Genomic DNA, 125,775 nt, shown 5'->3' with positions numbered 1-125,775 from the left:
TAGAAAAAGTGGCCAAGGCTTCTAAGAAGCCAAACAAGGTCACTAGGAAGGTATCTAGAGAAGTTATCCCTAGTGAATACCTAGAGCATCCAAGGAGCACCAATAGGTTTTGGGTTCCTAAGAGCATCTTCTCTACCCCATAGATGGGTTAGAGAGTGTTAACTCTAAGAAGAAGGGTAGTAAACCCAACTTTGAAGAAATTGACACTCAAGGAGCATTTTCAAGGTTATTATCAACTTTTGAAAATGAAATGGATTTATGATTTACTCCTTGAAAGAGTAAAATGTGTCAAATTTGAGGAGTTTTGGTTTTATTTTAAAATGACATATATTGGAAAATCATAAGACCTACTAAGTTGGGATTTTGGTATGTTCTTAGGAAATTAAAGGCAATTTGAGCCTTAACTTAAAGTGCTACCCTTGTGGAAAAATGAAATATGCCAACATTTGAGGAATAAGCTTAATTTCAATTGGCATAAATTAATCAAGAGAATTAGAAATGCCCATTTAGGTTTTGGCACTCTCTTGAAGCACTTTGGGCAATCTAGGGTTTAAGTTTTAGGATTAGCTAAGATTAAGGATACTTAGATAGGTAATCTAGGTATTTTATTTATGCTAGACTTTGCCATGATTGTTTGCCCATTATATGCCATGACATCATGTTTTATTTTTGCACTCATGCCTTATCATGAAAATATAAAAATATCATGTCATGCCATACATACATCATGTAGTTATAAGAAAATTATTCTTTTGAAAATTATTTCTTTTTGATGTATGTCATAAAATTATCATACATTATGCTTATTTCCTTAAAATTAAGGACAAATGACATTTATCAACAAGTCAACAAGTGACATCTTAGGTGGATGTTCAATATCCACAAAATACCTAGATAGATATGCATGATCCCTAGATTAGGGCAAAACCAAATTTTACATCTCACAAAGACCTATAAGATGACTTGTATGTATTTTGTGCACAATAGATACAAGTGAGATGTTAGGATGATGAACAAAATTCAACATGTTGATTTAGTGCATTTCTTTGAGTTTTAAGTTCATCAAAACACATAGTTATGTGTTTTCCCATCATTGGGAAAGCTAATGTACAAGTCATGTGCATTAAGCCCAAGGAACATGGTGGGATATTGGTTTTGAAAATCATTTTAAAATGCTTTTGGCAAACCTTGATGAAGATTATCTTTTGATAGTAATCATCATTGAATAGTTGAGCACAAACTAGAAGAAAACACTAAAGTTTTTGCAAGTTCTCTAGTTTGTGTCAATCTTGGAAAATATGAAGTATTTTCTTATAAAATTATTTTTCCATGATAATATATGAACTAAATAATGTCTATTTTTGGATTTTTGTAGATTTTTCTAGGGGTTTCTGAAGTTGACTGAAATGGAATTTCAGCAACTATCAGAACTCCAATCGATCACCCGATCTATTGGAGTGCCTCAATCGATCGGGCGATCGATTGGGAAGGTAAATCCCGCGAGCAGAAGCTCGCTGGATCGATCCACCGATCGATCCAGCCCTTCTGAATCGATCAGTAGATCGATTCAAGCTGGTTCAATCGATTGGAACCCAACTCCAATCGATCGAAGATGCTGATTTTGGTTGGGAAAGCTTATTTTCAGCATTTTGAACCTATTTTAGTCTAGGTAATCATTCCTAACCTCTTAAAATACATTTGTATACATAAAAAGGGTGTTTTCATGTTGAAAACAAGGAAGGATTGGCTAAGGAAGACTAAATTGAAGTTTAGGTTGAGGTTTGATTCAAATTTTGAGCTTTTGAACCTCAAAACTTCTAAATTTGGGGTTTCCTAAAGGTTTAGGGATTCCAAGTCATTGTTGGTGCAATGACAGAAGGTACGACCATGTCTTTAGGGGGAGGTACTCTTTAAAGACATGAAAATTTTTTTTCATTAACCTTGGAAGGTGGTTAACCTTCTTTTAAGTAAAATGCTCAAGGTTGAGCATTGGATTAAAATGGAGAGTGGATATCTTCATTGTTTAAGTTATAAATGCTCAAGGTTGGGCATTTGTCTACATTGGGGGAAAATGTAGGGTTGATAATGAAGGGTATGGGACCTTCATTATCGTGTTGATCACAACGAGTGAAGTTGTGAACAACGATGAGCAACTCTTCAGGGGGAGAGTCTCAAAGGGGAGAATTTTCAACAAGTGAATTTGTTGATGTATGCCAATAGGGGGAGAATGTAGGGTTTAAGTTAGGTCTGCATTATCTAGGAGGGAGTTTGCCTTCTTAGTAGGAAAATGTAGGGCTTAACTTACGCCTTCATTACCTAATGGCATGAAGGAAGTTGAGGCTATGAGATTAGCCTAACTTAAATGAGGTATTGTCAAACATCAAAAAGGGGGAGATTGTTGGTGCAATATCCCTCAGGTCAAAGTTGACCTGGTTGACCAAGCTTGAGTCTTGGTTTGGGTTTCAATGTTTGACAATACAAGACTTCGATGATATGGATAAATGCAGGTGCAGTTGTTCATTTGGGGAGATTGTTTGGTGCAATTTCCCTTTGATCAAGGTCTGATCAGGTTGATTGAAGAAGAGTCAAGTAGGTCAAGGTTGATCAGATACTTGACTGAGAAGTCCTAACTGGGATGTTAGGCAGAAGGAAAATCCTGGTGAGTGAAGTCAGGTGAAAGACCTAGTGAGTGAAGCTAGGCAGATAGAAAATCCTAGTGAGTGAAGCTAGGTGAAAGACCTGGTGAGTGAAGTCAGGTAGAAGTGAAAATCCTAGTGAGTGAAGCTAGGTGAAAGACCTGGTGAGTGAAGTCAGGCAGAAGAGAAGTCCTAGTGAGTGAAGCTAGGTAGAAGGGAAGTCCTGGTGAGTGAAGCCAGGCACGGGGAAATCCAGATGGGTCAAAGTTGACCAGACATCTGGTGATAGTCCAAGTAGGTCAAAGGGATTGACCGAATACTTGGCACGATGAGGAAAAGTCCAAGTAGGTCAAGGGAGTGACCAGATACTTGGCACGATGGAGAAAAGTCCAAGTGGGTCAAAGGGATTGACCAGACACTTGGTGAGAGAGTCCTAACTGGTCAAGGGTGACCAGATGCTAGGTTTTATGTACCAACAAGTCATGGTTGACTGGATGTTGGTTTAGGGGGCTTTGGACTTGCTTTTGGGCAAAAACCAAGATCTGGATTGATCAGCGAATTGATCCAGCTGATCTGGATTGATCAGCGGATTGATCCAGCAGATCTGGATCGATCCAGCAGATTTAGATCGATCAGCCGATCGATTGGATCATACCCAATCGATCAGCTGATCGATAGGGTGAGTCCCCACGAACAGAACCCCTTTGGATCGATCCATGGATCAATCCAGAGGTCCCAATCGATCAGTGGATCGATTGGGAGCTGCTATTTGTGCGCGATAAGCCCTGGATTGATCAGCCGATCTATCCAGTCTATTCCAGAAAGCACAGAGACACTCTGAATCGATCGGTTGATCGATCCAAAGCCTCCCCGATCGATTGGGAGCAATCCAATCGATCGGGATCCGACCGTTGGCGTCGTATTTAGCTGCAGGCGAGCGTTTCCTTCAGAAGAACTTCACCGATTCATCTCCGATCCTTACAGCATCTCCACAGCAACTCTTTAAGGTTCAGATCATCAGTTCTTGAAGGATCTTGGAGAGACATCCAAGTCAAGAGGCGAGAACACAACAAGAAGAAAAGCTAGGGTTAGGGTTTTCATTGCTTATCTTGTAAGATATTTCTTGTATCTGTTTTCCCTTTGCTTTCTTCTTGTATAGAGAGATTGTAGGGATTCTCCGCCTTTGGTAGTTACCATAAAGGAGGGTTATTCATAGTGGAGGGTGTGTGCGTGTGTGGATCCTTGGACTAGTCACCTCTTGTGAGGTGGATACTAAGTAAAATCCATTTGTTAGCGTTGTATGCTTTTGTTTCTTGTATTTCCGCTGCATATCTCTGAAGAAACGAGCAACGCCGACAACGAGCACGCGAAAAGCTATTCACCCCCCCTCTAGCTACTTTTCGGTCCCAACACCTTCAAGCGCTACTCTGAAGCGCCTCCAGTTAGCTCCGAGCCGCCTTAAACCTCTTAATCTGAGGTTAACTTGTGCATTTTAGCTCTTACAAAACTTATTAATCTAAATACCAAATATATCATGCAAAATAGAGTTAGTACATAAATAAAATAAATTTTTGACTTAGATCCTATCTTACCGAAACCAAGATTTAATTATGGTCTCAGCTTAGACTTCTAAAATAGATCTAAGTTGGACCAGTGTTTACAACCTCATTGGGCTCAACCTCATTAGATCTCTCTCCTCCAGTGCTTATCTCCACTTACCTACCAAACATCTAGTTTTTCAAACATGGTTGAACTTTCCCTAGTCCTTTATAGTGTCTAACTAAACTGATCTACTAAGAATTATTTGGAACACTGAGTTAGCACAATAGATACAAAATAGTAAAATAAAATAGTCTTAGCAGTATTAAGAATTTGTTGTCTGGTCGACCATACGCGGTCGACCAAAACCAGTCGATCGCACATGCTTAGAGTTTACCCCTACAGGACTTCTTATTACCTAGGATTACCATCTCCAAGGGTTGTCTAGTTTCACTTACTAGACTTCCATTTCCTGATTTCACTCATCAAGATTTCCATTATCACGCCCTAAGGGTATACATGTCCACCAAATCAGACGGTACCCCCTAGTAATAATATAGGAAATACGATATTGAATCAATTCAAACAAGTATAAAATACCAATGAAATATAATTTCACCAAGTTACAAATAGCAATAATGATAATACGTGTATGTATGCATGCACATGTGGACATATTAAATTAACCAAAGCATAACCAACGACATAAACATTTGATATAAAGAGGAAACCCAAACTATAAGCAGCAGAAAGTAAAGTAACAAGTCATATAGAAACACTACAACAAAACTGTTAAAAGACAACAGATTTTATTCGTTGTTATAAACCCTTTAAAATCGTTGTAATTGGCAGTGTTGCTAAATATGTGGTAAAAGATAACGGTTTAAAACCATTAGCTTTTGACACAATAGACAACAAACATGTAACGGTTTTAAACTGTTGTCTTTGAATATAAAAAACAATAGTTTTGCAACGGTTAAAACCCATTTGATCCGGCGATAAGAACAGGGACCCACCTCTGAGGGAAGTCAACGCCACGTGGAAGTCAAAGGGCCGAACGGCCGACCGGAGGAGAGGAGACCGGTCGGCCAAACGGGGTCCCATCGGAGTCCAAGGCACCCGGCGAGGAGTCAGGGTTCCGACGCTCGTTGAACAGGATTGTACGGCCGAGCGGGTGGCCCACTCGGCCGAAGGCATAAAGTAGAAATACTGCGATCAGTCTCCACAGAGCACACTACCGGGAATATCTCAAGTGGACCAGCATGTATGACCGACCGGACGAAAAGGGACTGCCGACCGGCCGGACACTCGCCATATAGTAAGGAGAACAGGACAAGGAAACATCCTCTAACAGCGGGTATGTCCGAGGAGCAGGCCATACGCAGGATCTTATGACAGGGGTCCGCTGTCCTGTCAAAGACGTGCTCTGACTGTAGCAGTAAGGGGTCAGGTAAGCTTTTCTGACAAGCCCATATGAAGGTATGGGCTAAGGACACGTATTTGCCTCGATATGTGTGCGTGAATCCCTTTCCAGCCCTATATAAAGGGCCTCACCCTTCACCGGAGGTATGCATTCTACTATATTTGGAGCCACTTCTTTGTTGTCGAGCTTTGCCTGACTTGAGCGTCGGAGGGTCGTCGCCGGGAACCTCTTCCCGACCCGACTTCCTTGCAGGTTCGTCGGAGGTTCGTACGACCGGTCGGAGATCCACGTCAACGACTCGGAGAGCGTCACGTGCCCAGCGTCCGTTGATTCAGCTTTCGGACAGGATCAATTTGGCGCCGTTTGTGGGAACGCTCCTGCATCCGATCGGAAGCAATGGACGAAGCTGGACGACCGCATACAGTGACGCTCTCCACGGAGGAACTCGATGCTCTGATCGAGTCGAGGGCCGCTAAGCTTGTGGAACAAAAACAGAAGGCACAAGCCGAGCGGCTTTAGCAGCAAGCGACATCAGTATCAGGGGGCCGAGCGAAAGCACCTCAGGCCACAGTTCCATTCCATCGGGCCCTATTCCGGACTCCTGAAGCCGCAGCAGTTAATCGTGATCGAGGATCTTTTTCAGATGAAGTGCCAAGACGAGACAACAGAAAAGGCAAAGCCCCCCGAGCGGACGCCTCTCCCGAACGGATCAACCGTCAATTCTCAGAGGCTATTCTACGAGACCCTTTGCCAAAGCACTATGTGCCTCCAGCGATCGGTGAATACAACGGAACCACCGATCCAGATGATCATTTGGGTAAGTTCGACAACACAGCTACTCTTCATCAATACACAGATGGAGTGAAGTATCGAGTTTTTCTTACCACCCTCTCGGGATCGGCTCAACGGTGGTTTCGGAGGTTGCCGGACGGATCCATCACAAGTTTTAAAGACTTCCGAACGACTTTCCTCCACCACTTCGCAAGCAGTCGGCGCTATCAGAAGACTAGTGTCAGTCTGTTTGCCATCAAACAAGAAGCCTGCGAATCACTCCGAGCCTATATCCAGCGGTTCAACAGGGTGACCATGGATATTCCTACAGCCACCTCGGAGACCATGATGAATGCCTTCACACAAGGCCTCGTGGATGGGGATTTCTTCCGATCACTCATTCGGAAGCCGCCCCGAGACTACGACCATATGTTACACCGGGCCAATGAATACATCAACGTGGAGGAAGCCCAAGCGGCTCGAAGAAAGGAAACCCCAACCGAGCGGGCTCTCCCTGCCGAGCGGAAGCCTCACATTGCTCATCAGCCGCCCAGAGGACCGAGGGTCGAAGCAATCCGCTCCCCCCATGTGAGGTCCAACGTGCAAGAGGTAGCTGCCGCGCGGCCCAAGCTAAAGACGAAATGGACCCCAATGTTCTGCTCCTTCCACCGGACGGACACACATAACACCAGGGATTGTCGGAGTCTTCCTCTAATCGCCCACCCCGTTCCCTGGAGTGGCGGTCATCGATCGCCATCAGCCGACAGGCGACAGAGGCCTCATGAAGCCGATCGGACGATAACCGACAGGCGACAACAACCGACTCCCGAGCGACATCACACTCGGAGGCGTGAGAATCCCCGGATGTCTAGGGAGCGACCCCGACCGTCCGCCCGGGAAGAAGAAAATAGAAGTAATACTTCCCGAGGCGAAATCAACATTATAGCTGGCGGGCCGACCGGAGGTGACTCTAACCGAGCAAGGAAGGCAAGCGTCCGGCAACTCCAGATCCATGCGGTCGGCTGCAGCCAGGAACGGGCGAGCGGACCCGAAATCAGTTTCGAGCCCAAGGACTTGGAAGGAGTCGAAGTGCCACACGACGACGCTCTTCTCATCAAAGCGGTAATAGCGAATTACACTATTCATCGCATTTTTATTGACACAGGAAGCTCGGTCAATATCATATTCAAAAAGGCCTTCGGTCAACTATAAATTGATCGAGCCGAGCTGCTGCCCATGACAACCCCCCTCTATGGGTTCACGGGCAATGAAGTTCAGCCGGTCGGACAGATTCGGCTGGCCATATCGCTGGGGGAGGAGCCGCTCAGAAGGACGCGGACTGCAAACTTCGTTGTGGTGGACTCTCCGTCGGCGTATAATGTTATATTGGGACGACCGACTCTAAGTGAATTCCGAGCGGCAGTTTCCACCTTCCACCAGAAAATCAAGTTCCCGGTTGAAGACAAAGTGGGAGAAGTACGAGGAGATCAACTAGCGGCTCGGTGATGCTACGTCGAGATGGTCCGAGCAGAAGCCAATTCCGCTCGGAAGACGTCACGAATCGAGGTGAACGCTATAACTGAAAAACCTCCCTCTTTGGTTTATGAAGAAAAAGAGGAAGTGCAGATTCACCCGACCCGATCGGAGGCCACAACGTTCGTTGCGGCCGATCTGGAGGTCAACCAGAAAGAGGAAGTGATCAAATGCCTCCAGAGGAACCGTGATGTCTTCGTCTGGTCGACGCATGAGCTGCCCAGAATTTCACCGAGTATATCGCAGCACGAGCTCCACGTCCGACCGGACGCTCGGCCGGTGAAGCAGAGAAAGAGGGACTTCAGCGCCGAACAGAATGCAATTATCCGATCGGAGGTCGAGAAACTCTTGGAGGCCGGCCATATACGCGAGGTCCAATTCCCTAGCTGGTTGGCGAACGTGGTACTAGTCTCTAAGCCGGGCAACAAATGGAGAGTGTGCATCGATTTCCGGGACCTTAACAAGGCATGCCCAAAAGATTTTTATCCTCTGCCCCGGATCGATCAACTGGTGGATTCTACGGCCGGCTGCGAGTTGATATGCATGCTCGACGCATATCAAGGCTACCATCAAGTGCCGCTCGCCCGTGAAGATCAAGAAAAAGTCAGCTTCGTTACAGCCGACGGCACCTATTGTTATAATGTGATGCCGTTTGGACTAAAGAATGCGGGAGCCACTTATCAGCGCTTGATGAACAAAGTGTTCAAAGAGCAGATCGGGCGAAATCTGGAAGTATATATGGACGACATTCTCATCAAGTCCGTCCGAGCGACCGATCTCTTTGGAGACATGGAAGAGACTTTCAGAACGCTACGGAAATATGGAGTTAAGCTAAACCCTCAGAAGTGCATGTTCGGAGCAAAAGGCGGGCATTTCTTGGGATACATAGTAACCGAGCGGGGCATCGAGGCAAATCCCAGCAAAGTGAAAGCCTTACAAGATATGCCGCCTCCAAGAAATCTGAGGGAAGCGCAGCGCTTGACCGGTCGGATAATAGCTCTGTCCAGATTCATCTCCAAGACCGCCGACCGGAGCTTGCCTTTTTTCAAAATCTTGCGCAAGGTCACTAAGTTTCACTGGGACGAAGAATGCGATCGGGCGTTCGAAGATCTGAAGAAATACTTGAGCTCTCTGCCGGTGCTAGCCAAACCAGCTGTTGGTGAGCCACTTTGCATCTACTTATCTTCAACCGAACAAACAGTCGGCTCAGCACTAGTAAGGGCGAGCGGAGAAGAACCTGTATATTTTTTAAGTCATATTTTAAAAGATGCTGAATCTCGCTACACTGGACTCGAGAAGCTGGCTTTCGCTTTGGTCCTCGCTGCTCGGCGCCTCCGTCCCTATTTCTTGGCTCATACTATCATCGTCCGGACGAACAACCCATTGGGAAGAGTGCTGTTGAACCCAGAAGCGTCCGGACGGCTCATCAAATGGACAACGGAGTTGAGTGAATTTGACATTCAATACCATCCCCGTTTGGCGATAAAGGCGCAGTCCTTGGCGGATTTTGTCACCGAAGTACAAAGGCCAGAACTCGAAGCCATGTGGAAAATATTCGTGGACGGATCTTCTACTCGGCTCGGAAGTGGGATTGGCGTACTATTACTCTCTCCTCAAGAAGAAAAAAATGCACTTATCCGTCCGGCTGAATTACAGAGCTACAAATAGCGAAGCAGAGTATGAAGCCCTTATAGCCGGTTTACAGGCCGCCCGGCATGTGGGAGCCGGACGGGTGACGCTGCATTCAGATTCTCAGTTGGCCGCTCAGCAACTCTCAGGTACTTTTGAAATTAACAACGCTCGGCTCAAACTCTACGCGGAAGCCTTCAAAAAGCTTAAGGTCAATTTCAGAGAGGTCATTATCCAGAAGATACCCCGAGCAGAAAACCAGGTGGCAGATGAGTTGGCCAAACTAGCAAGTTCAATAACGCCGGTTGCCATCCAACAGCCAATCGAACAAGTATCTCTGGTGGCACATGTCGACCGGATGGAGGGCATCGCGTTTCCGAGCGACTGGAGGACAGCCATCATAGAGTTTTTGCGCACGGGTGCGACACCGTCCGATCGGGAAGCTGCCCAGCTATTAAGAAGGAGAGTCGGTCGGTTCACGCTCATTGGAGACCAACTCTACAAGAAGGCTTTTTCCCGGCCACTATTGAAATGTGTAAGCTCGGAGGACGCGGCGTACATTCTTCAAGAAGTACACCAAGGATCGTGTGGAGGGCATCCGGGCGGACGATCGTTGGCTAAGAAGATCCTGCTGGCCGGATACTTTTGGCCAACCTTGTAAGCAGACGCCGCTCGGACTGTCGCAACGTGCCTTTCCTGCCAGAAGTATCACAACTTCTATCACCGATCGGCGGAGGAAATGAAGGCAGCTACCGTATCATGTCCGTTCGACCAGTGGGGAATGGATATTGTGGGTCCGTTTCCTATGGCGACCGGTCAGCGGAAGTTTTTGCTGGTGGCTGTCGACTATTTTTCCAAATGGGTGGAGGCCGAGCCATTGGCCAGGATCACCGAGCAGATGGTTAAAAAGTTTATATGGCAACACATTATCTGTGGATTCGGCATCCCTCGTCGACTTGTTTCTGATAACGGGTGGCAGTTCGCGGGAAAGTTGCTCGAAGATTGGTGCAAAAGCTACGACATCGAGCAACACTTCATGTCTGTGGCGTATCCCCAAAGCAATGATCAAGCCGAAGTAGCCAACCGGAAAATTCTTCGCATTCTGCGCGCTCGGCTCGACCATTCGGGAGGAAGCTGGGTGGATGAAGTGTCTGGCGTCTTATGAGTCATCCGCACGACCCCAAAGGAAGGAACGAGCATCATGCCTTTCCATCTGGTGTACGGCGGCGAAGCGGTTATTCCTGTCGAAGTCGGCGTCGAGTCCGTCCAGATCCAGAACTATGATGATGGTAACGCCGAGCGGAGGAACATGGAGCTGGATTTGGTCGACGAGGAGCGAGCCAAGGCATCCGTTCGGCTGATGACGTACCGGCAACGGATGAAGCAAAACTACAATCGGCGCGTAATCCCCAGAGCATTCCAGGTTGGCGACCTTGTCTGGAAGAAAGTAAAGCCGGTCGGCGACGTGGGCAAACTGGAGGCTCCTTGGGCGGGCCCCTTCAAAGTCATTGAAAAGCTCCGCTCGGGTGCTTATTATTTGGAGGATGAAGACGGGCGGCAGCTGGATCGACCATGGAGCGCGAATCATCTCCAGCCGTACCGAGCTGGGTAAGAGGTGCGCTGATGTAATTTTGTATATGCTTTGGTCGCCTATGTACTTGTAATGCAGGCCGCAAAAATGATAAAAAGGATGACAAATAACTTCGCCGAACGGCAGTGTTAAAGTTAGTCTTAAAGGCCGTCGAGCTCCGACGTTAAAAATCGAGAGACGAGCCGGCGTATATAAACCCTCCGAGCGGAAGACCGTCGAGCTCCGACGTTAAAAATCGAGAGACGAGCCGGCGTCTATAAATCCTCCGAGCGGAAGGCCGTCGAGCTCTGACGTTAAAAATCGAGAGACGAGCCGGCGTCTATAAATCTTCCGAGCGGAAGACCGTCGAGCTTCGACGTTAAAAATCGAGAGGCGAGCCGACATCTATAAACCATCCGAGCGGAAGACCATCGAGCTCTGACGTTAAAAATCGAGAGGCGAGCCGGCGTCTATAAACCCTCCGAGCGGAAAATCGTCGAGCTCCGACGTTAAAAATCGAGAGACGAGCCGGCATCTATAAACCCTCCGAGCGGAAGACCATCGAGCTCTGACGTTAAAAATCAAGAGACGAGCCGACGTCTATAAACCCTCCGAGCGGAAGACCGTCGAGCTCCGACATTAAAAATCGAGAGACGAGCCGGAGTTTATAAACCCTCCGAGCGGAAGACCGTCGAGCTCCGACGTTAAAAATCGAGAGACGAGCCATCGTCTATAAACCCTCCGAGTGAAAGACCGTCGAGCTCCGACGTTAAAAATCGAGAGACGAGCCGGCGTCTATAAACCCTCCGAGCGGAAGACCGTCGAGCTCCGACGTTAAAAATCGAGAGACGAGCCGGCGTCTATAAACCCTCCGAGCGGAAGAAGGCAATCAAAAGGACTTGTAATCGCTATTAATATCGTTTGACCAACTATGCGTTCTGCTCGGCCCAGTACCCAAAGGTACTTCATCAATATCCAGTGAATAATCTCGTCGAATCAGAATATATTCGTCCGAGTGGAAATAGTACGCAAAATACTTTGTAAAAATACCTTTCGAGCACGAGAGGTGTGATAAGAGGCGAGCGGACAACACACATATTAACTAGCAAAAGGACAACAAGCGAAAGGATAGCATATTAAAAAGACTGGCCGAGTGGCCAAATTACAAAAAAAGGAGTGCCTTGGGCCGAGCGGCCAAATTACATGTAAAACTTCTACTCTAGGTAATCATAGAGGTCCTTGGGGATGTTGTCGAGAAGAGCCACTTGATCTGCGGCCGGGATGGTGGCGGACTCGGGAAGGTGCCCCTGGACTTCAGATAGGTCACCATGGCGGTCATGGCAAGGTCAAATGCAGTATACATCTGCTCGCAAACCTTCTCCGAAAATTCAGGCGAGCGGATGTAATTCTGTCTCAGGGAGGCGACCCGACTCAGCTCGGCCTCCTGATATTCTGTGAAGACTGCTTGGGAGGAAGCGAGGGATTCTTGCAGAGTTTTCAGCTCGTCCTTATGCTTGATTGCGTCGGCCGAGCGGCCCGCTTTCTCTTTATCGAGCTACTCCATCAACTCCTTGACTTTCAGCTCCAATACCCGAGCCTCGACATTCGTTTTCTCCAGATCGGAGATGGCCGTGTTTTTTTCGAGTGGTGGCCAGGGTTATTTTTGTGTCGAGCGACTTAACTTGCCGCTCGGACTCGGCCAAGGCGTGGGCCTGATCGGCCATCTTCTTCTGCTCGGCCACTAGCAAATCCTGAGTCTTTTTGAGCTCCTTTTGAAGCTCGGCATACGAAGGGCCTTGCGGAGGAGCGCCACCCGAGCTCCGTAGCCTTTTAAGCTCCTCGTCCACCATCGCAAGCCGATTGGAAACGACAATCTCCTCCACCCATCTCTGACAAAAGAAAATTTATTATAAGCCGATCGGAAAGAATGTGCGAGGAAGTTGGAGAAAATACACCTACCCCGGTGGCCTGTTGCATGTGGCTATCGGCCAAGTTGCGGAGCGGAATCAGTGCCACACGCGCCCGAGCGTCAGCCCACATTTCAGCTAAGGGCCCCTTCATCGTGATCATGTGCTCAGACGCTGTGGGTCGGTCGGCAGGCAACAGTTCTTCGGTCGGGAGGTGGAGTGAGACTCGGATGGTGCGGCGCCGACCGGGGGTCGTCTGGGCGGAAGCCGGAGAAGGAGCGGAAGCCGGCGCAGAAAATTGGGACAAAATTGTAGAACGATGGACCTAGTGGGGAGCGGGCGGAAGGACGCTGACTGGAACCACCTCGAGATGGTCTGCGGACGCGTCAAGTTGAGAGGGAGTCCGATCGGACGAAATTTCCTCGATCTCTGGAGCTTTACCTCGAGAAGCGATGGTAACCCGCTCGGATGGATGTATAGCTGAAGTTGCCGAGCGGAGTGGCGTTTCCTCCCGGTGTCTTTTTTGTCGAAGGGGGCGTTCTTCCTCTTGCGCTGAGCCCTCATCCCAAGCGGAAGGCTCTCGACTGGCAGTTGCGTCAGTCGCTTGCCCTGGAAGAGAAGCCTGAGGGCCCGCTCCCCATCATGGGTCCCGCTCTCCCCCTCATTAGATCCGACCGGTTGGATGCCGAGCGTCTCCATTTCTTTGGCCGCTGCGGCTTCGAGCACCGCCGCCTTTTTCTTCAGAATGCCGGCCATCACTGACTCCATGACGGTGTTCGCTGCAAAGGAAAACAGAGAAAATCAGTTAGCAATTAAAATGAATTTACCAAGTTAAATTCTTATCGAAGCCGTTCGGTAGTGGGGCTCTGATCGGACTCAAGCCGAAGATGTACATAGCCCCTTCTGGAAGGAACTTGTTGATGTCAAGCCGCAGACCGGATAGCATGTTGGCGGCGTGGAGATAATCCGGTCGGGTCTTGAATTTTTTGAGTTCTGGGGAGAGTGGATTTCCAACATGCCATTGGGTTTGGAATGTAGGTCGTTCGGGAAAGCGAATATAGAAGTAGAATTCCTTCCAATGCTTATTGGAGGAAGGCAGTTTATTGAAGAAGACCAAGCCGGGCCGAGCTTGGAACATATAGGTGTCCGACTCGGATTGCTTGGGGTAATAGAAGTAATAGAAGACCTCCGGCCGGAGGGGAATGTTATGGATTTTGAAGAGGACGACTACACCGCATAAAAGGCGGAAAGTATTGGGGACTAGGCTTCCGAGCGGAATGCCGAAAAAGTTGCAAACTTCTACAAAGAAGGGATGAATGGGAAGTTGCAGACCGGCCGTGAACTGGTCACGGGAAACACAAAACGCTCCGCGCGGCGATTTGTTTGGCCGAGCGGAATCTGTGGGAAGGATGATTTCAAGGTTGGAAGGGATCTCAAAAGTATTAATTAGAAGGTCGGCGTCACGCCGATCGAATCGCGACTCCATGGTAGTGTACCATGGGCCGAGGGCTTGATCTTCGGGTTGAGAAGATTGGGCCATGATCCGGACGGACGAAATCAAAAGAGAGGGAAGAAGATGGCAAAGAAACAGTAGCCAGGAACGAAAACTTGGGAAAGAAAAGCAACGGAAATGCCAGAAACAAAGAGAAAAAGAAGCAGAAAGAAGCAGAACCTTACAACGGAGAGGAGGATCGAGGGAAGAGCATCGGAGATCGCCGGAAATAGAAGCGCAAGATCGTCGGAAGTCTGGAGCGCAGGAGGAATTGGGAGGCACGCGACAGCAGACGTGAGGTGAAGGCAAGAAAACGAAGCCTTTATAGGGTGGAGCCCGAGCGGCCTCCACCGTTGGATCCAGGTCGCGAGAATCGGAGCATGCATCGCACCGTTCATTTTGAACCGCCTCGATCCCATCAAAACCCACGCCGTCACCGTATGATGACGGCAGCACCGCCACGTGGCATTCAGCCACTGGAATGCATTTAATGAGCGCGTGCTCGACCTTAATGATGGAGATTGGTGGAAAATTCGAAGAGACGCTGAGGAAAGTTGGCGTTGACCGACGTTTTGGCTGCCTCTGGTTTCCGAGCGGATGGCAGTTGCAGCAGGACGCTCGGCCCAACTGATGGTCCAGTCAGTCGGACTAATCGTCTCCTTCGACTAGACTTGAAGGGGAGGCAAGTGATCCGGCGATAAGAACAGGGACCCACCTCTGAGGGAAGTCAACGCCACGTGGAAGTCAAAGGGCCGAACGGCCGACCGGAGGAGAGGAGACCGGTCGGCCAAACGGGGTCCCATCGGAGTCCAAGGCACCCGACGAGGAGTCAGGGTTCCGACGCTCGTTGAACAGGATTGTACGGCCGAGCGGGTGGCCCACTCGGCCATAGGCATAAAGTAGCAATACTGCGATCAGTCTCCACAGAGCACACTACCGGGAATATCTCAAGTGGACCAGCATGTATGACCGGCCGGACGAAAAGGGACTGCCGACCGGCCGGACACTCGCCATATAGTAAGGAGAACAGGACAAGGAAACATCCTCTGACAGCGGGTATGTCCGAGGAGCAGGTCATACGCAGGATCTTATGACAGGGGTCCGCTGTCCTGTCAAAGACGTGCTCGGACTGTAGTAGTAAGGGGTCAGGTAAGCTTTTCTGACAAGCCCATATGGAGGTATGGGCTAAGGACACGTATTCGCCTCGATATGTGTGCGTGAGTCCCTTTCCAGCCCTATATAAAGGGTCTCACCCTTCACCGGAGGTATGCATTCTACGATATTTGGAGCCACTTCTTTGTTGTCGAGCTTTGCCTGACTTGAGCGTCGGAGGGTCGTCGCCAGGAACCTCTTCCCGGCCCGACTTCCTTGCAGGTTCGCCGGAGGTTCGTACGACCGGTCGGAGATCCACGTCAACGACTCGGAGAGCGTCACGTGCCCAGCGTCCGTTGATTCAGCTTTCGGACAGGATCACCATTGTAATTGACAGTTTTGCATTAATTTTGATCACACACAATAAATATTTTTGATAACATATAAACACCGTTGTCTTTGTTCAAAATTTAGTTTAAAACTGTTGTCTTTAAATACTTTTCACAACGGTTAAAAACCATTGTTTATCTTATTTAGAAAATGCATTGCGAATTGATAAAAATCGTTGTCAAATAATAGTTTTTTTTATACAATATTTTAAAATTGTTGTCTTTGATAAGAAACATCTATGATTATAAACAATTATGTTTTTAAAAAAAACTATTATATATTTACAATATATATATATATATATATATATATATATAACCAAAAGTTGTTATCTAAGTACACAACTTATATACATTCACTTTAGTTAAATTTAGAAACTAATACAATTACTACAAATATCCCCAACATGATCACAAGTATCCAATCATGATAACCATAAAAGATGAGACCATAAAATTAAGTTTATACAGAAGCAGACTACAACCTTTTTCGATCCCTTTTCTGCATACTGATAATGTAGAATGTCAGAGACTTGCAAATCATGCTTTCTCCCTTTTCTGCAAAAGAAAATTATAGTAGTCAAAAGAAAGACAAATTTGTGTTACTGGAGGAAAAAAAAGACAAATGAAGCAAAGATGAAGTTTTAGGCTAAAACTACTCATCAGAAAAGGTGCATGATATAACAACTAGAAAAAAATTTCTTAAAATGGGAAAAGAGAACACAATGAATTGGTAAGATGAAGTTTCAAAATAATATATAAATCTTCAATGTCTACCTCTGGGTAGTCTCCAGCTAAGGAACAATTTGTGTGTCTCTGATCAACTTACATCCACACATGCATGATAAAAAATGACAATGGGAAAATTAATAATACTTTAATCCAATGATAGAGCCTTGCTGAACTAGTTTTTAACTTTTGTTCTGAACACCAAGAAAAGCTAAAGACTATAAATGCAAGAAGAATGAAGTTTTAAAATGAAAGATTTCATTTTGGTATTTTGTTTCTCTTCTTCCAAAACCATAGGCTAGCATGAGTTGCTCCAACAGAAAAATCAAGCGGAAAACATTATTGCACGTAAGAGAAATCAAAAATAAAATCAAGAAATAAAATTCAGACTTAAAATTGGAAGGCATTATTTCCTTTATTTATTTATGTTCTGGAGAAAAGGAAGTCACATAATATATATTCCTTGTCTGGTTCTTGATCAGTCAACCATTCCCCTATAAAAAAAATGCTCATTCCACATCTAATGGAAAATTATATCTATCGCATTTGGTTGCAGATTATTACCTTTAAATTATAATAATCGAGCTTGATTTGATTCATCAAAGGGGAGCATTACAAGCTTTCCAACACAAGTTGGTAATTTTAAGATTATCATTTTGTTTTAACCTTTAATAATGGTACATTTGCACTACAACAATATAGAATTATCTTATATTAATTAAGCATTTCCCTTTTCAATTGTGCTTCTTGTGCAAGTAGGTTACCAATATTACTTCGCCCACAACTACAGAGCATCCAATTCTTTAAGAAGAAGGCAGTTGAACAAAATCTTAGAAGCAGTTGCGAAAGTCATGACCAATTCAAAAGTTATCGAATGGAAAGGGAAAACAAAATTTAATCCTTTTTCTAGTCAATCTTGATAAAGTAAAGGACTTGAACGAAACATGATGGTAAAAGGAAGTCAGCACAACAAAGGCAACTAGTTAATTAATGTGCTTCTCAGGATAGTTGGATGGGCATGTTCAGTCTTCTGTTATACAATATAAGTATCCTTGAGTTGACTTCCACTGGAAGAAAAGAAAACTGGCAAAAATGCACACAATACTTTGGGATCAAGCAACGTTGTACAGTGATGAGTTTAATTTCCGCATGGGATTTTAGTGTTTTCCCTTGCGGATGTGCAGTTTGCATGAAACCACAAAGCAGTATACAAAACCAATTTCAAGATTACTTTATTTCTATAAAAAGCAAGAACAAATTAATTCATTAAACCATCTAAACTGTTAATCACTTCATGCAATCCATAATAAGATTTTTCTAAACTGATAATCACTACCATCTAAACTTATAATCAGTACAAACTTAACTGATAACCTTTACAAAAATGTTAGTCTTACAGTAATGTGTTGACTAGCAAATGATATATATAGTTGAACATCTTGAAATGTTAAGATGTTGGAAATCACTTCGTGCATTCCAGAATAATAATAATAATAATAATAATAATAATAATAATAATAATAAGATGTTTTACCTGAATGTCCTACTCACCGATGAATTAATAATCATGATATTTCCCAAGGGAATATCTATTAGGACCAAATTATGTAACATGCATTATATGTAAACACTTGATGAATAGATCAAGTTATTGTACCACTTCACATACCTAGTCATAAATATAATTTTGTATGCGTTCTGCCTACTCGGAACGCACCTCGTCAATTTCTTCTCTAGAGTACTGAACAAAGATATAGATTAGGTTAATAAAAAAAATAATCAAAAGATGATAAGTGCAAAATGTTAAACACAATTATCTGAGAAAATTGAGAATGTCAAATATTACTATTGATCGTAGTGAATCTCTCTTGATAGTTTCCACTTCTTCAATAATATCTCACATATATCTCATCACATAAAATTCACATTGTTTTCAATCTGGTTGGCGAGGACTAAGATACAAATATGTTTAATTATTATTATTTAATCATGAGTAGACATGCATACCTTTATTACTTCCCATGTAACATGTTTTTTAAATCCAAACTTGAAAATCTGAACTCGAGTGGGATTGACAGCCAGGACCTCTGAGCGACACACATCCTCTATCTGCTAACCTGGAGGATCACAGAAAAACAACGGGTAGTGAGTATAAAAAAAATACTCAGTGGATAGAAGAAAATAGTACATAGATAATATACTGACAAAGGATCAAAAGATGTAGTCTCAGGTAAAATACTTACTCACCAACGTAGGTGTCCCAACACAATCACAGTTAACCAAAAGTATAATCAATAACATAGCACTTCACTAACTTGCTCAACCAAGAATAACTAACAAATCAGGAGTACATATAGTACATCCAAACCTGCACGAACAAATACATGACCGACATATAGCAAGTATACAACAAACGTTGACTACAGGAGAACGCTCTACCATGGGTGGTCCAGTGGATAGTCAGGGTAAACAAATAGTCACTGTCTGCAAGTGAATTCGCTACCATAATTGGTCTTGTGGGCAGATAAGATAAGTAAATAGTCACTATCTGCAGGCAAACTCGCTACCACAAATGGTCTCGTGGGCAGATAGGGTATATACGTAGTTGTCTAGCTACGGAATGCACGCGAACTTTCTACCGCAAATGGTCTTGTGAGTAGTCATATATATATCATTATCGCTGATGACTCTTTCTACCATGAATGGGGGGCAATGGTCGATAGGGTATACTAACGGTTGCTGACGACTCTTTCGACCACGAATGGGAGACAATGGTCAACATGATAAACTAATAGTCACTGATGACTCTCTCAACCACGAATGGGAGACAATAGTCGACAGGATATAGCAACCAAGGGTCTAGTAGGATGCTTAAAATAATACACTATGGTGTAATTTTACCAATGTATATACATGGGTCTATATAACAAGTAAGAGTCTGCAAGGATACTCGGTACCCTATATTATGATATAACCCTACATATATATAGGAAGAAAATAAATAATCATATCACCAAGTTACTAGTCACCTAGTATTAATATCTCAACTAATTCCATGGAATCATTGCCGATATAATAATCAACGAGATCAATATCAAGTAGTCCTAGGGGCTGATTTAAAGGAGAAAACCTAGTGGAATACACTACCCTTTTTGCTAGGGGGTGATTTCCATCAAGTCTAGGTCGGTATTATCTCACTAATATATATGTCCTCGCACTAGTATACAACTATACAACATATAACATCAGTGACCTATAAGCACAAGCTTAAGTATATAACCATATTATAAAAGAAATTCACGAACATAAGCTATAGGCCTAAATAACAACAAGGGCATATTTGGATACTCAATATCATACACCATAGTATGAAATAACAACCACAGGTTTAGCAAAATATTCAATATTCTATACTATGGTATGGTCGCCCTATACTAGAGTCTGGTAATATCATGCATATATATATGAACTCAATCATAAATAACAAATATAACTGCATAGCTATCGATAATAGGTCAACATATAAGGACAACCAATAAGGTATCAATTTAGGAGCAATATAGGACAAATTTAATGTAGGCGAGTAACTATAACCTCATCAAACATGACAGTAAACAAGCATGAACTATGATCAAATCTACCCACCTCAACCATATAACGTGTTGACTGTCTTCTAGTCAAAGAGTTTGCCTCGAGCTCGAATCCTAAAGTGTCAAAAATGAACCCAATCTAAGCAAAATGGTAATCCTGGTTATCACCCTATTATTTAATTTATATGTTAATCTATTAATTAATCAATATTAATTCTTCGATTAATTAATCAATCACCAATCCGTTTATCAATCTCATTACATACTTATCCAAATTAATTAATATTTGATTAATTAAACTAAACACAAGGCTAATCAATTATAATAAAATCATTACCATAAGTTTCATCTTCTCTGGTAGCACCTGTAGGCGACAAAGGGTCATTCGTGGTGGCACGTTATGGAGACAACAACGATGGTGACATTGGTCCACACAAGGTGAGGGTTTGCGCGACGTCGTGACCTTCTCAGACAGAGCGACGACTGGCTACTTGCGATGTCATCTTCTTCTTCACCGGCAGCATGACGACATCACAGTGAGGACATTTTAGGTGAGGATAGCTATCGACATTAAGGGAGGAGAGGAAAATGTTGGAAAAAGAAATTATGGAGAAGAAAATAAAAGACTTATGGGAGAAGAATTCACTTTACGTGGAAGAGGAGGAGAATAAAACAAACAAACTCAACTTACTTTATTCATTGAAAAGAGGTACATATTTATAGGCTTATTGGATAAATACTAATAATATTTTTTTTAAAAAAAAATTATCTCTACGAAACTCTTATCCTCCTTATCACGACAACTCAATAATTTTATCCTATCACGAAGTCTAGTCAAACTTACCACCTCATCCTTTTATCTTCACAAATTTTATCAACATCTAAAATAAAGTTTAATTTCCAACACCCTAGATTAAACTTAATTTTGTGACTCCAAGCAAATATCACATCTTGATGAAGTCTTCAAATTTGAGTGGCTTGGTAAAAATATCAGCAACTTGATCTTGAGACTTTATGTATTCCACTTGCACCTTTTTTCTTGTAATACATTATCTGATACAGTGAAAGCGTGTATCAATGTTCTTGCTTCTATCATGAAAGACTGGATTTTTTGCTAGTGCTATTGTAGACTTGTTATCAACTCGAATCTTGGTTGCCTCTTCTTGTGGTAACCTTAACTCATTCAACAAATTTCTGAGCCAAACAGCATGACAAACACATGAAGTCGCAACTACATACTCCACTTCACAAGTAGAAAGTGTGATAATAGGTTGTTTTTTCAACATCCAAGTGAAAGCTGTATCTCCCATAAAGAACACAAATCCTGTAGTGCTCTTTCTATCATCTATATCTCCACCCCAATCACTGTCGCTATATCCTTCAAGTTTGAAATGGTTAGATGTTGAATAAAGTAATCCAAAATCTATTATACCTTTGATATAGCGCAAAATTCTCTTAGCGATCTTAAGGTGGGTAGTAGTTGGATCTTCCATGTAGCGACTAACAAGTCCAACAACATAAAGAATATCAGGCCTTGTGCACGTCAAGTATTGTAAAATGGCAACCAAACTCTTAAAAAATATTGGATTAACTTTTTCTTCTTCATCATGCTTTGATAGCTTGACTCCACATTCTACTGGGGTATTTATAGACTTACTATTATCCATCTTGAACTTCTTTAATATCTCTCTTGCATAACCTGCTTGTGAGATGGAGCTTCCACCTTCCCTTTGGTTCACCTCAATGCCCAGATAGTATGTCATGAGCTTAATATCAGTCATCTCAAACTCTTTAGTCATCGTTTCTTTAAATTCTCCAAACATACTTGGATTGCTTCCTGTGAAGAATAAGTCATCGACATATATGCATACAATCAAAACATCTTTATCCTTACTCTGAATGTATAATGCATGCTCATAAGGACATTTGATGAAGCCTTTCTCTTGCAGGTGCTTGTCTATTCGGCTATTCCATGCCCTTGGTGCTTGCTTTAGCCCGTAGAGAGTCTTCTTTAATTTTAGAACTCTGTCTATTTATCCTTTAACTTCATAACCTGATGGTTGTTGAATATAGATTTCTTCTTTAAGAACTCCATTTAAAAAAAGTAGATTTTACATCCATTTAATGTATTTTCCACTTATTTTGAGCTGCTAAAGCAATGATTAGTCTGATAGTTTCTAATCAAGCAACGGGAGTGACTACCTCATCATAATCAATGTCAGATCTTTGACTGTAGCCTTTTGCCACCAATCTTGCTTTATATCTTTCAACTTCTCCTTTGGCATTCTTCTTTATTTTGTACACCACTTCACACTAATCGCCTTATGTTCTTTAGGAAGTGCAATTAACTCCCATGTGTCATTCTTCTTTATCGCCTTGATTTCTTCATCTATCGCATCTGTCTACCTTTTGCTCTTTATAGCTTCTTGGAAATCTATAGGCTTGCAATCCGCAAAGAGATAAAATAGAGTAACATTATCTTGATTTTCAGTTACCTCATAAATGTCCCATAAGCTTCTAAAGCGTGGTACTCTCTCACTTAAATTTTCACTTGAAGTTGATGCAGATGAATTTCCTTGAGTACTTGATGTTGGTGTTACTAGTGGAGTAGTAGGTTCCTCTCTTGTTTGCTCCACCCTTAGTTGTTCCACCCTTAGTTGCTCCACATCTTCTTCTTCAAAGTACGGAAAGAAGTTGTAATCTTCATTTCGAGATTCTCAATTCCATTCTTCTTCATTAAATATGACATCTCGACTGATGATTGTCTTCCCAATATCTGGATTGTATAGCTTATACCCTTTTTAGTATCATAGCCAATAAAATAAACTTCTTACTTTTATCATCCAATTTGTTTCTTGCTTTATCAGACACATGAACGTGGGCTATACTTCCAAAAACTTTTAGATGAGAAATCCCAGACTTCCTTCCGCTCCATGCTTCTTATGGTGTCTTGCCCCCATACACTCCTTGTTGGTGATCAGTTGGATACGTATACTGCACATGTAACCGCTTCTGCCCAAAGTTCCTTTGGTAGCCTCATGCTTTTGAGAATGCTCCTTGCCATGTCAAGGATGATTTGATTCTTTCTTTCTGCCACTCCATTTTGTTGAGGGGATCTTAGAACTGTCAAGGGTCGTCGTATTCCGTTGGCTTCACAAAATTCTTGAAACTCCTTTAAGGTAAATTCTCCTCCTCGATTAGAACACATAGCTTTGACCTCGAGACCGCTCTCCTTTTCTATGTTAGCTTTAAATTTCTTGAATATGCCGAAGACCTCCGATTTTTGCTTTAAGAAGTATACCCAAGTTTTCCGAGAAAAATCATCTATGAAAAGAATGAAATAATTACTCTTACCAAGTGAACTTGGCTTTATCGGACCGCAAACATCTGTATGTATAAGTTAAGAGGCTTTTGAGCTCTTGAACTTGACTCCTTTGGAAAACCTCTTCTAAATTGTTTCTCACGTAGACATGCATCACATACTTGATCAGGATGTTTGATGCAAGGTAGTCCTCTCACCATCTCCTTTTTTGAAAGAAATTCTAGTCCTCCGAAATTAAGATGTCGAAATCGAAGATGTCATAGCCAAGTAATGTCTTTGTAACAAGCTTTGAGACAGTTGACAACATCATTTTGAATATTAAGTAAGAACATTCTATTTTTTGACATAGACACCTTAACAATTAAGCAACCAATATGATATTTCAAGATGAGCATACCATCTTTTAGATGAATATCATATTCTTTTGCCAAAAGTTATCCTAAGCTTAGGATGTTGCTCTTCATATTTGGCAAAAAAAAACATTTGAGATAAATTCATGTTTTCCATTCTTCAAACGAATGAGAATGTTACCTTTGCCTTTTACCTCAATCTTTGATGCATCCCCGAAGGATACCTTACCACCAACTGATTCATCAAGCTCTACGAACATGTTTCTTTTCCCACACATATGATTGCTTGCACTAGTGTTGAGATACCAAATTGTATCTTCTTATCTTTCATCATCTTTATATGCTAGCAGTAGGGTGTCATCTTCTTCTTTTCTTTCTTCCATATAATTTGCTCTTTCATATACTTTATTCTTGGGCAATCTACATTCTTTTGCATAATGCCCAAATTTGTCACAATTGTAGCACCTAACTTGAGATTTATCATACCTCAAGTTTGTGTACCCTCTTCCATGTCCTCTTGTTGAATGTTCTCCTCTTTCATTATTGTTGTTGGAAACCCATCCTTGCTCGTTAGGACGACCTCGTCCATATCCACGACCTCTTCCACGTTGACTTCTATTGTTACTGAAGCTTTCATCTTTCTTTGTCGGTTGAAGAGTTGTCTTTAGGAGTTGTTGAGTAATTTCTTCGTCCATCTTCTTCTTTTCTTCATGGGCTTGTAATGAACCCAGGAGTTGCTCAATCGTCATGACTTGTAGATCCTTGGTCTCTTCGATGATGGTTGTAATGCTATCAAATTTTGAATCCAATGATCGAAAATTTTTCTCAATAATAGTTACTTCTTCTAGTTTCTCACCATTTCTCTTTAGTTGATTGGAAATGATAGAGACTCTAGAAAAGTAATCAGATACTAACTCACCTTCTTTCATACGAAGAGCATCAAATTGACTTCTTAATGTCTGAAGTCGTACCTTTTTTACTTTTTCTTCTCTTTGATATGAGATTTGGAACTTTTCCCATACTTGTTTGGCCGAAGTCGCACTTGATATTTTCTCAAAACCATTCTCATCTAAAGCTTGATAAATGAGGAAAAGAGTCTTCTTGTCTCTCTTTCTTAAATCTCTCATATTGTCTTTTTCAGTTAGAGTTAGTGTCGAGTCGTCACGTGGCTCAACGTAGTCGTTTTCTACAACCTCCCAAACATCATGAGCTCCAATAAGCGCCTTCATCTTTATACTCCAATTGTCATAATTACTCGCTTTGAGTACTGGAACTTGGAAGGGAACCATACCTCCATTATCCAAAGCTCTGATACCAGTTTGTTGGAAAAAGAAATTATAGAGAAGAAAATAAAAGACTTATGGGAGAAGAATTCACTTTACGTGGAAGAGGAGGAGAATAAAACAAACAAACTCAACTTGCTTCATTCATTGAAAAGAGGTACATATTTATAGGCTTATTGGATAAACACTAATAATATTTTTTTAAAAAAAAAATTCTATCTCTACGAAACTCTTATCCTTATCATGACAACTCAACAATTTTATCCTTTCACGAAATCTAATCAAACTTGCCACCTCATCCTTTTATCTTCACAAATTTTATCAACATCTAAAATAAAGTTTAATTTCCAACAGAAAAACCAAAACAAGTGCGACAACAGAGGTCACAGCAGTCAACGACCTCACATGCGGATGCACGGGTGGAAGGCAACTGTATCCGACTGCTTGGACTTAATGACAACCGACGAAGGCCGACTGAGGCATCGGGGAATGATGCGGCGCTAGCTGCTAGCGTTGCGACAACACTGGTTAATCGTGCAGTGAGGAAACGCATGCGTGCACGGGGGTTGGAGCGGTGGAAGGGGAGGAGGACAAGAGGTGGAGCACCGGCCTTGGCTGCTTGCGAGGACAGCGGGCAGCAACGGTGGTCGATCGCTGGCTGTTGATCGCGCGCAACGAACAAAGCATGTGTGTGAGAGAGAAAAAAATGGCAGAGAGGAGAATTAAAGAACATAGGTTTTGATTAAAATAAAGCCTAAGTTTATTTGAATCAATTTCTAAATTAAATAGGGTATCTAAACAGACTTTTATATTACTTCTTTATCCTCATAAAATATAAAAATAACTTATTTAAATTTTGAAAAATTTCCATAAAATTCTATAAATTCACATTAACTAATTCTGATATATTATCTACTAAAATATATTTATTTCCCCTTAAAATAATTTAATTATGTCACCTTTGAATTATATTTAAATCTTTATTATATTTTTAGTATATTTCATCCATCACCTAGTTTCATTTATTATGGTCTAGCTTCACTCATTAAGATTTTCGTTGCTTGTCTTCACTCACCAGAACTTTCATCACCTAGCTTCACTCATTAGGGGCTGACTTCACTCACCAAGACTTCCACCATCTAGCTTCACTCATCAAGACTTCAACCACCTAGCTTTATTTACTAAGGACTGACTTAACTTACCAAGATTTCAACCACCTAACTTCACTCACTAAGATCTAACTTTACTCACCATGACTTCAACCACCTATCTTCACTCATTAGAGTCTGTATTCATTTATTAGGATTTTCCTTTACCTAACCTTCAGTTATGACTAGTCACTTAGTAGACTTCTCACTTGCCTAACATTCAGTTAAGACTTACCTTTACTAGTCATCTAGTGCTAACTAGACTTCTCTCTTCCAAATATTAAGTTTGGTTTAAATTAACCCTTAATTAACCTGACCATATTTAGGTACGTTGTTAAATATCGAAATCCTAGAAATCGATTGCACTAATAACAACAATTATCAAGTAACATTCATACATCATAGTAGCTACAGAATAACTTCTATACATTATGACTAAATCCTGATTTAAAAATCCTGAATCTTTAAATCTTGAACAATAAATTCTAAACTTTAAATATTATTATATAAAAATATTTTTTTTACTAACGGGTCAAAATTATTTAAATTTTACTAAAATCAATCAAAATTACTTCAAAATAATTATAACATTTACTTAGCAATTTCTTACCATTGCAGCAGCAAAAGTAACATTAGATACGAGATATTTTGGAAATAAAGCATCTAATGAGAGTCTTAAATAGTGCCCTTTTATTATTTATATAACTTAAGATGAATTTTAGAGATGATCGATTTGATTCTATAAAAAGTTTTTATCGACCATCAAATACTTGGATGATCTTTGAACTCAATATTCTTATATATATCAACAGGCTATTAACAAAAATTATCTACTAATTTATCAAACTAAGATTTAATCCTTAAAAATTTAAAAATTAGAAATACATCCCATCGCTACACCATTTCTCTAGGGGTACAGGACATCCTTAAAACTAAGATTTATCCGTTTTTACCAATGACAAAAGAAAGTGAATTAACGGCCGTATCCCATTCTAGTAAACAGACGGAAGTTTGATGCCGTGTTATTGGGTCGGATATGGTTATTGGATCCACCTGAGCTTCTGCCAACTAACTTCGAAGCGGATCCGAGGGGCTCCCGCCCGTCTCGGAATCCGTAAACACGTGGGCGTCTTGCTAGCGACCAGCACAACACACTGCTCTTCTCCTTTCACTTTCGTTGTTTCATCTCATCGCTCTATCGAATCGATCCAATCCGCCGCCGAAATCGTCCAGGTCAAGTGTTTTTTCTTTGTGCTTCATCGAGTAGTGTTTTATTCGTCAATTGCATTTTTTCCGATTGATTCTGTGTTATTATTTCTCGGTAGTTTGTCGTTGGAAGCAGAAATTTTGATTTTTGGAGATGGCGTCGCCCGTTATGGCTTCCAACCCTGCGATTTTTAGAGCAAAGGTAAATTTTTTTCTCCACTGGTTCAAGTTGCATTCTGGTGGGAGCTTCCTACTATATGATATACTACTTTTTTCTTCGATATGCAGAAGGAGTTTGGCTTTGCGCCGTGCTCTTCGCCTCCGATTATGGGGCGTCGTCTCCCAAGGCGCGCGTTGAACAAAGTCCTTGCAGTTGTGGCGCCGGCCCGATCTCCCGGAGCTCCCTCGGCCAGCGGTTCAGTTGGGAATTTGCTTCTTACACTTTGGACGACTGAGTTCTTCTGGTCCTCTTTTGCTTTTATCGCGGTGAAGATTTCTTATTTCGGCACATTCGTCTATTCAGGTTAAGCATGCAATGACGATGACGGAGAAGATCCTTGCACGAGCATCAGAGAAGTCGCATTTGGAACCTGGAGAGAATGTTTGGGTGAATGTTGATGTCTTGATGACTCATGATGTCGGTGGCCCCGGGACAATTGGGATCTTTAAGAAAGAATTTGGTCAGAATGCACGGGTAAGATGACTTATATTTTTTTATATGCTTTATTCTTCTATTTGGTAAAGGAATAAGTGATGATATAAGATCTCCTCCCATGATGATTTGTGTTAACCACGCAAGTACCAGGGTATCCGTTCTGCTAAAATTATAGTTTGCCGTTGCGTTTAGTCAAGTAAATTTGCTTCATTAGATATGGACATCCAAAGAAGGATGGTAACTAGTTTCCATATTGCATATCATTCTTTCAAAGGCACATTTGTGAACCAATATTTGTAAGCTATTGTAATTTATAAAAGCCTCTTGATATTGTTATCATAAGCATGAAGCATTGAATATTAGGAAGTTTATCTCCTTATGAAATATACGTCAATGAAACAAAGTGGTGCTTTTATGAGAATAATTACTGCTTATAAAACCATTCAACATTTTTGTTGTCTTTGACCTTGAATCTTGATAGAAGCCATAGTGTGTTGTATAGGGACTAAGGTGGATAATTGTTATTGGAATAGTCTGATTGTGAACACCAACCTGAATGCTAGCCACAGTCTATCTTATTTATACGGGACCAAACAAAGTGATTTCCTTCATCTTCCTAGGTTTCCCAGGTCATCTTATTTCCAAGAGATCTTTGATATTATCATAGGTATTTTATTTTTCTTTCCATAGGAGAGCCATAAAAGAATTTTTTTCCCCTGTATCTGATTTAGAGCCCCTGCCCTGAAGTGCCTTCCTACTCTTTAAATAAAGCAAATAATTTATTAACTGTGCCTGTTTTACTTGAACCGAAACATTAAACAACAAACTTTAAGGGCACAAAGCTTCTTGACCTGACATCCCTTGCCTGCAACCTGAGCAAACATTCAGCGGGCAGTACACATGATTTCTTGGTAACGTGGATTCTGTCAATTTATTATCAACTTCATTGGTATGTCATCCTTCTTTCCTGTAAATTTTTTTCTTATAATCTTGTGCATGATATGAAGACATTGACATAATAGTTGATGACATCAGACTACTAGAAATTGCATAATTGCATGTTACAGCTTTTTCTTTTCTTTTTTTGTATGCTTCAATTCTTTCAGTAGCAGTCAATATTGCTTGAAAAATTCCAGACTTTTTTTCTCATTATATGGTTCAGAAAATATATCATGAGAATTTTGAAAGTTTTATTGTTTTTCTGCTAGGCATATGACACAATGATAGTGTTCATTGCTCAATTCTTTTTTCTTATTTGTGATGATACATATCCTCTCATTTTAACGCTGGTTGAAATGTCATTCTTAGGTTTGGGATCATGAAAAGATTGTTATAATACCAGATCACTACATATTTACTAGTGACGAGCGTGCAAACAGAAATGTGGATATCTTGAGGGACTTTTGTTTGGAGCAGAATATTAAATATTTTTATGATATCAAAGATCTCAGTAACTTTAAGGTAGAGCTATCTTCACATATTTGTTGAATCTCAACTCTTTGCCTCTAAGCTTGCTCCTATATTTATGCTTCTATTCAAACATGAAGGCTAATCCAGATTATAAGGGTGTGTGTCATATTGCACTTGCACAAGAGGGTCATTGCAGGCCCGGAGAGGTGTGCATTACTTTTTAAATATCCATTGGATAAGCAGTTGATAAATTTGTGTCTTTCTACTCTAAAATCATTAGATTCACAGGTTTTACTCGGCACAGACTCCCACACATGTAATGCTGGTGCTTTTGGGCAATTCGCTACTGGAATTGGTAATACTGATGCAGGTTTTGTGATGGGAACTGGAAAACTTCTATTGAAGGTATCAAAACTCTTTTACTGGATTACATATTAGTTTTCAGAAATTATATTTAATGTTGTCCAGTGTATTTATTTTCTGTTATGATATGGATATTTGAGCCTTTTGTTTTCTGAATAAAAATGCAGCTTAAGGGAACATTGATAATGGCCTGGAAATTTTTTTTTTTTTTTTCTGCTGAGCTAAAATTGTATATTGTCCAAGTATTTTACATATCGTTCTTGTTGGTATGTTTGGTTCAATCAATTCTTTATTCTGCATTTTAACCATATAAATTGGGATGCAAAATTTTGAAAAAAAAATCTGATTTTCCTTTTTCCTTTTTCGCACCATTATTCACAACTATTGATATTACAGGCAGCTATTGTTCTTGGGTACCAACAGAAATCATTATTCTTTATTCTCCTGATGTGAATTATGAAGTTCATATTATGTGTTCATTAGGATTTTTTTTTTATATTGCCAAGAGAAATGAAGCCTAAGCTTAGAGAAATGACGTCTGTATCAGAAATCCTTGATCCTTTCTGTTACTTGAGTTCAGCCACATAACAACATTTGCTTTCTCTAATGTGCAGCTGATCATAAGCACCCATTAGGAACTTAATGTTTTTGTAGTTTAACTGCACAAACCCTGTACCAAGTTCTAATTAGTCATTCTGATATTATCTGATGATATTCCTGCGATGTTGAGATTGAATCTGATTCACGTGAACTGGAGTATAGGTTGATTAGGCAATAATACAAGGGCTCCATATCAGGGCTATAAAAATGACTTAATTTGCAAAAGCAAATTTCCATCTTAGTTTGTTCTGATATTAATAAAAGCTTTATTTAATTAATACTTGCTTATGATTATGATAACCAGAGAGAAAAAAGGAATTACCTACTATTGAATGAATCACCTAGACATATAAGGAAGATTTGATACACGATATGTTTATTTTATTCATAGAGACCCATCAACTTAGTATTTGATAATGCTTTATCTACAAAGTGTGAGTGCTGCCTATTTTTTAAGTGAAACTAATGAGAAACTTTGCACCCTCCTTTCTTCATGCAAACAAACCACAGCACTTTTCAATTCTCTCTGAGATGTAGTGAGGCAGTTCTATCCTTCTTTACAGCCCTTCCCATTTCAAAGCAGTCGAGTGTTCTGATGATGGATTCAAACCTTCAATCGGCAAAGAACCTGCAGACTTGTTTGGAATTGTAGGAAACCCAGATCACCTAACTAAGACTATATGTTTCTGATACATGTATTATGGCTTCTTTAACCTTGGTAAACCACCACTGTCAGCTTATTATGAATAAGTAAGGTCGTGAGCATCATTCCTGCTTGATGCCACAAGTTCATGAACTTCATGAAGAAACCGCCACTGTCAGTTTATTATGAATAAGTAGGTCATGAGCATCATTCCTACATAGCTTGGTAAACCACCACTGACAGTTTATTAGAGCATCCACAATGGTTGGAAATATTTCTTCCAAATATTTATGGTCCTCACTTTCACGTCACTCTTCAAATATCCTATTATTCAAATATCCCAAATCTCATAATAAAATATCTCACCAATCAAATATTTATGGGTCTCACCCATCAAATATCTCACTCTCAAATATCCCCAACTTCACAATCAAATAACGTTCGAAAAAATGAACGTTGATTAACGTTCGGTTGATTTTTTTTTTCCAACGTTCATTTTTGATTTTTTTTCCCCAACGTTCCTGTTTTTTAATTTGTTTTTCCAACGTTTGTTTTTGTAACGTTCCATTTTTGGAACGTTCATGTTTTTTTAATTTTTCAGTTTAATTAAATTAAAAAAAATAAATAAAACAAGAAAAATGGTAACCCATCATTTTGGTGGGCCCCACAAGAAGGAAATCACCGGGCACAAACTTGTGCCCGGTGATTTCTAATCACTTAACAAATATCCCCTCCAATGGAGGATATTTGAAAGGAGGGGATATTTAGAGAAATATCCCCCATTGGAGATGCTCTCATGAATAAGCAGGGGTCAGGAGCATCATTCCTTCATGATGCCACAAGTTGATGCCTAGAACTGAGTCCTCTTATAAATGCTTTGTTTGATTAAATTCTTGTGTAATGTTCTTCATCTAGGCAATGTTGCCTTTGCCCATTATGATTTTCCATATTAATACAATTGGAAGAATTGCTTAATGATTCCTCGACATTATCTTGTTATTGATTGGTTAGTTTTAGGTTCCTCCTACTTTGAGGTTTGTACTGGATGGAGAAATGCCAAACTACTTACTTGCCAAGGATTTGATTCTACAAGTAAGTTAAATTACTTTTCATCTTGATTGGTGCATGTCTGTTCTTTTGAACCTTCTTATTGATGTCCAGATAATTGGTGAAATAACTGTTGCTGGTGCAACATATAAATCAATGGAATTTGTTGGTTCTACTGTCCAAGGACTAAATGTAAGTGCTAATTCACATAGTAACAGATTCTGAGTGGAAGTGATGAATCTATTTTTTCCCCATCAAGATGGAAGAGAGAATGACATTGTGCAATATGGTTGTTGAAGCTGGTGGTAAGAACGGGGTTGTCCCTGCTGATGAAGTTACATTCAAGTATCTCGAGGTTTTGAAGTTTACTCTTTTTATGCTTGGTGTTTCAAGTCAATTACTTAATTGCTCTTAGTGAGTTGATTGTGATGAAGATTTTTTTTTTTTGCCTTTTGTTCTTTGGGATGTTTATATATGCATACCACCACCATGTTATTCAAGTTGTGCATGTTCAAACTTCAAAAATCATTTGGTTGAAGTATAGTTTTCCTCACTTGTTATTAACTTCATAGGATAAAACTTCCGAGAACTATGAACCAGTGTACAGTGATGACAATGCCAGGTAATTATTTATTCCAGTCTTTATTTTGTCCTTTAAAACATGATGCTCCATGTACCCACACACACTGATATTCCAATTCTTAGAAACTGCTGAAATAAATACTATCATGACCTTAAATACCCCAGTGACTTAATTTTCATCTGTTATTTTGGTACTTTGGGTTAATTTGAAACATGCAGTTATATATATATATATATATTTATATATATATATAGATACTGATATTCCTTAGAAGCTGCTGTAATAAACACTATCATGACCTTAAATACCCCAGTGACTTAATTTTGTATCTGTTATTTTGGTACTTTGGGTTAATTTGAAACATGCAGTTATTGTTGCATTAATTTTATGTTGTAAGATATACTTCCAAATGTCTTTACAGATTTATTGGAGAATATAGAATTGATGTCTCCAAGGTGGAACCGTTGGTTGCAAAGGTGTGTAGTTAACATACTATTGTCCATTTTCTTTGTTTCTCATGGTTAATTTTGACATAGATTTCAAATCTCTCCATAACAAGAATCTTGATACTTCTGTAGTGTTAATTTACCATTTTCAGCCAACTAATTATTCTTAATCTTATGCTGCTAATATCCAGCCACATTCTCCTGACAATCGTGCTTTAGCAAGAGAATGCAAGGATGTGAAAATTGATAGAGTCTACATAGGCTCTTGCACAGGGGGAAAGACAGAGGACTTCTTAGCTGCAGCTAAAGTGTTCCTAGCTTCAGTAAGGGGAATTTTGTTTAGCTTCTCTATTTAATTTTAATTGGTTGTGAAAAATGTCATTTAGAAGGGGGGCCTTGGCGCAACGGTAAAGTTGTTGTCGTGTGACTTGTAGTCACAGATTTGAGTTGCGGAAACAACATCTTGTAGTGCAAGGTAAGGTTGCATACAATGTACCCTTCTCCGGGACCCGTATTGGCAAGAGCTTCATGCACTGAGCAACTTTTTCTTGGAAAAATGTCATTTAACAAAATGATAAAGTTGTCTTTCTCTGCTTTAGATCACATGTTCTTATGATGGTTCTTTTCCAATTTGGACACTCAGAAATCAGAAATGAATTATGTCTGACTTCAATCAACTTCTTAGAAATCCAGTTAGATAACTCTGAACCAAGTAAACTGTCCCATGCGTGAAACAGGACTGACACATTGTACAAGCAAGTTTTACCTTTTGATTTGCATGCGAAATTATACTTTTTATCTTAAAAGAACTGGTTTTATTCAGTATTTTAGACTAATTCTGCTTCTACATATCTGGCTATTTATTTTTCTTCAGTTAGAAAACTTGTTATCTTTCATCTACAAAACGGTCAGTATCACTTCACTTTTGGATGTTCGTTAGTCATTAACTCTTTAATAATCATTAATAGCCAATGAATTACTTTAAATATGAATATGTAAATTGGAGAAAGCAAACATATTATGGGATTAGGCTTTCGTTGTCTTTGCAAACTGTAACTTTGTTCTAAGACGAGCTGCTTGGGATTGTTATTATGGCTTATTGGCAACAGTGTTGTACTGTTTATTTTATTTTTTTTTTTCCATTTAGAAACTAGTTAGAGCCTTAGAGGTAAACTAAGACAAAACTATTTGGAAAGAAAAGCTTGAATTGGGATAACCATTTTTTAGAAGTTTGTTTTCAAGTGCCAAGCATGATGGCTAAAGAGAATTATGAATTTTTGCTTGATATTTACATCTGCTATCAATAATCATTTCTGATCTTATTTTATGGAACTGGGGTTAGCCATGAAACAATAAGTTTTGAGTTGTATCTGCAGCCATATTTCAAGAGAGAACGACTTCTGCTTGCAAGAAATATTTACAAAGACATTATATTGATTGAACATTTCATCATCTTCAAATTTGTAGTCTTTCCAGTTGATAACATTTAACCCCCATTGTTACTGACTCTTCAAATACCTGAAACAGAGCTGTTATTGTTCATATACAACAAAATTGTTCGTTTTCAGTTGGATGGCTTTAGAGTTATAGTGACAATTTAAATGAATACTTCTATTTGGATTCAGGACTTCTGACCTTGATTTAATATTGAGCTAAAAAGAATGATAGCTCATGTTGTGAAGAGAGATTTTGCTTGAACCTTTAATATCAATTTAAAACTTCAAATATGTCTGCCTTTGTGCTAAAATCATGGTCCATGATGTTGAAGTTGATGCACCAACTTTGATTGTGTCATGATATAACTTGTTAAGTTTCCTAAAAAGAAGACATCCTGCCAAGTCAAATGCTTAAAAAGTTGTGGTTTAGAGGCAGAAAATACTCCATAAATATTAAGCATAAAATTCTCCTTATACTGCTTCGAATATCTCTAGTATTGTACTAGAATTTGGGTATCTCACTGCCGTGTTAGATTGTCTATTCTTTTTTGAAAACCTAAGCTGTGATGTCTGGTTGTTGTACACTGATTCTTGTAATATTTATTTGCAGGGGAAAAAGGTTAAAGTTCCAACGTTCCTTGTTCCTGCCACACAAAAGGTAGCATTATTGCATCAATCAAGATTAGGGGGCTTACATTAGTTGCTCATCGTATAAACTTCTACAGGTATGGATGGACATTTATAGCCTCCCTGTACCTGGATCTGGGGGGAAGACTTGTTCTCAGATATTTGAGGAGGCTGGTTGTGATACTCCAACTAGTCCCAGTTGTGGAGCTTGCTTGGGCGGTCCTCGAGATACATATGCACGGATGAATGAGCCACAGGCAAGTTAGACATGACCTCAAGTTTCATGTTGATCTTCACTAGTAATTATCAGCTTCATGCTTGGTATTGTGCTGCTGATGATTTTCAACTTTTTTTTTTTGGTTTGGTTTATGCAGATTTGCGTATCCACCACAAACAGAAATTTCCCCGGCAGGATGGGCCATAAGGAAGGGCAGATATACCTAGCTTCGCCGTATACTGCTGCAGCTTCAGCTTTGACTGGATACGTTGCTGATCCTAGAGATTTTCTCATGTAGAAGGGGAAAAATATCAGTGTCTGTCAAATGTCTTCACAGAGAATGTTTCAGATTATATTTTGCTTTGACTGCTATTTAACTTCTTGTTTAGCATTAGAGTTTCTGAGGTCTACTAGAAGAATAAGCTTTTATTATTCTTAATTGACTTTAGTTTTTGGTCTTGGCTTGTGAAAAGTCTTATGTTTCATGAGGATTTCAAAGAAATTTGTAGGTTTATGTTGCTAAAGTGATCAGGTATTGGTTGTGTTTGTTTACAGGAAACATTTCTAGTGTTCCATCTTTCAGTTCATTTTCCATAAAATTGGTAAGTGAAATAGCACACATAAAATTTTATCATTTTTTTTTATTTTACAGGAAATTATTCTTCAAGAAAATGAGGGTTTATCCTAGGACAAGTTTCTGTATTGTACTGATATACTATGCCAAATGATGAAACCAACTTGATTTACAAAAAAAAAAAATAATCAAGTTTTGTTTCAAGCAAATGCATAGAATAGTTATCATCGCAACCTAAGATTGTTCTTTGTAAGTTATCTTCAGTTAGACAAATAGAATTAGCTTTTAGCTTGCCTATGATGAATATATCTCCTGAATTCTACTCAACAACTGTGAATTGTTGCAATTTGGACTACTACATTCATCTTCTTAACTACTTACTACCTACATGCATAGTTTTGGATTCATGCTCGCAACATGTTACATAGTTTTACAGTGTCTAAACTCAATCAATGGAGGAGGCTGAGGGTTTCCAAGGACTTGGAAGTCTGATCCAGGTTGTGGTAAGTAGGTGCATCTTGTGGTGGCAGCATGTGCAGGTACTTGCAATTTGGACACAATGGTGACGACTTGCACAGCATGACAAGAAGATGGCAATTCACACAAACTAATGCCACCATGTTACCGCTTGAACTGCACTGCTTCATCTCCGGAGCTGCGCAATTGGCCTTCCCTTCCGAGCCCGGAAATGCCAAAACATTGAGATCCAACTCCATGCTTCGCTCCTTGGGCCTCTCCCAGGTCTTCTTCATCGTCTTCCTGTTCAGGTAATACATCTTCCCTGACTGCCACAGATTGATTGGCTTACATACACAAAGTTAGATATACTTGCTATATCCTATTTCATGTACTCAAGAAGTTTTGAACTCAAACTAACTCACTTGCAAGTCCAAGCACTGCTCCCAATCCAGTGGCAGAGGATCATTGAGCTGGAGATCAATGTTGCTACTTTGGCTCACTGGATCACTACTCCATGTCAGTTGTTGCTTTCTCAGATCCAATTCCTTTCGCGACATCGATCGAGGTGGGCCAAGTGAAAGCTCTGTGTGCTCCATGGCCAGTTTGATCCAAGTAATACCTCTTCCTCCTCCTTCACTCTTAAGCTTTCATGTGTTCATATACTTAGTGTGGACGATATATATATAGAGATTGAGTGGGTGAGATGGTAAACTTGGAGGAACAGATAGTGTGCAAAGATTGATTGATGGGATCATGCAAGGTCGTGTGTGGAGAGTAAATAGGGTTCTTAAAGTGGATTCATCCAACGCCATTAAGAGGAGAGCAGCCCTGTGCATTTAAAGTAGACTGTAGACTGGAAGGTCACCTTAAATTGCTTCAAACCTCTCCATTTAAGACCTCCCTGTACGAACGCCCACTAGATACGGGATCATCTTCAATAATTGTACTTGAGCTGTTGTGTAGATTGAGATCGGCTTTAGGGCCGTAAATGAACCAAACGTTCATGAGTAAGTTTTATATTCTATTTAGTAAGAACTTATTTATGTTCGTTCAATACACATTAAGTTAATTAATTGAACAAGTTCGAATAGTTCATTAAACTAAATGAATAAGCTTAAACACATATGTGTTTAGCTCATTAATATTCATGAATAAGGACAGTGAACTATTCGTAAACAAAGTTTGTGAACAATGTTCATCAATAAAACTCTCATCAATTTGGTAAATAAAAAAAACTTTTAAAATGAACAAATAAACTTGTATTATCAAGCTTAATAATCAATCAAACAGGTAAAACAAGCTTGAACTGAGAGTTTGCTTGTAAAAAAGAAACTAAGTCAAGTTTGAATAACCATTTCAACGATTTGATTCATTTTAGACTCAGCTTAGTTTAGCTCGGTTACCTTATCAAATAAATTTGAGCACCACGAAGCTTGGCTCGGTTTGGCTCGTTTACCACCTAATCAACTTTGGGACATGAATTTTTTACAGATAGAATCAGAGTTGGAGAGGATCCCATGCTGCATGCTCAGTTCATCCCATGTATGAACCACCAAAATCTTACTCTTCCATGCTCACCAAAATTCGAGATCTATGTAAGATTCAAGCTAATGATCTGCATCTCATAGTGATTTAATTTCTCCAGGTCAGCTGCATACTTGTGAAACTACAGTGTATTAACTCTCATGGAGTAATGAATTGCTTCCAGTGGGTGGGCATTCATGAGCAGGCTCTCATGGAATTTAATTCTGCTTATGAAATGAGAAGGAAAAAAAAATGCGAAGTAGATAAAATGGTGGAGGGAAGGGACGCTCGCAAAGCAAACCTCCTCAACCATCTCCACGCAATGCCAGGGCAAATTAATGTGGTGGGCTGTGGCTTCTACGAGCTCACCAGTGCCAACAACTGCAATTAATCATGGAGCTTGCCTCACTCTCTGGCCATGAAGGCTCCAAGGCATTCAATGTTCGATGACGCCATTAACGCCAGTGGATTTAATGCTGCAACAGCCGACAACTTCTATGCTGGAAGATACTTGCAAAACGATTGGAACAGGGCATATTAAAAGATTAGAAACTTACAAGTGAGTGTTTTAGGGAAAGAAGAAGACCCTCAGTGTGCTCTAGAATTCACCAAACAATCGAGTTGGACTTAGAGACATGATAAGAGGAATAAGACAGTGTCTGTTTTGTTCAAAAAGGATCCAAGGAAAATCATTGTTAAAAGAAAATTCATTATGCTTGATGGTTCCTCCTATTGATATGGTATGCTTCCTTCTGGAATTGTATCTAGTTCATTTATATGTATCTTTTTTTTATCATTGATGCTCAATTTTGGTAGAAAGTTGGTGGTGAGGAAAGGTCATTAGCTTAGACCTTCTCCTCCCTTTCAAAACCATTTTAACAATCTCTCTTTGTGCTAGGTAAGGTGTTTTTCTATATCGCGCCGTGTCTGCCTCATCGACATCTTTCTGAACCGGAGCATGCTCGCCTTTCTTGAAGGAGCTATCGTCCGAAGGCCTTCGCCCGAAGAAATGCCATGGAGAAGTAAAGAGGTGGTCATACAAAACCAAGCAAAGAACAAAGGCTAGTTGGATCTTCTACCATCCTAATACACGCCATTTTCACATAGCACATAAAACAAGTTTGTCAAAAGGCCTAAACTTGCTAGTTTCTCGAAAGGAATACACCAGGAACAAACAAGAATGTTGGCTGGTATCTTAGGCCTAGTGTGAGGTTGGAAGGATCCAATTCCAAGCGATGTAGGGCCGCTAAAACAACTCATGGATATTCTTCCTTTTTTATCACTCGGCCGACAATAAAATAGGGATGTCAATTTAGATGGTTCAGATAGAGTTGAAGCAAGGATGCACTCAAACACTATCTGAAAATCCTAAAGCCGGTCAATTTGATTAAAAAGATTCTTTTTTTAATTTTTAAAAATAATTTTTTATTTTTATCTTAATATATTATTATTATTATTATTATTATTATACTAATCTTGATGTTAATGTAAATAAAAGTATCTTAATTTTTATAATAAATTTTAATTTAACTTAAAAAATCTATTAAATCTTAAATTTGGATCAATCTCGGTCAATCCTAACCATCTTAACATAATCTAAAAATCTTTCAATTCAAAATAAAAAATCTCTTATTTGAACCTAGTACTCTTATGATCGAGGGATTCAAGGGGTCAAATTTATTTTTGACACTCTTAATCTAGAGTAATTCTAAAGTAGGTTTAGATCCAAATTAATGAGAAATCCACCCTTATTAATTTTTTATTCGAACTTAAAAATCTTTAATTTGAATATGATATTCTTAGGATCAGTGGTAGATCTAGGGGGGAGTGGAGTGTGCTTGAGCACCCCCTTGCTCCTGAAAAATTTCACCAGTATATTGTAGTTCGAGGGACAGTGAGAATGAAGACAAGCTCCGGTCGCTCCCTTCTTTGAACACCCTCTTCTTTTTTTTGTCTGAATCCATCATTGCTTAGGGTCGACTTGGATTGGATTGATGGGTCGGATTTATTTTTGATACTCCTAATATAAAGTATTTCAAAATGGGTTTAGATCCAAATTTAACCTTAAAAAAAAGTTAAACCTAATATAAAGTATCTCAAAGTGGGTTTAAAAGTATCTTAATTTTTATAATAAAATTTAATTTAACCTAAAAAAAAATCTACTAAATCTTAAATTTGGATCAATCTTAATCAATCCTAATCCAACTTGATCCTAACATAATCTAAAAATCTTTCAATTCAAACTCAATTCAAACTAAAAAATCTCCTATATAAACCTATTATTTTTAGGATCTACTCGAGGGATTGAAAGAGTCATATTTATTTTTGACACTCTTAATCTAAATGATTCCAAAGTAGATTTAGATCCAAATTAATGGAAAATCCACCCCTATTAATTTTTGATTCGAACTTGAAAATCTATTTGAATAAGATATTCTTAAGGTCGACTCAGATTGAATCGATGGGTCGGATTTATTTTTGATACTCCTAATATAAAGTATTCCAAAGTAGCTTTAGATCCAAATTAATGAGAAATCCACCCCTATTAATTATCAACTATATATCTTGTCCAATTGATTACAATCCTCCATTACCAATTATCAGATTTACACATAAATATTTTGAATGGTTTTTTATTTTAAATAGTGAAAAATAAATCAAGTAATATAAAAAGAGTATAATAAATACATTTGAGACCACGTGCTCTTATGAGTTATGATAATCTAAATGAAGGACCTATTTGATAAATTTTATAAATAATGGGCTAAAGGATTGATTATTCACAAAAATTAATTGTCTGTGGCGGTGCAACTGTTAATCTCACTCTCTCTACTTCTGACCATTCAAATCGAACGGTCACGTTAGTACCTCACTTTCAATGGACGGTGATGGTAAGAAGCTATGGGGCAATCTTGGACGACGTTGGATCGATAAATTCGCCTCATCGTCGCCGTCGAGACTGGATCGGCCGTCGGAGATGGCGAGCGGCGGGAAAGTGGTTCTCGAGGACGTTACTTCGCTGGATCTGATGACGGAGCTGCTCCGCCGCATGAAGTGCGCCTCCAAGCCCGAGAAGCGACTCATCCTTATAGGTACCGTCTTCTTTCTGAAAAAGAAAAAAAATGTCATTTTGAACTGGATTCGACCGCCAGACATCGGCCATTTTACTCTTGGGAGTTGGAATCAGCAAGCTAAATCGCCTTCCAGTTTTTCAAGGGGATCTGACTTCGAAGCATGTGTTTTCTGTGAACTCCACCACCAGCAACCCCCGTGCGGCTTGGGTAGCATTGCGGTTGACCAAATAAGAGAAGGCTCGAGCGCGAAGCTCATCGGACGGGCTGAGGCATAGCTCGGGAGGTGTGGCTTAGCCAGCGGGCCGAGGCCTGCTCAGCTTCAATTCATCTTTTCTGATGGAAAGTACGATGGCAGTTCGCTCACACTGGTGTGTCGGGCAATGCTCGAGGGAGCCACTAAGTGAAGCATCATCAGCGCGGCACTGGGAAGTTTCGGTTAGCGAGGGGCTACACCATCAATACATTGCTAAGTGGCACTCCCGCAGCATGCTTTATCTCTTTCTTTTTTTAGTTGCCATCAAGTATTCAGTTTACACCAACTAATCTTAAAAGACTGATCCGGCTCCACGTAAGTTTCTTACTGACTGTTAGGATAAATTGAGAAGCGCTTACAACAAACGGGCGGCCTATCACTTTGAGAAGCGCTTATAGCAAACGGGCGGCCTATCAACAAAGTGTTCTTAGGTCAACCGTCCATTAAAGAAAATTCATCCGTTAATTCGCTAAGACTGAGACTCGATCCTTAAATGCCTGAGAAATTGAGAAGACACTCTACCGCTACACCATTGCCTCGGAGGCAGGATGCTTTATCGTTGAGTACTTGTATCGTGCAATAATTATGTCTCTCCTTTTTTCACAATAAAGCGAAGTGTGTTGCTTTATTGCGAGCTCAATTTCTTATGAGCGTGTTTACATTATTGAATTATTAATAATAAGATGGATTGATTGGCTATAAATACAATTATTAATTATTTTGTGGTGTTTTGTTATTATAAGATTTTATATTTTTTTACTTTATTAAATCTATGATATTGTTGCCCTCCGAATCAAAGTCCTAACTCCGCCCCTGATTGTATAGTTTCTCCTTAGCCAATGGGCCTCGACCCAACTTCAATTCATCTTTGCGGATGGAAAGTACAATGGTAGTTTGCGGGCAATGCTCGAGGGAGCCGCTAAGTGAAGCATCATCAGCACGACACTGGGAGGTTTCAATTGGCGAGGGGCTACACCATCAATACATTGCTAAGTGGCACTTCAGCAAGACGCTTTATCTTTTTGTTTTTTAGTTAGCATCATGTATCCAGTTTACACCAACTAATCTTAGAGATGACCGATTTGGCTCCACAGAAGTTTCCCACGGGCTACTACAGTAAATCGAGAAGCGTAACCAACCCATCAGCACAGCATTCTTATGTCAACTGTCCATTAAGGAAAATTCATCCGTTAATTCGCTGAGGCTAAGACTCGATCTTTATATGCCTGAGAATTTGAGAAGGCACTCTGCTGCTACACATTGCCTCGGGGGCAGGATGCTTTATCGTTGAGTACGTTGCTTGTATTGTGTAATAATTATGTCTCTCTTTTTTTTCACAATAAAGCGAAGTGTGTTGCTGTATTGCGATCTAAATTTCTTATGAGCATGTTTAAATTATTGAATTATTAATAATAAGACAGATTGATTGGCTATAAATATAATTATAATTATTTTGTGGTGTTTTATTATTATAAGATTTTATATATTTTTACTTTATTAAATATATGATTGATGGTCTCTTTTTCTGTTCGCTCATGCTATCTCCAAAACGTGAGATCGGTCTCCTACCTAGCGAGATCCAAGCATCCTGAGATGTAACACGAATTAGAGCTAGGGTCGGCTTGCCGGCATGACCCCTCCGACACTCAAGTTAGTCATCGATCAACGAAAGAAAGAAGAAAAAGAAGACTAAAGAAGAAGATGAAGAAGAAGAAAGCTAATGGAAAAGGGTCGCCTCCACTTGCGAGAAGAAGAGAACCAACTTGTCTATACCTTACCTCTCCTAGTGCTTATATAGCTATCAGAAAGACATCTCCATGTTGGATCCTTCGCGTCCTTCCCACTTTGTCCCATATGAGTGAAGACACAACCTCTAACAATCCGTTACTCACTTATCCATTTTTCGATCGCCGCGTGTCGAGAGGAACGAAACAAGGTAACCAGATCTAACATACACTACTTACCTATCCACTTAATGATTGCCATGTATTCACAACTAGAAGCTTCGGAGACTTCGCTGCTTAGCAAAACTCAACTAATTACTTAGTGAGATATATTTGTATTACTCTGGAGAACTTGGGTATATTGTTCGGAGACATTTGGTGATATTGTTCGGCAGAATAGACTGATCGAGAACATTATATCTTCGTATGTACACTTTCTGTAGTATTCGAAATTGGGATTGCTCGAGGAGATGAGACTGATTTTCTGGTGTACTATAGCATAATAATATTGTAGTGGTTGCCGTGGCAGCACTGTTTTTGTAGCAGAGATACTGTAATAGTGTTGATGTAGCAGTCAAGCAATGGATTGCTCGGGAGAAAATACGACATGTGGAGTAAGACACTATCGCAATGTTATTGCAGCAGAGTTATTGTAGCAACCTAGCAATGGATTGCTCAGGAGAACAATATGGCTTGTGGAGTAAGACATGCAACAATGTTATTGTAGCAGAATTACTGTAGCAGCCGAGCAATATTTCTGAAGCATTCGAGCAATGGATTGCTCGGGAGAACAATATGGCATGTAGAGTAAGATGTTATATTATGGGTATTGTAGCATAGTTACTATAGTATCCGAAAATTGATTGCTTGGGAGAAGATTTTAACGACTTGGGATGCTCGTGGATAAATCTGGATACCATCAATAATATTTTTGCACTCTGAACCAAAATCCTAACTCCGCCTTTGATTGTCGGATGCATAGCTTCTCCTTAGCCAGTGGGCCTCGGCCCAGCTTCAATTCGTCTCTTTGGATGGAAAGTACAATGGCAGTTCACTCATAGTAGTGGGTCGGGCAATGCTCACGGGAGCCAGTAAGTGAAGCATCATTGGCGGCACTGGGAGATTTCGGTTGGCGAGGGGCTACACCACCAATACATTGCTAAGTGGCACTCCGGCAAGACGCTTTATCTTCTTTTCTTTTTTTAGTTGGCATCAGATACCTACTTTACACCGACTATTCTTGGAGGTGACCAATCCAGCTCCACGGAAGTTTCCCACTAGCCACTACGGTAAATTGAGAAGCGCTTGCAACTAACAGGCGGCCCATCAGCACAACGTTCTTAGGTCAACCGCTCATTAAGGGAAATTTATTCGTTAATTCGCTGAGGTTGGGACTCGATCCTTAGATGCCTAGAAATTGAGAAGGTACTCTGCTGCTACACCATTGCCTTAGGGGCAGGACGCTTTATCGTTGAATATGATGCTTGTATCATGCAATAATTATGTCTCTCTTTTTTTTCACAATAAAGCGAAGTGTGTTGCTGTATTGCGATCTCAATTTCTTTTGAGCATGTTTACATTATTGAATTATTAACAATAAGATGAATTGATTGGCTATAAATACAATTATTAATTATTTTGTGGTGTTTTATTATTATAAGATTTTATATTTTTTTTACTTTATTAAATATATGATATTGTTTCCCTTTGAATCAAAATCCTAATTCTGCCCCTGATTGTCGGATGCATAGTTTCTTCTATGTGGCTCTAAAATAAAACTCCAAGGTTTCTTAATAATGAAGGTTGGTATCCCATAAATGGCCATACATTTAAGAATGTTGTAGCAGCCTTATCATATGCATAATTCTTGGACCTGAAATTCTTTCTTTAGATCTGTTTAGGTTGATTAATTTAATCTCCATGAGATATTTTAAATAAAGGCTGATTTTACTTGTTAGAATTTGTTTGAGATATTGATGAAAATATTATTAATCAGATAAAGAAGAATGGATGACTAAAATGGGTAGGAGGTATTAGAGATTTGTGTGATCATTGTGCTCCTTAGATTCGAAGAAAAAATTATAAATTTGTATTACAGTGCACCATTTATGGATTAGAGTGTTGAACAATTAAGAAACTATGTACTAAAAAAATTAAACACAGACAGAAATGCTAAGATGTATGAGTAAGGCTACTAGGTAAGTTGGAAAAAAAAAATACTAGTACCATAACTTTTGAATGTATTTCATACTTTCTTTTGAATAGATTTCTCTAAATCTAGAAATATTTCACATTATTGGGTTGAATTCTAAAATTTGCATGTTGATCTAAAAGAGGAATTAACTGCACAGGAGCTTCAATGAACATTAGGAGATGTTCTTATCGTTTGGTTTAAATTTCTAGTCTTTTTGCCATTTTTCAATGTTAGAATGACATCTACATTCTTTGCTTCTGTTGGAACCAAAATGTAGCTAGAGGGGGGGGGGTGAATAGCTCGTCGCGTGCTCGTGTGCTTCGTTGCTTGTTTCTTCAAGGATGTGCAGCGGAAATACAAAGAAACAAAAGCATACACCGCTAACAAATGAATTTTACTTGGTATCCACCTCACAAGAGGTGACTAGTCCAAGGATCCACGCACACACACACCCTCCACTATGAATAACACTCTTTTATGGTAACTACCAAAGGCGGAGAAGCCCTACAACACTCTCAATACAAGAAGAAGGAAAGGGAAACAAAATACAAGCAAAACTTACACGTTATGCAGTGAACACCCTAACCCTAACTTCTTGTTGTTGCCCGCCTCTTGATCTTGGATCACTAGCAAATCTTGCTCCAAGAACTCTTCAAGAACTGGCGGTAGAGTGGAGAAGAAGTGTGGAGAGCTGCTGGAGAGGATCGGAGATGAATCGTAAAGTCTCTACCGAAGGAATCGAACGCCTGCGGCTTTTATCGACGCTAACGGTCGGATCCCGATCGATTGGATTGCTCCCAATCGATCGGGGAGGCTTTGGATCGATCGCCTGATCGATCTAGGGCTTATCGTGCGAAATCGCAGCTCCCAATCGATCCACTGATCGATTGGGGTATTTGGATCGATCGACCGATCGATCCAGAGCTGTTCTGTGTGATCGCGCAATTGTCCCAATCAATCCACTGATCGATTGGGAGGAGGTTGTCGCGAAGACTCGCCCAATCGATCGGCCGATCGATTTGGCATGAGCCAATCGATCGGCTGATCAATCCAGCTCATGATTTCTCCCTAAAATCAAGTCTAACGCCTCCTTAACCAACATCTGGTCAACCATGACTTGTTGGTTCATCGTGCCTAGCATCCGGTCACCCTTAACCTGCTAAAACTCGCTCACCAGTGTCCGGTCAATCCCTTTGACCCACTTGGACTTTTCTCCTCGTGCCAAGTATCCGATCAATCCCTTGACTTGCTTGGACTTTCACCAAATGTCTAGTCAACCTTGACCCATCTGGATTTTCCCTGTGCCTGGCTTCACTCACCGGGATTTTCTCTCTGCCTAGCTTCACTCACTAAGTCTTTCACCTGACTTCACTCACCAAGATTTTCTCTCTGCCTAACTTCACTCACTAGGTCTTTCACCTGGCTTCACTCACCAGGATTTCCTTCTGCCTAGCTTCACTCACTAGGACTTTCCTTCTGCCTAGCTTCCCAGTTAGGACTTTCACCTGGCTTCACTCACCAGGGTTTTCTCATCAAGTATCCAATCCACCTTGACCTACTTGACTCTTCTTCACAATCTCGCCACATGAACAATCGCCCCTACAATCTCCATGTATTATCTATATATATTGTCAAACATCGAAACCATGACCAAGACTCAAGCTTGGTCAACCAGGTCAACCTTGACCTAAGGGATGTTGCTCCAACAGCTTCTTCCTTATATTGTTCAGTATCCTTCTGAAAGCAACTAGCTATACTATTGTTTCTCTTTGCATTTGTGATCATGGAGAATAATTATTGGATCTGCTCAATTAAGGCTGAAATTAAGCTTTCCATTTTCTTCTTGGAAAAAAGTTTGATTGAGTTTTTGATCCTGTTCATGGCATATTAACATGCAGGTCCCCTGGGTTCTGGAAAGAGCACCCAATCTCTTATTATTAAGGATGAATATTGCTTGTGTCATTTGGCAACTGGTGGCATGTTGAGAGCTGCTGTGGCTGCTAAAACCCCTTTAGGTATTAAAGCTAAAGAAGCTATGGATAAGGTATACCTCTTTTAATATTACATACTGCCATTGTTAAAGTTTAGTTATTTTAGTTACTTATTGATTCTTTGTCTCTTCATATACCAGGGGGATCTTGTTCCTGAGGATTTGGTTGTTGCGATTATTGATGAGGCCATAAAAAGGCCATCATGCCAGAAGGGTTTCATTCTTGAATGATTCCCTAGGACAGTAGTTCAAGCAGAAAAAGTAATTATTCCTTGTGTTCTTCTGCAATGCTGGATTTACTGTCTGAAGAGAATTTTAATGTTTTTCACTATCTCCTGTTTTAGCCATCCCCCTTCAATCTCCTCTTTTTTTCCCAGATCGATGGCATGCTGGCAAAACAAGGTGCCAAGATTGACAAGGTGCTGAACTTTGCAATTGATGATGCCATTTTGGAGGAAAGAATTACTGGGAGATGGATCCATCCATCTAGTGGCAGGACTTATCATACAAAGTTTGCTCCTCCAAAGGTTCCTGGTGTCGATGATGTAAGCAGATAGATAGATCATTACCTTATAGTTCCATCGAGCACAATCTTCTTCTTCTTTTTTTTTTACTTCTGCCACAAGCTTTCTTCTGTTGTCAGTTCTGTGGAGTTTGGACCAAATTTGATACTATCTTGTCATTCTTTTTTATTATATAGTTGTTTTAGATTACTTTCAACTTATTTTACATTGTTTGGATATTTGTATATTCTATCTAATTCTTAAGCTCACAGCAATCAGATCTATTGGATCCGATCATCTTATTTGAAACCTCTAGTCTAATCTATGTTTTTTATCCTTATATAGCCTTCTTATTTACATGATCAGCCGATACGGATGTTTGAGATTAGTTGGAAAATCTAATGTGTCCTCTTCAGGGTCTTCATCAACCATTAATTTGCTGGAATGAGTAGGGGCATTCTGGATGTTCAAATGTTCATCATTGCTGCCAAAACTTGCTCCTAAACTGCTTGACCTTCCTATTTGATGACTCAATTTTCTCAATCAACAGAGTTGATCATTACTTTTCTGTCTTAGAAAACATGTTTTTATTGATTTATGGGGGCAATTTCTATGTTGTTTGTCGTATCCAAGTTGTATATTCAGAAATCTCTGGGTCCCTTTTTATCTGAGAATTATCAACTTGAAGAACTTTATGCTGCACATTTGCACATCATCCCTTTCTGAGAAGTTTTTGCCCTAAAAAAATTAGTTTTATCTTTGAAACATTTCAGATCATGGAATCTTGCAGACTTGGGTGCAAGATTCTTAAACCTGCCTTTTGCATTTCAGTTGTTTACAGTCTCTTTGTTCATTTACTGCACTCCGTAGTCGTATGTATCTATTATGTTTTCTACCTTTTGCTTGGGTTGTAAACAAGCCGAGCCGAGCTGAGCCGAGCCGAGTTTTGTGGTGTTCAAACTTATTTGATAAGGTAACCAAACCGAGCCAAACCTAAAATAAACCAAACTATTGAAATGATTGTTCAAACTTGACTTGGTTTATTTTTTATGAGCTTAAACTTGGTTCAAGCTTGACATCTTGGTTTGTTTAGATGTTATCGAGTTCTCAATTCAAACTTATTTGATTGTTTGAAACATTTACATTTTGAACTTGTTTGGTTGATTATTGAACTTAATAATACAAATTTATTTGTTCATTTTGAAACTTTTTTTTTTTTATATTTAGCATGTGAATAAGAGTTTTATTGATAAACATGGTTCACAAATATTGTTCACGAACATTAATGAGCTGAACACATATGTGTTCAAACTTGTTTATTTAATTTAATGAGTTGTTCAAACTTGTTCATTTAATTGATCTTGTGTGTATTGAACGAACATAAACAAACTTTTATTAAGCCGAACATCAAGCATATTCACGAACGTCCGATTCATTTACAACCCTAAGTTCCGCTTTTAAGAGCATTGTGCACCTGACTCGTTTAGTATCATTACATGATAACTTCTTGATTTTGCTTTGTAGGTGTCTGGAGAACCCTTGATTAAGAAGAAAGATGACACAGCTGAAGTCCTGAAATCAAAGCTTGAATCTTTTCATAGGCAAACCGAACCCGTATGGTCTCTTCTTCATTTTTAATATTAAAACATCTCCTTGATTCTACTATTTGTTACACAGTTTCTCATAAATTAAGAAGTCACTTAGTCTGCTATTATATACTAATGCACCAATGAGATACTCATCTCTAGAAAACAATTTATCAACTATAGCTTATTATCAATTTTATTTCTCATTTATCACTTAGGAATGCCTATTATCTATTACTTTAGAACAATCTAAACTCATCCTTTTCTTCCTCTGTTTACTACTGTTGACACAGGATTTAGGGCATCTCCAATGGGAGGTTTTTAAAGAGGTTGGTAAAATATAAAAGCTGGAAAAAAAATCTCTAACCATTATAGATGTAAGATTTGAGGTTTGTAGTTTAAGAACAATAGTGAAATTTTTAACTTGTTCTTTCATCTCAAAATTAACAAGATGAGTCAGTAATTAATGATGCACAAAAAAAAGTTGAGAATGTATGATCCATAAAAAAATTATAGAGAAGTTTTTTGGTTCCGGAGAGAATGGTAGGTTTTTATATTTTTGATGTGGCATATTGGAGACTACAAAAAAATCTCATATAGAGCTCTAGCCATTGAAGATGCCCTAGACGACAATGACTGTTGATCCTGTCCGAGCGCTGAGTCGACGGACGCTTGGGACGTGGCATGCTCCGCTGTCTCCGACTGGTGGTGTAGCTTTCCGACGATCTTGCAAAGAAACCGAGCCGAGAGGGGTTCCCTGGCGACGGCCCTCCGACGCTCAAGTCAGGCAACGAACGAGGCAGAGTAACGTGGCTACAGTAACTAGTTGCGCATACCTTCGTCGACGTCTCGGGTCTTTATATAGGACCCCGGGGAAGCGTGGGCACGTTTCCTGACGCGTGCACGCTTCGCCAAACATACCTTAACAAGCCTGTGTCAGAAAAGTGTCTCTTGCGCCATTCCGCAATCGTCCGAGCATATCCCGGATGTGACGGTGGAAGCTTCCACCGTACGATTCTGTGTACGGCTCGGCCGCCAACTCTGCTGCTTGTCGGCGGCAGATGTCTCGAGGATGATGTTATCCCGTCTCCTTTGTCCTCTTGAGGTTCTTGTCTGTTCCAGGGCCGAGCGGATCGGTCGCTCGGCAAGCATATTACTCCTGCATCGGTCATATGCTCGGCTAAGACTGCTCCTGCCTGTGTTGCCCCTGCAAGGCCCTGTCGGCCTGCAGGGCCCTGTCGGTAGGCCTGTTCCGTCCGGTCGGCCAGTCTCCGAGCTGACTATCTTGACCTTTGACCTCCACGTGCCGTTGACCCCCCGCTGACGAGGATCCCCCGTTCTTATCACCGGATCAACTGTCATGTCAGGTCTTGTAATTTTGTTTCAATTAACAAAACAAATCATAACTGATGTGCTTGAACAATCATGTTATGTTATGAAATGGGATATTTCCTCATAGTATATGTTATAGGATGCTAAAAGTTATTTTGTAATTTTTAGTGAAAATTTATGATTTATGATTCCCTAGGATTTATGTTCTCAAGGATATCTCCAATGGTTAGAGCTCTCTATAAACTTTTTTGTAGTCTCTAATATGCCACATCAAAAACATAAAAACCTATCACTCTCTTCGTAACTAAAAAACCTTTCTATAGTTTTTTTGCAGAGCCTACATTATCAACTTTTTGTGCATCATTAATTATTGACCCCACGCATATTGTTAATTTTGAGATGAAAGAGCAGGTTTGAAATTTCGCTATCGCTCTTAAACTACGAACCTCAAACCTTGCATTCATAAGGGAATCTCCAATGGTAAACCTAAAAAGTAAGTTTATTTTTGTTACATTATCTGCCCACATCAAAAGTTATAAACTCACTGAGGACATACCAATGGTAAACCTAAAAAAGTAGGTTTATTAGCCCATTATTTTAGCTTGTAATTTAAAAAATATATAGAGAGAATCAAACATTGTGACTAGATATTAATGGGGCCTACAAAAATTTAGTAAAAACCTAGTTCTTAATTTTTGAACTAAGTTTTTCATTTAAACCAAAAACCCAAGCCACCCAATGGTAATATATTTTAAAATAAAAGTTTATTTTTTAAACCCAACAATTTAATCCCTCATTGGAGATGCCCTAATGGTTAAGGCATCAACTCTAAATGAACTTTTTTATAATTTTCAATATGTCACAACTTAGACATAAAAACTTGTTACTCTCTTCCCAATAAAAAAAACCTCCAACCTCATTGTTAATTAATTATTGGCTTAACTCACATGGTTAATTTCGAGAAAAAAACATGTTTGAATTTTGACTACTACTTTTAAATTAAAAATCTCAAATCTCATGCCCGCAATGGTTCTAGCTTTTTTTGTTCAACTTTTTAATTTCATAGACCTCTCCAAAAATCTTACATTCAAGATGCTCTTTTTAACTTTTTTCTTCATCTTTTTCATTTCACAAATCTCTTTAAAAACCTACATTGGAGATGTCCTAACTTTTTTTTTATATGGATTCTACATTATCATTTTTTTTTTTGTGCATCATTAATTATTGACTCACCCATATGGTTAATTTCTAGATGAAAGAGTATATTTGAAATTTCACTATCGCTCTTAAACTACAAATGGTGAGAGTATTTTTTTTTTCATTTCACATACCTCTTTAAAAAACCTCCCATTGGAGATGCTTTGGGGCTCAACCTTCTTTTTGGTTTTAATAAGCAATTTTGTTTTCTGATCAGAGTATCCTCTTGTGCATTTTAGGTTATCGACTACTACTCGAAAAGGGCATTGTTGGTCATCTTCATGCCGAGAAGCCCCCCAAAGAACTCACCAATGAGGTGCAGAAAGCTCTTTCCTGACAGGAATCACCTCGGCGCTCTTTGTTAACTTCAATGCCCATTTGATAATTCAGCATTTGACCCCCCCCCCCCCAGTTGTATGGTTGTATTAGTTATTGTTACGGGAGATTCCAGCTCCAAAACTTCTGTTACTTCCCTACTTTTCTTTGAACTTCAACGCTGGAAGTCGACTTTATCTCTTCTTTTTATTGTGTTGTCCTGTGACTTGATGCTATCAGATGAGACATGTTAGTAGCAAAAGATGGAGCTGTCAGTTCAGTGGTCCCTCTGGAACGGTCTACTTGTATACTCTAGAAGGGAAAAAATTATATAGATTTATTCCGCCTTTGTCGAGTGGTCTTGAATATTTTAAATAAATAAAAAGACTTAAAGGAGAAGTCTTAACTTTTGGAAAAATCCCAATTTTTGGGAAAAATTGTAACTTTTGACCATTTGAATATTATGATGTGCTTGGTTATCTATAAAAGGACCAAGTTGGATGGAAAAGGAAACATATTCTTGCTCTTTTTTCTTTATTTTCTGAATTGTCTTACTGAGTGTAAAGTATAGATAATTAGCTTTATCTAATCCTATAGGATATTTGATCTTTGTGATGCATAATTTATAGACTAAATAAAGTCTTAAGGATAGAATTTGAAACACGATTTGGAGTTCAAGATTGGTCTTATTTTTTAGCACTAGCATCATAATCATAATACTCCAACAATCTTAAGGCTTTATGCTACCCCCAAAATGACTAGTGCTATGAAAGACCTAACATCTAGTATAGTTAAGCTTGATAGGTTTAATGGTGGTAACTTTATCCGTTAGAAGAAGAGGGTTATTTTCTCTTAGTGGCCCTAAAGGTGGTTTATGTGCTCAACGGCCCAAAGCCAACACATGAAGGAGAGGAGGAGAACACATTAGACAAACTCCGTGCAAAACAAAAATGGGAGACGAATGACGAAATACGTAGAGGTCACATCTTGAACGTCATGGGGGACAACCTGTTTGACATCTATCATACAGTAGAAACCTTCAAGAAGCTATGGGAAAAACTCGAGGCAAGGTACATGAGAGAAGGCTCCACAAGTAAAAAATTTCTTGTCTCGACATTCTTCTATTTTAAAATGATGGACAATAGACCCATCATGCAATAATTCACTGAATTAGAAAGAATGTTAAACCATTTTTCTTAACACAATTTGGTTATGGATGAGACAATAACTGTTATTGTTTTGATCGATAAACTTCCCACTTCTTGGAAAGATTTCAAGAGAGATCTCAAGAATAAAAAGGAAGAGATCTCACTTAAAAGTTTAGCTAACTCTCTTCGTATTGAAGAAGAATTGAGAAAGCAGGAAACCGTCAATCAAAGGAGGAGTCAACCACTTAAGTGAATGTCATAGAAGAAAGTCAAAATAGCAAATTTAAGAAGAAAGTTTTCTATGGCAAGGACAATGGCACAATCAAGAAAAGGAAAGGTAAGTGTTATCATTGCAAGAAGGAGGGACACTACAAGTATGAGTGTCATCTTCTCAAGAAAAATGGAAATGCTCCAAACTTCCACAACAAAGGCAAAGATGGGAAGACACTTGTAGCCATGATCACTAAAATCAACATGGTTGATGAAGAATTCACATGGTGAGTTGACTCGGGAGCCACCCGACACATATGCAAGAATAAGAGCTTCTTCAAGTCTTTGAAGGAAATTGAAGATCCAAACTCTGTTGTCTATATGGGAAACTCCTCAACAATACCGATCAAGGGGCATAGGGGAGATGGATCTAAATTTTACTTCGGAAAAAGTTACAACTTTAACCAATGTGTTATTTATTCCTGAGGTTAGGAAAAATCTTGTATCGGGTAGTCTTTTGAACAAGTTTGGGTTCAAACTAATTTTTGAGGCTGATAAGTTTATGCTTCCTAAGAGTGGGATGTTTGTTGGGAAAGGTTATTTTTGTAATGACATGTTTAAGCTAAATGTTATGTCTATCAATAAGAATGCATCCTTTGTTTACTTGACTGAGTCTTCAACTATTTTATGACATTCTAGATTAGGTCATGTTCGTTATAAAAGAATCTATGATATAATTAAATTAGATCTTTTGACTAAATGTGCATTAAATGATAATAGAAAATACAACACTTGTATGCTTAATAAAATAATCAGAATGTATTTTCTAAAAATTGAAAAGAAAACTAATAAGTTGGAATTAGTGCATAGTGATTTATGTGATTTGAATGCAACTCCAACTTTAGGAGGAAACAAATATTTTGTAACATTTATAGATGATTGCACAAGATTCTGTCATGATTATTTGTTGTACTTTAAAGATCAAGTCTTGCAAATATTCAAATCTTATAAATAAGAAGTTGAACTTACAAGTAACATCTCTATAAAAAGTTTAAGGATGATAGAGGTGGGGAATATTATGATAAAGATTTCTTTGAGTCAACTTGTATCAAACATGAGTTGACCACACCTTATACACAACAACAAAATGGTATAGCCAAAAGGAAAAATAGGGTATTAATGAAAATAGTCAATTCCATGATGACTAATACAAGACTTAGTCAAGGATTTTAGAGTGAAGCTATACTTATAACTTGTTATATACTTAATAGAGTACCAAATAAAAGAAGTTTAATACCCCTTATAAACTTTGGCACAAAAGGAAGCCTACCCTCAAACACTTAAGAGTATGGGGTTGTAGAGCCATTGTGAGGCTTCATGAATCTAAAAAGAAAAAATTGAGAGAAAGAGGTGTAGAGTGCATCTTTATAGGCTATGCACAAAATAGCAAAGCATATAGGTTCATGGTAAGTAAACACAATGATTTTATAGGAATCAACACGATCATAGAATCAAGAGATGCAATCTTTGATAAACAAAGATTCAATTCTATTTCCAAGAACATAAACAATGACTTGAGAAATAATGATGTTGCTAACTTAAATGACCAAAATGAGGTCATTGAGCTAAGAAGAAGAAAAAGGGCAAAGAAGGTCAAATCATTTGGTTCAGATTTTGTTACTTATCTTGTTAAAGGTACAAGAAATGAACTAAGTAACAAAATAGTCTTCTTTTTTAATACAAAAGATGATCCTAGAACATATGATGAAATTGTGAAATCACAAGATACATCATTTTGGAAAGAGACAATCAATAATGAAATAGACTCAATATTGCCAAACAATACTTAGGTTCTGATGAATTTGCCTCCTGGTTCCAAGCAGTGGCTTGTAAATGAATTTTCAAAAAGAAATTGGAAGTCAACATAATTGTAGACAACTACAAGGTCAGATTGGTAGCTAAAGGCTACACCCAAAAATAGGATCTTGATTATTTTGATACATACTCACCAGTTGTAAGGATAGTTACCATAATACTACTTGCAATTGCATCAATCCAAAAATGGATAATCCACCAAATGGATGTTAAAACTATATTTTTGAATGATGAGTTAGATGAAGAGATGTATATGAAATAACTCGAAGGATTTGTGGCACCTGGATAATAGCATAAAGTGTGTAAACTTGTAAAGTCATTGTATGAACTTAAACAAGCTCTAAAGCAATGACATCGAAAATTTGATCAAGTAATACTTCCTAGTGGATTCAAAATCAATGAATCGGATAAATATATATATAGCAAGTATTTAAATGGCAAAGGTGTCATAATATGTTTGTATGTAGATGATATATTGATCTTTGATTCAGACTTAGAACAAGTCTTAGAAACCAAGAAGTTACTATCAAGCAAACTTGATATGAAAGATATGAGAGAAGCTGATGTCATCCTAGGCATAAAGATTAAAAGAGAATAAGGATAAATCCTACTCTTGCAGTCTCATTATAATGAGAAGATTCTCAAAAGGTTCAATCACTATGATTGTAAGCCGACTTTAACTTCCTTGAACCTTAAAATTGACTATGTCAAGAATAAGGATTCGATAGTATCATAGTTGAAATATTCACAAGTGACAAGAAGTTTGATGTATATCATGACTTGTACAAGTCCGGATATTACTTATGCAGTAGGGGTGTTAAGTAGGTATACAAGTAAGCCCAGCAAATAACATTAGTTAGGTGTTACCAAAATTTAGAGATATCTCAAGAACATGATAAATTATAATATAAGCTATAAGAGAGATTCTTCAGTACTTGAAGAATACTCAAATGCTAGTTAGATAACGAATAAAGATGATCACTCTTCAACAAATGGTTGGATCTTTATTCTAGGTAGTGGAGTTGTTTCCTTGGCATCCAAGAAACAAATACGCATAACCGACTCCACTATGGCAGTTGAGTTTGTACCTTTAACTGTAGCTAGCAAAGAAGCCGAATGGCTAAGAAACTTATTGAATGAGATACCAATGTGGCCAAAGTCTATCTCTCCTATAACTATACATTGTGATAGCATAAGTATGATTGCCAAGGTTTATAGTGAGATCTATAATGACAAGTCAAGATATATTGGAGTGAGACATGGTATGATTAAAGACTTGATAAAAAAGTGTAGTCATAACAATAGATTTAGTTAAATCCAAAGAAAACTTAGTTGATCCTTTAACAAAAGGATTAACTAGAGATATAGTTGAAAGAACCTCCGGTGAAATGGGATTTAAGTCCATGGAAACCTCAATCCAACGCTACCACATTGCCTAGTCTTGGATTCAATGTAGTGAAAAGTACATTGGACAAAGGTTGAAACACTATATCAAAGATAAGTATTTAAATTCCTGCTAGTAAAGTGAGTATGAACTTAGTGATTCTTAACAAGTTTCAGAAAATGCCACAAATGACAGGGGGCATTTGAGAACTTGCTTATATGAATATAGGATTTAATTATCTATTAAAGTTTTGGACTTAAACTTTGACACATACATGAAAGGATTGTAGCATTAAACAAAATATATGGTATTTATAATAATTGGAAAGAAGTAAATCTGTGTGTGATGGTTCATGTGGTTTGTTACATAAACCTTTGGTTTAAAGCTTTGCTACCAAAATGGTTTACAAACTATAAGAAATCATCACTAAGATAGTGGTTCAATCGAAAAAAATATTATTGATGCATAAATTATCAAGATGTGTTTTGTAATATATGAATAAAGTATTTTTTTTTAATTATTAAAATGACAGGGGATTGTTGGATATTTTAAATAAATGAAAAGACTTAGAAGGAAAAGTCACAACTTTTGAGCTTGCTTTTCTTTCCTTTAATTTTTGAATTATCTTACTCAGTGCAAAGTATAAATAATTAATTTTATTTAATTCTATAGGATATTTGGGCTTTGTGATGTACAATTTATAGACCAAATAAAGCCTTAAGGATAGTGATTGTAATTTGGAGTTCAAAATTGATCTTATTTTTTAAGTACTAGCCTTGTAATATACCAGTATGGTCTTCCTAAATAGGGGCGCGAGATAATCCGAATTCTGAAGTAATATTTATACCTATCGAACATTGAATCATGCTTCATTGATGACAAACCCTAGTCCCCTCGGGGCGGTGCGATGGTTAAGACATGGAATATTGCCACATGAGGTCTTGGGGTCGAAACTCAGCGTGACCGAGCATGATCTCCCCCATGTCTTGGCCATTTGCATTAATGGCTAGTAGCCACCCGTAATTTACCTCTTCCGTATTGACCTAGGGACGGATTGACGGAGACGCTGGGAGCAAACGAATCACCTTATCAAACCCTATCCGAATACTAACACAGTTACACCCACGACAATATATAATCCATAGCTCTTGTGCCGTATATTATTAACTAACAAGTATTTGATGGTTTCTAACAGGGATGAAATAGCCATCCTCGAGAATATTAATTTTTTTTTTCAACATTAGTTATATTTCATAATTGAAAATTATGGAAATTCAAAGGACACGCTTAATTTTTAAATTTATCAAAAGTGTATTTATTGTTTATTTTATTATGGTACTGTATTAAAAAATTAATACTATATATATGGTGTTGACTTTTAAAGAACATCATTATTGAGTTGGATTTCAACAATACTATAATGTTATTATTTGAAATTCAGTACTATAATGATATTTTAAAATTTAGTATCACATTGATACGATTTTTTTTATTTTAACATATCAGCTTTCGGAATATGGATAGACAGTGAGCATATAATATATATATTTTTTTATAGAATTGACATCATATATTTAATACCTAAATAGAGGGACTGTTAAGATAATGATTTTTTTTTATTGTAATATGATAACAATTAACAGGAGGGATAAAATGGAAAATAAGGGTGGAAATCTAAAAATTAAGTGCGCGTTTTCATAATTCTAAAAATTTAAGGGTGTGTTTGGTATGCGCGTTTTTCATTTTTATTTTATGAAAAACGTACGTTTTCTGAAAAATGATGTTTGATTTACGTTTTTCATATTTATTTTTTAAAAAAATAGTTAGAGTTTTCTAGAAAAAATAGAAAATGATAAAAAATTATTTTTTATTTTCTAAAAAACATACATTTCCTAGAAAATAAAAATAAAAAATACACCTATCAAACGCACCTAAGTGGTTATGTTTCCTGGTCTTTTAAACAATTCTTGGTCAAAAGACTGTTTTCATCAAAAACACGATATCGTCACTATCTACTAAGATGTGTTTATGTCAGTTATTTAGAATTGAGTATCTAAATTTTATTCCTTTGTCAAACTTTATTTTATTCCTTCTTTTACTTTATATAAAATTATTTAAATCAATTAAATTATTTTAATATATTTTATGTCATTTTATCACACTTTCTACTTTAATGTATAAAGCTTGAAATGGATGACCACCTAAAAAAACTACAACTCATTTTTTATAATTATTTTATGAATGACATCTTGTCTTAATCTCCCTCGTTTTAAATATTGTCCTCGGGCCTATGGTCATGATAAAATATTTAGATTGTGATTAAGTACTCAGAGTTCAAATCTTAGCTATGCGCATGAGATATTCTTATAATAAAATTTGAGGTTTGAATTTTAATAAAATCGATGTAAATATCTTCCTTATGTATTAGTCACTATTCCAACGACTAGTAACTGTCCGTGATTTACCTCCTCCATGTTGATGTTGGGACGGATTGACAGAGACACTGGGGGCGAACGTATTCGCTTTTTGCCACAATGGTAAGACATTTAGATTATCACTAAGTACTCACGGTTCGAATATTAACTATGACGTATTTGTAAGAATTTTTATCCAAATGGAGGATGCAATTAAATAATACTGGGCTTCCCGATTTATCCTGGTGGCCGGTTGGAAATTTTCATTCTCAGGAGGGATAGTTAATGAGGGTAATTGGAATTATTATTATTTTTCTTTCATTTTAAATATTATTATCTAATTTATATAAATCAAATTATTATTTTTTTTGAAAAATAAATGTTTTTTTAAAAGCGTGTAAAATTTATATATAATCTTATTTTTTTGTTAAGGATATTTTGATGTCTAATAAATTTAATAATTTTGACCAAAAGGTTGAAGTAATTGAAATATATTAAATTTTTGTTAAAAAAAAAAAGATAGATTTACCTATTAAAAATAGGAACAAAACAAGACTAGATTTAAATTTTACATATTTTAACAAAAAATAATTAATTAACGGGGATATTTGAGTGAGAAAGAATAAAGGAAAAAATGTGTAATATTTTCCATTGCGAAGAGGGATAGCAATATTCTCATAATTTATCAGGAATCGAATATCTACCTTATACTCATATCTATCAGAGAAATGAATATCCGCTTTATTAATATTTTTTTTCATTACATTCAATTATAAGCATCTTAAAATTAACATCGTATTCAAAAAATAATATACTAAAAAGAAGAGATTAAACAACTATAATCTCTTCTAATTTAATCATATTCAATAAAAATATATTAAACATCATCTAAAATAATTAGCCGGGTATTCGAATCGTGTATAGATAATATTTTAGTAGACCTGATTTTACTCGATTATCTAATTATTTAATTAGATTTAAAAAAAATTTCATACTCTTCTCCATCCATCCGGATTGAATATCAAATATTCATGAAGTCTAGAAAAGATTATCATCCCTAATTATGAGGTCAGTTGTTGGGTGAATTATCATAAGCAATTTCAAATTTATCGGTAGATGATTTAAGGGAGTACTTACCACCTCTCAAATTAATCACGTAGGTAGGAATTTGATATCTAGATTAACAAAAGCACACACACAAGAGCATCATGCTTTGTGAAAAAGGAAAGTACGAGGTGCTCTGTGAAAAAAAAACTCGAAATTAAGGTGGAGCTATGGCGCTAAAATTGACTCAATCTGAACCGGGCCCGACCTCTTTCGTCAATCGTCGTCCTGCGCTGCGCCAGCCGGCAGCCGACTCTGTTCCGCTCTCGTTGACTTTTCTCAAAAACCGGAAGCATTTCGCGTCTCGAGATCCATAAATAGTACCACCATTACCATCCAGCAGCAAGCCATCCTGGTCCTGCGTTGAATCTTCATCGTCGCTCTGGTAATTTCCCCTCTTTTCTTTATTGGATTCTTACCTAATTGTCTTCTGTTTCCTTAGGGAATCACTAATGGTTAGGTTTTGTTTGGATTCATGTGCTGGAACAAAGTTATTTGGTTGATTATTTTTTATTTTATTTTATTTTTGGCAAGAAACAAAATGGCCAAATTAATCTGGGTAGATTTCTGGTTTGGCTGGTTCTTCGTGTTTGTGCCTCATATGGAATCAAAAAAATTGTTCCTTTTTAAACCCATGGATTAATTCTCTTTCATCCGTGGATAATTCTAAAAGGCGTGAACTTTCTTGCTGAATTGGTCTTGTAATCCTTAAGTTGAAGCTCGTTTAATCTATTAGAATTATGGCTTCCTATACTTAGTCACACTTCCTTTTTTTTTTTATTTTTAATCCAAAGATTAGGGGATTTTTATTGTTGTTTTTAGTACCTTCCTATAAATGTGTTATGGACGACTATAAAGAAGTAATTAGTTCTAAGTCATAAAGAGATAATGCTGATTTCTTGCTTGTAATCTGTATTTTACTTATTTGCCTGTGCATTCAATCTAGTTATAGCATCTTTGAAATGAAGAGTATTGAAACCTGTTTGATCCCACTTCTATCCAGTTTTTCTTGAAGGAACTCTCATTAAGTCTTCTTCGTAAGATGTAACCATGAAGAGTGTTTGTTACTCAGTTATGTGATTACACAAACCATGGAAGTGTTCAAGAGATTTGGTATATTAATTTAGTTTGATTTATTTGCATATTGTGCAACTACTAACTCGCCGTTGAAAGAAGCTAACTTTATCTAGAGGATTGGAAGTGCAAGTATATCCACGGTTAACAAAAATATATTAGTGTATGCATAGATGTTATGTGACTGATAACTGGATTGAACCTTACTGATATGAGGTTAATCTATGATGTGAACCTTACTGATACATGGTAAAAAGTCAAACTCTTTGACTACCTCCTTAATGTCTCCTATTACTGCTCTTTCGAGCCCCGTTGGGTCCATTACTATTACTATGAAGAAATTGAAAGGAAAGAACTACGCTTTGCGTGCTGCAATAGTTTTGAGTTTGGTTTGTGGTTCATGATGTAATCGGCGACCTCTTCCAATTAAGATAAGACATTGGGATAATTACTCACATTGGTTGAATTTAGATTTTTGAGTTGACTGTAGTATTTTATAAATCACTTCAATTGTCAAGGTCATTTAGAATAGTTCTGACAAGGTCTTCACTATTATGTGCCTTCATATTGTTTGCTCTGAGTTAAAGCTAGTGAATGCTCAGATTTTGGGAGCCTCTTCCATTCTACTCCCGTCAGATGTGTAGATGCAGAGGATGTTGGCATTTACCATAGTGGCACAAGTTGGTGTTGCCCTAGATCAAATAATTTGGGGGAACTATTGACTAACACCATCAAACATATTTAAATTGATTATAATTGAATTATAATATGCTTCATTTCTGGGTTACTAGTATGTTCCGATTTACCTCTAGAAGTTTGTGAACTTTGTTTGATTATTTATTGTCTGCTATCTATATATTGTATTGCCATTTCTTTTCGGAGAAGTGTGCTTCAATTTTTTTCCCCCTGATGAAATCATCATTGTATTTGTACCTTCCCTATATGCATTCCTGAACAAATGGTTTAGAATTTAAGCTTGTGCTATCTGTAAATATTCAGTTTTTTGCTGCTAAATTGTGTTCAGTTAACACTTTTATCATGTGTATTTCTATACACAGGAAAAACATAATCAGGAAATTCACTGGTAGCTAAGATCTGTTATTTTGGACAATGAGGTTAGTACTAGTAATGCGTGATATTTACCTTTTCTTTTGTCTTGGCCATGCTAGATGTTGTCTGTTTAAACAAAATTTCAAAAAATTGTTTTCGTAAATTAGTTGACGCTATTGCAACTGGCCTGAAAATTCACAAATTCTATAATTCAGGACCTTTTAGCTTTTCTTTTATTTGTACAGAGGATGCTTGTCTGTTTTAGAAGGAATTTGACTAAGTGATCATTCATAGAAAAATTGATTTTACATATGACTAGATTCAGAATTTAGAAATTCTGCAGATTTTTTTTTTAAAAAAATGGTTAGGTGTCACTTTTTTTTTCCCCCTGAAACTGACTTATGTATTTCTCCATGTTGGATAATATAAACCTTAAGAGTTGCATATTATGTATATCTTTTAGTAGGCCTCAAGTGAGATGGAATGAAGACAACTTGTATGAAATTGAAGCCAATAAACCAGTGAGGCAGAAAATAACTGAACCTAAAACACCTTATCATCCTATGGTTGAGGATGATGGTAAGTCCGCAAATGTTGATTTATTCAAACAACTTACACTTTGATCTAATATCTATTTAACAAGTTAAAGAGGGAATAAATAACTTTCAGATGCTTAAAACTCATTCATTGGTAATGCAGCTTGTTTATCGCCAAGAAGAGCTTTTGATGAATGCTTGGAAAAGGAGGAAGCTATGGGTATCACTTCAGATGATTCGTCTTCTTCAAGGAAATTTTTTTCTGAGAATGGTGCTTGGACATCTATGGGAGTGGAAACTAATGCCATGGAGCAAGATGAAGGTATCATCTCGTAGTTGCGTAGACTTCATCTCTTTCCGTGTTATCTGTACATAACGCGTTCCGAAAGAAAACCTAGAGAAAATCCTAATTTTTTAGTTTTCTTTGTAGACCAGGAGTGGAGGAAAACAAACAAGAACATTATAATATAAAGAAAAGTGAAACCTTTTTCATACTTTATATCATCATAACATCTGAAATGCATTACATGAGGAAATATATCAGTATCTGAACTATGTGATATTCCTGTTCGTTCCTATCAGATTCTGAAACGGATAAATCAAGACTAAGTTTCAAGGAGCATCGCAAGGCTCACTATGATGAATTTCGGAAGGTAAAGGAGCTCATACGGTCAGGATCCCTCATAGATGTCAAAGCAACTGAAGATCACAATCAGAAAGAAAACACTAAGGCAATAGTTTGACACAGGTAAATGACATAATGCGAGATCAATGACATTGAGGAATAATTGTATTTGATGGCATGGAGCTTCCTACTGGATTTTGCTTGTCTGTTAATGTGGCAAATATTACATTGTGTTGCTCAAAGTTTGAGCTGGTTTGTGTACTTCAGATTGTTACTCTGTTACATATAAGAGATGGTGTCAGTTGTTCCGGAACAGGTGGTTGATATTGTGATTAGTTTGTGCTGACATCGTATGTTCAACTAAAGCTTATTTAGAAGGTACCGAAGCCAGTCTGCACCTTTCAAAGCTCATTTTCTGTGAATTTATTCATCTTATGTTTCATAAGCATAAGTTCTCTTATACAAGAAAACTTTTGTGAGATTAGATGGTGAGAATTAACCTTTAGTTTCTGATATCAAAGTATCACAACAGAATTTTATGCTGGAGTTTTTGTTCCTGATTGCAAGTGTTTTTTGTATCTTATAGCAACGTTACTTCACATCTAATTAAGAGTTTGTAGTTGACTTTTAATATGAAAGTGTTGTTCTAGAGTTTGCTTGAAAGCCTATATCAACTTCATCGACACAAACCAGAACAGAGATATTATTGAGTTCTAGTGTTGCTAGCAGGTCTTTGAACTTGTCTAATAGTGATTAAGGTCATTCGTGACTCAGAGTAATCATCAGGATGGAGAAAGTGCACTAACATAGCAAAGGCAGCTAGCAACATCGATCCAAAAGCATGGAATATGGTTGGTAGTCAAGCTAGGTGGTTAAAGCATCAATGATCATATCTTCAATGTTCATTGCTGCAACAGGGAAGAAGAATAATTCATCAAGTCACAACTCTTAAAAATAATAATTGTAATTTTTTTTTGGTCATAGATGGATACTAAGAACTTTTAAAAATTAAAATTTTTGTAATTCAAATTGAAGATTCAGCTGCAACAATGTGATTCATATGACATTGTTAGTGAGCATAAAAGGTTTATCGACAATGATTCTTCTATTTCTTGCAGAGGTGAAGGAGACATGAAAAAAAACTATGGGATGAACACATCAACTCCCCTATACTAGTAAATACATTATGCCGAACACGCACCATGCTAGCCCTATAGTAGGGAAATACATTCTACCAAGAAGCTACATCTCAACCAGACATCAGAGCAAGCCTGAAAATATCACAAGTTCAAGTGGCTCTCTATGGCAGGCTAGAGTTTCCTCTACCTGCCCATACAAATCAAATCAACAAACACGGACAGCAAATTAGAAATAGACATCCTCGGATCACCACCAGCAGAGAATTAGCCAAGTAGCGTGAGGCGCTTGCAGGAATCTGGCAAACAGAAAATAACTGTGAAATTAGCGTTGAAAAGCCGTGTGATACTACGAATCCAACATCTCGTCCTGAAGCTCATTAGGGGCGATGAGCCCGGGAATGGACAACATTCTCTGGCGTTCCTGTTCTCTCTGGGCAGCAGCTTCCTCTGCGTAAAGATCTTTGTTATCCTGTTGAAACAAGATGGAATGATGAGTGATGTGCAAGCATCTTCATTCAGCTTACGTCAATGAATGATATTGATTGCACATGTATATGCCAATTCGAATCACCATGTGGTTGATTATGCTTACCTATATTTTTCTATACAGCTTGATTTACTCAAAAACTACTCGCGATTGATTCTATGCTTTTATTCTGTAGCTTATCCATGTGGTTAACATTCCATATATATAATCAATCAAGCGTCAAACAGAAATGATCCATATCACTCATTTTTCCTCTGTATTAATCTTGGCATTGGTATGTTTTCTCCATATTATCCAATAAGCACAAGACAAACCAAAAGTACCACCATTTTGGGGGCATTCCATCTGTATGACGATCCCATAGTGCCACCTAACACTAATCCATAATATAATTCATAAATGGGGACTATCAAGTCCATAATATAATTCTTAGCAATCGATATAATTATAAGCTTCTTGATTTGTTCCGTGCAAAGAGTTTTTTTTGGGTGGTATATCAAAGACAAATATGAGAAATAGGCTGTCATAGTATTTTATCTTAAAGTAACTGCAAGTTTATACAAATAGGCTGACAATACCTGAGCAGAGAACTCTTTCGATTGGACGAGAAAGTCTCGTATATGGTTCTTAAAATTTGGAGGATCATTTTTGGACTCAAACAATCCAGTGACAAAATGAGTTATCTGGGTAAGAAAAAAAAATGTTCAATAGGAGTAAACAAAAGATGAAGATTGAAGAGACGAAAAGAACTCTCTACCTCAGCAACTGACATATTTGGAAATGATGACCCCAATAGTTTTATGGTGTAATCTCGAACAAACATTGTATTGTTTGAGTATGGATATGGAACTGTAGAAGTATCCCATAGTGGTTCCGTTAATGCACCAGAGTCAACCTGAAATTTAATCAAGATAAATTTTAAAGAAGGGCATGGCAAATAAGAAGTAATTGCTTCTTACCAAGCAAAACAAATGCTGAAGCACTAAAACATGTAGCTTGAAGCCTGGTTTGTGGAATGTATCTGTTAAGACAGCAAAGATCTCCTGCTCGATTGTCAAAAAATATGTCCTATAGAATTGGTTACAAAACTCCGAAACCTGTCAGCATACAGGAATATTACATTGTTAAGATATACTGCCAAACCCATAAGATAACCTGAACTGGAACATCTGTTTACCTGAAAATTCTTCAACAACTCCAACAGAAGATTAAGGCCAGTCTCAGCAATATTCCTTTCGGTATGGCGAAAAGCCCAAATAATAGAATCCATCACAAGTTTCAATTGCTGAGATGAAGGAAAAGAATTACTAAAAAGACAGACAATATCTGACACAAAACAATAGCACTTAATTTTAAAAACAAGATATGCACATGTTGGCTCATGTGCACTGCACTATGTAGCCTCATGTGCACTGCACTATGTAGCCAGATAAACAAATAAAAACTATTGCTTACCTGACTTGATAATTGAATTAAAGCTTGGAAACAATGGGTACCAATTGCACGTAACAAAGAGAAGAACTTAAGACGATGCTCTGGATAGTCCTCAAAATTCTTGGTGATCATCTGCAACAAAAAAGGGTTTCATAGAAGAAAAAACCCCCAAAATCATGATATTTTCTTAAATTCATACTTACCTCAAGAGTACATTGAAATACAGCTTCAAATATGCGAGGTACATACTCCATCATCACAATTTTATACCTTACAAGAAATCAATTCAATCGAGTAATAAAAGTACAAAACCAGACAGTAAATGATCAGATGAATTGGGTGATGATGAATGCTTCTCGCCACCACAAATGCAACAATATCTTCTATTTTTATCATCCATTAAGCAATTCAACAGGACAAATAGCAGACGAAAAGATAGGAAGGGTCAGGAAAAGTATGAAATTTCCATATAAAAAGGGAAAACACAAGGATTCATAATCCAGCAGGATTTTGGCGGGTAATTGTCCATTATGTAATTTAGTTGCAAGTCTGTAAACATTAGGTACTAGTAAACCCCATATTATGTAATTCAGTTGAAAGCAAAGTTCTTCTACATGAGGAAAAAAGAAATAGTTCTTCAGCACATAGCTAAACAATTGAGAATCATTGCCTAAAAAGCATGAAGTAGAGACCAGTGCTAGATAGAGAACCAACCAATATACATGGAATAATGCAGAAACAAAAAAATAGAGTCGATGCATACTTGTTTATGATGGTTGCAAAGAGTGATAATACTTCAGATTCCCTAGCGTCTGGCAAGTTTCTGGCATAATCACCAAGAACAGGATCCATCATAGGCGGCACAAACTGCTTACCAATGTGTGACTGATCTTCAGCTTTGTCTATAAATGTTTCAATCAGCTTAAGTGTCTCCCGTTTTACAGATCTGATAGTACAAATTTGAAATGAAGACCAACTCAGAATTTGAATGATCAAAAAATCTAATGCAACAAGAGAAGCAAAGTATTGACTCATACCGCAAAAGCTTAACAAAAGATGTTTTTGAAGCAAAAGGACCACCTTCAGCAATACTGTTAGATATTAATTCACTGTACATTCTGTGGAGAAGTGTCAGATGTGAACAGATTAGTATAGTGAAAGAGGAAATTGATTATAATACTAAATTGTTGCATAAAAAACAAAATATATTAATCAAGGAACAGTGATGACACCAAAATGCACCTGTAGACGGTAAGCATGTCCAAAAATACCAGGGAAATTTGTGGGAAGAAATATGTTCCCAGAGAACTAGCAGCACTAGTATTTGTCTGCTAAGCATCACCAAAAACAGGATTAGTAACCATGTGTTATCAAATTCCGTCATGCAATATGAAAATTAAAATAGCATCATAACATTACAAACAACTAATAAGTAAACAAAATAATCATTTTTACATGTAAATGCATGAGTATAGATCTGTTATAGTACACACAAGAAAAACACATGGCATGCTATTATTGAATAAAATGTCAAGAAATAAGAATTGCTGAAGCAGTTTCTTTACTGAAAGAATAACACTTAATGAGCATTCAAAGTATTGATATCGGAATCAAACAACACTTGCTTATGGCTAAAGCTATATGAAAATATAGAAAAAAATACCTTTTGTCATTGCACTTCATAAAAGTAATTTACTCATGATTTGTAGGTGGTCAGACTATCATTTAGTACGAAGGGAAGATTATAGAAATGTAAAATTCCCTCCCTTGCTTTGTATGAAACAACATATAACAGGATAACCGGCTTTCTCCCAGTTACATTGCTGTTCAATGAGTAGAGAGTGCATGAAACATAGCGGCTGGGAGATACTGTAGGGAAAGATCCAACGGTGACAATGAATAACCAAAAACATCCAGACTATAGAAGTTCCAGAGCATTCAAAAATAATCTCTTTTAGTCGATGTTAGGTTGCATAGAGAGACTTATGGCCATCATGATAATTTAGTCTCCCTTTCCAGCCAATTCCGTAATATGTGGCTAAAGGCTAATTTCCCTTTCCACCTAATACAAGTGTTTCGCTATTATGCATATTGAGTAAATTAGTTGACCACCATAAGCAGTAGCAATAGCAGGATGGATCATCCAAGAATGGAAAAAAAAAAATCCTATCCCTGGTAAGAGCCGTTGCATCAATTCATTGCTTGGTCACATGTTGGTCACAAAGAAACACAAGATAAACTTGTCTCCAGCCTCACCCAGCTTTTCAAAGCTGATTCGCTATAGTGGCTAAGTCAGAGTCATTGTTGGTGTGCTTCGATAGAATCTTATTTTGCTAATTGTTAAGCACTTCAAATTATTTTGAGTGTTCTTCTGCTCTTCCTGTTTCTCTAAAACCTAGGACTTTAATTAATTAAATAGTGAAATCTGTAGGCCTTCAAACATATCCATCCCCTGTTCATCTTATTTTATCATGCATCAACTCTACATGAAATGCTCGCATATAATAATGTTTCTATCAACCATGTAACTGAAAAGACACACACTTTAATCGCAAAGAATTATGGTGAGTAAAGGTCTTAGTGTTGGTTGAGTCCCCTACTTGTCCTAATTGGGGACAATAGCAGAAGCAAGAAATGGAGAAGATTATAATATATAACAGACATGGTAAGAAGAGTTGTCAAATGACACAACAACAACCAAGCCTTATCCCACTAGGTGGGTCGGCTAAAGAGTTGTCAAATGACAGCTAAAGGAAATGAGAAAACCACTGAGGCAAGATAGAAAAAGTAGGTCTCATTAAAAAAAACACTTAGTAGCAGACTTAAACAATGTGTGCCAAATTTGCCAATTCTATTCAAACCAAACAAGTGTAATCCAATACAAACTCATCACATTCTCAATCTTTTGGCCAAGATGACTTGGCCCAAATATTTTTGGGCCATAGGATCATATGATTCCCACAGTCTGCATTATTATCATTGCTCTTTACTTTTTACCAGATGCTACAGTAGCAAGCAAGATACTACTATGAGCGCTTTGTGCAAATAAAGTTCATATCTAGTTCTTTTTTCAGTTTTCTCAATTAATTGACTTGTAAAGGACCAGTATCTATCATAATTTGGAAAATGTTTCACCACTTTTTTTTTTCTCATTCACTAGTTTCAGAAATTTCACAATATACTAGTAAACATCTAGATTAATTAATTTACAAGACTATCAAACGACTATTAAATGTTATAAGACAATCAATGAGTAGACAATAAAATAGGAAAGCTACAAGAAATTCAAATAGAATGTGGTTAAAAAGGTTACACAGGCCTCATTCCGAAATAATTTCTTATGTCAAACAAGAAATATTGAGCATTAGATTGCTTCCACAAAAAAGATGCTACGTGACCAACAGGAACAGTTTTGAACAAAAATTAACCTAATATTAGCAAACAATCAGATTGTCAAATGCAAAATAATAACCATCATTGTGTACCTGCAAGATGTTAAGAACTGTTCTTATGACATCTTGATCTTTCAGGACATCTACACTGCGACTTGCTTGCCCAATTATTTCAGCCCATTTCTAAACAATTTATCACAGTGTAAAGACTGCTAATGTGATGAAAGAATTTCAAGACATAGCATAAGACTAGTAATTACCTGATTTGGGAGATCCATCAATCTTCTCAGATATTCATCTCTCTTGGCAGGAAGGGGTTCAGCTTGAATCATATGACCAACCTGCATTTAGAAAAAAAGAAAATTAGTGAATCAAGAAAAAAGAAAGACAAAAATAGGCATTAACAATAGTACAAAGAAGTTATGAGGGAAGGATAAATTGCTTACAGATTCATAGAATGAGTGAACCTGATGAGGCTGAAGATCTGCAACAGTAATGGATAAACTAGATAAAAGTTCAGAAACGAATGGCTCATTTTCTCCAACCTGCATCATCCAATGACACCCTCCATAAGATTTTGATAGGCTACTAAATTTACCATATTAGTGCAAAATTAATGATTATGAGACAGGAGAAGAATTGTTTTTCCTTCAAGAAAATTATATATGCAAATCTACTAAACTATAGTTTCTCAATCAAGGCATTGGCTGAGTAAGCAGAGTTTCATATGTTTTTAAACATATACCTAGACGGGCAATACTTGACAAGATAAATATACAAGCATCATGAGCTAGAAAAAAAAATAATCCAATCACCATTGTGATGAACAAATAGGGACGACAAGCACATGAATGATAGAAGTGAACAAAAAAAACCAGAAGTGCTTTGAACTGATCTTTAGATTAACAAGGATTATATTTGGTTAAATAGAAACAACTCTCTATAGGAAGGTCTTGTTTAAAAAAAATAAAGAATTGAGATGGACTTGGCCAAAGACCTGTCTTTGCTGGCAGGATTGAAATCAGTAAAATAATAATTTAATATAAAAATTACAAAAAATGTGAAAAAGTTACATGATATAACTGATCCACTCTAAACTCAATACCTATTGATCATTCATAAAGTAAATAAGAACATGGATGCGCTATCTGCCACCGCGTGTTTTAAACATACGCCTCAAAAAGTGCATCCTATGGCTCCTTTATTGATTGACATTGCTCACTCCCAAGATTGTGTTTATTGTGCATTCCCTCCCTTCTCTCTCTTTTTATTTATTTATTTAGTTATGTTTTTTTAGCTCTTTTCACCTTCCTCGTTGCTCGCTGCTACACACCCCTCTAAGCATCTGATACGTATTAGCAGAATTCCTAAGTTAGAACCATCAGCTTGAGCAAAATCTTATTTAATTTCTTAAGAAATCAATTGATTCAAATATCATTCCTGCAATTCCTCTAATCCCGTCCATATTTGTAGTTATTCAGGACATATTTTATGTTTCCTAGCAAAACTCAATGGGGGCTCTTCAGGAGGATGAATTCTAGACAAAGGATGCAACAATACAACTGGGGCAATGTGGGACTGGATCAACCAATTTTAAAAGCAATGACAAAAAACAGACCTACTAAAATTACATAAAAAAAACTTATGCTGCTTCAGAAAGGTTCTAGGCAAAATAATTATCAAATAATATCATAATGTCAAAGCATTTTTCACTTTGTAATTTCATTTGCACAAGTATAAACATCATTGCCAACTACAGACACTGTAAAGGAAAGAATATACATTGGAGAATTTGTAAATTTTTTAAAAAAGGAAGAATAGAGGACATTACAGATTGAAACTTAACACTACATTAGAACTATAGAATGTAGATGCAGAGCATCTGCTACTTCACAGCATAAATTTCAGAACCAAGAAAGAAGAATTGATATTACAGATTGCAACTTAATACAAAGAGAAGAACAGAATAGAGGTACAGAGCAACTGCTACTTCATAAATGTACATATTATAGGACTAAGGTAAAATATTCTTCGTTTCAACTGAAAGAGAGGAATTAATGTATGTACAGATAATAGGAGTAAGGTAAAACATTCTTAGCTTCAACTGAAAGAGAAGAATTAACGGATGTACAGATAATAGGAGTACGGTAAAACATTCTTAGCTTCATACTGCCGAAGAAAATCTATTATGCTTAAAGGACTGTTTTAAGATTTTCTCATCCTTTCATAACCCTCTCGTTTATATTTATATTGGTTCATCTAAAACACATGAAGCCAGAATACAGAACCTCAAATTATGATGATTTCACCCCTTTTATTCAGTTTTTCTACTCGACCAATGGCAGTGTATATAATTTTTATTCTAACCAAGTAGAGAAACAGCTAACTGGAGATTACTAAGCATCTAATTTAAATCACTATTTAAAAAAGGCTCATCTGTTTAACTGTGTTAAATCATAATTGTTCTTCTGATTACAGAAGTCCTCATAACCTAAACTGAAACAGAATGTTAAAAAACAACAAACAGGTAAGTCACATCTACTGGAAGCCAAAGTTGCATGACCCGTTTGTAAGTCAGTATAGCCACAAACTGAAAAACAAAAATAAATGTAATTATTTTCTAGAACCTCATTATTCTAGAAAACAAATTATATAAAGAGATTATCTATAAAAATATATTTATTTGCAGCAAAATATATATTACATCATATTATATAATAACATTATATCATTATATTGATGAAAATTCATTTTCTATTATAATTCAATATTCTCCCTGCTTAATTAATGCAAAGGCCAACTGAGTAACTAGGGTATCTAGGACACAATTGGATGGGACTCTTGTCAACCATCAATAGCTAATCATTACAACTCATCATTATAGAGCATCTACCTAAAACCTTAAATAAATATCTATGTCACTCAGACTTAGCAGGAGTATCCATTACGGTATGGATCCAAATGCTTAATATGGCTATTTCAAGATGTTGGAGACTTCATGCAAGTTATTGTAGAGAAATAAGCAACGTGACTAGACTAACACCAAAAAGGTTTGTGTTACTCCAAGAGGTTGAGGTTCCATGTCTAAACAGGAAATGTAGAAGATTTATGCTATATTTACACGGTGGCGTGGATCAAGAAGAGAGAGAAATCTACCGCCGAAATATTTCCCTAGGGAAGGGAATGGAAAGACAAAGGAAATAAAAGTAAACTCGAAGGAGAAGAAAGGAAAGGAGTGATGCCGCAAGCTTCCCGTGGTGAGGATTCCTTCTCCAACGAAGACTTGCACAAGCGTCACCTCATAAATGGCATCAACTCTGCCTCTTCCTCCTCCTCAGCCACTGTCACAGCCTTTGGAAGGCTTGCAAAGGACTCCGTCGGTGGTGATGAGAAGCAAGTTACCACCTTTGTGCCCGTTCCTAGCAAGGCGCGAAGCAAGTGCTCCCGCATCGTCCCATGTAACTAGTCCTCGGTGTTCGTCTCGCCTTCCCCTAGCTCGGAGCTCATCGCACCCTCCGACGCTCGTACCCCGCCAAGAAAGCCGCGAAGAGGAAGGAGTCGGCCGATCTCGCCTTCGCGGACGGGTGCAGCAATGGCGGATGGGGCCAATGGGCCACAAGACGCTTTGCAACACCAGCAACGTCCAATTCAAGTCTAGCCGCCTAGTCCCGAAGTACCACCCCGCCGCATGCCCCACCATCGTCATCTCTTAGCACTCCAACTCCCATCACAAGGTCCTCAAGCTCCGCCGCCAGAAGGAACTCAACCAACTCGTCGGCCCACCTCGTGGAGAGGTCGTGCATCGCCCATGACCTCATGACTATATCACGCACTACTGAGACAAGATCACGGAGAGCCTGCGAGCTCATGGCGGGCCAGTTTGCGGCCTTGTCGTCGAGATGTTGCGACAGTGAGGTTGATATGAAGATGCGACGACGGATGGAAAGTTGTTCCATCCGATTTGGGCAGATAACTAAACGAGTTAAATTTGGTCGATTTAAAATCCGTCTCGTTTTATTTTTTTTCCTAGAGTAAATGGAGGAAAGAGTGTCAACTTGTGTGTAATCCACTTTTATATCATTCACGCTTCGAGGTAAACTAGGCATTAACCTTCAGAATATATGATCCCATGTGGGGTGCTGCTTCTTGTACATGTTCTGCATATTGGCTAGCTAACGGTATGATATGTTTCATTATGTAAATGAATTTATGATATTTGATATCTGAAATTTGGCAAAATTAATGATTAAGAAATTTAAGATTTTAAAAAGATCAAAGAAAATTAGAGGGGTGGCAACAAATACGAGTAAAAGACAAAAATAATGACAAAAAATAGAAAGATATTCATGTGGTTCTTATAGATTATCAATTCTCATTCTCATGTTATACAGCTTAATAACATTGTGATATCATTTAAATGTTATTCAGTAGGACACCATTATCATTTAAATAGTATTAACCAACCCAAGAGAACACAATAGGAACAGACAAAAAAGGCTTAGGAAGAAAAAATGACACATGCACTACTTGAACTAGTTAGAGATAAGCATAGTTACCTGAGTGGTTACAAATTTGCGCTTGCATTTCTGGACAATTTTCAGAAAAGTATCACAAGCCATGTCCTGGGAAAAAAAAATCAAGAAACTTCAGTAGGACTAGTAACCAACGGACCCAGCTGAGATCTTTGAATAAAAAATTTCAAGTCCAAAAGTGTATTCCTGAATTTGCCTAATTTTGAAAACAAGAGGAGAGCAAATAAGAATTGGCATTAGCACCAGGCCTCATAATGTGCCTTATGTAAGTTAAAGGATATATTTTGCATCAATATTTAGTTATTAATGTTACACGTGGGTCATATTTATTATTTTTTCTTCAGCTGTAACGTGCCATTTACTGGTCAAATCAACAAGGCTAACACGATGCAGAATGTTGTGACAGTGATGTGACAAACAGTAAAATTGAATAATACCAAGAAAATCAATTACCTGGACACCTGGGTGAGTTTCATGCATAAACTCAAATAATTTATTAACAACTGTTTTGAGAAACTTCCAATGGGCTCGAAGAAACCTCGGATATTGTCCCACAACATACCTAAAATGCAAAACACACAATCAGTTGTAAAGAAACCAAATATATACCACCAACAAACCACAGATCAAAGAACTTTGCTCACATGATATTACTCGCAATAACAGCCTTGTTATCTTTTCCTTTTGTGATTTCACAAAGATTCAGTAAATCACGAATGACCATTACTAAAAATCTATTTTCCTGTCATGATTAAAAATATTGGAAACAAATAAGCAATTAATTTATACCAAGAAAATCATGACAAATATATTAATTAAAGAAAGAAGAAAGGTAAAAATGCAAAAGCAATTTCAATAATAAAGAAGAGAAATTTGACTGATAATTATTCCTAAAAGTTCTAGGAAACAAATTATTGCTATAAGTCCTAGAAAACAAAATTAGTGACGAATAGAAATACAACATTATGTGGTTTTATCAGACAAATACATCCAAAGTTTACTGCAAAGCTAGATGTTGCTCTGAAAAATCATGTTTGACAATTATAAGATAAAAAAAAGTGAAACCTTTTTCATCCTTTATATCATCATAACATCTGAAATGCATTACATGAGGAAATATATCAGTATCTGAACTATGTGATATTCCTGTTCGTTCCTATCAGATTCTGAAACGGATAAATCAAGACTAAGTTTCAAGGAGCATCGCAAGGCTCACTATGATGAATTTCGGAAGGTAAAGGAGCTCATACGGTCAGGATCCCTCATAGATGTCAAAGCAACTGAAGATCACAATCAGAAAGAAAACACTAAGGCAATAGTTTGACACAGGTAAATGACATAATGCGAGATCAATGACATTGAGGAATAATTGTATTTGATGGCATGGAGCTTCCTACTGGATTTTGCTTGTCTGTTAATGTGGCAAATATTACATTGTGTTGCTCAAAGTTTGAGCTGGTTTGTGTACTTCAGATTGTTACTCTGTTACATATAAGAGATGGTGTCAGTTGTTCCGGAACAGGTGGTTGATATTGTGATTAGTTTGTGCTGACATCGTATGTTCAACTAAAGCTTATTTAGAAGGTACCGAAGCCAGTCTGCACCTTTCAAAGCTCATTTTCTGTGAATTTATTCATCTTATGTTTCATAAGCATAAGTTCTCTTATACAAGAAAACTTTTGTGAGATTAGATGGTGAGAATTAACCTTTAGTTTCTGATATCAAAGTATCACAACAGAATTTTATGCTGGAGTTTTTGTTCCTGATTGCAAGTGTTTTTTGTATCTTATAGCAACGTTACTTCACATCTAATTAAGAGTTTGTAGTTGACTTTTAATATGAAAGTGTTGTTCTAGAGTTTGCTTGAAAGCCTATATCAACTTCATCGACACAAACCAGAACAGAGATATTATTGAGTTCTAGTGTTGCTAGCAGGGTCTTTGAACTTGTCTAATAGTGATTAAGGTCATTCGTGACTCAGAGTAATCATCAGGATGGAGAAAGTGCACTAACATAGCAAAGGCAGCTAGCAACATCGATCCAAAAGTATGGAATATGGTTGGTAGTCAAGCTAGGTGGTTAAAGCATCAATGATCATATCTTCAATGTTCATTGCTGCAACAGGGAAGAAGAATACTTCATCAAGTCACAACTCTTAAAAATAATAATTGTATTTTTTTTTTTGTCATAGATGGATACTAAGAACTATTAAAAATTAAAATTTTTGTAATTCAAATTGAAGATTCAGCTGCAACAATGTGATTCATATGACATTGTTAGTGAGCATAAAAGGTTTATCGACAATGATTCTTCTATTTCTTGCAGAGGTGAAGGAGACATGAAAAAAAACTATGGGATGAACACATCAACTCCCCTATACTAGTAAATACATTATGCCGAACACGCACCATGCTAGCCCTATAGTAGGGAAATACATTCTACCAAGAAGCTACATCTCAACCAGACATCAGAGCAAGCCTGAAAATATCACAAGTTCAAGTGGCTCTCTATGGCAGGCTAGAGTTTCCTCTACCTGCCCATACAAATCAAATCAACAAACACGGACAGCAAATTAGAAATAGACATCCTCGGATCACCACCAGCAGAGAATTAGCCAAGTAGCGTGAGGCGCTTGCAGGAATCTGGCAAACAGAAAATAACTGTGAAATTAGCGTTGAAAAGCCGTGTGATACTACGAATCCAACATCTCGTCCTGAAGCTCATTAGGGGCGATGAGCCCGGGAATGGACAACATTCTCTGGCGTTCCTGTTCTCTCTGGGCAGCAGCTTCCTCTGCGTAAAGATCTTTGTTATCCTGTTGAAACAAGATGGAATGATGAGTGATGTGCAAGCATCTTCATTCAGCTCATGTCAATGAATGATATTGATTGCACATGTATATGCCAATTCGAATCACCATGTGGTTGATTATGCTTACCTATATTTTTCTATACAGCTTTATTTACTCAAAAACTACTCGCGATTGATTCTATGCTTTTATTCTGTAGCTTATCCATGTGGTTAACATTCCATATATATAATCAATCAAGCGTCAAACAGAAATGATCCATATCACTCATTTTTCCTCTGTATTAATCTTGGCATTGGTATGTTTTCTCCATATTATCCAATAAGCACAAGACAAACCAAAAGTACCACCATTTTGGGGGCATTCCATCTGTATGACGATCCCATAGTGCCACCTAACACTAATCCATAATATAATTCATAAATGGGGACTATCAAGTGCATAATATAATTCTTAGCAATCAATATAATTATAAGCTTCTTGATTTGTTCCGTGCAAAGAGTTTTTTTTGGGTGGTATATCAAAGACAAATATGAGAAATAGGCAGTCATACTATTTTATCTTAAAGTAACTGCAAGTTTAAACAAATAGGCTAACAATACCTGAGCAGAGAACTCTTTCGATTGGACGAGAAAGTCTCGTATATGGTTCTTAAAATTTGGAGGATCATTTTTGGACTCAAACAATCCAGTGACAAAATGAGTTATCTGGGTAAGAAAAAAAAATGTTCAATAGGAGTAAACAAAAGATGAAGATTGAAGAGACGAAAAGAACTCTCTACCTCAGCAACTGACATATTTGGAAATGATGACCCCAATAGTTTTATGGTGTAATCTCGAACAAACATTGTATTGTTTGAGTATGGATATGGAACTGTAGAAGTATCCCATAGTGGTTCCGTTAATGCACCAGAGTCAACCTGAAATTTAATCAAGATAAATTTTAAAGAAGGGCATGGCAAATAAGAAGTAATTGCTTCTTACCAAGCAAAACAAATGCTGAAGCACTAAAACATGTAGCTTGAAGCCTGGTTTGTGGAATGTATCTGTTAAGACAGCAAAGATCTCCTGCTCGATTGTCAAAAAATATGTCCTATAGAATTGGTTACAAAACTCCGAAACCTGTCAGCATACAGGAATCTTACGTTGTTAAAATATACTGCCAAACCCATAAGATAACCTGAACTGGAACATCTGTTTACCTGAAAATTCTTCAACAACTCCAACAGAAGATTAAGGCCAGTCTCAGCAATATTCCTTTCGGTATGGCGAAAAGCCCAAATAATAGAATCCATCACAAGTTTCAATTGCTGAGATGAAGGAAAAGAATTACTAAAAAGACAGACAATATCTGACACAAAACAATAGCACTTAATTTTAAAAACAAGATATGCACATGTTGGCTCATGTGCACTGCACTATGTAGCCTCATGTGCACTGCACTATGTAGCCAGATAAACAAATAAAAACTATTGCTTACCTGACTTGATAATTGAATTAAAGCTTGGAAACAATGGGTACCAATTGCACGTAACAAAGAGAAGAACTTAAGACGATGCTCTGGATAGTCCTCAAAATTCTTGGTGATCATCTGCAACAAAAAAGGGTTTCATAGAAGAAAAAACCCCCAAAATCATGATATTTTCTTAAATTCATACTTACCTCAAGAGTACATTGAAATACAGCTTCAAATATGCGAGGTACATACTCCATCATCACGATTTTATACCTTACAAGAAATCAATTCAATCGAGTAATAAAAGTACAAAACCAGACAGTAAATGATCAGATGAATTGGGTGATGATGAATGCTTCTCGCCACCACAAATGCAACAATATCCTCTATTTGTATCATCCATTAAGCAATTCAACAGGACAAATAGCAGACGAAAAGATAGGAAGGGTCAGGAAAAGTATGAAATTTCCATATAAAAAGGGAAAACACAAGGATTCATAATCCAGCAGGATTTTGGCGGGTAATTGTCCATTATGTAATTTAGTTGCAAGTCTGTAAACATTAGGTACTAGTAAACCCCATATTATGTAATTCAGTTGAAAGCAAAGTTCTTCTACATGAGGAAAAAAGAAATAGTTCTTCAGCACATAGCTAAACAATTGAGAATCATTGCCTAAAAAGCATGAAGTAGAGACCAGTGCTAGATAGAGAACCAACCAATATACATGGAATAATGCAGAAACAAAAAAATAGAGTCGATGCATACTTGTTTATGATGGTTGCAAAGAGTGATAATACTTCAGATTCCCTAGCGTCTGGCAAGTTTCTGGCATAATCACCAAGAACAGGATCCATCATAGGCGGCACAAACTGCTTACCAATGTGTGACTGATCTTCAGCTTTGTCTATAAATGTTTCAATCAGCTTAAGTGTCTCCCGTTTTACAGATCTGATAGTACAAATTTGAAATGAAGACCAACTCAGAATTTGAATGATCAAAAAATCTAATGCAACAAGAGAAGCAAAGTATTGACTCATACCGCAAAAGCTTAACAAAAGATGTTTTTGAAGCAAAAGGACCACCTTCAGCAATACTGTTAGATATTAATTCACTGTACATTCTGTGGAGAAGTGTCAGATGTGAACAGATTAGTATAGTGAAAGAGGAAATTGATTATAATACTAAATTGTTGCATAAAAAACAAAATATATTAATCAAGGAACAGTGATGACACCAAAATGCACCTGTAGACGGTAAGCATGTCCAAAAATACCAGGGAAATTTGTGGGAAGAAATATGTTCCCAGAGAACTAGCAGCACTAGTATTTGTCTGCTAAGCATCACCAAAAACAGGATTAGTAACCATGTGTTATCAAATTCCGTCATGCAATATGAAAATTAAAATAGCATCATAACATTACAAACAACTAATAAGTAAACAAAATAATCATTTTTACATGTAAATGCATGAGTATAGATCTGTTATAGTACACACAAGAAAAACACATGGCATGCTATTATTGAATAAAATGTCAAGAAATAAGAATTGCTGAAGCAGTTTCTTTACTGAAAGAATAACACTTAATGAGCATTCAAAGTATTGATATCGGAATCAAACAACACTTGCTTATGGCTAAAGCTATATGAAAATATAGAAAAAAATACCTTTTGTCATTGCACTTCATAAAAGTAATTTACTCATGATTTGTAGGTGGTCAGACTATCATTTAGTACGAAGGGAAGATTATAGAAATGTAAAATTCCCTCCCTTGCTTTGTATGAAACAACATATAACAGGATAACCGGCTTTCTCCCAGTTACATTGCTGTTCAATGAGTAGAGAGTGCATGAAACATAGCGGCTGGGAGATACTGTAGGGAAAGATCCAACGGTGACAATGAATAACCAAAAACATCCAGACTATAGAAGTTCCAGAGCATTCAAAAATAATCTCTTTTAGTCGATGTTAGGTTGCATAGAGAGACTTATGGCCATCATGATAATTTAGTCTCCCTTTCCAGTCAATTCCGTAATATGTGGCTAAAGGCTAATTTCCCTTTCCACCTAATACAAGTGTTTCGCTATTATGCATATTGAGTAAATTAGTTGACCACCATAAGCAGTAGCAATAGCAGGATGGATCATCCAAGAATGAAAAAAAAAAATCCTATCCCTGGTAAGAGCCGTTGCATCAATTCATTGCTTGGTCACATGTTGGTCACAAAGAAACACAAGATAAACTTGTCTCCAGCCTCACCCAGCTTTTCAAAGCTGATTCGCTATAGTGGCTAAGTCAGAGTCATTGTTGGTGTGCTTCGATAGAATCTTATTTTGCTAATTGTTAAGCACTTCAAATTATTTTGAGTGTTCTTCTGCTCTTCCTGTCTCTCTAAAACCTAGGACTTTAATTAATTAAATAGTGAAATCTGTAGGCCTTCAAACATATCCATCCCCTGTTCATCTTATTTTATCATGCATCAACTCTACATGAAATGCTCGCATATAATAATGTTTCTATCAACCATGTAACTGAAAAGACACACACTTTAATCGCAAAGAATTATGGTGAGTAAAGGTCTTAGTGTTGGTTGAGTCCCCTACTTGTCCTAATTGGGGACAATAGCAGAAGCAAGAAATGGAGAAGATTATAATATATAACAGACATGGTAAGAAGAGTTGTCAAATGACACAACAACAACCAAGCCTTATCCCACTAGGTGGGTCGGCTAAAGAGTTGTCAAATGACAGCTAAAGGAAATGAGAAAACCACTGAGGCAAGATAGAAAAAGTAGGTCTCATTAAAAAAAACACTTAGTAGCACACTTAAACAATGTGTGCCAAATTTGCCAATTCTATTCAAACCAAACAAGTGTAATCCAATACAAACTCATCACATTCTCAATCTTTTGGCCAAGATGACTTGGCCCAAATATTTTTGGGCCATAGGATCATATGATTCCCACAGTCTGCATTAATATCGTTGCTCTTTACTTTTTACCAGATGCTACAGTAGCAAGCAAGATACTACTATGAGCGCTTTGTGCAAATAAAGTTCATATCTAGTTCTTTTTTCAGTTTTCTCAATTAATTGACTTGTAAAGGACCAGTATCTATCATAATTTGGAAAATGTTTCACCACTTTTTTTTTTCTCATTCACTAGTTTCAGAAATTTCACAATATACTAGTAAACATCTAGATTAATTAATTTACAAGACTATCAAACGACTATTAAATGTTATAAGACAATCAACGAGTAGACAATAAAATAGGAAAGCTACAAGAAATTCAAATAGAATGTGGTTAAAAAGGTTACACAGGCCTCATTCCGAAATAATTTCTTATGTCAAATAAGAAATATTGAGCATTAGATTGCTTCCACAAAAAAGATGCTACGTGACCAACAGGAACAGTTTTGAACAAAAATTAACCTAATATTAGCAAACAATCAGATTGTCAAATGCAAAATAATAACCATCATTGTGTACCTGCAAGATGTTAAGAACTGTTCTTATGACATCTTGATCTTTCAGGACATCTACACTGCGACTTGCTTGCCCAATTATTTCAGCCCATTTCTAAACAATTTATCAGTGTAAAGACTGCTAATGTGATGAAAGAATTTCAAGACATAGCATAAGACTAGTAATTACCTGATTTGGGAGATCCATCAATCTTCTCAGATATTCATCTCTCTTGGCAGGAAGGGGTTCAGCTTGAATCATATGACCAACCTGCATTTAGAAAAAAAAGAAAATTAGTGAATCAAGAAAAAAGAAAGAAAAAAGAAAGAAAAAAATAGACATTAACAATAGTACAAAGAAGTTATGAGGGAAGGATAAATTGCTTACAGATTCATAGAATGAGTGAACCTGATGAGGCTGAAGATCTGCAACAGTAATGGATAAACTAGATAAAAGTTCAGAAACGAATGGCTCATTTTCTCCAACCTGCATCATCCAATGACACCCTCCATAAGATTTTGATAGGCTACTAAATTTACCATATTAGTGCAAAATTAATGATTATGAGACAGGAGAAGAATTGTTTTTCCTTCAAGAAAATTATATATGCAAATCTACTAAACTATAGTTTCTCAATCAAGGCATTGGCTGAGTAAGCAGAGTTTCATATGTTTTTAAACATATACCTAGACGAGCAATACTTGACAAGATAAATATACAAGCATCATGAGCTAGAAAAAAAAATAATCCAATCACCATTGTGATGAACAAATAGGGACGACAAGCACATGAATGATAGAAGTGAACAAAAAAAACCAGAAGTGCTTTGAACTGATCTTTAGATTAACAAGGATTATATTTGGTTAAATAGAAACAACTCTCTATAGGAAGGTCTTGTTTAAAAAAAATAAAGAATTGAGATGGACTTGGCCAAAGACCTGTCTTTGCTGGCAGGATTGAAATCAGTAAAATAATAATTTAATATAAAAATTACAAAAAATGTGAAAAAGTTACATGATATAACTGATCCACTCTAAACTCAATACCTATTGATCATTCATAAAGTAAATAAGAACATGGATGCGCTATCTGCTACCGCGTGTTTTAAACATACGCCTCAAAAAGTGCATCCTATGGCTCCTTTATTGATTGACATTGCTCACTCCCAAGATTGTGTTTATTGTGCATTCCCTCCCTTCTCTCTCTTTTTATTTATTTATTTAGTTATGTTTTTTTAGCTCTTTTCACCTTCCTCGTTGCTCGCTGCTACACACCCCTCTAAGCATCTGATACGTATTAGCAGAATTCCTAAGTTAGAACCATCAGCTTGAGCAAAATCTTATTTAATTTCTTAAGAAATCAATTGATTCAAATATCATTCCTGCAATTCCTCTAATCCCGTCCATATTTGTAGTTATTCAGGACATATTTTATGTTTCCTAGCAAAACTCAATGGGGGCTCTTCAGGAGGATGAATTCTAGACAAAGGATGCAACAATACAACTGGGGCAATGTGGGACTGGATCAACCAATTTTAAAAGCAATGACAAAAAACAGACCTACTAAAATTACATAAAAAAAACTTATGCTGCTTCAGAAAGGTTCTAGGCAAAATAATTATCAAATAATATCATAATGTCAAAGCATTTTTCACTTTGTAATTTCATTTGCACAAGTATAAACATCATTGCCAACTACAGACACTGTAAAGGAAAGAATATACATTGGAGAATTTGTAAATTTTTTAAAAAAGGAAGAAGAGAGGACATTACAGATTGAAACTTAACACTACATTAGAACTATTGAATGTAGATGCAGAGCATCTGCTACTTCACAGCATAAATTTCAGAACCAAGAAAGAAGAATTGATATTACAGATTGCAACTTAATACAGTATTAGAATTCAGAACAACAGAATAGAGGTACAGAGCAACTGCTACTTCATAAATGTACATATTATAGGACTAAGGTAAAATATTCTTCGTTTCAACTGAAAGAGAGGAATTAATGTATGTACAGATAATAGGAGTAAGGTAAAACATTCTTAGCTTCAACTGAAAGAGAAGAATTAACGGATGTACAGATAATACGAGTACGGTAAAACATTCTTAGCTTCATACTGCCGAAGAAAATCTATTATGCTTAAAGGACTGTTTTAAGATTTTCTCATCCTTTCATAACCCTCTCGTTTATATTTATATTGGTTCATCTAAAACACATGAAGCCAGAATACAGAACCTCAAATTATGATGATTTCACCCCTTTTATTCAGTTTTTCTACTCGACCAATGGCAGTGTATATAATTTTTATTCTAACCAAGTAGAGAAACAGCTAACTGGAGATTACTAAGCATCTAATTTAAATCACTATTTAAAAAGGGCTCATCTGTTTAACTGTGTTAAATCATAATTGTTCTTCTGATTACAGAAGTCCTCATAACCTAAACTGAAACAGAATGTTAAAAAACAACAAACAGGTAAGTCACATCTACTGGAAGCCAAAGTTGCATGACCCGTTTGTAAGTCAGTATAGCCACAAACTGAAAAACAAAAATAAATGTAATTATTTTCTAGAACCTCATTATTCTAGAAAACAAATTATATAAAGAGATTATCTATAAAAATATATTTATTTGCAGCAAAATATATATTACATCATATTATATAATAACATTATATCATTATATTGATGAAAATTCATTTTCTATTATAATTCAATATTCTCCCTGTTTAATTAATGCAAAGGCCAACTGAGAAACTAGGGTATCTAGGACACAATTGGATGGGACTCTTGTCAACCATCAATAGCTAATCATTACAACTCATCATTATAGAGCATCTACCTAAAACCTTAAATAAATATCTATGTCACTCAGACTTAGCAGGAGTATCCATTACGGTATGGATCCAAATGCTTAATATGGCTATTTCAAGATGTTGGAGACTTCATGCAAGTTATTGTAGAGAAATAAGCAACGTGACTAGACTAACACCAAAAAGGTTTGTGTTACTCCAAGAGGTTGAGGTTCCATGTCTGAACAGGAAATGTAGAAGATTTATGCTATATTTACACGGTGGCGTGGATCAAGAAGAGAGAGAAATCTACCGCCGAAATATTTCCCTAGGGAAGGGAATGGAAAGACAAAGGAAATAAAAGTAAACTCGAAGGAGAAGAAAGGAAAGGAGTGATGCCGCAAGCTTCCCGTGGTGAGGATTCCTTCTCCAACGAAGACTTGCACAAGCGTCACCTCATAAATGGCATCAACTCTGCCTCTTCCTCCTCAGCCACTGTCACAGCCTTTGGAAGGCTTGCAAAGGACTCCGTCGGTGGTGATGAGAAGCAAGTTACCACCTTTGTGCCCGTTCCTAGCAAGGCGCGAAGCAAGTGCTCCCACATCGTCCCATGTAACTAGTCCTCGGTGTTCGTCTCGCCTTCCCCTAGCTCGGAGCTCATCACACTCTCCGACGCTCGTACCCCGCCAAGAAAGCCGCGAAGAGGAAGGAGTCGGCCGATCTCGCCTTCGTGGACAGGTGCTGCAATGGCGGATGGGGCCAATGGGCCACAAGATGCTTTGCAACACCAGCAACGTCCAATTCAAGTCCAGCCACCTAGTCGCGAAGTACCACCCCGCTGCATGCCCCACCATCGTCATCTCTTAGCACTCCAACTCCCATCACAAGGTCCTCAAGCTCCGCCGCCAGAAGGAACTCAACCAACTCGTCGGCCCACCTCGTGGAGAGGTCGTGCATCGCCCATGACCTCATGACTATATCACGCACTACTGAGACAAGATCACGGAGAGCCTGCGAGCTCATGGCGGGCCAGACCACAGCCAGTTTGCGGCCTTGTCGTCGAGATGTTGCGACAGTGAGGTTGATATGAAGATGCGACGACGGATGGAAAGTTGTTCCATCCGATTTGGGCAGATAACTAAACGAGTTAAATTTGGTCGATTTAAAATCCGTCTCGTTTTATTTTTTTCCTAGAGTAAATGGAGGAAAGAGTGTCAACTTGTGTGTAATCCACTTTTATATCATTCACGCTTCGAGGTAAACAGGGCATTAACCTTCAGAATATATGATCCCATGTGGGGTGCTGCTTCTTGTACATGTTCTGCATATTGGTTAGCTAACGGTATGATATGTTTCATTATGTAAATGAATTTATGATATTTGATATCTGAAATTTGGCAAAATTAATGATTAAGAAATTTAAGATTTTAAAAAGATCAAAGAAAATTAGAGGGGTGGCAACAAATACGAGTAAAAGACAAAAATAATGACAAAAAATAGAAAGATATTCATGTGGTTCTTATAGATTATCAATTCTCATTCTCATGTTATACAGCTTAATAACATTGTGATATCATTTAAATGTTATTCAGTAGGACACCATTATCATTTAAATAGTATTAACCAACCCAAGAGAACACAATAGGAACAGACAAAAAAGGCTTAGGAAGAAAAAATGACACATGCACTACTTGAACTAGTTAGAGATAAGCATAGTTACCTGAGTGGTTACAAATTTGCGCTTGCATTTCTGGACAATTTTCAGAAAAGTATCACAAGCCATGTCCTGGGAAAAAAAAATCAAGAAACTTCAGTAGGACTAGTAACCAACGGACCCAGCTGAGATCTTTGAATAAAAAATTTCAAGTCCAAAAGTGTATTCCTGAATTTACCTAATTTTGAAAACAAGAGGAGAGCAAATAAGAATTGGCATTAGCACCAGGCCTCATAATGTGCCTTATGTAAGTTAAAGGATATATTTTGCATCAATATTTAGTTATTAATGTTACACGTGGGTCATATTTATTATTTTTTCTTCAGCTGTAACGTGCCATTTACTGGTCAAATCAACAAGGCTAACACGATGCAGAATGTTGTGACAGTGATGTGACAAACAGTAAAATTGAATAATACCAAGAAAATCAATTACCTGGACACCTGGGTGAGTTTCATGCATAAACTCAAATAATTTATTAACAACTGTTTTGAGAAACTTCCAATGGGCTCGAAGAAACCTCGGATATTGTCCCACAACATACCTAAAATGCAAAACACACAATCAGTTGTAAAGAAACCAAATATATACCACCAACAAACCACAGATCAAAGAACTTTGCTCACATGATATTACTCGCAATAACAGCCTTGTTATCTTTTCCTTTTGTGATTTCACAAAGATTCAGTAAATCACGAATGACCATTACTAAAAATCTATTTTCCTGTCATGATTAAAAATATTGGAAACAAATAAGCAATTAATTTATACCAAGAAAATCATGACAAATATATTAATTAAAGAAAGAAGAAAGGTAAAAATGCAAAAGCAATTTCAATAATAAAGAAGAGAAATTTGACTGATAATTATTCCTAAAAGTTCTAGGAAACAAATTATTGCTATAAGTCCTAGAAAACAAAATTAGTGACGAATAGAAATACAACATTATGTGGTTTTATCAGACAAATACATCCAAAGTTTACTGCAAAGCTAGATGTTGCTCTGAAAAATCATGTTTGACAATTATAAGAAAAAAAAATAGCTTTTCTATTAGTTTGCAACTATGTTACTCGGACTCTTCAATATACCCTCGCATATTTGTGTCAACACGAGACGACATGGGCACAGGGCACTAAGTGATAATAACCTAACCTGCTGAGCAAAGTATGATACTAGTTGTTTCATGTATATTCTTTTAAAATTATTTCAACATAATTAATCATTTTCTTTATTTAAAAATTTGAGCTATTTAGCAGTCATACTTCTGTAGTTCTGTCTGCAATCTCTGAATGGGATTACAAAGATTTGTGGGTCATAAATGGATCATAAGTCGTTGACTAACATCACGGTTAATTCAAACTTGAGTCGCACTCATTTAATAAAGGGATTAAGATCTATAACTTATGTACAACACGATTTTAAATGGGCAAACAACCAAACCCATTTTATTAAACGAATTACAGATATTGTGTCATATCATACAACCCATTTAATTAAATGAGTTAAATGGATCTGTCACACAATCCATTTAAATAAACAAATTAGATGGAAGGAGTAATGTAACCATTGGCAATGTGACTCAACTAACATTCTTACTCCAATAACAAGCATCTAAGTTCATCTAGACTGAAGATGCAAAACTATTAGGATGATATTTGCACAAAGTTTTGAACAAAAAGCATACTAAAACCATTGAAAATATCAACTCAACAGCCTACTATGATAACAAGCATTTAGGTTCATGTGGATCGAGAAGAACATTAAGAGGATATTTCTAAAAAGTCCATGAAGGAAGCTATAATAAAATTATCAACAACATCACCTATATCCAACAATCCTGCTATAATAACAAGAATCTAGGTCAGATCAAGAAGACATCAACAAGAATCTAATTGCTGAGAGTCCATTTTATCTGATGAGGAAACTGATGCTTGAATAGAGGGACTAAATGCTATTTAGCTTTTTATGATCTTCAAAGACAAAAAGTTAACAGTTTTGATATACTGAACTAGTGAACTTATATGGCCATATTATTGTTTGAGGTATTTTGCCAAAATGATTAGTTCAAGATATATATATATATATATTGATGAAAGTTCAGAATTATTCTAGAAATCATGAACTTTGTGTCTTTAGATATAATTGAAATTGCATATTGTACTCTACTGGGCAATTGAATCGAATAGCAGAGACTAAAGTAGACTATAGCTTTCTATTTCATGTGGTTTTATTATTTTATCATTTTTTCTGGTTATTTACTATCACATAGCTTATTTATCCGAATTGCTAACTCAGTTATTTTTGTTTATTACAATCCACAATACAATATGATCTGTTATGGAAATTAGGGGATTGTCCAATGGAAATTCAATTCTTATCAAAACATTAAATCTAAGAGGTAAGTTTGTAGTAAAAGAGTGTGCATATTTTTCTTCTGTTACACTTGAAGTCTTGTAGCTGACTTATATTATCATTTTTCATAATTATAAAGCGTTATTATAATATTACTAAAATATAGTAATTAATTCTAAGATATTACAAAATTTCCATATCTGTATCCCAAATTTGAAGATTTTCTAGCAAGTCTTATTTCCTCACTTTGAAAAAAAAAAGTGTGACACCTAGATCATATCCATGTCGGATACTCATATCTGAGTCTAAATAACAGAGTTACACAAAAGCATGGATGAACTGTCATACCTTCTGCAAGAGCATGCCTAACCTATACGAACAAGGACAAACCTTCAATTACATACATAGACATCTCTAACAATGTGAGTAATATGTGAGACCGTATACTGTACTAACTAGCAGCATATAGCAAAACTAGTTACGCCACAAAGAAACAAATCAAAATAAAAATCCAACATGAAAGTGAAATTTCAACTTCTATTGGAAGACAATTTGAAAGCAGAACAATCATTGTGATTCAGCAATAAGAATAAGTAAATTACAAAATTGGCAAAGAACAATGAAATTAAATTTCTAAAGTACTTGCAGTGTACGTTTGTACCAAAGATGTGTCTAAGCTATACTGATACATACTGAAAAGGAATACCTGTTCTTCCATCATTGATCCTGATATGGATCCGATGGCCCAGCATAATGTGTTTAAGTTGTTCCAGGACCATTCTTCTCCACTCAATTGTTTGTTCAACTTCTTTAACATCTGCAATGACAATGAATTAAAAAGTTTATTTTGACTAAAGAAAATGGAGAAAATTAGACTTTTCTGACTGTGCTATTGTGAAAAAGTGATGTCATGCGAGAATAGTCATTGATGAGCTTTGCAAAATACCTAAAATCCAACCACAGAGGGACATGACTAGGAACTTCAAGCATCAAAATGGACAGAGGAAAAGAGAGTAGAAACGCTTTGTGATTTGACTAGTTGACAAGATTTTCATTCACTCTATAGACACCAAACTCTACAAACCATCTTGTAGATTATGCCAAAAACAAAAATGAAAACAAAATCTACATAAAAAGATTTGATTCTAGTGGACCAAAGCAGCAAGGGCAAAAGCACACCATATGTCAGTGGTATAGAAGCAAACATAAAAGAATTGCAAACAGATGACAAAGCTAAATAGTAGCTGGATACAAATTGATGAAATTATCGATAAAAACGGAGGATAAATAGTACGGAGAAGAAAGAAATTAGGAGGCACTGTGAAGAGGAAAAGAGTCATTTACATGCAGGAAGAGAAGATCGCTTAAGACACATTAGATGTGAGATTGAAAGTTTCATTAATACTCATAACCTTGCACAAGAACAGCACCGAATCACTTGACAAGGCACTGCCCTGCAACCATGCTAACGAGGAAAATTATAAGGACTATTCCCTTAAGGTAATCCCCTCTACCTTGCCTTCATGTTTAGTGCCTTATCCATTACATATTAGACCCCTATGTTAGATAAGCTTACAAATAAAACCTATTCTATTTGCAATTAGTTCAAAAAAATATAAATCTTAGGAGGATAACCTGATGAAAGAAAAACAAATGTAAGAGTAGTTATGATAATATGAAAGTGCAACCACATTCTGCTCTCTACAGAATATGAAGTCCAGAGTTGTATAATTCCAACTTGCCCTTTGGTTAAAAATTATCTACATCAAAGGGCAGCCCGGTGCACGAAGCTCCCGCTATGCGGGGTCCCGGGAAGAATCCATTGTATGGGGAAGGATCCATTGTATGCAGCCTTACCTGCTTTTTGAAAGAGGCTGTTTCCAAGATTCGAACCCGTGAACTTTTAGTCAAAAAGCAACAACTTTACCATTGCGCCAAGGCTCCCTTTTGAATTTGATAAATTGATTAAAAGAACATATAGCCAAATTTTACAGTTTCAAGTTGAATTGACAGAAGTTCATGTTAATTACAATGTTACAGAAATCATATTATCAGATTCAAAATTCCAATTTGATAAAAGCATTGCTTGTATCTTACCAAGTTATGGTCATATTTGTATGACAGTAAACAACATAAGATTGGATTACTTATGGTGCCCATAGACCAAGATCAATTGGCCGCCATCCATATTAAAATGCAGTATGACTTAGATTATATGCATAGCAAATAGGTTCTCAAACACAGTGGATAACAAAAAAGAATCTTTAAGCAGTACCTGTTGCTCTGTGTCCTCATGATCAAGGTGAGACAAATATATTAATGTTTCCCGCATTATCTGCAACAATGAATCATACAATCACAAAATTTAAAACTTTAGCAATCAAAATACCATATACTACAATGCTTGAGTGTTCTCCCCTACCATTGCATTTTGATACAAAGAACTTAAAACCTATTCAATGAACATTAAAAGAATGCTCACTGTTGAAAACCCATTAGATCAGCAATCAAGTTCTGAAAGAAAATTCAAGCAAACAGAAACAAAGATTTCAACTGAAATGCAAGTACACACAAAAAAAAAAATCAGAACTGAGCAGAAAATAATCTAGTTTTTGAAAATGTGCCTATTGATATAATGTGGTAGGATGTCCATATGCAATGTGTGGCTATATGTCAATGCATATGTTTTCCTTGTCAAGAAATTATTCAAGTTTGAATCTTATTCAGCAAGACAAAGCTTAAATTACTATTAAAACTTAATAAAAAAAATAATGCACAAGTAATATACATCTATTTTAGGTAACAAAATATGCAAATAGAAATACTAATGCTAATTAATGGATAAAATGCCGGTGTTGGACAATAGGCTACAACAGTTGATGTGAAAACTTGAAGTTGTTCTGTATGAATTAAATCATGATTTAATTCTTCATAAAAGATTCATTAATTAAATTAAGGAATATAGTTGAATCACATCTAGTATAAACTCAAATATATAAGTTAGATAATATCAAGGTTTAAAATACCAGACAATTCTGGTGATGGTGCGGACAGTAAGGCTTTATTGCTAACCAGCATATTGTGTATCAGTACAAAATAAAAGTCATCCTCAAGGAGGAAGTACTAAGAATCCGAGATATTAGCAGACCCATCGAGAAGATGAAGAATACTATAAGGGCTGATGGTAATATTTTGCTGGCAATCAGCATACTTTGTGTTGGTAGTACATAGTGCCAGCCCTAATCAGGAGGATGTACCAAGATAGTGTGATAGTATCAGCTCAATCAAGAGGACAAAGAATGCTGGAAGGGTGGTAAGAAAGGTTTTGTTGCCAACCAGCATACTGTGCGTAGGTAGTAGGAATTGTCAGCCCTAATCAGGAGGATGTACCAAGATACCGAGATAGTGTAAGCCCCAATCAAGAAAATGAAGAATACAGGACGGGGCGATCAGTGAATTTTTCTTGCCCACCTAGGTTTCTGCTAACTTATTAGAATGAAAGTTTAAAATACTGATTCCAGGTTCCATTGATGGGTGAGAAGGAAAGGTTTTGTTGCCACCAGCATACAATGTGTTCAGCCCCATCATAAGGACAACAAGAAGAAAAGAATCTTCATGCTACAATGCGAGTTCAGGAGCCCTGGAAGCCACAACCTAGGCCTACCCCCTGTGAGAGGTCATTTGGCCCCTCTAAGATCCTCTATGAGATCTAGCAGCGCAGAAGTTTCATTGGCCGCCTTTGACAAAGTGTTTTCGGCCTCAATTTCGGTGTGGAATCGTTTATATCATCAAATTGATATCAATATTAAATGATATCTGAATCATTGGGAACAATTAGATAATAACAATGGCAGAGACGATCAAATTGAAAATTAAAAGCATATGGACTAATAGATGCATATGTTGTTGGCACGAGGCAAAGAATTATGTATATATGGGTGCTTAAGCATCCACATCAGTAGTGAACTTATATATAAAAAAATCACATGCTAGATCAAGAAAATGGATAAAAAAAAATAGATTTTTCACAATAAGATTTCCACCACAAACCTTATACTGAACAAGGACATCGATGTCTTTCATAGTTTCACGGACTATATTTCCATTTTCATCTTCAACAATCAAAACCTCTTCCGGCTTAGCCATACGACAAATCATGAGTGTTCTTAACTTGGACAATGGAACTGAATAAAGTTGCCGCCTCTGAAGAAGAGGAGAACCAAGGCCATCAACCATCTCAGGCATGAGTGTCGTCTAAAGAGAAAAGTGAGTGTCATTATTGAAAATGTGTGTCGTAGTAGTAATGTGAACATATCTCAGGAAGATGATAGTAAGTAGATGAACACAATTACATAATGATAGTTAAACAATATGATAAAAGGACGCCAAACATGATTAATGATTAAAAATCCTGTGGAATTGTTTTTGTAATTTAACTACCATCATCCTTATAGATTCCGCTGAAAGGAGTAGGCAAACCTTGTCTCGTTAGTGCAAATGTAATCTCTCCTTAAGTAATAAAACAAAGTGTAAGATACCAAAAAAAATGCCAAGAATTTATTTGGAGATGAGAATGAAATTATTTAAACCCATAAACAATAACTCTTGAAGAATTGTCTTAAAATAACATTATAGCTTATCCATTTTCAGTAACAGAGGAAAAAAAACAAGACTATTAAAATACTGGTCTACAGGTTTTAACTGCAGATTAGAATAGGAAAAGGACCAAGAAACATCAGCAAAGACCTTTCAATAATATGCTATAAAGATGTAAACGATGCACCTTGTTTTATATGAATATCCTAAGGAATATGTTTAGATATATAAACAATAAAGATGAACAGCTATATACGAATACCTGAAGACCCATCAAGCTTGCTGAAAGAGTAGGGTTCTCCAAGTTGTGATGCGCTTCAAACAGCTCAAGTACCAATAAATTCCAATAGTCCAAGCAAACCTGCATACACTCAAAAGGTTGAACAATATAATATTTCACATCAAGAACTTGTCAATGTGAAGTGTGTATGAATTATAATACCTTGAAAACTTCAGTGTCATCAACATATGAAATACCAATAAGGTACTCGAGGCCCATCAATAATCCACCTCTATTTGCAGGAGCTGATTCCAGTACTCGGATGTGACACTGCAGAGAGATAAAGAAAGTTATATGAACACAGTAAACTTGCTTAAGTTGTTTTTGCTAACACACGGAAACAACAATCAGAAGTCTTGGTTGAATATAGGAGACAGCATATACAAACTCAAACCACTATACATACTTTACAAAAGAAGTTCTAAAAAGGTATATAACAAAAGAAAATTGTTAAAATGATATCATTGAATGACAATCTAATTTTGAACATCATGGCAAGCTACAGAATTGAATTTTCTACTGAGTCTTTGTGATCCTTTTATTGAACAAGTTGAATCACTCTAATGCCTTCCAATTAGCCTCACGATTTCAGGTAATTTGCACCCTAAATGATTTTTCAAGTCTCCAATTGCACCTCAAATTTCCTAAACTTTCATTGGATTTAGAGAAGTGGGGAGACAAGATAAACAGTCTTGATGTTGGAGCAAACAACTTGCAGTAAATGAGTTCCAATAGTGCCAATCTTCCTTATATTAGGTGTGCTACCATGCAAATTTATGAGAGACAAATAAAAAAATGGCACCAAATTAGCAATTACAATATTATTAGGAACAAGCTCAAAGGATTCAAATTGCCATTAAGCAGGGGAAGGCAGGATCAATCACATTGTTGTTAGGAGCAAGCTTGAAACATTAAAATTGCTGCAAAGCATAATCTGAAAGAATTCTAGTCTTTATAATGGGAACTTGTCAACCCTATTAACACAGATCAAATTTTTGTACCTAGATGTAACAAAGCAATGAACCATAATCATGTCAGCTCAAATAAGTTGTTAAACAAACAAAGAAAGCTACCACCAGCCAAGAAATTTTTATCAATAGAGATCATATGAAACACTGTCATCTCTGAACCAATATATATATATATATATATATATATATATGAATTTTGAGTGCTCAAATAAATAATCAGCTACAAGAAGTCAGAGCTAAAGAGAACAAACTTGCCTTGAAAAATGAAGCAAAAAAGAGCGCAAGGTTTTGAATGAAAGCCTACAATTAGATAAAGTTAGCATAGTTGAACCAATCAATAATTGATTAAACTATTACGAAAAAAAACAATTTACCCAACTAATCCCCTTAAAAATGATATACCTGCTCTTCACTAGAACCATTTGTGTATGCTTCTGCAAAATTCGTACCATGAGGAATAATTGTCTACATGTTAAAAATGTAAACACTAACTGTCAACAGAATGCAAGTACAAATAGACAACAGAAAAACTTGAGATACAAGACATACAAATAAAGGTAAACCATTGGAAACAAACATACCTGCAATTGTGCCATAAATATTGTATACATCTTCACATACTGTGCATCATAAAAGTCGCCAAATTGAAGGGCCGCAACCTATAAATTAGAATAAATCTTTACATGCAATTATAAGATGAATCTAATTATCAGTAACCAAGAAGATAACCATTTAATCATCACCGCATACTAAAATTCATGACACTGGCCTAAATATTTTTTTATCATAGATCAAAGTTTAACTATTCCTTTACTAGATAGAAGCATAAAGACAACAAACAAATAAATTTGAGATGAAATTATATTAGGCATGAACCTCTGTCAAACACTGAAGAGTAAGGTTCCGGTATGATCCCATGGGAAAGAATTTTAAGAGTATCTCCAGCTGAAAAATATTACAAAAAGATTATAGTAATTTTCACCTCAAATCTTTAAAGAATTCTTTTTGGATCATCTACGACAAGATAAAAACATTGATAAATTAAATATTAAGTAGTCCACGAAGCACAAACCAGTGGAGATTCAAATATATAGCCAAGTGGAATCCATGATAGAAAGGCATGAAGTGTTGCCAAAGTAGCCCTGATAAGCTCTGTTCTTTGAGAGGCTGATAGTACGTATAAGCATAACTCATGGATGAGTTGAAATTCACTGTTATGCAGACAAAAGTATATTTCATTACAAAATACTAGGAGGTGGTAGAACTTTCAAAAAGAACATAACTTATCATTGCAACAGAATGACAATAAAAAATGAATAGCATTTCAAATATCGGTCATTCCAATCTCAGAAGCACTAAGCATAAATCACAAGGTAATAATGAAAGTTTCACTGAGATTGTAGTTTCAAAATAGATATCACATGTAAAGGAGAAGACTATCTATAAAACAGTGTGCACTGAACTCACAAGTGAACAAATATCAACTGTTGGGTAATTTAAAGTCTTCGTCTTCCATATGAAGCATCTTTATTGGTCGGCCAAGCAATGGATAAAATCATTTGAATACAATTCCATCACTATTTCTTTATTTTATCCTCACGAGATTTACATTCACAACATTGGAATATTTGTTTGAAATGTTGAATTCAGCAACAGTTAAACATGTTAGGATATTAAATCAAAATTACTTCCAAGTATCATAATAATTTGGAATTAGATATATAGCTTCTCCTGCAATTTAGTTGCTTGTAAAGCTATAGCACTAGAATACAAATTCATCATTCTCCCTGTAGACCATCCAAAAAAGGGTAGCCTACCTCTTGACATTTGTTTAAACAAATAAATACTGTCAAGTGCAGCAAGGTATTCTAAACACTACAATGAATTCACTGCATTGACTGTATTCTATTTTTTAAATGTTTCACAATTAGGTGATAACATGAGCCACAGTGTACATATGCTGATATTCATGCTTGGTTTCTCGAACAAACCCAGATTGGCAAAACTGATCCAGATCAACATTGGTTGATTTTCAGAATTCCAGTATTGGAAGCAATACCATCCTGACTGGCATCAGAGATTCCAAATAAGAATAGATGCAATCCGCATCATAAAAATAGCAATCATATTAATCAATTACTTCTGTTTACTTACAAGATACCTTTTATTACTGTGCTACGGGTTTATACAACAGAAAAAGGATACCAAACAAAGATCATATAAACCATACCTATTTAATGACTGCTTCAGTTCTTTTATTTTTTGTTGAGTCATCTCTCCTCTTGAGAAATCAAAAACCTCTTCACTCAAAAGCTGCATCATTGACAACCTATTTAGTATTTATCTCTGTTAGATCACAACTACTAAAAAGAGTTTATACCTTCAGTATAGCCATACAATTTTCACAAATTGTTTCACTGCTCTTTGCAGCTGAGACAAGATCGGGAATGAAGCTCTGCCATCTGGCTGGCCACTCATGCTTTAAGACCTACATGGAAAAATGCATGGGACGGAAAATGAGGGGAAAATAGAAATAAGGGCCAATTCACCTACAAATGTTTTTATCAAAGTGGAAACCAGCAGTAAGAGGCTAACAGTTTAGCACTACAACCAAAGGGACAGTGGAAAATACAATGATAAGGAATCAGTAGATTACCTGCACTAATATGACATTAAGCTTATTAACATACAATCGCTCCTTCCGGAAAGAGGTTTCATTACTAGAAAGCTGATCAAAAGAGCAAAGTGACACAAAAATTTAAAAACAGTTAGGAGTAAAATGGCAAGGAAAGAAAAATAGACATTTATAGAAAAATTGATACTTACCTGTACAATGACATCAGATATGTAATTCTTTATTCCATCCCGTTGTTCAGCTGGCAAGGCATTCCATCTGTATTTAATGACATTTTCTAGTACCTAAGAGATAGGTATAGCAGAAACTCATTGGTTAACAGGCTCCAGTACTGCACAAAATTATGCCTGGAAATGCACATTAATTTTCAAATTTAAGTTGTGTGAATGTGTTTTGGCCACAAAAGCTAATTTGCCTAGTTTTTAAAATTCATCCAAAAGAGACTTTCATAAAGATTTTGTAGAAAACACCATCCATTTCATTTTACAAGCACTTTACATTTTTTATACATCTTTACCTCCACTATGTCATGCATTATAAACCTCAATATTATTCTTAAATAGTTTAATCAATGAGATGAATATTTGAGAAAATACTTCATAAATTTCTGTCCTTAATTATCATCATTGAAAGTAATTTTAAAAACACAGGTGTATTTACTTTTATTTATTGGATATTTAAAATAGATATCATATTCAGTATTCTATACTTAATATAATTCAATTACAAAGTAAACAATTAAACTATAGGTAATTATTAATTAACAATTTCATTTTTAGTCATTTTAACTCTTACAATGCTAATTTATATAATCATCTCAACTATAAAAACCATATATTTATTCACAGCAGCTTTCTCTCTCACTATAAACTCCCAGGGAACTGCTTTTTCAACTTTTTTCCAGTATCCACTGGAATGCTCACAGGTCAACTCAGGTTTTAACGCAAATCTAGCCAACCTCAATTAAAAGACCCTGGTTGGATCAGGTTCTGCAGTATGTTCCAAGTTGAGTTTAACTGAGTTGCTTTTTGGTGGAGTTTTCTTTTATACCTACGAGATTAGCCTAGGTCAATTTCAGGTCAAACTTTCTACTTGTATGAAAATTGGGTTAGATTAAGTCAATCTAACCCAGGTTTGCCCAGAAAAAAAATCAAATCTGCTCGGGCCAGGATGGGAAGAAGGAAAGTAGACTCATACAAATTCTTAAAAGTAAATTCAAAAAAGTAGATTCGACCAAAAATTTAAAACTAGAAATTTATGGGTGGTTACAGTCAGCTTTTGGGTTTCAGAGTTTTTGAGATCTCCACAGCTATTTTTCCTAACACTATTCACAGCTGCAGAAGTTGTGTCAAACTAAGCCTTGCTCTCTAACAACACATGGGAAAACAATACAGATAAATCGATTGTTTCAATAAATTAAAAAAAATATATCTCAGCAATTTCACACCAATTCAACCTTTGTTTGACAACCACACTTATAACTGTGTCAATATCAGCATGCACCATATCTATACTTGAACAATATGGCAAAGGGTTGAGCCAATTTTGGTATCCCTATGCAATATGGAAAAATACAATTTTTGTGGCTCATATGAACTATATCCAGTGCACTTATAACTAGATTTCATCAAAAAATAATTGCAAGTAATGGAGTTAAGAGTAAATTGGCATACTAACTTTATGAGCAACACCACCAATCAAAATTCTTGTCATAGTCCAATGAATTCCAGCTTAATGACATTTTTAGTCATATTTGTATAATAAAAATCTTAACCTATACTATGTCATAAACATGTTTCGAACATGGTTGTCAAAATTGCTCTTGATAGATATCGTCTTATTGTCTGGGCAGAATGGTAGATCAAAATTGGTTTAAAAAAAATTAAAAAAAAGAGGAAAATATAACAATTTCATATATCAGATAACAGATGTTTAATCAAACCATAATATCACATTGCTAGAACCAAGTAACATCATGTTAATGTTATTATTTTGTAAATCACACTGCTAGACTCAACCAAATTGACTAAAACACTAAGTTGTCTCATTTGGTAGGTTACAACTAGTAAGTGTTAAACAATAATGTTCAGTGTGATAAACACTTAAAATGCATACTTGTATGAATAAGATGTTTTGATTAATACTCTGTTAAAATACAAAGTAGCCGTTTATTAATATAAATGTTGTTTTAATAATTTTAAAATTGATTGTTTGTGAATTGTGCCTAGTGGGATAAGGCTTCGTTGTTGTTGTAGTATTGTTTGTGCCTCAGTATTTGACGAATGCATTGTGCAATGTATCTACCATATATTGTTTGAATATGCGTTTGTAAATCCTGGTTGGAGGAAAATTTTCACAAGGTCTGACTCAGTTGGAAATGTTAAATAACGTAAATTTAGTGAGTCATTCAAACACAACTGCAACTGCAATAATATCAAAGCTTTCAACATTCCTAACTTATGCAATTGTTGGAACTTTGCCATGCAAACACCAAGATTTGTCCTCAATAAAGCAAATAGGAACAACCAATTTTGAAACACCCACATGAGACAAGAAATCTTGTGTTTAGTGTGTGGACTACCAATAGCCAAACTACTTAAATCTGCATAGATCAGAATATAACTTGCTTACCCTGACAGACCTCACAATTAAAAGAAGGTTGAGGAAGGGCATGCCAAATTATAAACAGGAAAGTACACGAGGTGCACGAGCCCACGTCAATGAGGTTATAGAAATTAAGAGTATGAATATGTTGAGGACCATAAATCGTCTAGGCAAAAACCTTTCATGATAATCGCTGCAGGTGTACATATCTTTTTCCTTTAGTTCTATAATATTAGCATTGTGCAAGATGGGGTCTTTTTCACATTATAAACAATCAGTTCAAGGTTCGTGCAATGCACTTGAGAAATTTTGTGGCATTAAAAAATGCATCATTCTGAATAGTTTAGTAAGTGATGAACATGTTGCAAAAATGTGTTCCTATTTGCTCACCTGTGTTCCTCTTTGCATTCAAATTTTGTATCCAATGGCATCCATCTTGCCGTTTGTGAACCCACCCGCCCCCCACTCAAACACACACTCTCTAACCTTACATGCGGGTATTAACAGTTGACATTGCAGGTGTACCACTCTTTGCGCCTGATTGTACCTTTTGCCTTTGTTTGGCATGCATTCATCACAACTTGGCCTACATTTTCTTTAGGTGCACTAGAAGCTCATGTCTAAAAAAGTAAAAACCAACATAGTTATGTAGAATGGAACCAGACCAGACAAAGGCTTCAAATGGGCTATCAGAACAAATATCCTCATAAAAATTTGTTTTTTATTTGTAATTAGCTCATAAAGTTGATCTTCCAACACTACCAATAGCCTTCACTAATTCTAGGAAGAAAAGTGAGTTTAACAACCTTGCCCTCAGCTATTCTATCCACGGATCATTCTAGGATAACTAGTATATAGATACATGTTGTCCTACTGAAAACCAAAATAGGAAAGCGCAAGCTGACAATAAATTGTAACTAGTCTTGATGCAGACTCTTCATTAACTTGAGACATATCAGTGTTGGACTGTTGGGTACCAACATATGATAAGTCTAGTTTGATACCATCTTAGAAGACGTATGAAAACAATGAAGCAAACAACAGCTTGGAACTAACCTGTAGGGCAAAAAACTTGGTATTTAAGTTTTGTGAATTTTGTAGAATGTGAACCACTTGTAGCCAGGTGTCAGGGTTGTTTTGCAATTCTCGCAGTATCTGGTCTGCAGCTGACCTCTGTGTCAAGACAACAATCAAGAACAAGCTCTATGATTAAATCGATAAATTTAATATTGATGTTCAAACAGAATCTACAACGTCATGAAGCACCATATTAGTGCTAGGATGAGTTAACTAAACAACCAGAAAAATTGCTCATTGCAGTACTCAAAAGTGTGTCCGAGCAGAAATAAACAAATCATTTTTTTCAATAACACGTTTACTTAGATTAGAAATTCACAATAAAATGCAAATGTATTTGAATCCATAGTCACACAGTTGATGGAATAGACCATTTTGAGGAAATCAAGAGAACGAGCGGCATGATTCCAGAAACAAGTTCCATTGGTTTAAGTTGGTTGGGTTTAAAGGATAAACTGGCAATACCACCCAACTAAACCTTGCAAATCTCAGGAATCACCCACCTAAGAGGCGCAACAACTTCCTCGAAGACCCACACAACCAGAACCAAAAACAAAAAAATGCTAATCATAGGTGAGCAAGAAAACCTCTTCCTTGGATCCCGTCCCGTAAAATGCGGCCACGGTCGCATCGAGCAGGGGCACGTCGATCGGCTGGCTTAAATCCCTCAATCTCTCCGCCATCACGCCGAGCCGCAGATCCAACCAGAAAACTTCAGAAAGCGCACCAATTAGAAGCCTCGAACGACGAGCAATATCTAAACGAGCAGAGTGGTGAAGAGAACAACGAGCCGGGGGGGCGTCTCCCAAACCCTAGCCCTTCTCCTCTTCGGCCCCGCCGCCGCGCGCGGGGATTGGATTCGAATACCAAAAAGGTTTTCCTGTCTGTTTTCGCCTTTTCCTCTCTCTCTCTCTCTCTGCCTCTCTTATTCGCTCGGTCCTTCGGCGATCGTCAGCGCGATCGAGAGCGGACGCGAGAGGGAAATATAGTGGCCGTGGGAGATTGGGGAAGCGGCCTGGGCTCGGGGGGCTTGGGGTTTTGTGGGGGATGGGAAAGAGGACAAGGTGTTGGGCACTAATAACGAGGCTGCCACTCTGGCTTGGTGGGAACTGGGAAAATACGAAAACGCTGTGGATGGGCCGGCGTATCTCGTTGAGGGGCATCCTTTCCGGAGGAGTCGGGGCTAATTCGGACATTTCGGCATGGAGATCTGATGGACGCTTTCGCCTTTCAGACTGCGGTATCTCCGACAGGCCGATTGTGTTTAGCAGGCGGAAAATAATAAAAATAATAATAAAATGTTTAGAGCAATTATCCTAAACTTAGTGCGTACGAATTATAAGAGTATTAAATTAATAATTTATATCATAAAATTTTTTAAAATTTTAAGATCCTTTGTATTCGTGTTAAAAAAAAATAGATGATAAAAATTATACATCTTCTTAAATAAATAATTAATTAATTAAAAATTTTAAAAATAAGCTAGATTTATATATGATATTTATTAAGTTATAAATAATTTATGACATTTCTCGAGGCATTTATGTATAGGATTTTATAAAATATATATTAATATAATATATATTGAAATAATTATATCTGTGTGTGAGAGGATCTGAGGATGTAAGGATAAAAACGGATTAATCCAAATTTTTTTAAAAAAAAAATTAGAGATCAATTTTAATCTTATTATTGATTTAATTTAATTTAATTTAATTTAATTGTTAATTAATGAATCATTGCACTCTTCTATTTTTATATTACACTTATCTTATAAATATGGATGTTTGATAGAAATAAAGGATAAGCCAATTCTTTCTTGAATTCTTACTTCTACTATTAAATTATAACAAATTATTAGCACGAACGGCTCTTTAAGGTAGGAACTCATAAATATTTTTAGTCTAGGTGTTTATATTGATGCTTTAGAAATAGCACAATTTTTAAATTTTATGCTTATGTCATTAGTTTATGTTAATGCTCTTAGAGTAGCATAATATTTTGATTTAATATTTATGCTCTTAAAGTAGTGGAAATTTTAAATTTATATTGATGCTGTTGAAGAAGTACAATTTTTAATTTTATATTAATGCACTTGAAGAAGCACATTATTTAAATTTAATATTGATGCTTTAGATGTAGTATTAATAGGAACGTAGCCCATATTTAATATTATCTGGGCCTAAGTCAACTATAATTGATACAATAAATTTATTAATTTAAAAATATAAATAAATTTAAAAAATATATTGTATGATCAAAATGCGCTAAAGAGGGTGAATAGTAATTTTTACGTTCATTTAAAAATAATCGTGTAAAGAGTAAGTATAACAGAAAAGAAATAAAGAAAGGGAAATAGGAAGCCAAGTTGATACTTTTGATTTTTACTTGGTTCGAAGTCTATGACAATTCCTTTGCAAGGCTCGTGATCGTTGATCACTTTCATTGGGCAATCACTATAATTTCAAAAAATCTTTACAAATAGTATAATTACAAGTGCAGTAATTTAATTACAATATACCGACAATGACGGTATTAAAATTGAGAGCTTCTGGTTGTCGGAGTAATGTTACGGCTTCGTCAGATCATCTTTGGAGCAATGCGCAAGAGAGTAGCCATGAAATCAAGTTTTGTTGTGCCCTATGCTCGAACCAGCCTTTTATAAATAGCTGAAGGCGCCTTCAATCCCATTGAAGGCGCCTCTAGCGGTGCAACTTATCCCCATTGCGTCGGAGACGATAACTTCCGTAATCTGTGAACTTTATCCCTTTGAAAGTACCTTCAAGCTCATGGAAGGTGTCTTCCATCTAGTATCCAAGGCGCCTTCAGGTGCATGGAAGGTACCTTCGCACCTCTCCGCACGAGCTTTCGGCTAAGGCACCGAAGGCGCCTCCAACTACCCTATAGGCATCTTGAACACTATTTATCCAAGCTTGTTTTGTACTTTTCACTCCCTACAAGTCATGCTAGTCTAAAATACAAAACATACCTTACAATACAAAGTTAGCACAAATTAAATATGATTAATAAAACTACTTGATAATCTTCAGACTGGTCGGTTCTGACTTTTGGATATCCTGAAAATTCTAGGTTGAACCGACGCCTACTGTTTCCTCAACGAAAAACGTGTCCTCACCTACTCCTCTCAGGAGAAATTACTTTTTGCCAGACCAGTCCTCCAAACCGTTTGGATTTTTGCTTAGCGTCCAAGACTGCAGGACTTCATGTTAAACGTCCAATCCATGACCCGTCTAGTCTTCCATCTGGTGTTCACAACCCCTAAGATTTTCACCTAAAGTCCTCAAGTCTAAGATTTCACCCAAAATTCTCAACCCGCCAAGACTTAGCTTAGTCTCTCGAATCAGGACTTCATTGTCTAACCGCAGCTAGAACTTTCCACTTATCTAACCGCAGCTAGAACTTTCCACATGCCTAGTATCAACTCAGATTTTCTTTTGCCTAAGATCACTTAAGCTCAGTCAACCTTGCTAGAAAAAAAAAATTTCTTAACTTTGAACCTTTTACCATAATCAAAATTTAATTTCTATCATTTGGTACTTTCTACATCAACATACATATGAATATTAATTTTCTTAAAAAAAAAAAGAACAAAAGCATTTAATATTCAATACGTTTAAAAGTAGAAAAAATAGTATTAAAGTTGTATTTTTTTTTATTTTTTAAATTAAATTCATTAATTATTATATCTTTATCATTTTTTCAATCAACTCTAGTTTAATATAGATATTTGTTAAAAACTCATATTTCATTAAAAAAAATGAAATCGCCATATCAGCGACTTTCTAAAGCCAGTCTCACGGATATGGAAGGAGGTAAATACAGGTACACAGCTGAAAGCACATAACCGAGACGCTAACCTCAGGTAACGACATCCCGAGGATTGAACCCTGGACCTTTTGACCACGAAACCATGCACCCCTAGCTGTGCTACACCCCGGGGACTAAAAAAAAATCCAATGAGGTAAATGCTTCATGTTATTATGAAGAATTGTTTTAACAAATTTTAAAGTTGAAAATGCTTCCATTATTACTATAGAAATGGAAAGAGTTAAAACAAGGTAAATCAATTTGTCATTTAAATAAATATATTAAATTCAATATATAGTAAATAATATAGTTAGAATATATAAACTATAATAAATAAGAAAAAAATCAACTGTCAATTAAATTACAGGTTCTTGACTGTCGACCAATTCACTTGACTCTTGACTTGACCTGACCACGTGTAAGATCCAATATTTGCCATATCAACTACTATATGCACAACTTTATTTTTTTTTAACGGAATATAATTCAACATCATGTTTAGGAGATGCATTAATGAAATTATAGATAGGAATTAATTTTAAAAAAATAACCAAATGATTTTTTTTCATCTAATTAATGTTAGTTCAAGCCGATGAACAAAATATTATATATAATATGCACATGAATAATCTTTCAATAAAGAAGCTTATAATCCATTTCAAAAATCACATATATTGTTATCACTATCATATCCTTTTATAGCAAAACGTGATAATCCTCACCTTGGGGGTCTTTCTAGGATTATATCGTGTGATCTAGAAGGGAGATAAATCATGAGAGATTTTACTCAGCACAATGACCCTTTATATGAAGAGATCAAATGACTCACGATGCATTTTGCACCTCTAAAAATCCTTATTCTATCCATTCCATTTGTTTTTAATTGGCCCCAATAATATTAATTAAATTTGGTATGAGGTTAAAAATTAAAATATTAAAAGAAATTTGATCTTGATGCGTGCTAGACAAAAAAAAAAAAGATTAAGTAGAATGACTTTTAAACGTTAATTAATTAGTGGATCAAATGAATTTTATTTAAATCAAATGAAATGGAGAAGACAATGAAATACAATGAGGACAAGTATTTTCTACTCAATAGCGTTAGCCATAGGTGGGGCTAAAGCCCACCCTAGCCCAGGATAACTCCGCTAGTGTAAATCCTAAAATTATATTGATACTTCTAAAGAAGTATAACTTTTAATTCTATATTGATACTTCTGAAGAAGTACAACTTTTAATTATATGGTGATGCTATGAAGTAACACAACACAAATTTATATTGATTTATTAACGATCTATAATTTAAAATATAAAAATCTAAGATTTATCAATATTCGTGAAGAATATTGATCTAAGATATAAATTTTATCAATCTTCCAATTGATAACCTAACACATATCAATATTCTTGAAAAAAATGATTAAAGATATAAGATATATCTCATATATAAGATATATCTTTATATCCTAACGCATATCAATATTATAATATATCCCAAACCCTAATCTAATGCTGTATTGTAAATCCTAAATTTATATTGATGCTCTTAAAGAAGCATAACTTTTAATTATATATTGATACTACTGAAGAAGCACAACTTTTAATTATATGTCGATGCTCTGAAGTAACACAACATAAATTTATATTGATTTATTAACCGATCTATAATTTAAAATATAAAAATCAAAGATTTATTAATATTTCTGAAGAATATTGATCAAAGATATAAATTTTATCACCTAAACATATCAATATTCTTGAAAAAAAATATTACATCCTGAATCTTATGGAATTGAATTCCTATGGAAATTAGAATTCAATTCCATAGTTTGGAATGAATTTTTTAGATGGATTTGATATGGAATTCAATTCCAATTCCATTCAAAATGTGAATAGTAAATTAGACCTCAAATGGTCAGATTTGGATAAGGAATTTATCATAAATAACTAAAATTACTTAATTACCCTTTTAACTTAAAATCATTTTTTCCATCTGCCGACTCTCTTGTGTTCTCTTGCCTTTCTCCCCTGCGCCGTTTCTCCTTGCGCCGAAAACTTCTCCTTGCACTGTGTTCTCCCGTGCACCACCTTCTTCATACTGATGTCGACCACCTTCTCCCCGTGCGCCACCTTCTTCCCGTCGCCACCGCTGCATCATCAATCAGAGATATGGATGTTGTTGATTTTGTGCTTCGTTGGTTTTGGCCCTTGTTTTGTTTTGTGCTTTATTGGTTTTGCCTTTGTTTGGTTTTGTTCTGTGTCTTTGTCAAATCTTTGTGTTTGTTAAGAATTTCAAATTTTGAGTTTTTTCAGTGTCGTCTTAACTGTGCGATCCCTTCTTCCTATTCTCTAATACTTAACTTGATTATTAAATGATTAGTTATGAGGATAAAATGGTAAATGTATAAGAATGGAATTCAATTCAAATAGATTCTAAATTAAAGAATTCAATTCAATTTTATTATTCACTAATCCATTCCAAACATAAGAATTGAATTCAATTACTGCTAGAATTTAATTTCTAATGGAATTCAATTCAATTCCTTCATTTAAGTTGTTTCCAAATAGGATCTTAAAGATATAAGATATATCAATATTCATAAAGAATATTAAAATATATATTTGTTTGGGTCAGATGACATACTTGTCTAGTATTTGTGTTTTTTTTTTTAATTTTGTTGTTATAATATTTTTGCGTGGATACAAATATTTGATTACTTTATAAATATGGTAACATAATATGTTTTGATTATATTATGGCATTCTTGTTTAGTATTTATTTCCTTTTAATTTTTATTGCTATACGTTGTCTTAATTTACTTTTATATAATGGTTACTTTGACAAATATTATAAAGTTTGAATTTGAAGTTATTGACTTAACTGGAAAAAAAAATATTTATCATGAATTTTGAATATCGAAATCTACCTTATCTTTAAGAGCTTAGGAGATAGGAGATATATATAAAAAAAAGGAAACAATAAATCCCTGCATGAATACTTATTTGCCTTCCTCGTCATCTTAACGATGGATTGAAATAATAAGAACTTTGAAAAATTAATTGAAAGAAAGGTTTGAGAACTATAATTCTCCCAATAATCCATTAGGAATGGATGCATCTTCATCGAAATATTTTAAATTGGTAAGTAATTATAACTCGCCACTATTCAAGATTAGCTCCAAACTCACACTTTGTGGAGAGAAAATTATTATCAAAATTTATTAGAAAAAATTTCTCTAGTTTTTATGCATTGAATGTGCTTCCTCAATAGCAATATTATGAGCATGGATTTAAAAAATATTCCGAGCTTATCTCATGTTTACTAGTTGCTAAACAAAATAATGAATTACTTATGAAAAATCATCTCTTGCGTCCAACTAAATCTATACTATTTCGTGAAGCAAATTAAACATCATTCCCCGAAATGACCCGAAATGAATACTAACTCATCTCAAAAATATAAAATTGGAATAATTTGTGGGTGTGACCGTGGACGTGGCCAAAGGAAAATTTATCAGCAATAAAATGATAAAGACTTAAAATAAGCCACTGGTTGTGGAGATGTAACGATAAAGAAGTAAAAGAGAAAAATGCAAAAGAATATAAAGATAAGTGTTTTAAATGTGGGACGGAGGGCATTGATCTTGTACCTATCGCACATCAAGACATCTTATGGATCTACACCAAAAATCAATCAAAGGAAAAGGAAAAATAGAGACAAATTTTGTTAATGATTATGGTCCAGTTGACATTGTTGGATCGTGAGAGGGAGAGTAAATCACAAGTAATTTTTAAAATAGAGTATTTTTTAAAAACTTAAAATAAAATCACAGTGAGAAGAAAAATTGAAAAGAACAAAGCAAGACGTGATCGATTTTACTTGGTTCGGAGCCTTCTGCGACTCCTACTCCAAGACCTAGGTCCATGGACCTATCGATGGATAATCTACTAAGTGCTTCTTCTGGAACCGCCAGAAGAGGTAATGGAATATAGAAGGATAGAGGTAGTGTAACAACCTATACTTCCCTTTTTAAAACAGTAGTACAAAGACTTGCAACACTATTAAAAGTTTACCAACAATTGGGGCGTACTCATGAGTTGCTGTCAGTCTGCTGGAGATGATTAGATGACTCAGAAAAGTTGCTCGGTGGCAGACGAACTTCTATGAAGCAGCAGCAAGAAGTCGGAGCAGTCAGAACTTCAAATAGATGCATAAAGGATCGTAGAAATGATGTCTTAGAAGCTTGGCTCAAAATGCTCTTTTATTGACCATGTAAGGTGCCTTCCAAAGGGTTGAAGGTGCCTCCAGCATGTAAAATCTTATCCAAAAAAGTACTTTGATCCTTATCATTGAAGAAGTCACATTCTATCCATTGGAAGACACCTTCCATAGCACCGAAGGCACCTTCCATTAGCAGTACAAAGGCACTCAAGCACTGTTCACCTAAAGCCTTTTTGGCTCCTCTTACCCTACAAATTAGGTTTGTCCAATACGATAATATCTTATTGGGATATGCCCGATGCAGATGCGTGCTAGAACACGTTTCATAAACATGTGCAGCGAAAAATAACACAATAATAATTTTTAATTATTACATTACACACACCACATGCATATAAGAATACAACATACCAAGCATTATCACATAATTAAAATTTTACAAAAAAGTAAATTTACGCTAGGTATTCCTTACGGATAACCTGTAATGAGAAGGGCATCAACCGTAGCGATGTTGTTGAACCTCACCTCTATTAGTATCCACGCCGAGCTCCTCAAGACAACTCTATAAGTACAAGCATCTCCTTCGAAAGTTACTAGCCATGAGCGAAGAAGAGGGATCAAGAGAAAGAAGAAGAGAAGCACACAAGGGAGAGTTTTTCTCCCTCGTGGTGGTCACGACAACAAGAGGGAGAGCCCTCTTGTTTACGGCGGGAGAGAGAGAGGAGAGGGAGAGGAGGATTGAGTTTCCAAAAGCTAATCAACCAAATAATGAAACTTGTATCTAATTCTCTCCCAATTACATCTATATATAATCCTTTTTAATGAGTTATATTAGAAAGCTCAAATCCAATCCATTATCTCTTAATAAAAAAATTAGCCTATTAACCCCTAAACCAAGTTGGTTCATGACTAATTTATGATTAAACCAAATATAGTTCAACTCTACCATAAGAGATATAGTCCATCTGAGCTTCTATTATGACAAATATTTCCATATTTACCTTATATATAATCAAACCAAACATTTATATCTTAATATAAGAATCTTATTTTTTACTTATTTTACGTCTTTTAGAGACTCGTTAGTGCGTGTGAACTAATATGTTCCCGGTTTATCTTGGTCGTGTATAATTAACTACTTAATTATAGAACGATCATGAGTGACACCTAGTAGTACATCATAATCCTCAATTAGCTGAAAAATTATAGTTGATCTTAGAACTAATTCTAAACCCTTCGGCAGCTATAGTGAGTCATGTCTTATTCCTTTCATTTGTCTTATACCCATTTAGTTCAGGACATGGTCTATATGTCTGTCTTTACTAGACTGACTACGTCACACCTAGCCCAAGTAATACTTCCTCATTTTACATATTTAAATTACTCGTACATGTATATAAGAGTCTCGTAGTCTTAACATATGATGTTTTGACCAAAGACTTTGAGTAATAATCCTTACGAATGACCATAGGGTATATATCTCCTCGCAAGAAGTGGTGAATCCTCTATGAGTTATCCAAATATCTTCGAGCATTTTAACTTATACCCAATCATCCCAGATCCACACCTCAATGAGGTGCTTGCTTAAGATGTCAAAGTATAAGTCTCCATGACCAAGATGACTTGTATACCTCAAGTAAAAGGAAATTTACACTTGAGCTATAGTAAGAGCTTCACAAACATATTTATATATATAGATAACCATATGAAGTCTTACAGCGAGTCACTCTAATGAACTAGTTACCATAACTAGCATCCACGTTTAACTCTTAACATCCCAATGTCTTCAGCCAGTGAGAAAATAACTGCTTGGTGAACTAATGAGTATAACCTATGCTAGTCTTATGGAATTGATGATGTCCGAATGCATCAATTCAACGACTAGGAAAATTCTAATACGTTCATAATTGCACATGTAGAGATAATCACTAGTTGTGATCCAATCATAATTTCTCTCATGTTATGAATTATATTGCGGACATTCAGTAAATAAGTTTAAGACAATCAAATATATAATATATACTCAAATAGTGAATCTATATTTAGTAAAAATCGTAAGGTAATTACCTCAGGACATCCCTTACAATCTAACACATCTAACCTGTCAAACAAGTTTTAGTACAATCATAATAAAGAATATTAATTAGTTCCTATCCTTCCGGGATCAGGAACTAGTCAAGGTCTCAGCTTAGGGATTCAAAATAGATCTAAACTAGATCAACGCTTACTGCCCCCTTAACTGGGGCGTGTCCTCACTTAGTCACTCTCCTACAGTGACTTACCTTCACTTACTAATTTATAGTCTATTGACTAGCCTCTCGATCCACGAGGTCTTCATGCCAGTTATAAGATCCGTAGACCAATTAGACTTCGGCAACTGTTAGGCCCCACGAACCCAGCTAGACTTCCTGTCAGATATCAGGTCGACCCTTTAACCTATCTGGGCTTCATATTGACTATCGGATCCTCAGACCTAGTTGGGTTTCATTCTAGTGTCAAGTCCTCTAGATATGCTAATCTCTGCACGCTTGATAATGTTGGTTGCTACTCGGAAAACCTAGAGGTTCCACTGTACAAAAATTTTGTACAAAGGTCTGAACCTTTTCCTAGCTACCATGTGTTCTTTTAAATTAAATTTTGGATCGCCTGCGGAACTTAACACGTTTGATCCAAAACTTAATCTATTTGTTCTTTTAGGTTTAGACTTGGATCTCCTGCGGAACTTAACACGTTCGATCCAAATCACCTTAAGTTATTAATTCCATTAAATATTAATTTCCATAATTGGTTCCCAGTACTGACGTGGCGAGGCACATGACCTTCTTGGATATGAGAGCAACCACCACCGACTAGACAAAACCTTTTATGGAAAGCTAATATTTAATTTCCTAAAATAACTTTAGGTTAACCGAAAATAACAATCAAATCACAAGGAAAAATAAATCAAAAGAACACAACATCGAAAAAACATATTCGAAATACTAGAACGTAAGCCTCTTGTATTTGGTATTATTTCAATAAATAACTAGTATGATGCAGAAAAGGAAAAACTACTAGTTATACCTTCTAGAAAGACCTCTTGATCTTCTACCGTATTCCTCTTCTAACCTCGGACGTTGTGTGGGCAACGATCTTCCGAGATGAGAAACCACCAACCACCTTCTTCTCCTCCTAGCTAGGTTCGGCCACAACAAGGAAGCTTCACCAAGGAAGAAGATCAAAACACCAACCAAGCTCCAAGAGATGCTAGCTTTCTCTCCTTCTTCTTCTTTTTCTCCAAGTAGTATCCGGCCTCCACAAAAAACTCCAAGCAATAGGGATGTTTCGGCCACCACAAGAGGAAGAGAGGGAGAGGATGATGATAGCCGGCCACAACAAGGAACAAAAGAGAGAGAGAAACAATAGAGGTTGTATCTCATGAAGGCACCCCCACCCCTTCTTTTATATTCCTTGGCCTAGGCAAATTAGGAAATTTAATTACAATAAAATTTCCTTAATTTCCTTGACATGATTTAATTGAGAAAAATAAAATAAAATTTCCAATTAAAACAATATTGGCCGGCCACATCAAGAGAAATAAATTAGACAAGTTTTAATCAACAAATTAAAACTTCCTAATTTGTTTCCGGAAATTTAAAAAAAATAAAATTTCTCTTCAAAAATCTCTTCATGGTTGATAAAAAGAAATTTCTATAATTTTAATTTAACAACATGTGAATAATTTTTAAAGAGAAAATAAAATATCTCACTAATCTACAAATAAGGAAAGAGATCTAATCTCTTTCTTTAATCTTTTGTAGATCTTTTACAAGAGAGATATTTTAATTTTAATTCTCTTTAATAAATTATATCTTCCACATAATAAAAATTAAAATTAAAATTAAAATTAAAATCCTTTTTAATTTAATATGGCCGGCCCCTCTAGCTTGGGTTCAAGCTAGGGCCGCCCATACTGCCCTAGCTTGGTTCCCAAGCTAGCTTGGCCGGCCCCTTTTAGGTGGGTATAGAAAGTGGGTATAGGTGGGTATAGTACTCTATAAATAAGAGGCTACGATAGGGACCGAGAGGAGGAATTGGTTTTGGTCTCCCGATAAAATTAAGCATCCCGTGTTCGCCCCGAACACACAACTTAATTTTATCAATAATAATTCATTCCACTAGAGAACTATTATTGAACTACCGCACCAATCCCAAATTACATTTTTGGGCTCCTTCTTATTATGAGTGTGTTAGTCTCCCTGTTTTTAAGATATCGAATGTCCACTAATTAAGTGAGTTACTGACAACTCATTTAATTAATATCTTAGTCCAAGAGTAGTACCACTCAACCTTATCGTCATGTCGGACTAAGTCCACCTGCAGGGTTTAACATGACAATCCTTATGAGCTCCTCTTGAGGACATTATCAACCTAGTATCTCTAGGACACAGTTTCCTTCTATAATCAACAACACACACTATAAGTGATACCATTTCCCAACTTATCGGGCTTATTGATTCATCGAACTAAATCTCACCCATTGATAAATTAAAGAAATAAATATCAAATATATGTGCTTGTTATTATATTAGGATTAAGAGCACACACTTTCATAATAACCGAGGTCTTTGTTTCTTTATAAAGTCAGTATAAAAGAAACGACCTCAAATGATCCTACTCATCACACTCTAAGTGTACTAGTGTAATTATACAGTCAAGATAAACTGATACCTAATTACACTATGACCTTCTAATGATTTGTTCCTTTCCATTTTGGTCGTGAGCTACTGTTTATAATTTATAAGGTACTGATAACATCATCTTCTGCATGTGACACCATATACTATGTTATCTACAGTATAAATTAATTGAACAACTACAACTAAATGTAGACAATTTGACCAAATGTGATTCTTTATTCATAATGAATGTTTACAAAGCTTAGGCTTTCAGTATACACTCCAACAATCTCCCACTTACACTAATGACTAAGCTGCCATATCTTCTACCATACATCTGATTCTCGTTCCCTCCACATGCCGATCGAAAGCTTTCGCCGGAAGGGCCTTAGTGAAAGGATCTGCCAGGTTATCCGCTGATGCAATCTTGGCGATGACAACTTCTCCTCGCTTCACGATATCTCGTATCAGGTGGTACTTGCGCTCTATATGTTTACTTGCCTTATGAGCTCGTGGTTCCTTCGAGTTTGCAACTACACCGCTATTATCACAATAAATTGTGATGATTTTGGGCAAACCAGGAATCACATCTAAGTCCATTAGAAAGTTCCTGAGCCATACTGCTTCTTTAGCCTCAGAGGTGCTACATACTCTGCTTCCATGGTTGAGTCCAAAACACATTTCGCTTAACACTCCTCCATGAAATGGCTCCACCTCCTAAAGTAAACACATAGCTGATGTAGACTTACAGTTGTCCCTATCGATTGGAAATAACCCACAGGGAGCAAATCGTCTGCTTGGTAAACTAGCATATAATCTCTAGTTCTTCTCAGGTACTTTAATATATGCTTTACCGCAGTCCAATGTCCTTGTCCAGGGTTACTCTGATATCTACTGACCATGCTCACGGCAAAGCAGATATCAGGTCTCGTACATAGCATTGCATACATAAGGCTTCCTACAGCCGAAGCATAAGGAACCACTTTCATGTCTTCTATCTCCTTTGATGTCTTTGGAGACATCTCTTTAGATAGAGCTATTCCATGCCTAAAAGGTAAGAAACCTTTCTTGGAATCATGCATACTAAAACGAGCAAGGATTGTATCTATGTATGAAGCTTGGGACAGACACAACATTATTTTCTTGCGATCCCTTATTACTTTGATCCCAAGAATGTGTGCACACTCTCCTAAATCCTTCATATCAAATTGTTTGGACAACCATACCCTTACGTCTGATAATACCTTGACATTGTTGCCAATTAACAAAATATCATCTACGTATAGTACAAGAAATACCACCACGTTTCCGTTACACTTCTTATATACACAAGACTCATCCGGACTTTGAATAAATCCATATGACTGGATTACTTCATTAAACCGGATGTTCCAAGATCTTGAAGCTTGCTTCAGTCCATAAATGGACCGATTGAGTTTGCACACTAGATGCTCTTTGCCTTTTTCAATGAGCCCTTCTGGTTGCCTCATATGGATGTTTTCCTCAAGACTTCCATTAAGGAAAGCTGTCTTGACATCCATTTGCCAAATCTCATAATCCATATGAGTAGCAATGGATAAGAGTATCCGGATAGACTTAAGCATGACTACCGGTGAAAAGGTTTCCTCATAATCGATTCCCTCTTTCTGAGTGTACCCTTTCGCAACAAGCCTAGCTTTGAAGGTTTCTACCTTCCCATCTGCCCCTCTTTCCTTTTGTAGATCCACTTACATCCAACGGCTTTTACACCATCAGGTGGTTCTACAAGCTCCCAGACCTTATTAGAGTATATAGACTCTATTTCAGAATTCATCGCATTTTGCCAAGATGCTGCATCTATATCTTGGAGTGCTTCATCATATGTCCAGGGATCAGGTTCATATTTACCCGGGATCAAGTCCGAAGACTCTCCCAAAAACATGAATATCTCAGGCTGCCTCACAACCCTCCCACTACGACGAGGCACTGTCTGTGGTTGTGTATCATGTGTGACACGTGTTGCAGTCTCTTGTGGTACTTCATCTTGTACTGTTGGTACTAAAGTAGACGTGTCCTCTCTTAGTTCTTCTAAAACAACTTTACTATTGGGCTTGTGATCCATTATATAGTCTTCTTCTAAAAACTGGGCATTGATGCTAACAATGACCTTCTGGTCTTTAGGACTATAAAATAAATCACCTTTCGTTCCTTTGGGATATCCTACAAACACACGAACTTCTGTACGGGATTCTATCTTATCAGCATCTGGTTTCAGCACACGTGCTGGACTACCCCAAATCTGAATATGTCTTAGACTGGGTTTTCGCCCATTCCACAATTCTATGGGAGTAGAGGAAACTGATTTAGAAGGTACTAAGTTCAGAACATACACTGTTGTTTCCAGAGCATATCCCCAAAACGAATTTGGTAATTCTGAATAACTCATCATCGATCTAACCATCTCCATAAGAGTCCTATTCCTTCGTTCTGCTACACCATTCTGTTGGGGTGTTCCAGGTGCAGACAATTGGGATTGAATCCCGGCCTCTGATAAGTAATTCCTAAACTCTCCTACGAGGTATTCGCCACCACGATCAGATCGTAGTGTCTTGATACTTTTACCTAATCGTTTCTCCACATCAGCTTTGTATTATTTGAACTTATCAAAGCACTCAAACTTGCGGTGCATTAGGTAAATATATCCGTATCTTGAATAATCATCTATAAAAGAGACAAAATATTCAAAACCACCTCTTGCCTGGACAGACATAGGACTACACAAATCAGAATGAACCAATTCCAACACTTCTTTGGCTCTATACCCCTTGGCCTTGAATGGCCTCTTGGTCATTTTACCTTCCAAGCAAGATTCACAAGTTGGAAAATTTTCCAACTCTAATGAACCCAAAAGTCCATCGACTATTAGTCTCTGAATCCTACTTAAGTTAATATGACCAAGCCTTAGATGCCAAAGATATGCTTGGTTAATTTCCGAAGGTTCTTTTCTTTTATTTGAGTTAGAAGATGAGTTATAAATTTTCATGTTTTGCTTTATGGAAGAAATTAGATTTAAAGTATATAAATTGCCAACTAATGTACCAGAACAGATAATCACTTTATTTCTCTTAATAACTACATCGTTACTGAAAGAAACTGAATATCCATCTAAAAACAGTTTAGAAACTGAAATTAAATTCTTTCTAAAACTGGGTACATAAAGACAATTTCTTAAAACCAAATTTCTATTTCTACTAAAAAATAAGTAGACGTCTCCCACTGCAACAGCTGCCACCTTAGTAGCATTGCCCATGTAGACGGTAATTTCTCCTTCAGATAGTCGTCGGATTTGCTGGAACCCCTGCAAGGAATTGCAGACATGATCAGTGGCTCCCGTATCTACACACCAGGTGCTGGTAGATAACACCACTAAACATGTTTCTACAACTAGAGCATGAGATATACCTTTGTTTTGGTTCCTACGAGGACAGTACGCCTTCCAATGTCCTGCCTGCTTGCAGATGAAGCACTTGCCCTTCGGCTTCTTCACTCCAGCTTTAAATCCCGTACTCTGAGACTTATTCACTTTCTTTGCTGAACCGACTTGTTTCTTCTTCTTCTTTCCTCTTGGTTTAGAAGTAGAACCATTTTCAGCATAGTAAATTTGAGCATTGTGACGAAATAATCCTTCTGCTGCTTGAAGTTCTGTTAGTAGTTCCGCTAATGAATAAATCCTCTTATTCATATTATAGTTCAGTCGCAAAAACTTCTCTGTAGCGTTTGGAGGATCATATCGATCCGGGTTTCCCATCAATTTCTCCTCCAAGGATCTGTATTTCGTTCAGATAAGCCATCATCTTTAGGATATGATCCCTTACGGGAGTACCCTCTTGCATGGTGGTCATCATTATCTTTCTCATGGCTTCTTGCCTAGAAGCCCTATCCCGATGACCAAAAGTTCCTTGAGATTGTTCATAATATCATAATCGTTGGTAAATCTTGATGCCGATGTTGTAATACATTTGACATTGAAGCCAAAATGTAACACCGCGCCATCTCATCGCCTTTACCCATTTCCTATGATATTCAATCTCCTCTTGGGTAGATTCACCAATAGGTGTGATGGGCAGTCGGTCGAAAGATATTATAGCCTTCAGCAGTAAGAACAATGTCCAGGTTTCTTTTCCAATCTATGTAATTTGGTCCAGTAAGTCTATTCTGTTGAAGTATGATGAACAGTGGGTTGAAAGTCATCCTAAGAATCACAAATAACTTTTGGTCAGAACTTTAAATTTAGAATAATATTGATTCCTCAAACAATACTATTTTAAATTAACCAACACCTCAAAACACCGTGAATTTTGTATGCCACGTTAGTGTGGACGTATACAAATTCAACATTTGTAAAAGGAGGGTTTTAACCCATTAATTTTATTATCTTGTTAACCTAACTTTTTGACAGATAAAATTAATAGTTGGTGTCTTTTGGTCACACAAATAATAGCAGTGACTCCGATGGGGAGGATACTATTAGATGTGTCTAAGTGTATACCATTACTTGACACTAAGTCCATTAATAAGATTATGTCCCTTCCGTTGGGGAAGATCACACGCTCTTAATTAACCTCCTATAGTCATCCAAAAATGGAAGTCTGTTCTAGTGATCCACAAACAAGCTCATCCGTTATGGAGGAAGGCACTCAGAGCCAACGCGCAAGCTTGTTTGCATCACTTACAAACCAGTAATGGAGACCATGGGATTTATTTAAAAATCCCTCTCCCACTTAGTTATTTATAAATGAGGAATTTTAACTATGCTAACCTACTAGTCGTGTATACTAACATGCACACACAACACAATATAAAAGCAATAAATAGAAAATCTAATTTTCAACTATTATGACTTTTATCTATAGTTGTCCTCCGTGTGTTGTCATCCCAAGCTGCTGCCATATTTGGCCACCGCCACCGGGTCTAGCTGTCGCATCCATCTTGCTCCTAGTTCCGCTGCGCCTCTGGTCCTTAGAAGGTTCCACGCTTTACAAGATTTGATCCGCAACATAAATAAAATTTTACATTTTTGATCCTATATTCCATAAAAGGAATGTACATGTATCTAGATCAAAAATAAAATCCTAATTAAAACTAAATACAGCTCCTGCTTTATTTTTAATACAATCATGCACACACATATAAATGCCCTTGACATGTCCAAGGGTCCAATCACACACATAAAACTATAAACCATAATAGTTGGATCCTGCATCCACAAAGTTAGCACATCTTACTATTATCCTGCCTAAATTATGTATGACATGTGCATAATTAAATTAATACCAAATACACAGAGGCAAAACCCTAGCTCTGATACCAATTGTTGGTTGCTACTCGGAAAACCTAGAGGTTCCACTGTACACAAATTTTGTACAAAGGTCTGAACCTTTTCCTAGCTACCATGTGTTCAGTTATACCTTCTAGAAAGACCTCTTGATCTTCTATCGTATTACTCTTCTAACCTCGGACGTTGTGTGGGCAACGATCTTCCGAGATGAGAAACCACCAACCACCTTCTTCTCCTCCTAGCTAGGTTCGGCCACAACAAGGAAGCTTCACCAAGGAAGAAGATCAAAACACCAACCAAGCTCCAAGAGATGCTAGCTTTCTCTCCTTCTTCTTCTTTTTCTCCAAGTAGTATCCGGCCTCCACAAAAAACTCCAAGCAATAGGGATGTTTTGGCCATCACAAGAGGAAGAGAGGGAGAGGATGATGATAGCCGGTCACAACAAGGAACAAAAGAGAGAGAAAAACAATAGAGGTTGTATCTCATGAAGACACCCCCACCCCTTCTTTTATATTCCTTGGCCTAGGCAAATTAGGAAATTTAATTACAATAAAATTTTCTTAATTTCCTTGACATGATTTAATTGAGAAAAATAAAATAAAATTTCTAATTAAAACAATATTGGCCGGCCACATCAAGAGAAATAAATTAGACAAATTTTAATCAACAAATTAAAACTTCCTAATTTGTTTCCAGAAATTTAAAAAAAAAATAAAATTTCTTTTCAAAAATCTCTTCATGGTTGATAAAAAGAAATTTCTATAATTTTAATTTAACAACATGTGAATAATTTTTAAAGAGAAAATAAAATATCTCACCAATCTACAAATAAGGAAAGAGATCTAATCTCTTTCTTTAATCTTTTGTAGATCTTTTACAAGAGAGATATTTTAATTTTAATTCTCTTTAATAAATTATATCTTCCACATAATAAAAATTAAAATTAAAATCCTTTTTTAATTTAATATGGCCGGCCCCTCTAGCTTGGGTTCAAGCTAGGGCCGGCTCTAGCTTGGTTCCCAAGCTAGCTTGGCCGGCCCCTATTAGGTGGGTATAGAAAGTGAGTATAGGTGGGTATAGTACTCTATAAATAAGAGGCTACGATAGGGACCGAGAGGAGGAATTGGTTTTGGTCTCCCGATAAAATTAAGCATCCCGTGTTCGCCCCGAACACACAACTTAATTTTATCAATAATAATTCATTCCACTAGAGAACTATTATTGAACTACCGCACCAATCCCAAATTACATTTTTGGGCTCCTTCTTATTATGAGTGTGTTAGTCTCCCTGTGTTTAAGATATCGAATGTCCACTAATTAAGTGAGTTACTGACAACTCATTTAATCAATATCTTAGTCCGAGAGTAGTACCACTCAACCTTATCATCATGTCGGACTAAGTCCACCTGCAGGGTTTAACATGACAATCCTTATGAGCTCTTCTTGAGGACATTATCAACCTAGTATCTCTAGGACACAGTTTCCTTCTATAATCAACAACACACACTATAAGTGATACCATTTCCCAACTTATCGGGCTTATTGATTCATCGAACTAAATCTCACCCATTGATAAATTAAAGAAATAAATATCAAATATATGTGCTTGTTATTATATTAGGATTAAGAGCACACACTTCCATAATAACCGAGGTCTTTGTTTCTTTATAAAGTCAGTATAAAAGAAACGACCTCAAATGGTCCTACTCATTACACTCTAAGTGTACTAGTGAAATTATACAGTCAAGATAAACTGATATCTAATTACACTATGACCTTCTAATGATTTGTTCCTTTCCATTTTGGTCGTGAGCTACTGTTTATAATTTATAAGGTACTGATAACATCATCTTCTGCATGTGACACCACATACTATGTTATCTACAGTATAAATTAATTGAACAACTACAACTAAATGTAGACAATTTGACCAAATGTGATTCTTTATTCATAATGAATGTTTACAAAGCTTAGACTTTCAGTATACACTCCAACAGATAAATGTATTAGATCATAGTAATACTCTTAACTTTAATCCCCTTGTCATTTATCAAAACTTTAGTTAGATCATTAGTGCAAATTACACCAACAATCTTCTCCTTTTTGATGCAATAACAACCTGGGTTAAAGTTAGAAAAAAATAATATTAAAAGTCAATATTTATAATGCAAACCAATGATCTTAATTAGATTTGAATTTAATTTACTTGATTAGATTAGGTTTGTTTGTTTTTTTCTACATTAACCTTAACCCTTGCCCTCCCCCTTTGGCATTCATAAAAAAAATAATAAGGTAAGAGAAATGCAATCATAAGATAATAATGTCAGACATTAATACAAAAGTATAACTGAGAATAAACACTTGGTACATCGCAGACTTAGGGAGCGGTGGCAAAAATTATTTTCCAAGTACAACGTTGTTAAATTTTTTTTTCAAGGAATGCTTAAGTGAAGTTTTGTAAAGATGAAGTAAGAATTTTTAAAAATAACTTCAAGAAATATTTTCTAATAAAAAGTGTTAAAGTACTTTTAAAAAAATTCTAATAAAAAGTATCAAAGTAATTTTAAAGAAAAAAATTCTAATAAAAAATTTTAAAGTAATTTTAAAGACAAATCTCTAAGAAAGATTTTCCAAATAATTTTAAAGGAGAATTTTCTAAGAATTCAACATATTTTCAAAAGATCCTTTAACAAAAAGTTTTGAATAAGTTTAAAGTATTTTACATAAGAATTTAGAGTTATTTGTAGAATACTTGAAACAAGAGGTTTTATCTTTGAAATATTTTCAAAATATTCAAAGTATTTATGAGTAAGAGAAAATTTCTAAGGAAAGGAAATAGTCTTCCAACATATTTTTTGAAAATGAAAGTTTCAAAATAGTTTTAGAAGATTTTCCTAATCAAAATTTTAGAAATATTTACTTTGAAAAATAGTTTTAAAAAAACTTTTCAAAGTAAAAGTTTTTTTTTAATAGATAGTTTGAAAAAGAATTTTTCTTTTCAACACATGTATCTTAAATTTTGAAAACAATTTTGAGGGTGATTGTGAAATCATTTGGAAAGTATTTTGGAAATGAAAGAAATAATTTAGAAAATCATTTTTAAGTATCCTCCCTCTGAACCTAATATTATTTTTTAAAAATTATTTATCTAGAAATTGTCCTTAAATATCAAATCGTTAGTTACTATCTGACTACCAGACGATAGTAGTGTTCATGGGATTAGTCAAGTTAAGTAAATGTATCCAGTTAGCATTTGACTAAACTAGATTACTTAATCTGATTATTGTCATTTTGGTATTTTTCACCAAACTTATATTAATACACTGATATAAGCATCCGAAGTCCAGGCAATAGGCCTATATATCTCATGTCGTTCTAAGTTTTTGAATGCATAATCAAGGTAGACCTATTGTGTTTGTGAGATGCTTAATTTTTAGGTCTATAGAAACATGCCTGTTATGGATTTGTTATAATCTAAGGCCAAAATTAATTTTGAAATTTTAGAGAAATGGAAAATTTTAATAAAACTTAAGTAAAGAATTTTCCTAGAATTTTGGAAATCATTTGAAAATTTATAATAAGTGTGACGTCCCACCTTCTACTGGCTAGGCTGTAAGGCCGGACCGTCACATTATGCTGTGCTAAGCTATATCCATAACCATTACTAAGTCTAGGTGCGGAAAACTGTACCAATTTAAAACCTTGCTAAGTTAATACAAGTCCTTGGTACTACATGTGCTAAGGGATGCAATCTAAGGTATACATGGTATATCCCACATCCCCTATGGTCAAGAAGCTGAATTACAAGGTCTCTTGGTCGAAACCCAACTTCTCAATCGATCCAGATTGAACTCAATCGATTGCAAGCTGTTGGATCGATTCAGATCGCTACTGTGCTCGGGGTAATAATCTGGATCGATCGGCTGATCGATCCAGACTGGCCAATCGATCCAGTGATCGATTCCAGAGCTCTCTGTTTGCGGGAGCGATTTTCCCGATCGATCGAACGATCGATCCCGGAACTTTCTGTTTGTGACAGGATGCGACTGGATCGATCGGCTGATCGATCCAGAAGCTTACTGTTCGCAGAACCAGGCTCCCAATCGATCCGCTGATCGATTGAGGGCCCCCAATCGATCCGCTGATCGATCGGGGTTTCTGATTTCACAGTAAAACTCTGATTTCAGCACTGTTTCGTGCCAAACTCACCTACAAGAGTTCTATAATAGCTGGGAACATACTAATAACACATAACTAGGAGTATGAGCATAAGTACTAACAATCTAAACAAGTCTTTCATGATTCAAGGCATTAAAATAACTAGAAATGCGGAAATAACATTATATAAAATCTAAAGTCTTAGTTTGCTAATTTCTCCAAGATCTTCATTCCAGGTTCCTTCCACACACATTTTCATCGCATTAACCTCCAGCCTCCGCTAATCCATCTTTCCTTTACCTTTATCTGTAGTATAAAGAAAGAAGTATCTGTAAGCTTTACGCTTAGTAAGAAACCATCTACCTCACAAAACATGCATACGATGCAATTTATGCTTTAAAAACATGCTATTTGAAATATATGCTGAACAGGTGAGAGCATGGCATGGTATCCCACAAACATAGAAGCCAAAACTAATCATAGAACTATCACGTGTATCGATAATAAACACTAAGCTGAAGCATGAACTGAGCTAAAACTGAAACTAATCTAGAATTAAATTCAAACTGTATACACAACTAATTTGTGAGTTCTTGAAAACTATTTATCATAGATAGATGAAAATAATAATCATGCTGCTGTTTGGGCCCGGCAACTGTACTTGTTATGCGCGCATCCCTAACTAGACCCGGGTTTGCAAGTCCCGAATTTAGTAGGGTTTACTAGGTTATCTAAACCTAGGGACGACTATGGGAGCCCAACCCAATGGATATCTGATCCAGTACAGTGCCACTGCTAAAAGTAAAATACTAAACATAAGCTAATAATGCTTGTCTTGCTCTTACTAGGTTGTCTAAACCTAGAACTAAGTTGTCTGAACCTAGAGGCGGCTGTGGGAGCCCACCCATTGGACATCTAGTCCTGTAAAAACTGAAGCAAGACTACTATACTATCTTAAATGTTTCTGTTGCATTTAACTGAGCTGTTAAACTGTCTAAAACTATACTAGTTATTTTATCGAACACTTGGTGTACGTCATCTCTCCTCTCTATTAGGGAGATCACCTCTAGGCACCCGACAACGTCTAAAACCTCCAACTAAAGGGGAAAACATGTCCGGCCCATCTAGAGATGTTCGACTAATCCCTAAATCTGTGAGGAGGGTTAAATACACCCTGTATGTCGACAAAAATCTGCATATAGCAAATCTAAAGGCACACAATCATACGAAAGCTACTTATACTGCAGGTGAGGGGTTCCTTACCTCCTGCGCTAGATTTCTTACGATTCTAGTCGCTAGTTTTCCGGTGAAGACGATCTTCTCGACGATTCTCTTGCGTCTACTTGTTCTTCTCGTGAAGAGAAGTGTCCTCGTGCCGGAGTCGTCGCCGAAAGGTGTTCTTAGAGCCTTTATGTCCCTAGGGATGGAACCCTAGACTTGCTTGTGGTTGGCGCCGAGAGAAGAAGAGAAGAAAAGGGAGAGGGCGTCGTGTGAGGGTTTGGGAGAGGAGAGAGTTACGCTAAAATAAAATAACTCTTCACTTGATTCCCTAATTATATTAAGGAATTAACTCGCCCAACTCAAATTTAAATATAACTGATTCCCTTTCTTTTTAGCACGGCCCTGCTGGGTTCTCCTGGTTACTAGAGTTCACCTTAAGTCATAGGATCCAATAGGTCTCGAGTTCAATTCCCGCGTATGCTATTCTACGATTCTATTTATTTTTGCTACTTCTGCTACTCTAAAAATTCTGTAAAAATATCCTAAAATTCCAGACAAATACTAGGATATTTCTAATAATTATTTTGAGAATTTTCGGGCGTTACAATAAGTGTCCTAGTCTATGAAACACATTCCTAATTATCGATATAGATTGCTAAATTCACTTTCAGGGAGTGGTTTGATAAATATGTCAGCTAAGTTTGACTTGGACTCAATATAATTGAGCTCAATATCTCCTTTAGTTATATGATCCTTGATAAAGTGATACTTAACTTCGATGTGTTTGGTTCTTGAATGATGCACTGTATTTTTTTGTTAAGTTAATTAAGTTAATATTATCAATTAATACTTTTATG

At 36.7% G+C, this 125,775-nt stretch overlaps 5 protein-coding genes, 1 long non-coding RNA gene and 1 pseudogene across 11 annotated transcripts; 4 read left to right on the top strand and 3 right to left on the bottom strand.

Moving 5' to 3' along the window:
- Window positions 1–27,546: 27,546 nt before the first annotated feature.
- LOC122040770 (3-isopropylmalate dehydratase large subunit, chloroplastic-like) lies at window positions 27,547–36,195 on the top strand. Of its 2 annotated transcripts, none has more exons than XM_042600200.1 (16): window positions 27,547–27,636; window positions 27,746–27,811; window positions 27,898–28,029; window positions 28,133–28,303; window positions 29,573–29,725; window positions 29,812–29,880; window positions 29,963–30,079; window positions 32,298–32,372; window positions 32,442–32,519; window positions 32,587–32,682; window positions 32,900–32,949; window positions 33,332–33,386; window positions 33,548–33,679; window positions 35,403–35,450; window positions 35,518–35,676; window positions 35,794–36,195. In XM_042600200.1, exons 2-16 carry the CDS (start codon window positions 27,764–27,766, stop codon window positions 35,932–35,934), a joined length of 1,524 nt encoding a protein of 507 aa, XP_042456134.1. In that variant the 5' UTR covers window positions 27,547–27,636; window positions 27,746–27,763; the 3' UTR covers window positions 35,935–36,195. The 2 variants fall into 2 exon arrangements, with proteins under 2 accessions (XP_042456134.1, XP_042456135.1); XM_042600201.1 differs by having other exon boundaries at window positions 27,558–27,636; window positions 27,729–27,811.
- Window positions 36,196–36,543: 348 nt separating this feature from the next.
- On the bottom strand, window positions 36,544–37,275 carry LOC122040771. Of its 2 annotated transcripts, none has more exons than XM_042600202.1 (2): window positions 37,092–37,275; window positions 36,544–37,013 (listed from the first exon to the last, which is right to left on the bottom strand). In XM_042600202.1, exons 1-2 carry the CDS (start codon window positions 37,263–37,265, stop codon window positions 36,660–36,662), a joined length of 528 nt encoding a protein of 175 aa, XP_042456136.1. In that variant the 5' UTR covers window positions 37,266–37,275; the 3' UTR covers window positions 36,544–36,659. The 2 variants fall into 2 exon arrangements, with proteins under 2 accessions (XP_042456136.1, XP_042456137.1); XM_042600203.1 differs by having other exon boundaries at window positions 36,544–36,995; window positions 37,092–37,265.
- On the top strand, window positions 36,841–39,527 carry LOC122040772. Of its 3 annotated transcripts, none has more exons than XR_006128723.1 (5): window positions 36,841–36,977; window positions 37,099–37,281; window positions 38,161–38,211; window positions 38,315–38,933; window positions 39,092–39,527. It is a non-coding gene; the product is annotated as an uncharacterized LOC122040772 (long non-coding RNA). The 3 variants fall into 3 exon arrangements; XR_006128724.1 differs by having other exon boundaries at window positions 36,868–36,977; window positions 37,067–37,281; window positions 39,097–39,527; XR_006128722.1 differs by having other exon boundaries at window positions 36,868–36,977; window positions 37,067–37,281.
- Window positions 39,528–41,110: 1,583 nt separating this feature from the next.
- Window positions 41,111–52,397, top strand: LOC122044417 (annotated as a pseudogene).
- Window positions 52,398–60,690: 8,293 nt separating this feature from the next.
- On the top strand, window positions 60,691–64,167 carry LOC122040769 (protein phosphatase inhibitor 2-like). 2 transcript variants are annotated; one of them, XM_042600198.1, is made up of 5 exons: window positions 60,691–60,881; window positions 62,629–62,685; window positions 63,087–63,199; window positions 63,320–63,478; window positions 63,739–64,167. In XM_042600198.1, the coding sequence occupies exons 2-5, from the start codon at window positions 62,681–62,683 to the stop codon at window positions 63,897–63,899; spliced, it is 438 nt and encodes a 145-aa protein (XP_042456132.1). In that variant the 5' UTR covers window positions 60,691–60,881; window positions 62,629–62,680; the 3' UTR covers window positions 63,900–64,167. The 2 variants fall into 2 exon arrangements, with proteins under 2 accessions (XP_042456132.1, XP_042456131.1); XM_042600197.1 differs by having other exon boundaries at window positions 63,084–63,199.
- Window positions 64,168–64,782: 615 nt separating this feature from the next.
- Window positions 64,783–75,548, bottom strand: LOC122040768 (protein EXPORTIN 1A-like). Its single transcript, XM_042600196.1, has 16 exons — window positions 75,410–75,548; window positions 75,219–75,327; window positions 74,790–74,855; window positions 70,680–70,778; window positions 70,494–70,574; window positions 70,327–70,416; window positions 68,084–68,169; window positions 67,879–67,959; window positions 67,605–67,787; window positions 67,045–67,111; window positions 66,863–66,973; window positions 66,585–66,692; window positions 66,367–66,504; window positions 66,165–66,302; window positions 65,986–66,090; window positions 64,783–65,389 (listed from the first exon to the last, which is right to left on the bottom strand). Exons 1-16 carry the CDS (start codon window positions 75,487–75,489, stop codon window positions 65,267–65,269), a joined length of 1,665 nt encoding a protein of 554 aa, XP_042456130.1. The 5' UTR covers window positions 75,490–75,548; the 3' UTR covers window positions 64,783–65,266.
- Window positions 75,549–76,971: 1,423 nt separating this feature from the next.
- Window positions 76,972–102,553, bottom strand: LOC122040766 (protein EXPORTIN 1A-like). Its single transcript, XM_042600195.1, has 32 exons — window positions 102,102–102,553; window positions 101,494–101,610; window positions 98,025–98,117; window positions 97,855–97,926; window positions 97,579–97,686; window positions 97,429–97,511; window positions 96,271–96,409; window positions 96,075–96,143; window positions 95,780–95,857; window positions 95,601–95,663; window positions 95,454–95,498; window positions 94,390–94,497; window positions 94,210–94,308; window positions 93,402–93,605; window positions 91,627–91,686; window positions 90,058–90,168; window positions 87,626–87,723; window positions 87,435–87,543; window positions 87,006–87,071; window positions 82,880–82,978; window positions 82,682–82,762; window positions 82,517–82,606; window positions 80,275–80,360; window positions 80,070–80,150; window positions 79,796–79,978; window positions 79,236–79,302; window positions 79,054–79,164; window positions 78,776–78,883; window positions 78,558–78,695; window positions 78,356–78,493; window positions 78,177–78,281; window positions 76,972–77,580 (listed from the first exon to the last, which is right to left on the bottom strand). The coding sequence occupies exons 1-32, from the start codon at window positions 102,195–102,197 to the stop codon at window positions 77,458–77,460; spliced, it is 3,228 nt and encodes a 1,075-aa protein (XP_042456129.1). The 5' UTR covers window positions 102,198–102,553; the 3' UTR covers window positions 76,972–77,457.
- Window positions 102,554–125,775: the final 23,222 nt, after the last annotated feature.

This window comes from Zingiber officinale, chromosome 2A (assembly GCF_018446385.1).
Source record: "Zingiber officinale cultivar Zhangliang chromosome 2A, Zo_v1.1, whole genome shotgun sequence".
Classification (NCBI taxonomy): Eukaryota; Viridiplantae; Streptophyta; class Magnoliopsida; order Zingiberales; family Zingiberaceae; genus Zingiber; species Zingiber officinale.
This window is presented reverse-complemented; position numbering and strand designations above follow the sequence as displayed.

Excerpts from the sequence above, each read along its gene's own strand:
- LOC122040769 (XM_042600197.1), top strand. Across the intron at positions 63,200-63,319 it reads TCCTATGGTTGAGGATGATG|CTTGTTTATCGCCAAGAAGA; the intron begins GTAAGTCCGCAA and ends TTGGTAATGCAG. Across the intron at positions 63,479-63,738 it reads TGCCATGGAGCAAGATGAAG|ATTCTGAAACGGATAAATCA; the intron begins GTATCATCTCGT and ends CGTTCCTATCAG.
- LOC122040771 (XM_042600202.1), bottom strand. The coding sequence starts at position 37,265 with ATGGAGCACACAGAGCTTTCACTTGGCCCACCTCGATCGATGTCGCGA. Across the intron at positions 37,014-37,091 it reads AGCAGTGCTTGGACTTGCAA|CCAATCAATCTGTGGCAGTC; the intron begins GTGAGTTAGTTT and ends TGTGTATGTAAG.
- LOC122040766 (XM_042600195.1), bottom strand. The coding sequence starts at position 102,197 with ATGGCGGAGAGATTGAGGGATTTAAGCCAGCCGATCGACGTGCCCCTG. Across the intron at positions 96,410-97,428 it reads CTGAAGCAGTCATTAAATAG|TGAATTTCAACTCATCCATG; the intron begins GTATGGTTTATA and ends TCTGCATAACAG. Across the intron at positions 78,282-78,355 it reads CAAATATGTCAGTTGCTGAG|ATAACTCATTTTGTCACTGG; the intron begins GTAGAGAGTTCT and ends TTTCTTACCCAG.
- LOC122040768 (XM_042600196.1), bottom strand. The coding sequence starts at position 75,489 with ATGGTCATTCGTGATTTACTGAATCTTTGTGAAATCACAAAAGGAAAA. Across the intron at positions 66,693-66,862 it reads TAATTCAATTATCAAGTCAG|CAATTGAAACTTGTGATGGA; the intron begins GTAAGCAATAGT and ends CCTTCATCTCAG. Across the intron at positions 66,303-66,366 it reads TTCAGCATTTGTTTTGCTTG|GTTGACTCTGGTGCATTAAC; the intron begins GTAAGAAGCAAT and ends ATTAAATTTCAG.
- LOC122040770 (XM_042600200.1), top strand. The coding sequence starts at position 27,764 with ATGGCGTCGCCCGTTATGGCTTCCAACCCTGCGATTTTTAGAGCAAAG. Across the intron at positions 28,304-29,572 it reads AATTTGGTCAGAATGCACGG|GTTTGGGATCATGAAAAGAT; the intron begins GTAAGATGACTT and ends TGTCATTCTTAG. Across the intron at positions 32,683-32,899 it reads TTACATTCAAGTATCTCGAG|GATAAAACTTCCGAGAACTA; the intron begins GTTTTGAAGTTT and ends TTAACTTCATAG.